The 144,179-nt window shown below is 41.3% G+C and overlaps 1 protein-coding gene and 1 long non-coding RNA gene across 4 annotated transcripts; both read left to right on the top strand.

Moving 5' to 3' along the window:
• On the top strand, nucleotides 64,686-111,949 carry KDR (kinase insert domain receptor). 2 transcript variants are annotated; one of them, XM_003128987.6, is made up of 30 exons: nucleotides 64,686-65,090; nucleotides 68,911-69,004; nucleotides 71,219-71,415; nucleotides 74,292-74,422; nucleotides 75,079-75,247; nucleotides 75,836-75,975; nucleotides 76,601-76,778; nucleotides 78,259-78,373; nucleotides 78,468-78,631; nucleotides 80,650-80,806; nucleotides 81,955-82,078; nucleotides 82,589-82,697; nucleotides 84,064-84,405; nucleotides 86,784-86,930; nucleotides 87,658-87,789; nucleotides 90,068-90,174; nucleotides 90,595-90,730; nucleotides 91,032-91,136; nucleotides 92,758-92,871; nucleotides 93,716-93,804; nucleotides 94,410-94,563; nucleotides 96,456-96,553; nucleotides 99,208-99,330; nucleotides 99,452-99,563; nucleotides 100,413-100,512; nucleotides 100,900-101,005; nucleotides 102,163-102,314; nucleotides 107,588-107,687; nucleotides 108,193-108,278; nucleotides 110,074-111,949. In XM_003128987.6, the coding sequence occupies exons 1-30, from the start codon at nucleotides 65,024-65,026 to the stop codon at nucleotides 110,294-110,296; spliced, it is 4,071 nt and encodes a 1,356-aa protein (XP_003129035.3). In that variant the 5' UTR covers nucleotides 64,686-65,023; the 3' UTR covers nucleotides 110,297-111,949. The 2 variants fall into 2 exon arrangements, with proteins under 2 accessions (XP_003129035.3, XP_013853397.1); XM_013997943.2 differs by having other exon boundaries at nucleotides 64,698-65,090; nucleotides 102,163-102,326.
• LOC106510374 lies at nucleotides 112,669-126,751 on the top strand. Of its 2 annotated transcripts, none has more exons than XR_001308824.2 (3): nucleotides 112,669-115,185; nucleotides 116,957-117,070; nucleotides 126,698-126,751. It is a non-coding gene; the product is annotated as an uncharacterized LOC106510374 (long non-coding RNA). The 2 variants fall into 2 exon arrangements; XR_002346635.1 differs by lacking the exon at nucleotides 126,698-126,751 and adding an exon at nucleotides 119,631-119,993.

The raw sequence follows: 144,179 nt of genomic DNA, 5'->3' as shown, positions 1-144,179 counted from the left end.
AATGTTATCTCTGTAGCTTTTTATCCCCAATGTCTGGCAGTTTACCAGGCATACTAGCAGACAAAACCAAACGCTCAAGTCAAGGGGGAAAAAAAAACCCAAATAGATATAGACTGACAAATTATCCTGATATTTGAGGTATCAGACAAAGACTTTAATATGTTCAAAATATTAGATGATGTGTGGTCAGGTCACTAAAGATGGCTGTTCTCATGCTCTTTGCACATTCCTGTTTAATTTAGTCCCTGGTAACTGATGAGCCCACCTGACATCAACTCCTCCTATAAATGGCAGCTTTCTTCTCCCCCAAGTAGTTAAGACTGCTACACTTGGTGGGGTGTCACTCCAGGATGCTTTGTATAAGACCCCCTGTCCCACAACCATTGTCACTGTCTTTGTCGCTGTCACTAGGCTCTTTGTTCAGTCTTGAGGATGGTCAGCTAGAAGGCTTGCAGGCCTGTGGGGTGCAGCCCAACAGATGGCAGGGTAGAAAATTTCAGCAGAGAACTGGAAACCATGAAAGAAAGTTAAACATTATTTTTACAATTGAAAATTTCAATAATTGAAATTAAGAATTCAGTAGATGGGTTTACAAAGCACATTAGAGCAAAAAAAAATTAGAAGAGTATATTTGGACTGAAGAATCAGGAGAAGATAGTATGGAAAATACAAAATTGAATGTAAGAGAGACATTAGGACATAATGAAAAGATCTAACACATGTATGATTGGAGTCTCAGGAGTGGAAAGAGACTAGAGCAAATGCAGTATTTAAATAATAATGAACATTCCTTGAAACTGATGGAAGATATCAAGCCACAAATGCAAAAATGCTATGGATCCCCAAGCAAGATAAATGTGAAAACTCACTCTGGGTCCTAGATTATCAGAATTAGTTACTTTGGCAAACTTCTTGCTTTCCCAACTAAAGTATTATAAATTCCACCTGAGTTGTAAGCAGAAGTTGTTGATTAGGATTGCTAGGAAAATTCCTTGAGAGAAATAGACACTGTTTCCTACCCTTTGTCTTTGCCCACTTCCTTCTGCTTGCAATGAGGCATGATGGCTGAGTTTCAGCTGCTGTAATTTGTTCATTATGCCATTGTAGTCGTTCACTTTATGTGACAACTTGGCCACAGTAACTAGCTTTTTGGTTAAACAGTAGTCTAGATGTTGCTGTGAAGGTATTTTTTAGCGGAGATAATATTTAAATCAGTAGACTGAGTAAAGTAGCTTGCCCTCTATAATGTGGGTGGGCCTCATCTGATTCAGAGAAAAAACCCTGGCATCTTTCAAAGAGTGGATTCTGCCTACTGTCTGCCTTTGGACTTAAACTGAAATATCATTTCTTCCCTGGGTCTCTCTCTACCTGTAGATTTTGGACTTCCTCTTTTTCTCTCTGGAGGTATAGATATACACATCTTATTGCTTTTGTTTCCCTGGAGGACTCTAACAGACACAGCCATGAAAGTCATGTGCAAAGGACAGTGGGGCAGAAATCTAAGTCTCTGATGTGTGTTATAGTCTCATACCAGATCTATACTGCCTCCCTTTGGACTAGATAACACTGTGTAAACAGCGTTTAAAAAATTACATGAATCATAATCAACTTTTCTTTTTACTCATACAATAGCAATACAAGGCAAAGGTCCAAGCTAATGCCATTTTCTTCTCTTGTTTGTCTCTGTCTCTATTTATTTTAACATATGCAAAGGGACAAGGAACATGGATTCTCTACTAGGACTTATTAATAATGAATGCCTGGAGTTCCCACTGTGGTGCAACAGGATCAGTGGCATCTCTAGAGTACTAAAACACAGGTTCCACCCTCTGCCCCGCACAGGGAGTTAAGGATCTGGCATTGCTGCAGCATCAGCATAGGTCACAACTGTGGCTCAGATCTGATCCCTGCCTGGGGAACTCCATATGCCATGAGGTGGCCAAATAAATAAATAAATAAATAAAAGAATAACCATGAATCTGTCCATCTGGCCAACTGATTCCTTCAGATTTGCCTGGTCCTACCACATTATGAGAAATTTCTCCTAATTGATATGGAATGCTTTTTACATGTAAAAAAAGAATTGAATACAATTCCCATCCATGACAAATGAAGTAAGGCATTAAAAACACATATAAAATATAGATAACATTTAAAACTATGGCTCAGGTATTTATTTTCAAATTCCTTTTAAATAGAAAAACCAAACTAGTGGAATATCACAAAATGAAACAAAGATATAATTCAGACAAACCTAAAACAAAGGAAGATTGATTAAAATCATTTAATTCACTCAGAGACAAAATCAAGGCTAGAAATTAAACTATATGGACTAGACTGTTTCATCTCTGTAGAATCAAAATAGTGTTACTGAACATATTTTTCTTCTTTCATTTCCCCTTGCTGTAGCTGAGTTCTTAATTGTATCATTAATGACAATGATCTTTTTTCTTGCTTTTAAGGAAAGATTTGGTCATTCCTGTAATGACATTTTTTTTCACAAAGTCTGTTGGAAGGACTATATAGATTCTCTTGTGACAGGTTTTTTCTGGATTCTGCAAGAAAATTCCACTACATGAACTCTGATGTTGATTAATGCTGGTCTAATAGAAATTGTGTTAAACTTTAGCAAAGTCACAAATAAAGGAGATGCTCTGTGACTAATTATTAACTATATGAGCTAAGCTTTATGAGATGCATCATACCTAGGACTGGTATGACTGGGAAAGGATTGTTGATTTTTTTTTTTCCAACAGACCCATAGTAATTTTTTTCCTAGGCTAACTATAAAAATTTTAAAGACTTTCTTTGAAAGCAGCACATTTTCTCTACTTGGGAGCTTATTTTACTGTTGTATGCATTATCTTAATCTTAAGAATTAACTGGGAAGTTCAAATTGCAAAACCACAGTGCTCAAAAAGTGTGAAGGCCTGGAGTAGAAAAGACTTTGAAAATCAAATACTGACCTGAAATTGGATTTCTTTTTTTTTGGTCTTTTTAGGGCCCCACCCCTGGCATATGGAGGTTCCCAGGCCAGGGGTCTAATCAGAGCTATAGCTGCCGGCCTACACCACAGCCACAGCAACTCGGGATCCAAGCCGTGTCTGCAACCTACACCACAGCTCTTGGCCACACCAGATCCTTAACCCACTGAGCGAGGCCAGGGATCGAACCTGCATCCTCACAGATGCTAGTCAGATTCGTTTCCACTGAGCCACGATGGAACCCCTGAAATTGGATTTATTTATTCTCTTTCCTTTAAATCTATTCATTAAAAATATTTGTTTTCTGGAGTGCTTGCTGTGGCATAGTGGGTTAAGAATCCAGTGTTGCTAAAACCATGGTGTAGGTCAAAACTGCAACTCAATTCAATCCCTGGCCCAGGAACTTCCATATGCTGTGGGTGTGCCGAAAAAAATGTTTTGTTTTCTGTTCTTTTATCTGTGATAAATACCCCCTGAAAGCCTTGTAGGTTGACAGGCCAAATGTACTGGTTGAATGAGATATCTTTACATTCACTGGCTCCATGGCATATTTTCTCACTTTTATGTATGTCTTATTCTACTATACCTTTCAACTCTTCCCATGTTACAGATAATCAGCTGATCTGCAACCCCCTTCAAAAATTTCCCTCTTACTGTGTCTTGTTGTTTTATCTTGAAAAACAGCATTTTAATAGCTTGAAAAAAAAAAAAAACAGGAAGCAGAAACCATTATTACAGTTAGGAGAGACTGTGTCTATTTTATTAACTTCCTTTGTGTTTTTCCTTCAATGCTTGAAGTACGTTTTACTTTTTGACTTATTAAAATTATTTAAACTAAATTTTTTGGAAATTCCCTTGTGGTACAGTGGTGAAGGACCCAGCATTGCCACAGCTGTGGTGCAGGCCACAACTGCAGCTTGGGGCCCTGGGAACTTCCACATGCTGTGGGTGTAAAAAAAACAAAACAAAACAAAAACAACTAAACTTTGTGAGATAATTGTACATTCACACACAGTTATAGGAAATAATCACAGCAATCTTATATATTTTTTTTACCAGTGTTCCCTAGTGATAAAATCTTACAAAACTGTAACATAATATCATAATCAGGATATTGACATTGATAGTCAAGATTCAGATTTCCATCACCATAAGGATCTCTGAAGATGCCTTTTATAACTAAACTACTTCCTTTCTGCCCCAATCTCTGCTTACCCCCTGACAATATTAATCATTCTATATTCCTGTAATTTTGTCACTTCAAGAATGTTATATAGATGGAACCATATAACGTAACATTTTGGGGTTTTTGTTTGTTCGTTTGGTTTTTTGCTCAGCATAATTCTCTGGACTTGAACATCTTTTCATGTAGTTACTTGTCATTTGTATATTTTCTTCAGTGAAATTTATCTTCATTTGCTTTACCCATTTTCTTATTTCCAACTTACTCATTTCTGCTGGTTTTGACTTTTGAGTTTTGAGAGTTATTTATACATTTTAGCTATTAGTTCTTTTTCAGACTTGTGGTTTGGGGACATTTTTTCCCTAGGCTACAGCTTGTCTTTGCATCCTCTTAATAGGGTCTTTCACAAAGCAAAAGTTTTAAATTTGATGGAGCCTGAATTATCAATTTTTCCATTTATGGCATGTGCTTTTGGTGTTTAGTCTATGAATTCTTTGCATAGTCCCAGATTCCATAGACTCCTCTCTTTTCCTGTAAGTTTAGGTTTTATACATTTTGAGTTAATTTTTATATAAGGTATGGGACTTAAATCAAGGTTTTGTTTTTTTCTTTTTTCTTTTCCTTCCTCACTCCCCACCCCTCCATCCCTCCTTCCTTCTCTCCCTCACTCTCTTTTTGCCTATGGATGTGCAATTTATCCAGCATCTTAAAAAGGCTAACTTTCCTCTACCAAATTGTTTTACTTCTTTGTCAAAACTAATTGGGCATATTTATGTGGTTCTATATCTGGGTTCTCTATTCTGTTTCATCTATTATATGCCTGTCCCTTTGACAGTATGTCACAGTCTTTATTACTCTAGCTGTATATTATCTCTTGAAATTGAGTAGACTAAACCTCCACTTTATTCTTCTTTTCAAAATTGTTCCAGCTATTCTAGTTCCTTTATAAACTTTAAAATTATCTGAATCTACAAAACAGTCTTGCTGGGATTTTGCTAGGAATTTCATTAAGCCAGTATATCATTTTGGGGACAATTGACATATTGACTGTAGTGAGTCTTCTAATCCGTGATCATGATATATCTTTCTCTTTATTTAGATCTTTAATTTCTTTCATCATTGTTGTGTGGTTTTCATTATACAAATTTTGTACACATTTTGTTAGATTTATACCTAAATATTTCATTTTATTTGAGTGATTGTAAATGAAACTATATTCTTAAAGTTTTAGTGTGTTTATTGCTGGTATATAGAAGTATAATTGAATTATTTTGCTTATCTTTTATCCTATGACCTCTCTGAACTTATGCATTAGGGATTTTTTTTTTTTTGGTAGATACATTGGGATTTTTCTTTTTTCTTTCTTTCTTTCTTTTTTTTTTTTTGTCTTTTTGTCTTTTCTAGGGCTGTACCCGAGGCATATGGAGGTTTCCAGGCCAGGGGTCCAATCAGAGATGTAGCCACCGGCCTACGCCAGAGCCACAGCAACGCAGGATCCAAGCCACATCTGCGACCTATACCATAGCTCATGGCAATGCCAGATCCTTAACCTATTGAGCAAGGCCAGGGATTGAACTTGCAACCTCATGGTTCCTAGTTGGGTTCGTTAACCACTGAGCCTCGACGGGCACTCCCACATTGGGATTTTTCTATATTGATGATTATATCATTTGAAAGTAAGGACAGTTTTATTTCTTCCTTTATGATATATGCATCTTTTATTTCCTTTTTATGTATTATAGCGCTGGCTAGAATTTCCAACATTAGGCTGAAAAGGAGTGCTAAGAGTGAACATCCTACCTTGTTACTGATCTTAGAGGGAAGGCATTGTCTTTCACCATAAAATGTAATGTTAAGGGTTCCCATCATGGCTCAGCAGAAAGGAATCTGGCCAGCATCCATGAGGATGCAAGTTCAATCCCTGGTCTAGCTCAGTGGGTTAAGGATCTGACATTGCCATGCACTGTGAAGTCATAGACACGACTTGGATCCCAAGTTGCTATGGCTGTGGTGTAGGCTAGTAGCTACAGCTCTCGACTCCTAGCCTAGGAACCTCCAAATGCCATGGGTGTGGCTATAAAGAAAGACTAAATAAATAGATAAATAAATAAATGTAATGTTAGTTGCAAGTTTTGAAAGATATTATTTATCAAGTTGAGGAAGTTCCTGTTTATTCTTATTTTTCTGACTGTATTGAATTTTGTCAAATGCTTTTTTTGTTTTGATTGATTGATCATGTGATTTTTCTTCCTGAGCCTGTTAATATGGTGGATTACATTGATAAATTTTCAAATATTGAACTGGCCCTCATGCCTGGAATGAATTCCACTTGGACATGATGAATAATTATTTTTATATATTGATGAATTCTATTTGCTAATATTTTGTTAATAATTTTTGCTTTTATTCATGAAGAATATTGGTATGTAGTTTCTTTCTATTGTACTCGTTTTCTCATTTTGATATCAGAGTATTGCTAGCTTTGTAAAATAAACTGGGAAGAATTACCTCCTTTTCTATTTCCTGGAAGAGGCTGTATATAGAATTTATATTAAATATTTTTGTAGAGTTCTCTACCAATGAAACCATCTGGATCTGGAGATTTCTTTGCTGGGAGTTTTTAAATTGTGAACTGAATTTCCTTAATATTTATATGCTATTCATATTATCTTTTTCATATTCTGTGAGTTTTGGTAGCTTATATTTTTCAAGGAATTAGTCTCTTTTGTCTAGGGAGTTAAACACGCACGGGTTTTTTTGAATATACTCTTCTCTTATTCTCCTTTTGATGTCTACAGAGTCTGCAGTGTTACCACTTTATCATTTCTGATACTTTTATTGTCAAATTTGTGTCCTCTCTTTTTTCTTTGTTAGTCTTAGTGGAGATTTGCCAATTTTGTTGATCTTTTCAAAGCATCAGCTCCTTATTTTATTGATTTTTCACTACTGTTTTTTCCATTCTCAATTTCATTGATTTCTGCTCTTTAATATTGCCTTCCTTCCTCCCAATCTACCTTCTTCTCTCCACTTTTCAGAGTCTCTTTATTTTTGTTTTATATGTAAATGTCTGGGGTTTCAGTTATAGTTAATAGAAGGAATAGGAAAAAGTATCTCTCCTCCATCTTCCCAGATTGTACTTTTTGTTTTCATGCAGATAATGTCCTTAGGTTTTTCTGACCTTAAGTCAAGTTCAAACTTAGTCTTTTCTGTGTTATGGGACAACCTTTGAAAATATGGATGTATTGGGAAATAGCTTTTTGTCATTTTTTTTTCATTCTTGTTGTGATGATGTTCAGTAATTATTGGAAATGAATAAGCCACAGAACTTAGGGCAGGGGGGTTCTAATTCAGTGCATATTTACAGGATTTAAAACTTTTCCTACACTTCTGCTTGAGGCTGCTGCTATCAGGACCCCTCCCAAATAGCTGTCTTCTTGGTGGGGAGAGGAAGGAGCAGTAGGCTCAAAAACATTGTTGTCAGCCTCTTTTCTCCTGGCCTCTTCCTTTCCTTCAGAATGATCTCAAATCTGGAAAGAGAAAAGAAACACCCTTTCATAATAGAGATAAAAAAATCATGCTTGGCTTTATAGAATTTATATATATAAATATATGCTGCAATAAGCATATATATATTATATATATATGCTGCAATAAACAGTTTTATTGCACTCATTTAAAGTTTTACATTAACTGGGGGTCGGTTTTGTACTACAGTGGTTCTTACTTTTTGGTTACCTTTTATCTTCTGACGTGCAAATCATGTCAAAGAGGAAGTTGTTTTTGCATATAATGAGTATAACTTGTATCCTAGGGGCCTTGAAATGCAGTTTACTAAACTAAATACAAAAGACAAGAGTCTAAACATAGATTTCTCCAGAGTCAAGCTCCTTCCTGTGAAGGTTTTAAAAAAAAAACAAACAAAAAAACTTAGGGAATTGTCACACTTCCCATTGTTATTCACACGCTTGTTTGGGATCTGATGGTGGCAGCTGCCAGAGGCCTGACATTTCAGCAGGGAGGAGAAGCAGGACAAGAGTTGAAGTCTCTGGGTCTGAGAAGCACTCTCAAATTCACAGTAGCCCTTAGACTCTCTTAAAAATGTGGTAATAGTTGTAGAATGTGGATAGATGATTCCTATAGTAGAACAAATTCAGTTACCTAACAACATGTCTGAATATTGCAGAATACAGAATTAAAATTCCACCAAATCCCATCAGTTACTTTGCACTCTGCTTCTCAAATGGCTTGTTGGCCATGGCTACAAGTACTATGTATCATGAAATGACACCATGTGCTGGGCACTATGCTTAGGAACTGTTGAGGATACAAAGATGAGCAAGACCCAGTCCTTGAATTTAAGGAGTAAATCATCTAGAGGGGAAATAAAAATGTGTACAAATGACTGCTGTAATGTGCTTGCAGTGAGGTTTCATGACACAGTTGTCACTTGAACTGAATCTTGAAGGATTGGTTAGTGGCTACAAGCACAAGTGTCTCTGGCTAATTGAAAAGGAAGGGGTGGGGGGGAGGAAAAGCAGGGAATCTATTAAAGACTGTGGGAGTAGCCCCTGAATTGAAATCAAAAACTGAATCTCCAAGGAAACATACCTTTTAGATTGATGTGTAGACATGGGTAGCTGGTTTTCTTTTTCAGAGCATGGTATGTAGGATGGGTCAACTCCGACATTATTGGGTTGGGTCTCTCCTCTCCAAGTACAAATTTCAAGGCAAGAGGGCCTGGTAGGTATGACTTGGATCATGTGTCCACCTCTTGGCCAGTGCAGTGATGAGGAGTCATTCCTTAGAGGATGATCAAAGACCAATGGCTCAGATGTTGGGCGGCATGAACCACAACCCAGTCAGGTGGAGGGAATAGCTGAGTTGCAGAGGTAGGGAAATAAGAAGCATGTTTGAGCAACAGAGAATCTAGTCTGTCTGGGGGGTGTAAGGCCAAGGAGGGGACTAAGGTAGGAGAGATGAGGAAGGAGAGGTGGATTGGAGGTGAGCAGTGGAAGGCCTGGGTCACTGTGTTTGGAAATGGAGACAGAATCAATGGCTGGGAGTGGGAGGAGCAGGTCTCTTAAGACCTAGTCTTTAAGAATAGTTTTCAGGGAAAGACTTGAGTTGTAAAGAAGGACTGGACTTAGGAAGGTCAAAAGGGGGTTGCTTAGGTGAAAAGGAGGAGAAATACAGTGTTGTTATACCTTACTTACCACTAAATGACATCAGCAGTGAGGACTTTCACACGTTTTCCCAGCAAAGAAGACAGGGCAGGCCTTATTTAACCCCTTTTAGTACCAGAAGGTAGGGAATCTAAGGGTCTGTTCTAGATCCCATGGTGGGAATGGGGGGCCAGGGCTCACCCTTGGGCCATCTGCTGGGGCCTCTGCAACACGTGAGATCTTGCAGCCACATCCAGCCGACTTTGCTTCCCTGCACCACAGGCAGGGACCCTTTTTTCCCACCACTAGGATGGTGCTCTTTGAGGTTGAAAAAACAACTCCAGTCCATCTGAATCATAGCTTGTGCCTGACGTGCTTATGTGGCCTGAATGGGGTTTTTCTTCCTCCCCCCTTGAGAGAGAGGATTTCCCAAGAGGAGTTTCAAAAATAACCCGTGGTCGTATTGAACCTGTGCTCAGCAGCTGAGCGTCCGGAGGATGATACCGTGGGAGGAAGCAGAGCAGCGGGGCGGGTAAGAACAGGAGGCTATGGAGAGTTGGGTTGCCTATATTTAAATCTCTGCCCTGCCTCTTACTAGCTCTTCCTTGACATTCGTCAAGATAGTTGCCTCTCTAAAGCGCAGTTTCTTCATCTGTGACATGAAATTAGTAAGGGATCGACCCCAAGGAGTTGCTGTGAGAATTAGATAATGCTTGTAGAGGCATAGTAAGTGCCTAATAATTCTGCCATCACGGGGATTGTGGTTATTATCTTAATTAAAATACGGTTGGAGAAGGAATCCAAATAGTTTTGTGACGTCTGAGCTCCAGTGCCATCTTGTGGCCAGGCTACCTCAGAATGTGCTATGGGCCTAGGTGTTACACCCTCAAATGACAAAGGGGCCTGCTGTTGTAGAGCTGGATGAATTGCTGCTATCCTGATTCAAAGGTGAGTCTTGGGCATGCAGGCCAGGACTGGGAATTTAGTGTGATCTTGTTACTGGCCTGAGTTGCATAAAGAGGACAACTTTGTTTCTGCAGACTGAAAAGGAAGTCAAACACTGGAACCTCTGGTGTCTTCTCTTTGCTGGCCTGGCCACACATGGGTACTCTGTGTTTCTAACAGGTGTAGCAGCCTCTCAGAGCAATGCCTGCTCCGGGGTGACTTGCTAGTGAGGAATGTGACTAGAGCAGTCATGTGGTTTGTAACTCATAAGTAAAATGACATCAGTGAGTTACTTAACCTCTTTAAGCCTCTCAGGGTGTGGAGAGAAGTAATACCTACCTCACAGGAGTTTCTTGCAGATGCACATCTGTGCTTAGCATATGGCCTGATGCATAGAAGTTGCCCAGTAAACATTAGCCATGCTTAGTTTTCCCTTTTTTTGATAGTTTTTTTATTGAGGTTTGGCTAATGTACAGTATTATATGTTGTAGGTGCACAAGGTATTGATTCACATTTTTTAAAAGGTTATATTCAGTTTATATATATTACCCATGTTATACAATATGTCATTGTAGCTTATTTATTTCATACGTTAATAGTTTGTACTTCTTAATCCCCACCCCTATCTTGCCCTTCCCCCCTTCCCTCTCCCCACTGGTCACCACTGGTTAGTTTTCTGCATCTGTGAGTCTGTTTCTTTTTTGCTATATTCACTAGGGTTTTTTTTTTTTTTCAGATTTCACATGCAAATAATATCATACAAACTTCTCTTTCTCCCTCTGACTTCTCACTTAGCATAATACCCTCCAAGACCATCCATGTTATTGCAAATGGCAAAATTTCATTCTTTTTTATGGCTGAGTATTATTCCACTATATATATATAATATATAATAAATATATATATACATTTACCACATCTCCTTTATCCATTCATCTATTTATGGACACTTAGGCCATTTCCATATCTTGGCTATTGTAAATACTACTGTTCTGAACATTGTGGTGCATGTATCTTTTCAAATTAGTGTTTTCATTTTTTTATATATACCCAGGAGTGAAATTGATAGTCCTAGGGTAGTTCTATTTTAAGTTCTTTGGAAAACCTCCATACTGTTTTCCATAGTGGCTGCATCAATGTACATTCCCCTTAGTTTTCACTTTCACAGTGGATTCTTACGTTAAAGGAAGACCTTTCACTCATTTATTCATTCAGTCAGTCAGTCGTTCAGTGTTTACATATTGAGAACCTACTCTGTACCAGGAACCCAGCCAGCTGAAGCTATGCATAAAACAGACTCAGCTCCTCATGGTTGGGGTGATGGGCATTACACAAGTGATGCCCAGGGGAGTTGGGTGTCACTGAGCTTAAGTTGTAGATTGAACAAAGGACCTTCCATGGAGCATCGTTCACATCACATTGTACATTTGTGCAAATTTACATGCCACTTAAAGTAGATGGCAGGTAAGTTTCTTGTTCTTAAAAAAATCAGCACATTACAATGATTTTTTCAGAAGATGAAAGTCAAGTGCTTTGAGGAATGAATGTGCTTTCCTAATTTGCCTAAAGACACTGTGTGGGCTGCTGGTGGACCTGGCAATTACATTAAAATATATTTGGATTCACCCATTATTAAAGCTTTGGTGGCTCAGGTGACCACTTTTATTTTGTTGAGGGGCTAAAGAGCATCCTGTTTACTTTTTTTTTTTTTTTGGTTTTTAGGGCCACACCCGTGGCATGTGGGAGTTCCCAGGCTAGGGGTTGAATTGGAGCTGAAGCCACCGGTGTATACACCATAGCCACAGCAATGCATGATCCGAGCCATGTCTGTGACCTACACCACAGCTCATGGCAACACTGGATCCTTAACCCACGGAGTGAGGCCAGGGATCGGACCCGCAACCTCATAGTTCCTAGTTGGGTTTGTTAACCACTGAGCCACAATGGGAACTCCAACCTGTTTACTTTTCACCTGTCTATATAATCGATGTAATTCTCCTCCTTTGCTCTTCCAGCTTTTCTCCACACTTGCTACATTTTCGGCCTTCAGTTCATAGGAACTTCACAAGCTGCTGAAGTCCTGCTTCCTTCAGAAAACCACTCTGCAGTGTGTATTAGAAACGGGATAATATTCCTAGGCTAAGTCCTAAAGCGGTGATTTTTTTGTGAAGGGCTTGGCGACGGGCATTGGGGAGAGGAGAAAAGAGCTATGCATGCTTGGGAAAAACATTCAGTATGATAATATATTAAGCAATATGTAAATCAGTATACTACTGTATACATGCAATATTCTGTATTTACTGAACAATAGAAAGTGTGCATTCTTTTCATTATACAATCAACAAAATGCAAAGCTCAACAAACTTTTCCTGCCTGGATGATAAATAGACTCTTAAGGGATTCTCAGAGAAATTCCCATACAAGGGAACATACTAAACTCAAAATATTTTTTCCATTTATCAAAATGGAAGGAACATGGATTAAAGTAAAATTGGGCAGGAAACCAAAGGCTGGAAAAGGTCTGTTTATCTGGCTTCAACTGTCTACTAAATGAACATCGCTTAGGAATTTCCAACTAAATAGCATAGCAGTGATGGTGATGACACTGATTTTTGTGCTAGGAGCATGCAACATGGTACCCTGTCTACTCCCCACCTCATCAACCAGGAAGGTAAGAAACACTTTGGTGGTAAGTCTGCAACTGTGGCTGCTTCTGCCAAGCTCGGTGACTTTCCTGGGTCAGTTACTCTTGTCTCTCTGGGCCCTGCATGCCTGCTTCGGTGCTGTTTGCTTCCTGAATTGCTGGCACCTTCCTTGATCCTACTTGGCAGCCTTTTTCATAAATTCATTTCCCTTCATTTTAAGCATGTTCTGCAGCCCCTGGAGAATAATTAAAAAGTTAATTTTGTAGTAGTTAATATTAGTGTAGCTCTTCAAGGTCAGAGTCTTCTACCAAAATCCTACTCCTTTTATATTTCCTTTTCAGCTTCCATTGTTGAGAGGTTCTGCAAAAGAGATTTCTGTTTACATACTGCTGGCAGGGCGAGAGCAGAATCTTTCCTACATAGTTGTGTTTTTTTTGAGGTGTTTTTTTTTTTTTTTTGACTTTAAAAAATTTGGCTGAAAATGTGTTTTGGTGAGATCTTCCTTTTCATTTTATTCTATGGGACTGGATTGTTGCTACTGGTCAGATTTTGCCTCAAAGTTATTAATTATTACTGACTACATTTTCAGTAAACCCTAGACAGAGATGCTATACTTTCAGAATTTCTTTTGAGGTAGTTAGGGAAGGAATAGTCACGTCTTTAAAATAAAACTGTTTAAGCGTTGGCCTTCAGCTTGTGTTCTTCACAGCATCACAGTTGTCTGAAACCTCACTTCCCTTCCAGCTCTCAATGGGCAACTTTGGTTGCATCAGATGCCACACTTAATCTCTCCTTCCTGAACTGTAACTCTGGTTTCTTGATACTCCGACACATCACCTCTTTATTCTCTGAAGGCTGGTGTTTTAAAGGACTGTACTTGAATCTATTTTTTGGTGGGGGTGGTGGAGGTGGGGGTGGGGGTGGTCGTTAATGTTCCTGTTTCCCCCGATGGCTCACACAGGAAGCTTAAGGCGTAATCAGACTATAAAATCCTGACCAGAGAGGCGATCGTAATTTCAGCTACAGACTAAGCAGATAACAGACGGGCGGCTATTCACTAATCAGAAAGATAAGGGAATGAGTTTGATTCCTCATTAAAAGCTTCATGGTTTAAGTCTTTAAAAAAAAAAAAAAAAAAGGCCCTGGGGCTTTGCTTATTAAGTTACATAAACAGAGTGAAGTGCCATGGGGGAGAATGGAAACTCTCGGGGTGACCTATAATTAGAAAATTTCCATACAGAGAATAAAAACAGAGACTGTATGCCACTTCCTGACCCCACTCACCAATAGAGGCTAAGCCATTGGTGGGAGACAGATAAGAAAACACCAAGGAAAGGAAACCCGAGACATCGGCAGCTGGTTTGCTCTGACTTGACTCGGCCGGAGATCCGTGCACGGAACGTGCCCTTGTACCTTAAATCACCTCCGAGGCCACAGTAGCAAGAAAGGCTTCCTAATGCCAAACTCTATGCTAGGGAAGAGCCGGTTGTTTGCCTTGTGATTCCTGGATGTATGGGAGGGAATCAGAATCCTGCTCCCCCACTTAGGCATTTCGTGCCTTTGGGAAAATATCTTCACTATTCTGAGCCCTCATTTCTTCTCGTGTATCTATTTTCCTGCTCTGTGTCCCCAAAGACCTTAAAATGGGATGAGACTATTGACCCTACTGGTCTGTGGTAGGTTGCATGTGGCAGTAGATTGGTGAACTCTTTGAGGACTGGGATTGCAACACAGTGGCTAACATATAGTAAATGTTCAATTAATATTAACTGATAAAAAATATGTTTAAAGAATCCTAGTATGTCCGGAGAAAAAGGAACCCTTATGCAGTGTTGGTGGGAATGTAGATTTGTGTAGCCACTATGGAAAGCCGTGTGGAGATTCCTCAAAAAGTTAAACATAAAACTACCATAGCAATTCCACTTCTGGGTAGTTATCTGAAGAAAATGAAAACTTCAGTTTGAAAAGATATATGGAGACCTATGTTCATGGCAGCATTATTTACATTACCCAAGATACGGAAGCAACCTAAGTACTCATTGACTGATGAATTTATAATGAAGAATTGATAATGTGATAATGGAATATTACTCAGCCATAAAAAGAATGAAATTTTGCCACTTGCAACAACATAGTTGGGCCTAGGGAGTATTGTGGTAAGTGAAGTAAGTCAGACAGAGAATGACAAATACTGTATGACTCCATTTATATGTGGAATCTAAGAGACAAAACAAATGAACAAACATAACAGAAATAGAAGTCATAGATACTGAGAACAAACAAGTGGTTGCTAGAGGGAAGAAAGATGCAAGAAATAGGCGAGGGAGATTGAAAGGTACAAAGATTCGGTTACAAAATAAATGAGTCACAAGTATGAAATATACAGTGTGGGGAATATAGTTAATAATTATGTAGCACCTTTGGTGACAAGTGACAATTGGATTTATCACAGTGATAATTTTGAAATGTATAGAACGATCGAATCATTATGTTGTATACCAGAAACTAACATAATGTTGTAGGTCAATTATACATCAAAACAAGCAAAAAAAAAAATTCATCAAGGGAGTTCTCCTGTGGCTCAGTGGTAATGAAACCAACTAGTATCCATTAGGACATGGGTTTGATTCCTGGCCTCACTCAGTGGGTAAAGGATCCGGCATTGCTCTGAGCTGTGCTGTAGGTCACAGAACATGGCTCAGATCTTGTCTTGCTGTGGCCGTGGTGTAGGCCAGCAGCTGCAGTTCTGATTCAACCCCTAGCCCAGAAACTTCCATATGCCTTGGGTACAGCCCTAAAAAGACCAAAAAAAAAAAAAAAATTCATAGAAAAAAGTGATGGGGTGGTGGGGTGGGGGAGAGGAATGGATGAAAGTGGTCAAAAGGTACAAACTTTCAGTTAAAAGATTATTACTAGAGAAGTAATGTGCAACATGATAAAGATAATTAACACTGCTATATTATATGTGAGAGTTGTTGAGAGAGTAAATCCTAGGAGTTCTCATCACAAGGAAAGAATTTTTTTCTCTTACTTTCTTTCTTTCTTTTTTTTTTCTTCTGCCATCACACTGTACAATGGTTTATTTGACAATTGCTCTGTCCCTCCCAGGAGGGAGGGGATCTCCCATGACCCACAGCCTCCCCAGCTGCTCCCTGGATCTCCCAGCCTGGAATGGGCACTGGGGGGCCACCACTACAGTGGCTGAGTGACTTGGGACAGGTCTCCTCGCCTTTCTGTGTCGCCATCTCCTCTCTGCTATGGTCCCTCTGGGTTCCTAGGAGGGGCAGCTGAGGCCTTTGTCTCAAAGGCCTCCTGAGTATCCTGACCCCAGCAGCCTCCTTGGCCAGAAAGATGCTTTCAGGTTCCCTTCCAGGTCAACAAGAGCCATGCCTGGTGGGGGAAGGAAGAGACAGTTGCTCCCAGCCTCCTTCTTTCCTGGGGTCCTGGGCAGCACAGTACAAAATCTGGGCTGCTAAGGTGAGAGCGGGAAGGAGGACCAAGGGTGTCACAGGAAGTTCAGGGCCTCAGCCTCCAGGATGGTCAGATCCTCGGAGGGACTGAGGCCATTATTGCTGGGAGGTGAAGGTCTCGAGAAGGGTCCCAGGTGAGGACACCGAGGTGGTAGATTGGTTGAAGCCAGGGCTTGGGCTTCAAAGCCAGTGGGGGTCAGTGCAGGGCAGGGATAGCCAGCCCCGTCAGCAAGGGGGCACAGGCGGCCAGCCCAGGGTGCCCGGTGGTGGTGGGCCCAGAGGGGGGCAGTAAGTCACAGTCGGTGGTGTAGGGCTCCAGGCAGGCAGTGAAGCTCATGACGTGCGCCACGAAGGTCTTCTCCTGCAAGCTGTGCAGCAGGTGCACCCGAGGGCTACTTGTGAACTCCGCCACGTCCTCACCTCCGTGGGTCTCGCCACCCAGGGGCACAGCCGACTGCTGCCGGTACACCAGGCCCCTGCTCTTGGTTTCATCAACATCAGGCCTTGAGCCTCTGTGAGTTGTTATCCTGGGCCATTGCCATAAAGGATGGAGGTGTAGGATTTGCCATCAGAGGCTTTGCCCTCTGCCAGCCCAAAAACAGAGCTTCCACGCAATGGGTAGCCACCATAGGTGAAGACATAAGGGTGGTCGGCAGGGACCAGGGTCAGTGTGTCCTCTTTGCTAGTGAGCAGGCCAGCCTCGTCGATGGCGGTGTTGAACACAACTGCCTGGCTCAGTGCATGTAAGCTACGCCTCCATGGTGTCTGTGTTCACTGCGGCCTCCCTCCATAAAGATGTAGAAACCACGGGGATTCCTGCTCAGCACATGCAGGGCCACCTCCATCATCTCCACCAGGGATGGGTCCCTAGTGAGATTTCAGTCATTTTCATACTTCATGCCTCCTGGCTCAAAGAGGCCAATGAGGTGTGTTAAGCGGGGGTCCTGGGATGCCTGAATGAGCACTGTGTGCTCATTGGTGCTTGGCCTGCCACTACTTTCTACTCCTTAAATATTGTATCTCTTTGAGATGATGGGTGTTCACTAAACTTACCATGCTAATCATTTCATGATATACATAAGTCAAGTCATTATGCTCTACACCTTAAAATTAGACAGCACTGTACCTTAATTACATCTCGATAAAACTGGTAAAAAAATTCTGGTATTGTGACTGGCACATAGTAGGTGCTGGTTGGCCTTTTAGTCCTATTTCCCCAATAGAAATTACATTTTTCTCCCTTAAAAATATGTTGTCAATGAACTGAATGACCTTCAATACATTTCTTAACCTCTCTGGGCCTAATTCTTAATATGTAAAAAGAATTTAGATTCAGAAATCAAATCTACCCCCAATGGGGGCCAGTTTGTCTCTGATGAAGAAATTATGGCTTTGGAGATTAGCTGAAAAGCAGTGGGTATGAAAAAGAGAAGGCTTGTCATTGTAACTGACTCAAACTTTTGCTTGAAAAATTCTCAATTCCACCTTGGATAGTCCTGGTTTCTCCATACCCCATCCAGTTGGTGTACTTTCCACTCTCAAAAGTGTTCAGGTGTAAAAGGAAAGGTCCCCAAACCATGAATGACAAGGGAAACTGGCTGCCTGGCACACAGGCAGGACTTCTAAGCTCTCTGGCAGGAAGTAAGGCACGGTCTCCTATGCTCTGCGCTCGCCCGAGCAGCTGTCCTGCGGACCCAGAGAATCTCCAGCGCATTTAGAGGTTTCTAGGCCCATGTTATATGAGGAACACCATTAAGCTCTCACGAGATAGCTTTCAGATGCTTTACAATCATCAAGACTCTTCCAAGGGGCACCAGAGGGCCAAACAAGGGCCAGTGAGAGACCCACGGATAACAAGCATGTTAAGTTAATCTTGGCTCATCCATGCATTGCTGTCAATCCTGTGTTAGGATATGGGACTGTATCCACAGTGCACTGCCCACCTTTTTTAATCTTTTTTTTTCCTCGTCTTTTTAGGGCCACATCCATGGCATATGGAGGTTCCAAAGCTAGGGGTCCAATTGAAGCTGTAGCCAACGGCCTATACCACAGCTACAGCAATGCTGGGTCCTTAACCCGCTGAGCGAGGCCAGGGATTGAACCCGCAATCTCATGGTTCCTAGATGGATTCTTTTCTGCTGTGCCACGACGGGAACTCCCAGCACAAATTTTTAAAAGCTAGTGGCAGAAGGATAGAGAAAATCTGATCCCTTTTATCTAAAAATGCATCCATGTATGTAACTTTGTGTATAAACAGAAAATGTCTGAGTACTCGAGACTCTCATACTAAGTGAAGTAAGTCAGAAGGAGAAAGACAAATGCCATATGATAACCTTTATATCTGGAATCTAATATATGACACAAATGAATCTTTCCACAGAAAAAAAGCAAACTCATGGATGTGGAGAACAGATTTGTGGTTGCCAAGGGGGAGGGAGAGGGAATGGGAGGGACTGGGAGTTTGGGGTTAGTAGATGCAAACTATTACATTTGAAGTGGATAAGCAATGAGATCCTGCTGCATAGCAAAGGGAACTATATCTAGTCACTTGTGATGGAACATGATGGAGAATAATGTGAGAAAAAGAATGTGTGTGTGTGTGTGTGTGTGTGTGTGTGTGTGTATGACTGGGTCACTTTTCTGTACAGCAGAAATTGACAGAGCGTTGTAAGTCAGCTATAATAGAAAAATTCAAAACAAAGAAAATGAGTAAGTAGAATGGAAAAGCCGCTGTTAAGAGGAGATACTTCTGCAGAGTAGAATGTGGTAGAGTGGAGGGGGAGAGCTTTAACTTTTCACTTTGCAAACTTTCACACACTTTACATCACAAGCTGCTGTGATGTTTGACTTATCATGGATTTTTTTAAGAGCATAAATGAGAGAAAAGTTGTAATGATGGACACGTGATGTAAGGAAGAGAATTCAAACCAGCAGAACTCAAAGGAAAAAATGTCAGTTGCCTTTGGAAGCAGCGAGCTCCTCTTCCCTGGAGGGGCTTACTTTAATGGTTGCACTTATAACAATTTTAAACCATAATCCTTGGCCAAAAAGCAAGAATTAGCCTATTACCAGTACTTTCTGTTATTAGATTTCCTCTGCTTGCTGTTGTTTTATTATTCTTTTTCAGTCGAGGATTATCATGGGATATTTCCTGAGTGGCTGCTGAGTGTTGTAGAAATCATATTTACATACACAATCTCATTTAATTTTTACAATAATGCATGATGATATTATTATTATCTTTATTTTATTTTATTTATTTTTTTTAATTTTTTTTTTTTTTAGGGCTGTACCTGTGGCATATGGAAGTTCCCAGGCTAGGGGTCAAATCAGAGCTGCAGTTGCTGGCCTATGCCACAGTCACAGCAACATGGGACCTGAGCTGCGTCTGCAACCTACAGTACAGCTCACAGTGGTCCCAGATCCTTAATCCACTGTGTGAGGCCAGGGATCGAACCCACATCCTCATGGATACTGATCCTATTCGTTTCCACTGTACCACAACAGGAACTCCAATAGTATTATTAATAGTTCCATTTTATGCATGAGGAAACTAAGGCCAGGAGAGGTAAAAGAACTTGCTCAGTGTTACAGAGCTAGCAGTGTGGTGAAGATTTGGGCTGTCAACTCTTTAACATCCATCCACCCCCCTTCCCTGTTAAAACCAAAAAAGTGACTTTTGTAATTGTCTCCTCTCTAAAGACAGTTTCTGATTAGTTTAAGCCAACAATCATAATAAAACATTTTAACATTTTCCTCCTCATTGTAACTGGTATGATGATTTAGAACTTGTCTGTGTGCTATTTGGGGGTTAATCTTGCTGAGAAAATGACCTTGACCCTGATGGGACAGGCAGGGTATTCTTTTGCCTGGGTGGGTGGAGTGGGAAAACACGAGGGGAGGGTGTAGAGATTGGAAATCTTACATATAGAATGCAAAGACAAAGGCGCCAGTAACAATCCTTCCTGATGTTGCAAATAAAATTGTATTCTGCCTGAAGACAGCTATTGTTCTGAGGAGGGCTTTTCTAAATTCCTTCGTTCCCCCCTAAAATACACAAAGGAAGAGGCCTTGCTTTCTTGACTAGGGATGAAAAAGCCTGGTTACTAGGTTTGTGGCTCTGCCATATACTTTACTGGGTAGTAAAGGAGTATTCCTGCCAAGACCCAAGGAGTGACAGGAAGAAGAGAAGTGGGCCAGAGAGAAAAGGGAGATGGGGAAAGGTAAGAAGCTGGCACCTGTCACCCTCTGGGGCTGAAATTTTTGAGGAACGATATGTGTTAAAAGCAACCAGAGAAGTTTCAGGAGTCTGAGGGCCGCGGACCTGTCCCTACTTCATGGGCACAGCCTAGGACAATTGTAGGCTCCCTAGGGAGGCCCTTGGTCCATGGAAAGACAGGGTGGCCTTTGGATGTAAGATCTGAAGGAGGCTTCTGATGGAACAAAGTTCCCAGTGCCCTGAGGTGCTGAGGCTGGCATAGCAGTGGTCCAGAGAACCCCATGGGCCGAGGCTGCAGAGTAGGTCACAGAGGTGGTCGACGGAGGCAGGCTGGCTGGCTTCCTCCTGACTCCTCATGCCTGTTCAGGGGCTGGAGGACACGTCAGTGGAAGGAAGAAAGACTCAGGCTCTATAAGACCCCTGAAGGCAGGAGTTGAGGGAGAGATGTTTGTACTCAAGATTGCAGAGGGAGGAGTTCCCATTGTGGCGCAGTGGTTAACGAATCCGACTAGGAACCATGAGGTTGCAGGTTTGATCCCTGGCCTCACTCAGTGGGTTAAGGATCCAGTGTTGCCACGAGCTGTGGGGTAGGTTGCAGACATGGCTCAGATCTGCATTGCTGTCACTGTGGTCTAGGCTGGCAGCTACAGCTCCGATTAGACCCCTAGCTGGGGAACCTCCATATGCCACAAGCATGGCCCTAGAAAAAATGAAAAAAAAAAAAAAAAAGATTGCAGAGGGACCCCAAAGTTGATGCAGTTTGAGCCTACTGAAGGCAGGTACCAGGCTACAGGGCTCCTACCCACCTAAGGAGAAGGAGAGAAACTCACCTCTTTCCCACTCATCTAGACCCCTCCAGCCAGGGAGGGACCCAATAGCTGAGAAACCTGAGGCTGAGCATTATCTGGAGTAGCACTGTCCGAGAGAACGTTCTGCAGTGATGTGGGCGTTCTAAACGTCCAGTATGGTGGCCATGAGCCATGTGTTGCTGTTAAACATCTGACATGTGGCTAGTGACCCTGAGGAAATGATTTTTTTTTTCAATTTTAACCATTTTTTTTTACTGTAAAAAACAATCTAACAACATGAAAAGAGAATTTAAAATAGAAAATATTTTATACTATAGCACAGGGAACTATATCTAGTCACCTGTGATGGAACACGATGGAGGATAATGTGAGAAAAAGAATGTATATATATGTATGACTGGGTCACTTTGCTGTACAGCAGAAATTGACAGAACATTGTAAATCAGCTATAATAAAAAACTTAAAAAATAGAAAAAAATACTGCTCATAATCCTTACACCCGTTTATAAAGTTATTTTTGTATTCTCTTTGAGTCTTTAGTCTCTTGTGTGTATATGTATATATATTTTACACTTTTTTCAATCATAGAACACATGCAAGATAAAAATCAACTTTTAATTATTTTATCTCTAGGGACATCTAGGAAGAGTGCTAAAATATTTCTGACTAAAGGGAAGTGAAAATAAATCCTATACCTGTGTAGGGATCTGATTTTAAATGTGAACTAATTAAAATTTAAAATTAAATAGCCTTGAGTGGCTAGTGACTACCTACCGGAGAGTGAATATATTAGAGGGGCAATTTAATGTACTGAAATGAACTATGTTTTAAAGCAGAAATGATGAAAAGGTAATGTTTCCCCTCTAGGAAGTGGTTATTGTAAAGAAGAATGGGTTAATTACAGATCAAATAAGGCACTTACCTCTTGTCTGTGTATCCAATGACTGTGAGATCCATTTGTGACCCCACTCAATATTATTGCTAATGAACATGCGCTCACTGTTGAAAAATCTGCCAAGTACAAATGAGCTAAAAGGAAAAATTAACATCTATAGTCCCACCACTTCCCTTTTTATTTGAAAAAATATCCATGCAGTTCAGTCACATATCTGTGCAGGTGTATACATATATGTGCATAATTATTTTAAAGCATGGCATCATAGTGACCTATTGTTTTGTAATTTGCTTCCCCCCCCCCCCGATTATAACACAAATCATCCCCAAATGAAAGTGCTGGGGCTATCTTCAGTGTTTCTAGGTCATGAACTGTGCTTTGAATCACGTCCTGGTGGCTGAGTCTTTGTGCATAGTCTTAACCGTGTCCCCCTGCCTTTTAAAAATATCTCCACGGCTCATTCACTGTCAATGCACCCTGCTCTTTCTCTCCCTTAGGAGCCCCACCTTGCCCCTCAGTGACGGACCCAAAGGAGGATTATTTACCTCACCGGAGCCTGGTTGAGTATCTGTCTACCAGGATTGATTAAGCCTGGTGCGAGAAGGCAGGTCTCCCTCCTGGTTGGAAGTGGGGTTCTCCGTTTGTGTCCACATAAGATGTGAGAGGTAAAGAGGCCATACGGTTGTTTCCTGTTTATGGAAACCTCATCTTTCTTCACCTGTCCTTCCTGTTCCCTGCTTCCTGTTTCTGCCTTCTCGCCCCCCCAACCCCTCCTCCCCCGCAATTTCCTGCCCTGTGACTTGCCATGAGGCTTTTCTGAGCTCGTAGTGGGAATGTTTGAGAGGATTCCCACAAGGTAGGCTCATGGCGAATCCCACTTACTCAGCTATAAATTACTTACAAACCCCCCTCTCTAATCTGACCGATTTCCGCAGTTTAGAAATATCTCCCTGGGCTGACTCCATCCTCTCAGTGGCAAATCATGGCTATACCGTCATCTCTCTGAGACGGATCCATTAAATTACTAAACCATGACAGGAGTAAAAGGAATAGGAAAGAGTCATTCATTGCTGATAATTGTCTTCGTGTCGTATGAATCATCCGTCCCTATTTGTATGCCAGGGTGATTAAGAAGTTACTGTAAAGAATCACCATAAACATTATTCATTTTACTTTGAGAAAAGCAAGACATGCACAAGGCATGACGTTAAGAAAAACACGAAAAGGTACATGAAACGTAATGGTCTCTTTTAGCCTTATCCCCAGAGGTTTTTCTTTCCAGAGGTGACTGTCTATTGTTGTTATTGGTTTCTTGTGGAGGTAATTGTACCCTCCTGCCAATGTGTACACCGCTGCACTGCGCACGCAAAAGGCAGCTAGTCCAAACTGAGATGTGCTCTAAGTAGAAACCACACACCGTGTTTTAAAGAATGATGAAGAAAGCATGTGAAATATCTCATAAATAATTTTTGTATTCATTGCCCATTGAAGTGATAATATTTTGGATATTGTTAAGGGTACTTGTTTCTTTTTACTTTTTTTGTAACAACTAGAACATTTTATTATTTATTTATTTATTTATTTATTTATCGGCTGCAGTGTTGCAGTGGCTCGATGTGGGACTCAGTCCCCAGACCAGGCTGCAACAGTGAAAGCACTGAGTCCTACCTAACCCCTAGACCGCCAGGGAACTCCATAGAAAATTTTAAATTAACACATGTGGCTCACACTTGCAGTTTGCATTATATTTCAACCCAACTGGTGGATGCTGAGGTTATTTCCAGTTTTTTTCCCCCTGGTTTTCACAGATGATGCTGTAATAAATAGCCATTTAAATATCACAATGATGCACTTGGATAACTGGATCAAAGAATATTTTTTGTATTTTTAATTTTGACAAATGTTGTCCAGTTTTTCTCTTTAGAGGATGTGAGTTAACATACCCACAAGCTGTGTATGAGCTTGCTTATTCATACCCCTTACCTCCCTAACACCTGTATCACTCAAACATTTGGATCTTTGCCAGTCTGGTAATTGTCAGATAATATAGTTAGTTTAGACTGGTCATGTATGTTTAAAATATAGCTGAGAATCATAATTACTAATTTTACATAGCAGATTAGCATTTTCAAAGCATTTTCATGTTTTCTCATACAATTCTCATAATAACCTGGTAAGATAAGCATTTTACCTAGAAGCAAACCAAAGCTGAGATGAGGAGGGGAAATGAACCTTCATGTGTATGCCAAATGCTTTCTATGCATAAATTCATTGAATGTTTTTTTTTTTTTTTCAGGGCCGTGTCCACAGCATATGGAGGTTCCCAGGCTAGGGATCCAATTGGAGCTGCAGCCGCTGGCCTACACCACAGCCACAGCAACACGGGAACCAAGCCATGTCTGTGACCTACATCACAGCTCATAGCAACTCCAGATCCTTAACTCTCTGAGCTAAGCCAGGGATCGAACCCTCATCCTTATGGATCCTAGTAGGGCTCGTTAACCACTGAGCCATGAAGGGAACTCCATAAATTCATTGAATTCTCAACACAAAATAGAAGCAGCTTTTATAGGCTTTGTTATTCTCATTTAAGAGGAGGACACTGAGTTTCAGCATGACTAGGTGACCCATGGAAATCACACAGCAAATAGAGAGGGGTTAATGGTACAACTTTGCTGTCAGACAGGCGTGAGTGAACTACTTTGCTGGCCACAGAACTTGGACAAGTGTATTAATATGTACAATTAGGAGAATACAAGTACCTACTCTACTGAGGGGGTGTATATGCATATCTCACAATTAATTGAGATAGTGTATATGAATAGTTAGCACAGTGCTTGGCACACCGCAAGCCCTGAAACAAGTGTGTGTATGTATGTGTGTTATGTGTGTATATGTGTTTCTGTGTATGTCTGTATATATGCATGTGTATGTGTGTATATGTGCATGTGCGTATGTGTGTGTATACTTGTGTGTGTGTATGCATGCCAATGTTCAAACCCGGGTTCTTGGTTTCCTGAGCCCGCACCTCTTCATTTTCCCCTTTCCAGTGACTCAGTCCGTCTGGGCGGTAAGATTCAGGTTTCTGACCCAGTTATTCTCTTTGTGCCAGTTGGGGGAAGGGCAGGGGCAGAGGGGAGGGGAGGCATTTCCAGGTTTTCATGTGCCTGCCTCTTCCTCGCCAGCCAGGGGAGGCGTTGACCTTTTCTATACCTGATTATCTTCTTCATCACATGGGTCATGGGGAGGGTGCAGTATTGATAAGATGGAGACTCTTATGAGCTTTCTTTGATGTCTTGGAGCAAAACAAGGTGCAAGCCACGTGGACTTGTGAAAGAAAAGGTGTCACTTACACTGGGGGCTCAGGTGGACGTTGCCGATGGCTGAGCGACACTGTTGTTTTAGGGTAGCCTGATCATATGTAATTTAGATGGCTCCCCAATCAAGTAAATAATAGTCATCCAATAAACCACAGTTGTGAAATTGAGCAGAACCCTCTGTGAATTTAGAAGGGGCTTTATTCTTTCCCTTTAAAAAAAAAAAAAAATGACAGGAAGTAGGTGATCAGGAAGTGCAGGAACAATAGCCTTTTCCTGGAAGAGTGGCTCTGAAGTGATGACTAAACGTTCAGACATGCTGGGCTTAAGCAGCAGAGGCTGAGGCCATGGCCACAGCGGAGAGGGGCCAGAGGGAACTTACGAGATGGGCAGTCTAGTTGAAGTGTGTTATTGACTACTCCCTACTTGGTGAAAATAAGTGAGAGATTATGGCAAGGTTACACTGGACCCAAAGAGCATCAAGTTGTTACTTGGTGAAAACTGCTACCTGGACAGAAGCCTCTAAACCGTTCTTAGTATCAGGCAGGAACAGCCAACAGCCTTTGTTTGCTTCAGTAAACATCCTAGAGGTTATTGAAACCTCTTAAAAATGATCGCTCCACCAGAAGACAGCGCAGGTCCATGGGTCTGTTGGTCTTCCGTCTTTTAATCCCCTGAATTCTGTGTTTTGAAAGACTTTGTGTGACTAGCAGCATTTATTAAGCCAAGAGTTGTTTTTCTCTTTATAATGAATCAGAATTTATAAAAGAAATAAACCTACCCCTCTGAATGTCTTATCAGCCTGACGTAACCAGTGTTATCACACTGTAGTTTGGGGCATGAGCAGATGCATAATGTTAAGCTATGCAAGGCCACCTTCTCATCAGCCAACCCATGATTTTTCCTGGGCCTTGTGAAATGCTGAAAAACCCTCTGAAGCCCCTCTTTCTAGCTCCTCAGACCCTGTAGTGAACCAGGAGCCTCTGTGTCTGTTTTGCAGGCATTCCTAGGAAAGGAGGAGATTCTTTTCTAATGGAGCATCAGATTCAAGGAACATTAATGTTTTTATTTCTTTGACAAATATTTAAAGATGAGAAAGAAGAAAATATTCATATGACCATTTAGACAAATTATATAAGAAGAGTGCCTTCTTTACCTCTCTCAATCCAAGTCCTTGAGGTACGGCTGTAAAAAAAGGTATATATTCTTCTCATTTATTTTTTGATTGTGCAATACACACACACACACACACACACACACACACATATATCCCTGTTTTCTTAAACAGAGTAAGATACAGTTTGCTGGTTTTTATTTGATTTTCTACATCAGCACTTAGAATTATTCTTTTATAAAAATGGTTACAAAATAGTTGACATTGAGCAAAGTTTATAATATGCTGTTTATTCTTCAAAGCATCTCCAAGCCTTAACTCACTTTAATCCTCAAAACGACCTCTGAGGTCACCACTTTTCTCATTCCCATTTTACAAAGGGAAAGGATGAGGCCTTCAGAGGCCGAGTGATTGGCCCAGGATCATACAACATTCATGCAGCCAGGACCCCAGCTCAGGTAGTTTGACTCTGCACATAGTATTGCCTTGCTCACATTCGCAGCCACTGTGCCATGGAGGGACAGCCTAGTCAGCCTTTCCAGTTGTTTTCTTCTTTGTTATTTCAGTGCTTAATGAATACCTCTGCATACATCTTTCTGTCCTTTTGCTTTTCTGCTGGAGGTGTCATCTCATAGAAATGGGATTTCTGGGTCAAAGAATAGATGTATATAAAACTTCATTTAGTTTTTTAAGCACCTGCTAGGTGACAAACATATTTTCTCATTCACCATCAAATGGAACCTTCACAGCAATCTCATACATGTGTATCGTGATTGTCCTCCTAAATAGTAAAGGCTAAGCGATTTGTCCTGAATCCCACAGCTAATCAGTACATGAAATCTTAACCCTGGTCTCCCAGTTCCACATCTTGTGTGAATTCTACGGTACACAAATTTTTAGTGCTATAATCACAATGATTTTTTTTTATGTGTTGATTTCTTCTTGGGAGCCAGAATTTAAGATTAAACTTACACCAAGCCAGTCACTGCCATAGGGTCCCTGTTGTCTCTGTTAGAGAGGGGTTTGTGCTTCTAGAAAAAACAAGTATTTCTTTCGAATTCAATATTACTAGAATGTGTTGATCTTGAAAAATGATTCCTATAGCTTTTTTTCTTCTAGTTTTATTTATGTTTTATTTTTATTTTTTGCTTTTTAGGGCCACACTCGCGGTATATGGAGGTTCCCAGGCTAGGGGTCAAATCGGAGATGTAGCCACTGGCTTACACCACAGCCACAGCAATGCAGGATCCGAGCCAGGTCTGCAACCTACAGCACAGCTCACGGCATGCCAGATCCTTAACTCACTGAAGGGGGCCAGGGATCCAACCCGCAACCTCATGGCTACCAGTCGGATTTGTTTCTGCTGTGCCACAACAGGAACTCCTCTGGTTTTATTGAGATATAATTGACATACAGCTCTGTGTAAGTTTAAGGTGTATAGCATAATGACTTGACTTACAAATGAATGATTTGAAGTGAAATGATTACTAGAAGTTTAGTGAACATACATCATCTCATATAAATATAAAATAAAAGGAAAAACATTTTTTCCTTTTTTTTTTTTTGTCTTTTTGCTATTTCTTGGGCCGCTCCCGCGGCATATGGAGGTTCCCAGGCTAGGGGTTGAATCGGAGCTGTAGCCACCGGCCTACGCCAGAGCCACAGCAACTCGGGATCCGAGCCAAGTCTGCAACCTACACCCCAGCTCACGGCAACGCCGGATCATTAACCCACTGAGCAAGGGCAGGGACCGAACCCGCAACCTCATGGTTCCTAGTCAGATTTGTTAACCACTGGGCCACGACGGGAACTCCCATTTTTTCCTTATGATGAGAACTCTTAGGATTTATTCTATTAATGGCTTTCATATATAATATATAATAGTATTGATTATATTAATCATTTTGTACATTATATCCCTAGTATTTATCTTTTAATGGGCAGTTGGTACCTTTTGACCACTTTCATCCAATCCTTTCTATAGTCATTCCTTTTTCTAATGTTTTAGCATGCCTTAAAGAGTATAGTCTATAGAATCTTTTCTTAAGTGTTTGCTAAGTGGACTTTCTAAAAAGAGAATCCTAGCTTTACTTAAAAATATAGTCTGGTCAAGGAACAACAGGTTAGGCAAAGTATGGATTTTCTAGGTTTCTTCTTTCTTCTCTTCATTTTTGTGTCATGTCACTGCTCTGCTATTTATCAATAACTTAACCTTGGGCAAGTTAAGCCAAATTTCCTCATCGGGTAAATGGGGATAACAGAAGTATCCCTTTCTGTGGAATTACTGTAAGGATTGAACCAAACCTTGCCCAGCATTTGACAGTGCGCCTGGCACATGAGAGGCCTGAATCAATGTTAGCAGGGAGCAGTAGCAACAGCCCAAGACGTCAAGAGTGGATAGTCTGTTAGCAATCAAACTGGGCTCAATATGCAAAAGTTTTCTGAAAGAGTTATGGAGAAGGCTTCTAATGATTAAAACAAGGTTATTTGGCAGCTGGAGCGAATAGGGTGAGAAGAGTCTAACATGAAATAAAACTGATCACCAAGCGGATGCCACAGGCAGCTCCATCTCAGTCGCCTTCCTTTGGAAAACTCCCTCCTTGTCCCCCTCCAGCATCTCTGACCAGCTACCATCCTGCATCCTCCTGTCGTCAAGGGTCTATCTTCAGCCTTGGCCATTTCTCATCAACAGCCTTTCCCTGGGGAATCTGTTTATGCTTGGGCGGTTGCAGAAACTTACAGAAAAATTAGGATGGAGAAGAAAGAAGTGATTTTATGTTATGAGGATGGGAGGGAAGTAGGTTGGGAATGCTGGCTAACTTGGAGGTGGGGGTAGAGCAGGAAGGCATTCAACTTAAAACGTCACCTTGTGGACTTGATTTTCACCATTGGCTTTTTGAATTCTTGGTTAATTGCGTCTTTTTGCCAACATGATAAAATGCTCCCCTTTTGCATTGGGGGGTAAGTTGATATGAATTAATCAGACTCTGTGAAGTGTGTTGAGGAGTATATGACCTATCTAGGTATGTGTGGGAGCAGTTCCACCAGATGTGAAAGTCAAATTCGTCAGTATAGTTGCTCCCTGCGGTGGTGGGGAAGGTTTATCTGAGAAAAAGGCCAGGTCTGTTGGCTGAAACAAGGCTTTGGGTTTTATCCATGGTCCCATATTCTGTGCATTTAATAATTAAGACTTGGCTCTATACCAGCAATGTGGAAGCCTCCGAATTACTATGTGGGAGTCTGGGTGAATAATGTTTTGATGCTTACTATTACCTGGAGATAACTATTGGGTCTGTAAGACTAGCCAAGAAATCTCATGAAGAGTGTTCCTTTGATGATATACTGGCTCCTGTTTTATTGTATTTGGTGCAATGATCTAATGAAAATAATTTTTACTTTTCTGGTTTATTTGTGAGTTCGACTGAGAAACTAAGGACCTTAATACTGATGAAAGGACCAGAGAAAAAATGAATGAATAAAAGCCTCCCCAGGCTCTGAGTGAAGAATGCTTTAGAGACCTCTGTGGTCTGGCCTGCCCAGTGCCCTTCTCTATAGAGTCCATATTTTTGTTTTGGAAAATCACATCTCCCTGACACTGATCCTATGGTTTGGATGGCAATGTCACTACCCTCTGGCTCTAGTGGGAACTCAGTTTCAACCAATGAGAACACCACATCCCTCCAGTCATAATAACTTATTCTGGGATTGGCCAATGCCGGAGCGAACAGAGACAACCCTGAGCCTCTTGCTCAAATCCTCGGGAGATCATTTCTTTCTGTTGGGGTAGCTAAGCTGGCAGCATATCCATCCAGAGCTGCTGGAAGACATCTTGCTACCACAGAAGGAGAGCCTGCCAGAGAAGAAAGCCATCATCAAGGAAAGCAGAGCCTGGGATGGCTACTGATTCCTGATGACACCACATGAGTGACTGGATCCAGCCACACCTGAAGCCAGAACTGCTTGGATGTTTGTTATATGTACAAATAAAAAGCTTTTTGTTATTGTTGTTCAAGTCAGTAATACCTGGAGTTCTTGGCATTCTATACCTGGAAAGAAAGAATCTATCTATATACAAATGTATAGCCTAGAGAAATAAAATGTCAGACTATTCTGTTACTTTTCAGGGTGTTGGAAAAAGAGAAATATCTGAGAGGTGAGATTGTTTCCCTATTGGCTAGTTTCCAAACTGTGTCAGGATGAGGAATCATAGTCTTTTTCTTGTTCCCAAATGTGTCGCTGACAGCCACATGGTGTTCAGATAGCCAGCGTTCATGTAGAAATCCCATCTGTCCGGCCTCATTGCGTTCAGTGGATCTCTGTTTTGCAGAGACTGCTTGTCCCTTCCCTCTTTTGTCTTTGCTCAACACATCCTATATCTTGTCTGGAGCTCTGTGGGAGCCAACTTTCTCTTTTCACATGAACATCTCCCCACGTTAACGCATGAATCATGCTGACAATACAGGCTACCCTTATCCGCCAGGTCCTGAGGGAAAGGGAAAGCCTGGGAGGCTGAAGTCGCTGTATGACAGCAGTCTGAGAGGAGGGAAATCAAGACTGCCGAGACCGCAAATGCACACGGAGGTTGCCGATGTTAGAGGAATCATTTCCCCAGACAGCAGGGTTAGTGCCACCCATCTGTTGCCAGGAACCATCTCTTAGACCCTTGATGTGGGATTATAAAATAGAGTTGGCCTAAGGACAAGGGGGCATAGAAATTGGAACTTCCTCACTCCTCACTCTTTCCACTGTAGAAAACCATGCTCAATGGGTAAGAATGTATTTCATATCCTGTGCCAGGCGGCAATAGTCAGAGTGGGACCCAGCACTGGCCTGAGCATCTCTAGATTAAAGATGGAGAACTCAAGTGCCCGCAGGTGCCAGGCAGCTGGTAGAACTGGGTGAAGTGGCCTGGGTGGGGCCTGAGCCCTCGCTTGCATGATTAAAGGGAGCCGTCACTGTTCAACTCCATCTGAGGACCAAGGGCACGTACAGCATGAGCCCTGTGTTGCTGAATCTTATACATTTCACCAGAGGGCCTGGAACCCAGAAGTCATCAGTTTGTAACCACTGATTTGATAATAACATCAGTGATTATTCCAGGTGGCTGGATGTTGGGTTGATGTTTAAACCTAATTTAGTTTACTTTGAATAGAACCCAAAGTGTCGTGGTTTAAAGCATAGACTCTGGTGTCAGGCCGACCTAAGTTTGTGGCCTGGCTTTGACACTTACTGATGTCATGCCCTTAGCTAAGGAATTTAATATCTTGGAGATGCAGTTTCTGTATTTATAAAACAGGGTTGCATCTGCCTTGTGGGTGGGCTTGGGGGAAGCAGAATTTGAGGTTAAAGGACATGATATTCTTAAAGCTCTTATGCAGTAGTTTTGTAAAAGTGTAAAGCTTTCATAAATGCTGGTAATTCTCTGACAAGGACTGACAGAAATCCATGTAAGATGTTGTTTTTGTACTCTCCAGAAGCGTAAAGTCAGAGAGTATTGTGTAGTGATTAAGAGTGGTATAAATCCTGGAATCAAATTTTGCTCTCTTTCTAGCAATAAGCCTTTAGCCTCAGGTTTCTCATCTGTAAAGTGGACATCTAAGCTTATCTATTCCCAAAGATTCTGAAGATTACATGACCTCACACTTATAACCGAGTTAACATTTAGAAAACCTTAACATTTCTAAAACGTTTATAACAGAGCCTGGCACACAGTAAGAGCTACGGGAGTGAAATGTTACAATACCATGATTACAATGAAGTTTTAACAGCTCTTATAGGATTGTCAACTGAATAAGACTGTAAACATACCCTGAAACTTGTGGTTTACATTGTACCAACTTTAAAAATACCCAATGAAATTATTTTTAACTTAAAGAGTTGGAAAAGTTTACTATTATGAGGCCCACTTCAAATCCACAGTGAAAGGTATAAGAATGTAGAGCATAAAAAAAGAATGTGATTATGGCAAATTCTTTAAAAGCAGGTTTTACAAAACTCACCTAGAAAAGAGGTAGATTAGAAAAAAAATAACACTTTGTTGAGAGCCTGTTTTGGGCAACAGACATGATTAGGCCTAGACACAAAGCTAGAACAGTAAATGGGGGAGTTCCCTTTGTGACTCAGTGGCTAAGGAACCTGACTTGGATCCACGAGGTTGAGGGTTCGATCCCTGGCCTCCCTCAGTGTGTTAAGAATCTGGCGCTGCCCTGAGTTGTGGTGTAGGCTGGTTCAGATCCCATGTTGCTGTGGCTGTGGTGAAGGCTGATGTTCTGATTTAACCCCTAGCCTGGAAACCTCCATTTGCCCCTAGTCGGGCCCTAAAAATAGCAAACAATAACAACAAAAAGCAGTAAATGGGGAAGGTAAACCCCTCTATTTTAAGCCAGAGTCCACATACACTTCCCTATGGTTGGTGTGGGGCCTTTGCCTGAGATCTTTTTCTACCCTTAGAGGTTACCTGGTTGTGCTGGTGTAAAGGGGATCAGTACTGAGTTCAAAAGGCATGTAGGCTGGAGTTGCCCCTCAAGGTAGGAGGCACAAGAACACACCAAGGCTGGTTTGGGGAGCAGGCCAAGCAGGGAAAGGTGCTGGGATGGGGGTAGGTGCACTTGCTCACTGGGTTCTTCTTCCCAAAGCCTAGAGTGAGAGTGTGTCTCCAAAAGATTTTTTTTTTTTTTTTTTTTTTTTTTTTTTTGCCTTTTAGGGCTGCACCTGCAGCCCATGGAGGTTCCCAGACTAGGAGTCTAATTGCAGTTACAGCTGTCAGCCTACACTGCAGCCACAGCAACACCAGATTCGAGCATTTTCTGCGCCCTGCACCACAGCTCACCCGCCATGAGGGATCCTTAACCCCACTAAGCGAGGCCAGGGATTCAACCTGCAATCTCATGGTTCCTAGTAGGATTAGTTTCCACTGAGCCATGATGGGAACGCCGTCCAAAAGATTTCCATCTGAACTTCTTGGGTGTCTGAAAGTAGGAGAGACTGAGACCTACTGCCCTGGCCAGAAGCGTACGTGGGCCACGCAGCTCCGGGAGTGGGTGCAAAGGACTAGTGGAGAAGCGGAGTGACCTCGGGGCCTCAGGGTAAGGGGTTTGGAGGAGGCTCCCGCCCAGGTGAAGGCTGCTGGGTCCAGCGCTGGGACGCTGAGGAGCCCTGGCTGCCTCCTTGCAGGGCAACACAGACGCCAGATGGGAGAGGTGCTTTTCCTGGCCCTCGGTGGCGCTTGCCACAGAGATCAGATCAGGCTCCGGGACGCCCAGTTGGGACGCTCAAACAGAAACCCCAATATCGAGGCCTTCACGAGGTCACAGCGACCTGCAACCCTGCTGACCCACCAGAGGGACCTCCACCTCACCGTGCATGGGCCAGGGTGCCCTCCTGGCCCCTTACTGTATGCCCCAATTCCAAGCCCAAGGTGAGCTAACTGAAATGAGACTTTTATTAACCAAAAAGGGATGGAAAGTTAGGGAATTGGCCTGAGGTGGGCTTAAGGGAGGCACTTTCCAGCTGGAAAAGGTGAAAGGGGATTGTCTACAGAGCAGCTGGTGACACTTGTATGAAGAAGTAAGAACCATTTCATGTGTACGCACCTCTGATGAATGGAGAGACTTCATTCATCAGTTCCCAGGCACAGGCAGGGCTGCTTTTGCAGCTCAGCCAGAGTGGGTGATGGGGTAGGAAAGCTGGTTTACTTGTGGGGTGACCCCCGGAAGCAGAGTCATTTAACTTCCCTGGAACTCAGTTTCTCATTAATGTGAGAATGATAATGACGCCCTAACTACTGGGGTTCTGTTTAGGGACAGTGGAGGCAATTTCTGAGTGAAAGTTCTTTATGAACAATCAAGTACTGTATAAACCTTAGCTATTATTACAAGAATTTCAAATTCACTCCCCCTCGTGGTGTCTGATTCATCTCATAATTTAGGGTATAACTACGTAAAATGGAGAGCTGAATAGTCTGCTCAATTTAATAAATATTTATTGAATGACTCCTGTTGTAAGGAGCTGTCTGTAGGATTTGATCAGTGTGGATAGCTGGTCTGAATAATGTGAGCCTCCTTAATAATTTTGTCAGTGGCTTTTGGGAGGTTTAGGTATGTATTATTGACATGTCATCTTCGGCTGTTCAATTTGTTTTCTCCATGACTGCCTATTGACCTTCCATTTTTTTACTATGGAAAATACCTGTTATGATGATGAATAAATTGGCTTTGTTTCCATGTTATTTCCTAGTTCACTCTTATTTAGAACTGTAATTAAGTATTATTGAATGGTTTAATGTGAGATTTCATAATTCAGGCTAAGACTGACTTTATTCAGGGGAGAAATATAGTTTAATTATTTATGTTATTTCAGGTAGGATTATTTTTAAGTAGTTGAATAAAGTTAAATATATTGAATGTGTACATAAACTTGAAAACTCTAAATAGAGAAAAATCCTTCCCCAAACAACCCTATAACAGTTTGGAGAAGGAAAAAAACCTGAAGTTGTATTTTAAGGTGAAGGAATATACTCTAACTAGAATAATTTGTAATTTAAAGAGCTGACCCTGTAGCTTCAGTTCTACATTATAACCTCATTACAATTAAATCTAAAGAACTGTTTTTGCATATTGGAAGTCTAATTGCATGTATGATTTCTGCATAGTTTTAGAAGTATAATCATATATTGCCTCAGTATTATTCTAACAGGACTGACAGTCCTTAGAGCAGAGATTGTGCCCCACCACTCAGTGTCTTTCATAGAACTAAGCCCCAAACAATTATGTAATATATATCCTTGACTGGGTTAACTATCCAGATGCTTTTGTTGTACTGTGATTTGTTTCTGTTGGACCAGATACTGTTATCCCTAATTTAGCCAGATATTCCATTTTCAACTTTTTATAAATTTAAACCTCTTATTAATGACCCATGGTGTTGTCAGGCTTCTATAACAATTTCTAGGGGGTTATCATTCCCCTTCTTTGATCTTTATAAGATTAAGAGGATAAAGTTAGAATAGTTCAAAATGGCACTCATTGTGAATGACTTTGAAGAAATAAAGCTGGAGAAATATCTTGTAATTATGCCCAGCCAACACAGCCACTGTTCTCTGCTTCGGGTTGGTTTGTTTGGTTGTTTTTTTTTTTGGTATTAAAGTATAGTTGATTTACAGTGTTGTGCCAATTTCTGTTGCACAGCAAAGTGTATATATGTACATTTCTTTTGTTATATTATCTTCCATCATGGTCTATCTCAAGATATTGGATATAGTTCCCTGTGCGATACAGTAAGACCTCGTTGCTTATCCATTCTAAATATAATAGTTTGCATCTACTAACTCCTAACTCACAGTCCTTCCCACTCCCTCTGCCCTTCCCCTTGGCAACCACAAGCCTATTCTCTGTCTGTGAGTCTGTTTCTTGCTTTGGGTTTTGATTTGAGGCTCATAGAACATCATCTCCTTAAAAGGAGTCATATTGGATGATATTTAGCCTCCAGGTTCAGTCTAGGGAAGGGGGCAAGGGGAAGTAAGAATAATGCTTCTTTCATCACTGATCACTTTGGTGACATCAAAGGATTAAGGGAAGTGTTTTTTCTTAGGCCTCTCACCTATTTCTCTGGTCCCTTCCTTTTCACTCTCCATAAAACTTATCTTAGAAGCCAGGCACCATTTGCCATGTGACAGCAAGGTGTGTGTAATACATGCTTTGATGGGTTTTGTGTTTATAACACAAATACATGGAGTTGTCATTGAGGCAAGGATTGCTTGCTATCAGGAGGTGCATCATGAACGGGGATTACCAAGGCTGGCCTGAGTCAGATTGTCTTGGCTCAGCTTTCTCTCCCCCTGGATATCTCTACCTTTACTTATGAGATTCCCACTTTTTTGTTGCTTTTTTTCTTCATTTTCTTTTCTAATCTCAACACTTCTCTGTGTAACTGTTTGTTTCATCCCAAGGGAAAAAAAATCTCTTCCAATTTCAGAGGGGTAGAGCTAAAAACAAAATGAAACGGAAAGCTGTTCAGATAACCCAGGAGGATTTTAAGACCCCTTTGTTATAACAATCCTTTTATGTTTGAAATATTTATTGGGCCTCTTCCTGGTCACGATCGGAAGGGAAACCTGAATTGGTGCCCTGTAAGTTGCTCAAGCAGACAGAAGAGTACATGTTTATAGTCAAGATGGTGCTTGATCTTAGAACGACAGGAAATGATTTTGCAAATCCAGATAAACTATTTTAACCTAGAAAGCATACATGCCAAACACAGTTTAAAGTAAACATAAAAATCCTTGTGTTGTGCCCCGTGGGTAGGTGGTTGGGAGAGGTAACACTTCTCTGGATGAAGGAAAATTTTGTGCTTTGACAGTTGCCTCTGAGTGACCTGTTTTGCCTGCATGTCCTCTTATAGGTGTGAGCTTTTAGATTTCCACAGTGGAGCAATGCAGAGCGAAAAGTGGAATTTGTTTGAATGAATGAATGAATGAGCAAATGAGTGGGATTGCTCCTCCCCCACCCAACAACTTCTGAAGCTTGCATCCTATGCCAGAAATTGCGAATGCCTTCAAGTAGATCATGATAGATCTCCACTTTTCGTAGCAGTGTTGTACTGGTTTGGTATTAGTTCCCTTCTGAACAGGGTGAAGCAGGTATCTTAGTTACATTCTGCCATTCAGAAATATACTTTTTTTAATTTAAAGTTTATAGAGATGAATATTATAGGACGATATTATTTTTTTTATAGATGAATACTATGGAAAATCACTTAGAAAATTTAGAAAAAGAAGATTAGGGAGGTCAGTCAAGAAGGCTGGAGGAGGTGGTGACGGGTGCGGCATTGGTGGTGACAGCTGCGGCTGCAGTTGCATCTGCGAGTTGGGTTGCAGGGGCAGAGCATGCTATTAAAAAAAGATAAGGGAGAGGGACTTGCTCACCATATTCTAAAATTTTCTGTAAGTTAGTAATAAAACAATACACAGTATTCGCATATTGATCACTGGAACACACGAGAATCTGGAACAGAGCCGTGTTTATGCTGACTTTATACTGATAAAAGGGCATTTAAAATTACAAAATAGTTTTTTTCTTACTGAAGTATAGTTGATTTACAATGTTATATTAATTTTAGGTGCACAACAAAATGATTCAGATACGGATATACATGTGTATATGGATATGTATTTTTTCAGATTCTTTTACCATGTATGTTAAAATAAGATATTAAATATAGGAGTTCTCACTGTGGCTCAGCAATAATGAACTCAACTAATATCCATGAGGATGCAGGTTCAATCCCTGGCCCCACTCAGTAGGTTAAGGATCCGGTGTTGCCGTGAGCTGGGGTGTAGGTGGAAGACGTGGCTCGGATATGGCGTTGCTGTGGCTGTGGTGTAGGGCCAGCAGCTGCAGCTCTGATTTGACCCCTAGCCTGGGAACTTCCATATACAGTGGGTGTGGCCCTAAAATGACAAAAAAAAAAAAAACAACAACAACAACAAAAAAAACCCTGTGCTATACAGGAAGTCCTATTTTTTTTAAAAAAAAAATCTGTTTTATATATGGTAGTGTGTATCTGTTAATCCCAAACTCCTCATTTATCTCTTACCCACTTTCTCCTTTGGTAACCGTAAGTTTGTTTTATGTCTGAGTTTATTTCTGTTTCGTAAGTAAGTTCATTTGTATCCTCTGTTCAGAGAGTCGGGACTTCTGGGTGGAGGGCTGTTGGTGTCTGGGGAGTGAGATGCTGGAAGTGCATGCTTGAAAGCTACCTGGTAGTGATTTCCTGCTGCTCTGTTTCCTGGTCCTCTGAGCAGAAGATATTTCTCCTTTCTACTTTGTGACCTGGGATCCTTTCCATCCCTTTCTCTGCTCCTATTTAGGATGGACCTTCTGCCTCCAATTTCCATCTTTAAGCTAGAGTCCTATCTAGCCTTTGGGAGTGGAAGTCTTCCTTTTCTGCACTTGGGCCTGAGGCTTTTTTGAGTCTTTGTTTTAGCTTAGAGTGGGACTGGGGTGGGCTGATAGAAAAATAGCCATCAGAGTTCAAAGGTACCAGCGAGAGAACACGGAAAATGTGTAGATTAACATCATGAGATATTATCTTGCCAGTGATCTATGTTTCTAACTTCTCTAGTACTCAGGAAATGCAAATAACAATGAAATGACTTTTTCTTTTTTTTTTTCTCATTAGATTGGCCAAAGTTTAAAATATTGATAACATCCAGGAGTTACCATCATGGCTCAGCAGAAATGCATCTGACTGGTGTCCATGAGGGCCAGGGTTTGGATCCGACATTGCCGTGAGCTGTGGGGTAGGTTGCAGAAGTGGCTCAGAGCTGGTGTTGCTGTGGCTATGGTGTAGGCAGCTGTAGGTCCAGTTCAATCCCTAGCCTGGGAACCTCCATATGCCACAGATGCGGCCCTAATAAAACAAAAAATAAAATAAAATAAAATATTGATAACATCCAATATAGGCCAGAGCTGGGGACAGAATATCCTTATATATTTTGGGAGATGAATTGCTGAAACTTACTAGAAACTGTTTAAACATGTCTGTACCCATTAAAATTTAACTTGATATAAGCTATAACCTAGCATACATTTATGAAGTGAACCCAAAGAAACAAAAGCACCAGACGTGAATTTACTTACAAGGTTATTTGTTGCAGAATTATTTAACAAGGGGCTTTAGACAACCCAAATGCCTATCAAGAAATAATTAAATAAATTATAGTGCATTCATACAATAGAGTATCATACAGCTACTAAAAAGAACATCTTAACTCTATTATACCTTTCATTTTGTAAAAAAAAGTTAAGAGCTTTAAATATGGCAAATATGTTTATATTATATATGGGTATGAAAGTATGACAGATACACACCAGAGTGTTAATTTAAGGCAAATGTCATAAACTTCAGTGACTCCAGGGTCCAGGCAGAATAAATATGAAGCAGAGTGGACGCTGAAACATCTGAAGGCATAGGAATGGATTATTGCTAGTGTTATGGTCCTAAGACAGTGGCAGAGGTTGGGTTCCTCAGAGGAAGGGATCATTTTGGGGTCAGAAGAAACAAAATAGAACAATAAGTGGACATGATAGATAATGGGAGATGAGGTATCCCAACTGATGGCTTTTCTTTTTTCCCAAAATATTGGAGGAAAGGATTCAAAGGAAATAAAGAAGGCTTGGAGAAAGTTTTCTGCGGAACAAGAAGGAAATAAGTAGGATTGCCAAGGTCCATGTACAGCTGAGCATTAATTTAGAGTGGAACCATTACTTTCTGGGGTTTTTTTGGATTGGTATGAGCACCAGAAACTGTATTAAAAATGCATAAAAATTCCTGGTAAAGTAGAAGTTAAGATTTTTTTTTTTTTTTTTACTTTTCTAGCAGAAAAATTTGAAAGTCCAACATTAGAAAAAAATCTCAAGAAGTAGGAGTTACTTGCTCTTTCATATTGGAACATTTATTTTTAGTCGTAGAATTTTTAAAACAGCTTTATTGAGGTATGATTAATATACCATATACAATTCAGCCACCTAAAGTGTACGGTTCAGTGGGTTTTAGTATCTTCACAGATATATAAGCAACCACAGCCTCAATTAATTTTAGAACATTTTTATCTCCTTTAGCCATCACCCTCCCCTCTCCACCCCAAGTTTTTTCCCCCCTCTGGTCTTTTAGGGCCGCACACGCAGCATATGGAGGTTCCCAGGCCAGGGGTCGAATCAGAGCTGTAGCCACCAGTCTACACCACAGCCACAGCAACGTGGGATCCGAGCCTTGTCTGCAACCTACACCACAGCTCACGGCAACGCCAGATCCTCAACCCACTGAGTGAGGCCAGAGATTGAATTTTCAGCCTCATGGATACCAGTTGGGTTCATTAATCCTGAGCCACAGTGGGAACTCCCCCAACTTTTTAATCTTCCCGTCCCCCATCCCACTCCCTGCCCTGCATCCTCCACCCCAGCCCCTGGCAACAATTAATCTACTTTCTATCTCTATAGATTTATCTTTTCTGGACACTTTCTATCAATGGAATCATACGATATGTGGTCCTTTGTGATTGACTTCTTTCATTAAGCATAATGTTTTCAAAGTTCATCCAGGGGGTAGCCTGTATTAGTACATCAAAGGGGGATACCCTTCCCTGCCCCATTCTCTTTAGCCGTGTTGATGTGGAGAGTTTTGAGGAAATTTGCTCTGATAGGAGCATTTCGGTTTTATTTGATTATTTCCCGTATAACTGAGCACACTATTAATAAGATTGTTATCATTAGAATAGCACCAATTTCAAATTTTGGATTTCCAAGTCAAATGATAGAAGGAGCAAAACACAAAAAAATCACTAGAATAAAGATGCGACTACTCTAACAGCAAACTTTTCTCCTCTTCTCCAAACCTCCCTGACACAAACCTGAGGAAGTGGGTGCCCAGAATAGTGATCACCTGACCAGCCGGATGGTGATAGTGCCTTTTCACACTTACTGACAACCTTTTCAGATACACGTTTGGGAGAAAAGTCAGAACACAGTAAAGGTTTGCACCAAACCTGCTCAATCTCAAAACTAACCTGGGAATTGTAAATTAAATAAAATACGGTATATTGTCAGAGATTGATGAGCAGATTTTAACATATGAACAGTAGTCAATGTGAGTAAAGGTGTAGAGAAACAGAAGTTCCTGTCCTGGTGCAGGAGAAATGAATCCGACTAGGAACCATGAGGATGCAGGTTCCATCCCTGGCCTCACTCAGTGGGTTAACGATCTGGCGTTGCCGTGAGCTGTGGTGTAGGTCACAGACAAGGCTCAGATCTGGCATTGCTGTGGCTGTGGTGTAGGCTGGCAGCTGTAAGTTCTGATTGGACCCCTAGCCTGGGAACCTCCATATGCTGCGGGTGTGGCCCAAAAAAGCAAAAAAAAAAAAAAAAAAAAAAAAAAAAAAAAAAAAAAAAAAGAAAGGTGTAGAGAAACAGCCAAACTTATAAACTGTGGAAGGGGATATAAATTGATTCAGGGAATGATATAAAAATGTGTATAAGACATTTCAGTGCACAAGCCTTATGACTCAGCAAGATAGGACTCTGTCTTACGGAAATAATCACCCATGAGAAAAAAGACATGTTAAAGGAGGTGCATTGAAAAAATGTGAGACAACTTAAATGCCCATCACTACCGACATGAATGAGCATATTTTGATGTGTTGATAATATCTATATCTGATATGAAAGGCTCTGCAAGGCGTATTGCTAAGTAAAAAAAAAAAAGTCAAGTCTCAATGTATTTTGTACAATCCACTTTTGGAAGTGATAACACAAAAGATGTACAAGTTTGTCTACGTATCTGTATGTATAATAGAAAAATACAAACCAAACTGCTAGCAGCACTTATCTCTGGGAATGTATGTGTGTGTGTTGGGGGGGAAGGAGGATTGGTGGTTGGAATGATGGTGAAGGAGTAACACACATTACTTCCTAAATAATAACAATAATAATTGTTAACATTTATGGAACATTTAACTACATGTCTGTCAATATAACAAAAACTTTATATGAATAATCTTAATCCTGACAACCACCTGATAAGGTAAGTATCATCATTATTGTCTGAATTTCACCATTAAGTTAACTGCATCACAAATAGGTGAAATAATTTGCTTGAGTGATGCAGCCAGGAAGTTGTGGTGCTGTAAACTGAACCATGGTACCCTGACTCTAGTGACCATATTTAGAACTTCAGTTTTATCTATTTACCCATATATCCATGTATCCATCTACCCATCTATCCATTACCTATCCACCTATCATCTATGTTTATCTATCTATCTATGAATCTATGAACCTCTCTCTCTCTCTCTCTCTCTATATATATATATATATATATATAAAATCTATCATCTATCTACCTATCTACTTTCCTATATGTCTACATGCCTATTTATCTGATACCTTCCTACCTCCTACCTATCCTCCTCCATCTGTCTTTTCTGCCACCCTAAGATTCTTGAGCTGTCATAGAGAAAATTAACCCAGTTTTCTACGTATATCATTGAGGGACAATGTAATTGATGAGAATGTGCTGAGTTTTTCAGAGAAGAGCACAACTGACAGGTGATGTAATTGATTCTGATTTTTACCACTGTGAGGGAGAATTGCCTCATTCAAGGACAGTTGTGTGATGGCCCAGTTGGCCATAGATCACTGGATGGAAGAGAAAATGCAGCCCAGTATAATCCATCCCCCTAGCTGGCCACTGATCCACAGAACCAAACATTTCATAACAAGGAGAAAACATTAGTGACCCTCTCCATTATTTCTGCCAGAATCTTTTAGTGGCAGATCGGTATTGCAGTCAGGTTTTCTGACTCTGGGTTCAGAATTCTTTCCACTATATTATGATTTTGGATTGATGACACACACACATATCTTACTTCCTATAGGATGTAACAGACAGATGGATACACAGTGCTGACCCATTTCTGTATTTGGAACCCACAAACTTATGTATCTTTATCTAAAAGGAAAGAAAGGACTGAACTGCTGGTGTTGAATGATGTTTTATCACCAGCTTTAAAGGTTTGGGCATATATCTCCTTAAAAAAAAATAGAGAGAGTATGTCTCCTGAAAAGTTAAAGAGGTCCAGCTAATTCCCTGGGGGTTACCTTTGACTATGTAAATTAGCTAGTTGGCTTTTGTAGAGACTGGCTCCAAAAATTTGTTCCTGTTAAACAAGAAAACCAGCTTGGTGGTATGTTAGGTGCTGGTGTGGTCAGACGATGGCTGGACATGGAGTAAATCATCTGCAGAAGGCATGGGCAGCTTGATGGAAGCACGGTGATGGGTCCAGGACATAGAGGTGGGCAGGATGTCATTGTCAGCTAAGCTCATGTGCAGGTGACTGCCCCTGGGCAGAAAAAAAGGTCAAGGGTCAGGAAACATGTGGACCCTGAGGAGAGCAGAGAAAGTACTGAGTCTAAAACACTTTTCCTGACTTTATTCAAGCCAAGAGGAAGGCAAAGGGCTGTGTCAACTAACTTTCCCTGAACTGGTGCATCAGCAGAATGGGCTAGCCTCTCTCACTCCACTCCTGATCCCACACGCAGAGTTCATGGCTGCCCTGTTCGGAACTCCAGCAGGCAAAGGAGCGGAAAGGCCACTTGGACACCTGGAACCCTTCAGTCTTGCTCAAGAATGGCAGCTATCACAGTATGTCATCAACTAATAGAACGTCACAGCAACCTTTGTCCTCTCGCAGTGTATGATCAGTTGTATGAGCATATTTCTTCAGCTTTGGAATTCTAAGACCTTGAATTATGTATTAGTACCAAGAAGTCAAAATATTCAGCGATGTGTTGTTTGAGGAACTTTTGATTTTCTGTGAGGGAATGACCAATAACCTTAATTTAAAAATCTCTATGTAGGGACCATTCTTCATGCCTAATGGTTCATTTTTATGACCCTTTTATTAACATTCCATCTCACTTTGAGTGAATGTCATTAGGTCATTTGTTGCCAAAACAGAGTATCTGAGGAGTTCCCATCATGACTCGAGGTTAACGAACCTGACTGGGATCCATAAGGACTCGGGTTTGATCCCTGGCCTCACTCAGTGGGTTGAGGATCCAGCATTGCCCTGAGCTGTGGTGTAGGTCACAGACATTGCTCAGATCCTGCATTGCTATGGCTGTGGTATAGGCCAGCAGCTACAGCTCCTATTTGACCCCTAGCCTGGGAACCTCCATATGTAGCAGGTGTGGCCCTAAAAAGACAAAAAAAAAAAAAAAAAAAAAAAAAAAAAAAAAGAGCATCTGAGAAACAAAAACAAGATGTTCACCTTATATGCGCACATGTAAATTCATTAAACTATTTTTAAAGCGTAAATGTGATATATTTTTAAAAAGCTCCACCAGCACAGAAAATAATAAAATGAAAAATAAAAGTCAGCTATGATTTCACACCTATCACATTGTTAAAAATTTCTCACATTGCCTCCTGGGATTGCTTCTTGTGTGGGTTGCATTCATGACATGCACATGTCCTTTTTTGTTTTAACTAAATGGGATCATACGAGACATTACTGCTTAGCAGTTTATTCTTTTCCATTAGCAACGTATTTCATTCTTCCTTATTGATAGATATTAATGTTGTTTCCATTTTCAAGACCTTTTTAATTACCTAACGTTGCAATGAACGTCCTTGTTATAGGCAACTTTGCAGACTGTGCATGTGTATCTTCAAATCATGACATTTTGGTGCTTGTTACCACAGTTTTCAAAAGCAAAGTTTTGAAAACTGGAAACAGAGCCTGAAGGCAAAAATAAAGAGTATGACATATCTCTGGATTTCTCCTCTTTAGTCTCTATCCTCAGTGGCTATAGATGATTGAAAGCTGACTTTAGGAAAAGAAGAAGAAAAGAAATATATTTAGGCAATATGGACAAGGACTTTCTTGGGTGTCATTTCTTCAGCTCTTAGGAGAGATGTGACTTGGTATTCTTTATCCTGGAAAAATATTTAGAAGAAAGTGATTTCATTTGTCACGAAATAGGCTATTTTTTTTTCTTCTTCACGTCTTAGCACCACTGAAGTTTTCCTTCCCTTCCAACCCTTGGTTTTTGTTCCTTCTAAGGAATGCCTACAATGCTTTTGGCTTGTTCTGGAAGTTTGACATGCTATGTATTTAGCCTTATAGATTTGTTTTCTGATGTACATATTTTGACTTGTGAATCTTATAAACTCCTTCAAGACAAGCTTGGTACCTTGCTATATTCCTGTAGCATCTCGGCAGCAATGTGCAGTGCTTTGGGAATGGTAGTGAATACTTAAGTCATTTTATAACATGGTTTCTCTAGACTCTAAAGTCCTACTTTATTTTTTATTCAGTACCCTCTGATGCATAAGGGAAATATTTTTTCCACAGCCCCTTCCTAAGGTGGACCGGTGCTTGGCATCCCATTTCCCAATCTGTGTTTTCAAGGTCTGGGTGGACCCAAACACGACATTGTGGTAGACAATGACCATGAACCTTTGTTTTGTTTCCTCTCCTAGGTCAGGTGGCCTTCGCTGGCACATAAGTAGAAACAGATGTCGAGAAGGGTAAGGAGGTCTGCGGTGCCAATGCCCCAGTTCTGGGAAAAGGAAACACTTCACAGAGAATAGGTGCCACCTGTAGGGGTTATAGTCTGCCAAGCGAAACCAGTTTGGCTAAAGATAACTAAAAACAATTCCCAAGAGTATAAGGTAATGTTTGTTTATGCATGACATTGAATGAGGGTGTGTGTGTGTGTACGTGTCTGTGTCTGTGTGTGTACCTGGGGCTCCACTCCAGTGAAGCCTGTTGACCTAGTTATGAATTCCAGTTGTGGAAAGAACACTTTTTATTTAATATTTCACCTGTTTGGAAGAACAGAGTTGTTAAATCTATTTCTAAAAGGCCTAGAAGACAGAATTTTAAATTTCCTTCTTTTCAGCCATCTCATTGAGATTTGTTAAACTATCCAAACAGGATTTGGGGTTTTGAACTATGCAACTTTACACAATGATTAAATATTGCTTAAAACTTCCTCCTAGAAGAATTTAGTTATATTTGGAGGATGAGTTTTACCCAAGGCCATTAGATGGAATTTAGTGTAAAAGCCATGTCTCTTTGAACAAGTTACTAGGCTTCTTTGGGCTTTGGTTTCCTTATCTGTAAAGTGGTCTTAATAATTCTGCATATCTCGTGGGGTTATTGAGAAAGGGGGATGCTCTAAGATAGTCACTGAACGTAGCACAAAAGAAGTCATCTATTGGAATGCTCATCGTGGCTCAGCAGAAATGAATCTGACTAGCATCCAGGAGGACACAGTTTGGATCCCTGACCTCGCTCAGTGGGTTAAGGATCCAGTGTTGCCACGAGCTGTGATGTAGGTCACAGATGTGGCCCAGATCCCGTGTTGCTGTGGCTGCGGTATAGGCCGGTGGCTACAGCTCCAGTTCAACCCCTAGCCTGGGAACCTCCATATGCTGCAGCCGTGGCCCTAAAATGACAATAAATAAATAAATAAGTAAATAGGAAGTCATCTATTATTGCTACACCTTACCACTAAGACCATTGCGACAGCAACCACCACCACCACTCCAATTGTTCATCTTTTTCTCTCCACTTTTTCTGCTTTCGTTCACAAAGACCTTCAATAATTTAATGTAATCACAAAATTCCATTGAAATTTGTGAAATAGTCCTAGATACAGGCATCCATAATTTTCCTTGTTGCTAGAATGTGAATCCTGAGGCCAGATGCCATGGGACAATCACCATATTCAGAGTCCAAGGACTTGGATTTAGTTCCTGCTGTGTCACCTAACCAGTGTCACTTAGCGACTCTGGGAAAGTTGCCACATTTTTCTGGGCTTTTGTTTCCTCAACTGTAAGATGCAGGTGAGGGAATGAGTGAGATGATTTCTAAGGTGACTTCTGGGAGCCGCTTGGGAGGACTTGGACTATAAGATCAAGCTGTAGAAAAAAAAGCACTATAATATTTTATATCACCAGCTGAACTCAATTGTTACTTTATTTACCAAAGAAATTTATCTATTACAGAGATATAGTTTAGATAAAAATTAAACAAAATATGCTGCTTCACTCTTTGCTGAAACTCTAGGGCATTCTTTTCTCTAGTATATGCATTGGCAAGTAGGATAGAGCTGTGGGAACTACACATTTATATCTAAGAGATAATATGTTATAATTGAAAATTCCAAACATATACAGAGGGCAAAGTTTCATAAATCCTTATTTACCTATTGCTAACCTTCAGTCATTATGAACTCCTGGCCTATCTTTTTTAATCTATATTCACATTCATACCTCACTTCATTCCAAATTAATTTTAAGCAAATCCAAGATAATGGTATCATTTCGCCTATAAGTATATATATGGTACAGAAAAATAAAAGAGAACAGAACAATTCCCAACTAATTTTATGAAGCTGCCATGGCCATAATTAAAAAAAAATAAAATAAAATGATATTGCAAGGAAAGTAAGCAATGGACCAATATCCCTTCTAAACATAGATTTTTAAAAATCCTTATTAAATCAAATAAAATCTAACTATATATAGAAAAGATAGCACATCATGTCCAAGTGGAGTTTATCCCAGAAACGCTTTTGGTGCAGCATTCAAAAATCAATAAATACAGCTTGCCAGTACAACCATACAATTGTCCCAACTGATTCCGAAAAAGTGTTTGACAAAATTCTACAAGCATTGATGCCTTAACCCACTGAGCGAGGTAAGGGATCTAAACTGTGTCCTCATGGATGCTAGTCAGATTCATTTCTGCTGAGCCACGATGAGCATTCCAATAGATGACTTCTTTTGTGCTACGTTCAGTGACTATCTTAGAGCATCCCCCTTTCTCAATAACCCCACGAGATATGCAGAATTATTAAGACCACTTTACAGATAAGGAAACCAAAGCCCAAAGAAGCCTAGTAACTTGTTCAAAGAGACATGGCTTTTACACTAAATTCCATCTAATGGCCTTGGGTAAAACTCATCCTCCAAATATAACTAAATTCTTCAGCCTGGTTAAAGGAATCTATGAAGTCTTACAATTTCATACTTAATGATGAGGGTCTGCATGCTTTCTTCTCAAGCGTGGATATGAGGCAGGGGTTTCTACTCTCATCACTTCTATTTGACATTACATTGGAGATCCTAGCCTACATAAGAAGACAGCAAACGAAAAGCATACAGATTAGAAAGGAAGAAATAAAATTGTCTTTGTTCACAGAAACGTGATTAACTACAAAGAAAATCCTAAAGAATCTACCAAGATGCTACTGGAACTTCTGTGTTAGTCTAGCAAGAGCACAGGTTACTAGGACAATACAAAAAAATTTAATTGTATTTTTATACAGTAGACAAGAGCAATTGGAAACTAGAACTTAGAGTGGCATCAAAAAACATGGAATCCTTTGAGGTTAATCTCTCAAAACATGGCCAAGATTCAGATGCTTGGAGTTCCTGTCATGGTTCAGTGGTTAATGAATCTGACTAGGAACCATGAGGTTGCAGGTTCAATCCCTGGCATCGCTCAGTGGGTTAAGAATCTGGTATTGCTGTGAGCCATGGTGTAGGTCTCAGATGTGGCTGGCATCCCACTGCGTTGCCATGGCTCTGGCGTAGGCCAGCGGCTACAGCTCCGATTGGACCCCTAGCCTGGTTATGCTGCGGGTGCGGCCCTAGAAAAGACAAAAAAAAAAAAAAAAAAAAAAAAAAAAAGATTTGAATGCTGAAAACTATACAGCACCAAGAAGAGAAATTACAGTCAAATCTTTGATGATTCCCAGCGACCCCTGTCTTTTGTATATAAGCTCTGAGTGTTAATGTCCTCTGAATGTGAATGAGGCTGAAATGTGTAATAGGATATTGTGGACATGATAGTGTATGACTTCCAGTTCCAGGTTGTAAAAGACACTGTGGCTTCCACCTTACTATCTTGGGTCACAGCTCCCATGTCTGAGGACACAGGCAGCCCTGAGGAGACTGCCAGCATTCAGTGAGGATCTGAATCCTTCTGCCAATAGTCATGTGAATGAGTTACCCTAGAGATGGAGTTTTCAGCTGCAATCAAGCCTTCATATGACTGCATCCCAGCTTGACCTCTTGCCTGTAACCTTCTGAGTTGGAATTAGAACAACACAGCTAAACTGCTCCCACACCCCTGAACCACAAAAACTCTGCCGTAATAAATGCTTATTGTTTGAAGCCACTAGGTTTTAGAGTAATTTGTTATGTGGTCATAGAAAATGAGCACAGGTTTTGGAACCTGGAAATTGAGGTGTTGCCACAACAAACATTTTTAGAGGTGGGAATGGCTTTCAAATGGGGCAGTTGGTACAGGCTGTCAGAGCTTTGAGAAGTGTATTAGTGACAACCTGCGAAATATTGAAGAGATGATTGGGTGCTTTTTATGTTTCATTCTGTTAATATGGTGTATCAGATTAATTGATTTTCCTATGTTGAGCCATCCAAGCATCCCAGGGATAAATTCACTTGGTCATGATGTGTGCTCCTTTTAATGTGCTGCTGAGTTTAGTTTTCTAGTATTCTGTTGAGGATTTTTGCATCAGTGTTCATCAGGGATATTGGCTTGCCATTTTCTTGTGTTGTTTTTGCCTGGCTCTGGTGTCAGAATAGTGCTGACTTCATAAAATAACTTTGGAAATGTTCCCTCCTTTGCAAATTTTTGGGAAAAGTTTAAGAAGGATTGGTGTTAATTTCTTCTTTAAATACTTGGTAGCATTAAATTTAAGTTATGCCACTGAGTAAGTTCTAGAGATCTGTTGTATAATATCATGCCTGTAGACAGTATTACTATATTCTACACTTAAAAATATTTGAAGAGGGTAATCTCATGTTATGCGTTCTTACCACAATACATTTTTTTTAAGTAGAATAAAGTTAAAAAAAGAGAAAATTGGAGCTGAGCACAGTTAAAATTGCCCGTGCAGCAGAACTGAGATTCTAATCTTGGTTCATCTGGCGCCAAAGCTCCCACTCCTCGACTACATCACTGAACTTCCCCTTCAAACAAATATGGGAAACTGGAAGAGGAAAATATCCTTAGAACAAGCCATTTGAAACTAAATACAGTACGTTACTCCATCGGAAATCAGTTTAAAGAAAACAATGGCAGCCTTTACTTGTAAGGTATTATTTTACATATGTATGTAAAATATAGTCCCCCTTCACAGTTTTTGGGAATATATTTTGAGGGACTTTCCCCCTTTTCAGTCATGGGGTTAGTTATTTAGGAGCTTATTATGAAGAAAGGATCTATGCTGAAGAAAAGAACAGGCATCAGTGAAAAAAATGGCAATCAATATAAAATAAAAAAAATGTAATATGGACCGGGAGTTCCCATCGTGGCTCAGCAGGTTAAGAGCCTGACTAGTATCCATAAGGATGTGGGGTCAGTCTCTGGCCTTACTCAGTGGGTTAAGGATCTGGCATTTCCCCAAGCTGCAGTGTAGTCCTCAGATGCGGCTCGGATCCTATGTTGCTGTGGCTGTGGTGTAGGTCGGCAGCTGCAGCTCCAATTTGACCCCTAGCCTTGGAACTTCCATATGACACAGGTGTGGCCTTAAAAAGAAAAACGTAATATGGACCAAACCCCATATATTAAATTCCACAAATTTTTTTTATTAAATTATTACCGCGTGTGTGTGTGAAGAACTATATAGAACTATATATTAAAAAGGAATACTGGAGTTGCCACTGTGGTGCAGTGGGTTAAAGGATCCTGCTTTAAGCATGTCAGGATGGCCAGGTGGTCTAAGGTGCCAGATTCAAGCTCCTGCTTCCCAGGATCTGGCTTTGTTGCAGCTGCGACATAGGTCACAGCTGCAGCTTGGATTCAGTCCCTCACCTGGGTATTTCCATATGCCAAGGGGTGCAGCCATAAGTTTTTTAAAAAAGAATATTGATGAACTTACTAGCAAAAACATAATGACATTTGAAAAACCTGCCAGGTAGGGCTTAAATTAAGGAAAATATAATTGAACAGGAAGGGCAGAAAGTTTAGCAGAAAGATCAAAGTTGTTGCCTCAGAAGACTATTCACTCAAACAGTAGAGTTTCTAAGAAACCTGGAGGTCACTGTTCCCTAGCAGTCTCAGCAGAAGCCCAGGGGAGAGAGACACTGACCCCAGAGAAATTTGCGGATGTGGATTTTGACTAATAGAGTGAATCTCAAGAAGAGCTGTAGGAGAACTGGGAAGTTTCAGAGGATTCGATCCACAGAAATGTTACCAGTTTAGATGGATACCCACTTACTGGTCCCATTTCCTCATCGTTCCACAGTTTTTCTTCCTTTCCCTTTTAAGACTGTGATTTGCAAAGCCAGAAAGATAGAGATTTAAATCCTGGCTCTTCCATTGACTGCGTGGGCTGTCAAGGAGACTTAAATTTTCTGAGTCTCCTAGGATTGTTTTGAAGAGAAAAGGAGATAATGTATAAGAAAACATTTTGTACAGCGGGTTCTTAATACACTTTAGCTTTTAAAAATGAATTATTCTTGATAATTTATGGCTTCTCCTAGGTCAAGATCCTGCTTTGGCACAAATCCATGAGGAAGAAGGGATTCCAGAAAAACTACTTCATGCTGTCTGCACAGTACAGAGAAGGGCAAGCACTTCTATTTGTATTCTCTTGCCCACCTGGCAGATGAGATGTTCTTAAAGACATCTCAAAATTAGAGAAGATGTGCATGGCCCTAATAACTTTCTAAAAATCTGAAATTTAACCTATTTATTACATCATAAATTTTCAATGAAAATCCTAAAAAATATAAAATAATATAAAGTTATAAATGAAACCTCTTCTATTTCCCATTTCAACCTGGTCCTCAGGAGTAATTTTTTTTTCTTTTTCTTTTTTCTTTTTTCTTTTTGCTTCTTAGGGCCACACCCTACAGTATATGGAAGGTCCCAGGCTAGGGGTCGAATCAGGGCTGCAGCTGCCAGCCTACACCACAGCTACAGCACTGTGGGATTGGAGCCCGGTCTGAGATCTACACCGCATCTCACGGCAATGCTGGATCCCTGACCCACTGAACGAGGCGGGGGATTGAAGCCACATCCTCATGGATCCTAGTCAGGTGTGTTATTGCTGAGCCACAATGGGAACTCTAGAAGTAATTATTTTTAAGTTTCATGGGTACCCTTCAACAATTTTCTTTTCTGCATATATGTATAAAAAATATTCTGTGATTCTTGGGAATTCCTGGGTAGCTCAGTGTGTTGGGGATCGGGCATTGTCACTGCTGTGGCATGGATTCGATCCCTGGCCCAGGAACTTCCACAAGCAGGTGTGGCCAAAAAAAAAAAAAAGTATACTGTGATTACTGAAGAACATTTAAGTCATTCATATTTTTCTCACTAAGGAATAATCACCGTTAATTCTGTTGTGTATGTATGAATCTACTTTCTGTAAACAAGACATTTCAAACTTTTGGAAACTCAAGCTCATAGAGAATTTTAGAGATGCTGGTACTCTGGAGTCTTCATCTTAGACCCTGAAGAATTCTTAGAACTGAATACAAAAGCTAGGACTGCATATTTTTCCAAGTCAATGGAATTTGGCCTTTGATTTTAGGAGCTAAGGAAGGCTGAAAGATGACGTCACCTACCACATTGTGTTCAGCGGTGTTTCTAGATCAGAGAAACTTTCATCTTTCTTGAAACTCAGTTTCAGTGTCTTCCCAACCTCCCCCAAGCAGTTCTTTCATTCAAAAATAGCATTTAACAAAAAGCATAACTCAGAAAGAATGGAAGAATTGCTTCAATAAACATAAAAAGCTTATCTTCTGTTTGAAGCTATAATTCTTTCTATCAAAACAAATTGTTGTTCCCAGAGTATTGACTTCAGACTCGTTCACTTCCTTGACATTTTCTTCAGCAGCAGATAGGGAACATTTCGAGTTGTAAATATTGGATTGTACTTTGACATTCTCTATTGAGGAGGCTTTAAAATATTTTTATGTTATAGAGTTTCTTACTTTTGGAAAGCTCACTGTGAATCATGGCAAACACCTTAAAATATACCGCCACCTCATATTAAATAGATGTTTTTGGTTGAAAAGTATTTAAAAGTATTTTTAATAATTTTGAGTTTGCTAAGAATTATTTTGTTCTTATGAGCTACACTTGTTAAACTTCTCACATATTTTTTGTACTCTTTAGAAAGCTTACTGTGACTATAGTACCCGATGCATGAAATAGTCCTGAAGATGTAATATTTTCATTTCAAGGTTTTGGAGGAATCTTTTCTGTTCTCATGAATAAGAGTTTAACACAATGTATGTCTACTCCGGATGCACATTAGAATTACATTTGAACACACAAAAAAGTATCTGTTGGGCAGGTTTTCCTCTCAGAGATTTTGATTTGATTGAAGTAGGATGGTACTTGACTAGTATTTGTTTCAAAGCTCCCTGGACCCACAATACTGAGCCAGGATTGAGAGCCACTCTTCTTGATGCTCATAAACAAATTCTCTAGTAAATACAAAAGTAAATAAACTAATTTGATAAATTCAAAAATAAAAATTAAATTATAAATGCACAATATAGCCTCTAATAAAAACCAAACAGTATATCTAGATCATCTACTTTTAAAAAGTCTAAAATTTTGTTTGCATAAATATGTCATAATACCCTGGCTATTAAAAAGTGAATTAATAATATGCTGAATGAATAGGGATCGCTCAGAAATCTTCCACTTGTACTCAAGGAGAAGGTCTCTGGTACTACAGAGGGTTTCCTGGTACAGAGTGTGGGGTTAGATCTCATGGTGTTGACATCTTGGGAAGACTCTGTTGGTCATGTGCTAGGAGAGATTCTGGCCTGCTGAATTTGGTTGTGGAGAATCTTTTCAATACTTATTCAAGATGCAAATAAGCAAGCTCTGTCTTTACTGGCTAATGACTTGTAGACTGCAGACACAGAACTGGGGTGAATAATGTCATAAGGGCCCGTAGAGTTTTATGAATTCCGTCTTGTGGAAAGGACAGCATCAAGGAGTCAGTTGACATGCTGTGTCAAGAATTATTGTTGGGAGCATCTCCAAATGTGACTCAGCATCAGTTCCTCGTGGTATATGATTATGAGGTGGAAAACATTAAATATTTGATCAGGTCAGAAAGATGAGTACTGAGACCAGGAGGATAGTTTTGGGTGAACACATGACATTGATGGATTTTTGAATATATTATTCAAGAAATTGAGCCAAGAGATGATCCAAACTTAATGGACAGTTTAATATAAGAATAAATTAGAAAAAACAAGTATGGGAGTTCCTACTGTGGCTCAGTAGGTGAAGAACCGGACTTAGTGTCCATGAAGATGCAGGTTTGATTCCTGGCCTTGCTCTGTGGGTTAAGGATCCAGCATTGCAAGCTGCAGTGTAGGTCACAGATGTGGCTCAGATCTAGTGTTGCTGTGGCTGTGGTGTAGCCCTCAGGTGCATATCTGATTAGACCTCCAACCCTGGGAACTTTCATATGCTATGGGTGGGGTCATAAAATAAACAAAGAGAGAGAGAAGAAGAGGGAAGAAAGGAAGGAAGGATGTTAGGAAAGAAGAGTTGACAATATTGAGTCATGCCTGGCATGGGAGGACTGAAAGACAAGAAGTAGCTTTTTAGTGACTATTTTACCAAGAGGTGTATATTATTGAGAGATGAACTAGCATGAATCTACTTTAGAGTGTTGCTTTAGATTCACTCTACCTTGGCTCAAATCCTGGCTCTGCACATGGTAACAGGCAAGTTACTTAAACTCTCTGAGCCTTAGTTTCTACCTCTATGAAGTGACGATAGTAATAATACCTAGTTTGTAGGACAGTGGTGAGGATTAAGGGAGTCAACACATGTAAAGTGCTTACAACAGGGCCTGACTTAACACATATTAGTTGTTTTTATGATGTGTTATGATGATAACATTGGATGAAGAGGGAATGCTTCAGAGGAAGAGTAAAAAAAGCTTGTCTTCGGTTTATTGGAAGGTAAGTGAAAGCAACTATGAAAACTACTCTCAACTTATCAATGTCACAATATACTGAGAAGACAGATATGCATACTCAGATAATTCTGATATCAAGCAGGATGCCACATACACTACAACTGATGTAGAATAATGTGTTCTGGAGTATGAGGGGGCAAAGGTGTCATGAGTTGGTTGTTGCCTTGATATTCATATCCTTTTCCTTTCTACAAAAACCTTCAGATTTTTCTTTGAGAAACACTCCCTCCCATTTCGATGGTGTGGTTTTGATGTTATAGACTTCACTCTTCATTGCAAGGGTGGACTCTAGTTAACTTAAGCCTTTTGGCATCCCTCCTGTCTACTATGGTCTGAATGTCTGTGTACCTGCTGTGCTCCCCCCGCCCCGCCCCAATTCATATGTTGAAATCCTAACCCCCAAAGGTGATGGCATTAGGAAGGGGGGCATTTGGTCAGGAGGGTAGAGCTCTCACGAATGGGGTTAGTGCTCTTATAAAAGAGACCCTCACAGAACCCCTGGCCCTTTCTGTTCTGTGAAGATACACTGAGAAGTTAGCAGCCCCCACAAAGGCCCTTACCTAACGAGTCTGGCACCCTGATCTTAACTTCAAGCGTCCAGAATTGTGAGACATTTCTCTTGTTTGAATGCCTCCCAGCCTGTGGTGCCTCGTTAAGCAGCCCAAATGGACTAAGACACTGCCCCTTGTAATTGGTGTAGAGATGAGTAAATGAGATGCAAAGAGATGTTTGCTGAGGACAAAGACTCTCCCTCATTATTTCTCAAGAACTTCTGGCAAAGAATTTTCTCTTTCCATGGGCAGGGTTCACACAGAAAAATAGGACGACACACTGTGATTTTAGATAAAACCATCTGCTATCAGCCCCTAACCAACAGCAACATGACATACATTTAAGCCAGATTGAGGGTTTTTTTTTTCTTTTCTTTCAATCTAAGACATCCTTAGAATTGCAGGTAAGGAAAGAATTATTCATGTGAGCAGGGAAGGAGTGATAGGGGTTGGGGAGACTTCTTCAAGCCTGGTTTTCAAGGGACCCCTGTCTTCTATAGGCTGATATTGGAATAAACTACATTCTCAGCAAAGAGAATATTTTATGCACAAGCCTGGAGACAAAAGAGTATAAAGCAATTTTTTTGGCAGTGGCCAGTGGACTCTATGACTGGAATATATGGTATTTCTATGGTATATGAGATGATAAGCTGGAAAAACAGGAAGCAGGCAAAGAATGCAGCCCTGAACACCAGGCTTAGGATTTGGGGCTTAATGCCGTGTGCAAATGCCAACTGTCAAAGATAAAGGACAGATGAACCTTGTGGTTTAGGAAGATAACTTTGGCAGCAGAGAGATGGATGGATTGGAAAATTCCAGGAAAAAGGAAAAATGGTCATGAATCAGGGAAGCTTGATGAATGAAACTAGGGAGTGGAAATGAGAGATGTAAAGAATGTAGACGAGATTGGGTTTGGGTGGAAGAAAGAGGACAGGGGAGTAACACGGCTGCAAGGTACAGAGCATAAGCATTTAGAAGGACTCTGCAACTGAGTAGGCTACAGGAGGCAGCATAGAAGTGAGTAGACAAAGGATTCAGTTTTATACACTTTGGATTTAAGAGATTGGTGGAACATACACATGGAGATGTCCAGGAAGGGCTGGAGACTAGAGTCTGGAGCCAGCGTAGGGATTAGAGCTGGAAGGCATAACTTTGCATGTTATCCCCATAAAGAAAGAGTTGAGGCACAAGAAAGGTGGGGAATGAGATCCCTGAGAAAGTCATGGAAGAGGAAAAGGGATGACAACCAAGAAGGATTTAAAGATTCTCTGTGTTTAGGGTTGAGCAAAAGAGCTTAAGCTGGTGAAAAGCGTTGGCTGGAGAGGTAGGCAGGTACAATGTCATGAGCATCAAGCAAAGAGAGCTTCAGGTTGGGGTGGACAGTGGAATGGATGTGCTGTAGTTGCTGGGCAAAGTCGGGACAGAGAAGAAGCTATTGTATTTGAGAAGAGAAGAGGAGGGATGATCTCTCCCACTGCACCACTAGGGAACTCCAACATCTCTTTCCAAAAACCTTTATGATGAAGAAAATGTAAAAGTAACCAACAACTAAGTAGCTTTAGGAAGAAGCAGGGTCAAGGTCCTTATTCTTTAGGATAAGGAAATATAAGTGCTTTTATAAATCATCTAAAGACCATTTTGGTGTCTGATATTTTTGATGTGTTGCTTTGTTACTAGACTCATTTTCTCCACATCTGGAACTTCTATTTATATTATATGGTCAGATGCATGAAATGACTCCCTTATGGCCTTTCATCTGCCTGTAACCAGCCTGACCAATTTTTGGATGATTATCAGTTAGATCTGAAGTTGTATTTTTGTACTTTATTTAAAACTTTCTCTCTGTGTGAGGTGTTCCTTGGTGAGTTGATCTGCTTAGTTTTATTACATACAGCAAAGCAGTGATGTATTAGAAATGAATGTTCAGAAACACACAGAAAGAGCGTTTTTATTTGTGCCTCAAGGGACTACTCACCAATGTTTTGGAAACTCTGGAAACCAAATCTATATATCAAGAATATAGAACTTTCCTGCTGTCATTGATTAGCTCCCAGTGCTGGTAAAGCAACATTACTGAGAAACGCTATTCTGTAGAAGTGTGAACAGCACTGAAAACTAATTCATCTAAACTGGAAGACGATAGAGTCTTCTTTTGAGGGATGAGTGACTTACATCAATTCTCCAGGGAAAGAAAGCATTTGTTTTTGCACTATTCAGTTCTTTGAAAATTTGATAAGTTTTTAAGAGAGGAGATGGTATTAATTCACTGGAAAATGGTTACAGTCTGCAAAGGGCACAGACATGGAATGAAGGTCACACATTTTTTTTTTTTTTGGTTTTTTTGGTATAGCACATGCAAACTTTATAAATGCTCTTTTTATTTTTCTTTGTTACTCAACCGCCCCCCCCTGCAAACTCCAGTCTTCACTGATTAATAAATTAAGAACTTCCACCCTGTGTCTATGTTGACATTGCATGTAGTTCTATTTATTCCAGCAAGTTGCTTTCTGTAAATATGATTGTGATGGATCCCTAAGAAGCTTGTGATCCTGACGGGTTAAAAAGTGAAGAAGAAACAAAGAACGGCAGAAAGGGAAATAATAAAAAATCATTTGAACTTGAGCGTATTGAGAGGAGAGGATGCACAGAGACTGTGCTAGGCGTTGAGAACCCAAAAAAAGATTTAACCCAATTCCTGCTTTTGAGGAAGAAATATTTACATAAACATAGTCATATTATCATATAAGTGCTGTGTTTAAGAAAAGGAAAGTATTTACCTAACTCTGTGAATAACAAAGTAGTCTAAATTAATTTGTCTAGGATAAAGTATACATTCAGCATAGCTCTGGATATATATATATATATTTTTTTTTTTGTCTTTTTTTGTTGTTGTTGTTGTTGCTATTTCTTGGGCCGCTCCCACGGCATATGGAGGTTCCCAGGCTAGGGGTTGAATCAGAGCTGTAGCCACCGGCCTATGCCAGAGCCACAGCAATGTGGGATCTGAGCCGTGTCTGCAAACTACACCACAGCTCACGGCAACGCCGGATCCTTAACCCACTGAGCAAGGGCAGGGACCGAACCCGCAACCTCATGGTTCCTAGTCGGATTCGTTAACCACTGCGCCACGATGGGAACTCCAGCTCTGGATATATTTATTAAGTGTATGGCTATTATTTAAATGTGACTATAAGAATGATTTGTAAGAAACATTTTACATAGCTAGCCCACTAATTTGAACTCCCATAGTATCTTTGATAACAGCTCTATTTAATTATATATATCATAAGTATAGAAGGTACAGGGTACATGTTATTAAATAAGTATCAACATCATGCATTAAACCTTAACCATCCTTCTACACTCAACTACCTGCTCAGTAAGATTTAACCTCTGCCTATGTCTTTGGGGGAGGAGCTCAATTCAAGAAGACAATTGAATGAAAAACTAATAAAATATATACTTGGGAAGGACATTTAAGCTGGGTATTGAAGAACAAATAAAAGTTTTCTAAAAGACTAAAGGACAAAAAAAAAAAAAATACCCCAAGTGCACAAGTGATTATGTGTGTAGCAGAAACTGATTTTCTTTGAAAGGGTAAGAATCCGGCTGGGTTGGTGGGAAGGGGGGAATAGTTTCCTGGGGTGGAGGAGATCTAGTTACCTGCCTTTAATTCTGCCTTGATTGTCCATTGCAGAGTGAGTTTCCTGAATCACCCCTGGCCTTCCATCCCCCTTGGGAAAAGGAAGCTATCATCTTGGAAAAGCTGAGGAAGCCAGTGATATCAATTGACTCAGCTTCATCCCTTGAAGAAGACAAATCCTCAATAAGAAACTGTATGTGCTTGGAAGAGTCCTCGGATGTTCACTACTATCTGTTTTTAAGTCTGGGAATTGTAGGATTTTGGGAAAATTACTTAAACCTTCAAATCTCAATCCCCCTACCCCCAAGGAAAATAATATCTTCTCCTCTGAGACCGTAAAGATGACAATAAGATAATCCACGGAAAACACCTGGCACATAATAAGTGCTCCAAAAATGGACTTCTTATTAGTTTAAAAAAGCAAAGAGTATCTTGACTTTTAACAAATCATTAACTAACAGTGAGAAAACTATGGAATGATTGTTTGCAAACAGGTAAAACAACTTTTTCTTTTTTGCAAGACTTGGGAAAGCAAAGGAACATTTCCTTAAGGATAAGCAATTTCTTGTCTTCACACTTATTTTTCAGGAAGAATGGCTACTATTGCTTGCTGGCCTCATATGACATTGCAAGGATGAAGCAAGGGGTGCAGTGAAGCATTCAGAACAGCTCCTGCTCATAGGATGTGCCCCAGTGAGTGCTGGCTTTTATATTTCCTCACATCCTCTCTGGTGCTGTGTGGATTTTCAGTGAATTATTTAAATTCACTGCATGCTTTCCATTTTAAAAATTGTTATATTTATCCTTGTGAGGTATAACAAGAAACCGTATGGGTGAGTTTGGGGAGGGCACATAGGCAGGTATATGTATAGTAATTGAGACCCTTCCTGCACAGGTGGCAAGTAATGATGTTCTGAGTCATCTGTTTCACCAAAAGGATGGGGAGTTTATCTTATATTTATTAGAAGATAAGACTTTTATGAATGAAACCAAACACTGATGGAAACAACCAAGGCAAGCCTGGCTTTGCAGTGACATTATCTTTTTTTCCTTGAATGTACAAATATGTTTTAAGTTAAAAATAAGTCACGTGGGGAGTAAAGCATATATGGGTGTGTAATGAAGGTGGGTAATGAAAGATAAAGGGTGCTTACCATCTCCCAGTGCGTGACAGTCATAAGTACAATGGGCTATGAAATCCTGCCAACATCTGGCAATGTAGTCAGGGCTCTAGTAGTTAGAGCACAAACAAATATTGGAAACAAATTAAGTGAAACAAGCAGGAGAAAGTGTCATGCAAGTGTGTAATCAAGAAATGGCAGTAGTTCTAGCTTTGGCGCAGCGGGTTAAATATCCAGCCTTGACTCTGAAGCCGATCCCTGGCCCAGCACAGTAGAATAAAGATCGTATGCCACAGCTGTGGCATAGGTGCACCTGAAAAAAACAAAAATCAAGACAAATGGCAGTGTTTGAAACTCTAACAGCCACTAGAAGAGAGCGCTGATCTTTTTTTCTTTCTTTCTTTTTTTTTTTTTTCGTCTTTTTGTCTTTTCTTAGAGCCCTACCCATGGCACATGGAGATTCCCAGGCTAGGGGGCAAATCGGAGCTACAGCTGCTGGCCTATGCCACAGCCACGCCAGATCCGAGCCACGTCCATGACCTACACCACAGCTCAAGACAACACCAGATCCTTAACCCGCTGAGCGAGGCCAGGGATCGAACCCGAAACCTCATGGTTCTTAGTCAGATTCGTTTCTACTGCGCCACGATGGGAACTCCAAGAGAGAGCTGATCTGGATTTATATATATTTTTTTTATTTGCAAAAGTTAATGTTTTCTGATTTTGCAGAACTGTTATAGAGATATGTGAAGTAAAAAGTGCAAGTTCACATCCGCCTGACTCTGCCTCAGCCATGTCCCAGAGGTAATGCAAAGACACTGACTGTGGAAAAGTCCATGGTATTATACAAGACGAGGCAGCACTTTGATTATAGTTACTTAAAACAGTTTTTTTTTAATCATGGAAAATTTTAAATGTGTAAATGTACAAAGAAGTGTAAAATGAGCCTCTATATACTCATCATCTAAGTTCCACAGTTATTAACCTCGTGGGTGCTAGTCTTCCTATTTACTTTTTAAGATATGAAGTCCAAAATACAGGTGGTGATGGAACTGGAGTTGGCACCGTAGAGTGTAATGTATGCAACGTGCTTTAGTGATTTGAACGATTTACATGCTGGGTGCACAAAGCCTGAAGAAACAGCTGGAGATACAGAACACTCTGTGATTAAGTTAAATTTGCCCTGGGTGGAGCTATCGTGAGGACTGCTCATTTCTGCTCACGTTGCCTATATTTTCACCATCATAATTCTAGTCTCTCTCAGGTAGCGCATAGTAGGTGATCAGAAACTGCTGTTGAAGAAATGAGCTTTATTTGCCATACCTGTCGCAGCAACAGGAAGGAGACCATGCAGCATGCTCTAGTTAACCTTTGCAGAATGCTTCCTGATGTGTCTTGGGTGCTTACTATGTGCCAGGCATCTGTGCTCACCAGGTGTTAGGTCATGCTGTATGTGCAATAACTCGTTCCATTCCTGCAAAAACCCTAGGAAGAAGCTACTGTTATCATCTATTGTTTCCTAGATATGCAGCCAGGAAGTTGGTCAAGATCACGTGGATAGTAAGGGGTAGGCCCGGGAGGTAAGCCCAGCCAAAGTGGCCTCTGTATACTTAGCACCGCTCTTGGCTGCCTCACCCCCAAAGGTGTCTGAACACAATTTATGGGGCACTGAACATACTACTTTGATAGGTAGCAATCTCCCGTGTACAGCCTGATTAACTCACAAATCACTCCTTTTGCAGCAGTGCCAGATAACGGGAGGGTGTTACACATGGAACACACTTAAAAAAAAAAACAACAAAAAACAGGATTTGTCATTTTTCATGAACTCAAGGCACTTCTAAGTGCTGTGTGGGAGGGAATGTGGTAGACTGATTTCATTGAGCCCCTGCCAAATTCTGGTCTTGTGGCCATCAAAGACGCATCATTTCCTCTAAGACTTCTAAAGGGGGCTATTACCATGGGCCTGCAGGTTCTGGTTTGCATTCAGAGGAGACACTATCTTCTTGAGTGAGCCGTGGAAGAGGAAGTGTCGTGAATTGTAAATAAAGCTGAGAGAGAATTGTTTGGAGATGGAGATGGAGAAAAATTGCCTTCTCTGAACCAGGTTCCATCTCCCTCCCCCTTATCCAGCTTTGCCAGAGCCCATCCTGTTTTCCTTGCTAAGTTTACTTGCAGGAAGAGAGGCGTTTCTTTAAGTACACCCCTGGCCCTGACAAAGAAATACCTCCTAGGTAAAATATTAGACCATCTGTACAGTAAAACACTATGCTACTGTGAAAAGAATATGATGGCACTGTGAGGGTTGATATAGAATGATTTCAAATTATATTTTATAGTGAAAAAGCCAACACTCAAACAATATTTATACCAAGGCTACTCTTTGTGGAATGAGGAGTATGATATACCTATATGTGCATAGAATTTGCTTGGAAAAAAAGGAAAGATAAAAATGCTTGCCTCTGCTAAAGAAAGGACTTTTCATTCCAAACCTTTTCATATTAAAAAATTTTAAACCATATACATTCATTATATTTCAGAGTTATAGTATTTCAGTCATCAGCCTGACAAAATAGAAGAGTAAATACAGTAAATATTTTTAAAATAGTGGAAGAAAAGCCACAGTACATTAATTGTGTACTTCAGGAGGAGGAGAAGTTTGGAGTAGATGTAGAAATAAAATATTTCTACCTCTTCATCTCCCTGAAGGATGGTCCTTTAAGCTGCCTTTAAAAAGTACCTGAGGGAGTTCCCTGGTGATCTGCTGGTTAGGATTTGGGCTTTAACCGCCATGACCTGGGTTCAGTTTCTGGCAGGGGAACTGAGATCCTGCAAGCCTCCTGGAGGAGTCAAAAATTAAGAAAGAAAGAAAGAAAGAAAGAAAGAAAGAAAGAAAGAAAGAAAGAAAGAAGGAAGGAAGGAAAGAAAAAGAAAGGAAGGAAGGAGAGAGAGAGAGAAAGAAAGAAAGAAGGAAATGGCAAAGCACCCAGGAAGTAAGAGATGAAGGGATCTGGAAGATTCCATATAATAAGGTTAGGAGACATCTGCTGTCACCTCCCAGGTGTGGGGAGAAATGGAAAGAAAAGAAGAACCAATGTGGTTAGGAAGAAATCCATGTTCTCCTCTGAACAGAGCCACAAAGAGTAGTGAGTTTTGGCGACACAATGTTCTCAGGTGCCCAGGGTCTGGAAGCTTTACTTCACTGCCTCTCCAGTGAAGACTGCTGGCAGCCTCCTTGCCCTTGGCCTAAGTGGGTCTTGGCTGGAGGCTCTGCTCTGAAAAGGCTGAGGAAGCATCATGCTAGGGACTTCTGGTCGGTAACACGGTGGACAGATGGCCTTTCTTGCAGAGACCCTCACACACGCCGCGGGTATGCCAGAGCCTTGAGTACCTCCAGCTCCCCGCAGGCCTGAGGTAGGTTTTTGGGTAAAGCCAGGTAGAGGGGGAGGGTCTCAAATTTAAATGCTTTGGGGAGCAAGGGGGGTAACAACATTTGAAGCCACCAGGCATAAGGAAATAGGGGGAACTTTGGAGAATTGGGCAAGTTAATATTCGAACCAAAGGAATTCAGATTCAGATTTTTAAACTACAACTGCACTGGCCAAGCAAATCACTTCTACTGGCCGGAGTCACTGCCGGTTTGCGATCCTGCATTCATCTCTGCTGCGTATTCGCTTCTCCCTTGCTGCCTCAACTTGCTACAGATCCCCAGCCTGCTCCGCAGCCACTCCAGGCGCGCGCGGCGCCCAAGACCATCTCAAACTTTGGCGCGCCTCTTGAGGGCGCAGTGTCCCTTGCTGCCTTCCCAGTGTTTCTCCAGCATCTCGGGATGGGGGACCGCAAGCGACTGAATCTTGGCGAAGCTCAGAACCCCTGATGGACTACATATTCTTTCCTACAGAAATGGAGTTGTTGCGCCAGGGTGGGGAGACTAGGGGACAGGCGCAGTCCGGAGCGAGAGGGGAGCTCGGAAGATTCTATGGGCGTGGGAAGCGCCGGATCCGCGCCCGCTGCCCGGCTGAGGGGCGGGGGCCGCTGCAAAGGGAAGCCCCGCCCCGCGTATCCCCGCCCCCTCGCTCTAGAGTTTCGGCCTTGGCTCCCACCCTGCACTGAGTCCCGGGACCCCGGGAGAGCGAGAGGTGTATGTTTGTTTTCTCTGCCCGCGCGGGGCAGCGCTTGCTCTCTTCAGAAAGCCCGGAGCGGTCGGACACTTGGGATAACTTCTCCTACCGGCCCCCGCAGACGCCCTTGCAGCCGCTACCGGAGCTGGGGCATCCTCGCCCTGCGCGCCCCGGAGCCTTGCGCTGCTGTGCGCGTTCCACCTCCGCGCCTTTTTCGCGGAGCAGGACCAGGGAGAGAGAACCTGCGCCCAAGTTCTGGGCACTGCGCCCAGCGCGAGGTGCGGGATGAAGAGCAAGGCGCTGCTGGCCCTTGCTCTGTGGCTCTGCGTGGAGACCCGGGCTGCCTCCGTGGGTAAGGAGCCCACTCTCTAGTAGGAAAGCGGAGAGGTCGGGTGCGGGCGGAGAGATGGGGATACGGAGAGGACCTGGAGGCCGGACCTAACTCGGAATCATAGCGCTGCAGAGATGAAAGTGACTTGACACTTTGTGTTCGTTCATTTACCAAAGAGGAAACAGGCTCAATGCCTGGCCCAAGATTACCCGGCGAGTTGGTGGTCTCCTGAGCCCAGTTCCATTTCCACGACGCTGGCCCGAGACAGGGGCCTGGGCTGGAGCGTGTCCCGCGGAGCTGATACGCTCTTGGGAGGCGGGAGTGGGAAGGCGCCCGGGGCTGGCAGGCAGGAGGTGCCCCCGCAGGCGGGAACAGGCGGCGAAACGTTGTCCGTCCGGCCGCGCACACCATCCTATCCTGGACGCGGGGAAGCAAGCCTTTTAGGGACCACGAGCCGGCTTGTCCGGATGGCACCGGGCACTTAGCTCTGCCTCTGTAGAAGTCGAAAAGGGACTCAGTCTGCTGGTCCCTTTGGTTCGAACTCACATACACACCCAGTGTATGAGGTTGAGGGGCCAGGGGAGATAGACATTTTTTATTCTTCCTGGGGCGGGATGCCTCTTTCCTCGAAGAGAGAAACGGAAAATCGGGGCTTGGACCTCTGTCTGTGACAGCTTCCCAGTGTCCCAAGTCATAGTCACCTTTCTATGGAAAACAACTTATCTTTCAAAACGCTTTTGGTCCTCTGGGTAAGCACATGGTCAGAAGTTCACGTTCTGAAAACTTACTCTAGGAATTTGGTACCTAGATTTGGCGCCACTCACCACTCTCCTTGCTGTCTAAAATTTCAGTCTCCTTCAGGATTAGGAACACACATGCTCCTGATGCAATAAATATTCTCTCTCTCTCTCTCTCTCTCTCTCCCTCGCATCTTTTCTGTGGCCTCAGTTTGCTGACTTCTAAATTTCCTTGGAGGGTGAGAAAGGGGAGAGGGTGAAAAGGAGAAAAAAAGTTAAATGATTCAGGGGAAATTCCTTATAAACTAAAGAATCACGTGTCTTTTTAAAAAAGACACAAGCGTATGCAGTAATAAAATCATCTGTCTATAGTTGCTGAATTTTCTTAATCATGACTTGGTTCATCCAGGCCAGCTCTACTAGGGACACTTATTTGTCCCTGACAAGACCTCCTCTCCCCCTTCACCAGGAGAGAATGAAGGTCTGGAACATATGGTTTGTTCTGTATCCCACAAAGAAGTGAGTTGCTTTTAAGCCTGGGGTGTTTCATAGCACAGCAGTAGTAACTGAAATGCCCTGACTATAATGATGAGGTTGCCCTTTTGGAGTGTGTGACTTGCTTAATTGGATTGGGCTATAATTGATGCCATCAAATTCTAGAGACAGAGGCACTGTTGTTTTTCCTTCCTGTCTTTGAGCTGGAAGGGTAATAGTGCACAAATGAATTAATTTTGGTTATGGGATTTGAACATAGAAGAGCTTTTTATTGAGTAGCAGCATATTACTTAGAGTTATTTCTTTAGAACTTTCTGAAGAGCAGGACTCAAACTTGCCAGTGAAAATGAATGAAGCTTATTGGAGCAAAAAGAAATTGAGCATTGGTCTACAGATATGAATTTGAAGTTATCATTATTGATAGCCTTGTTGAATAGTTTTTTGTTGAAGACATGTCTCTAGAATAGTGTGGTGTTGTTTTGGCTCTCTATGAATGGAGAACCTTTTTTTTTTTTTTAACATAGGAAAGTGTGTCTAGAGTGTGAGATAATCTGTGGCAATGATTTATGAGAGATCTTCAAGAATCTCTTAGTCTGATGGTGGGGTGGGGTAAACAAAGCTTATTTAGAGCTTAGTCTTTGCTACCATTTTTTCTTCACGTGAATGTGCCCAAATAATGAGTTCTTTCTCATTTGGGACATCTTGCGAATTGTACTGTTACTGTTTTTGATGTGTTTCTCAACCTAGTGTTTCCCAGTTAAGATTGGTCTCTGTGCTCATCCCAATGAATTATTTTCATCTTCCTTTTGTTCGACAGAGAGGGACTCCGTTATTGGAAGAGTGTTCTTTTGCTTTTTAAACACTTTGCTTCATCATTTGCCTACTTTGGGGACAGCTATTTCCTTCATACTGAAAAGTGCTATGCTGATTAACTAAGCATGACCTCCCAGACCACTCGCTATCCAAGAGGGGCCTGCAGACCATGTCTGACCGAGTCATCTGAAATGCTTGTTAAAATGCAGATTTGTAGGCCTAGGAATATTCTGACCCAGCTAATGTTTAAGAACCACTGCCCCAGAGTTCCCACTGTAACTCAGTGGTTGAAGAACCCGACTAGTATCCATGAGGATGCAAGTTCGATCCCTGGCCCTGCTCAGTGGGTTAAGGATCCAGCATTGCTATGAGCTGCAGTGTAGGTCGCAGACCTGGTTTGGATCTGGCGTTGCTGTGGCTGTGGCTGCAGTGGTGATTCGACCCCTAGCCTGGGAACTTCCATATGTGGCCCTGAAAAAAAAAAAAAGAACCACTGCCCCAAACATACATTAGTTCCTATGACAATTAGTTTCTAAGATTTATTGATATGACAATGTCCAGTTTTTTAAAAAAATTTGATATTGATCAACAAATCTACAGTTATGTCAGCAACCTGTTTTGCACCACTGGGTGAGTGTTTGAGGACATGTGCAATCAGTTGTTCATTTTGCCTGCAGCTGTTCACTTTGAGGGCCACAGATTGAGCGCTCTGGATATTTGCACTGGACATTTGCTCATACTCTGTTTACTCATATGTGCTAATACTCTCTTATTTGCCTAACAATGTCAGTGCCAGTTTAGGCCTAGAGAGCCATTTGTTTTTAGTAGATGCGAGTTACAGATCATACGAAGCTTGGGTGCTTACCTAGGATCAGTCACTTTTTAGGGTGGTGTTTTGACGATCTGGATGTCAGATAAGACCATAGCATGGTAGACAGTTTTTCTTTCTCTGATACTTTTTCAACACCTGGTAGCTCTTTGCTGGCAGAGAACTCAGTGTTCTCGCTGTGGAGTAACTCATGGCAAGGAATCTGCCCCATGATATATTTAGGTAAAGATGTTTCTTGTGCTCTAAGCTGGGTATTGGGACAAGCTCCATGCTGTGATTAATAAGTTGGGGTTCCCCAATTGCAATTTTTATCATTACCCCTTTTAAGTCCTGTTCTCTGGGAAAGAGTATATGAATAGGCATATTATATGACATTGGAAAATGTTTCTTTCCTCAATTCCTCTTGCCTAGTTTTAATGTGCAGTCTTTCAACCTTGGCAGTTCAGTTACCAGAGGAAGTGCACTAGAGAATTGATAAAGGAGAATGAGACAAGGTCATGGACTTTCCCATCCCCCCCGAAGTACCTAGATGAACTGTAAAGAGCCATCTCTAAGTAGTTTCATTAATCAGCAGTTTAGTCAAATGTGTGCATCCTATGTTTTATAAGAAATGTCAGTGGGTCCTTTCCCGGGGGAGTGAGATCATCAGATGAAGGTTCATTTGGTTTCAATGTCCCATATCCTTTTGTAAGACCTTGAAGTTGGCAATGCAGGAAAACAGGAACTCCACCCTCGCTCCATGAATTGCAGAACTGTTGTGTTGGTTTATGACCATCTGCCCATTCTTCCTGTTATGACACAGCTCATGAACTTTTACTGGGAATGGTGAAAAGTAAATTCACAGGTTTTATACAACGAATTGCTGAAGAGGCCTTTTAAAGTATAGAGTGTGCATTGTTTATGGAAGGTGTTTCCTATTGGGTCTGACTCAGTGGCAATCACATTCGTTTATTTAATTTGTTTCTAGGTTTGTCTAGTGTTTCTCTTGATCCACCCAGGCTCAGCATACAAAAAGACATACTTACCATTATGGCTAACACAACGCTTCAAATTACTTGCAGGTAAGGATTCATTTTGGATTCACATTTCCTGTGTTAAATATCTCATTGTTCATTGAAGGAAAAATACTTTCCACATAGCAGAATTGTAAAAGAGTTGTGGTAATTGTTTATAAGTATTGAGGTTTCTAAGAACTGATGTGCTATGAAAAAGTAAGAAAGTGAGTATGAAAAAGTGAAAACTTTTTCTCCCCCAAATTCTGTACTGCCATTTCTGCTGGCATTTTTTCCCATTATCCTCTGCCAGCACACACACACACACACACACACACACACACACACACACACACACACACACACACCTTAATAGCCAGTATAGCACCTGGCATATAGTATGTACACACTCAATAAATATTGAATAAGTAAATGAAATTGAGGATGTACTTTTAGAATTAAAGAAGTTGGGGGACATATTTATTATATGCAGAATGGCTCTTGGATATCTGTTTTGTGGATATCTGTTTCGCACTTTTCACGGACTTTATGGTAAAATTCTGACTGTAGTAGCAATTTAATAATCAGCCACTAATGTTACTGAGTGCATATCATGCTCTGGCTTCAAGTTATGGCATATTTATCTGTCAGCAGCTAACAAGAAGTGGTGCTCTTGACTTTTGCTAACTAGGGAAATAGGCCTCTTTGTCAAGAAGAGGGGGTTTTAACATTTTGCCTCCCAGCCCCTACCTCAACATGAAAAGTAGAAGACCTCAGGGTTCAATCTCGTGATTATGCATATGACAAGCCCAGGGGCTTCTCAGGATCAGTGTGGGTTTTGGCAGAGATGATGGGTGGAGGTGACCTTGCCCTCTGAGAAGAGTGCTGATGGTCCACAAAGAACCTTGGGGAGCTTATTGCCATTGTTTCTGCTTGATGAATGCCAAGTGTTCAGCACAGTGACCCAGGTCTATTTTCACTTGCCAAGTGTAAAGGATATACTAATCCCTTATCAAGGGTAGGTCACCAATACCCAGCCCTGGGGAAAAAACCCAGTAACAGGTGCTGTTTCTCTAGAATTGCTATTTCAAGATGCACTTGTCAGTAGATTTTCCTCTTACCCACTCTTGACAACAAAGGTTATTTAAAATCCCTCAAGATCCCATGCTCCCTTGATGTCCTAAAAAAGTGATGCAGTGTGTTAACTCTGTTAATGTAGCTGCATCTGTGTGGAAATTTCAAGCCCTTTAAAGAAAGGTCAGTGATGTTATGTTCTTGGTGTTGACTGTCTTCTTTGGGGCTTTGTAGAGAAATGCTGCAGTAAAAGTAAACTGTTTTTTTGTTTGTTTGTTTGTTTTTGTCTTTTTGCCATTTCTTGGGCCGCTCTCGTGGCATATGGAGGTTCCCAGGCTAGGGGTATAATTGGAGCTGTAGCCTCCAGCCTATGCCAGAGCCACAGCAATGTGGAATCTAAGCCGTGTCTGCAACCTACACCACAGCTCACAGCAGTGCTGGATCCCTAACCCACTGGGCAAGGCCAGGGATTGAATCCGCAACCTCATGGTTCCTAGTCGGATTCATTAACCACTGCACCATGATGGGAACGCCAGTAAACTGTGTTTTAATACCATCTTTCCAAGGTCCTAGGAGGCCCTTGGACAGTTGAGTCCCCTTCCTGCCTAACATCACCTCTTACTCTCCTGACAGCCCATTCTAACCTAGCTACTCTGGCTTCCATGCTATTCCCCTAATACTCTAGGTAGGCACCCACCCTACCGCCTTGACCTTTGCTGTTTCTTCTGCCTGAAATTGTGTTCCTCTCGATATTCACAAGGCCCACTTCATTGAGCCCCTCCCTCCAGAGCTCTTCCTTTTATACAATACATTTCATTTTGTTTGTTTCAGTTTTATTGAAGGGTACTTACTTTTTTATTGCCTGTCTTCTCCAACTAGAATGAGGTTCCAGAAAGGCATTGCTTTTGTCTGATTTGTTCACTGCTGTATTCTCTGTCTTTAACAACACTTGGCACATAGCACACACTTAATAAATACTTGTTGAATGAATGAGTGAGTTACTAGAAAACTCAGGAATCCCCTAGAGGTGATTTCTGATGCTGAGACTCTGGCTTTTTGTCATTTGCCCATACAACCTGTCATTGTTGGTAGAGGCTGTGAATCTGTCTGTTGAAGAGTTTAAATTTCACAACTAAATCTCTTGTTCTCTTAGAAACAACCTCATAGTAAGGCATTTCACATGCATATTTGCTTGGATGACTTTTTCAGGGGTCAGAGGGACTTGGACTGGCTCTGGCCCAACAATCAGAGTGGCTCTGAGGAACGAGTGGAGGTGACAGATTGCAGTGACGGCTTCTTCTGTAAGATGCTCACAATTCCAAAAGTGATCGGAAATGACACTGGAGCCTACAAGTGCTTCTACCCGGACACTGACATGGCCTCTGTCGTCTATGTGTACGTTCAAGGTAAGTGGTTCAATGGAATTTACTTCCCAAGTTGATTCCAAGTTACAAGACACAATAGGTGCAAAGAAGAATTGAGGACAGCGAAGGCTGGTTCTAGAGGCTGTCTGCTAACAGGAATATGCAAACTCCTTCTCTCCAAGGCCTCCCCTGAGAATAAGACTTGTCCTGGAGCTTGGACTCCGTGCCATCTCTTTTGCCCAGTTAGTCGGGTTCTGATCTTTATTTCCAAGGGACATCTGTGTTCACACTTGGCTATGGAGATTTCTAAGAAGCCTTTCTGATGTTTGAGGGAAAAAGTCCTGAAATCCTTGAAAAGCAGATTCAGGGGTGAATTACGGCGAGGTTTCTGTGAGAGAGATAGGTTATCTATAGCAGAGTCGGAGATTTCCCCAAGAATGCAGAGGGGGTCGGCCCAGGGTGCTGGAGCATTTTTGTACCTAGGAGCTTCTCTTTTCCCCACATAGGCTTTATAAAAAACCATTTGCACACATTTGTGCAAATGAAGACACTGCCTCAAAGGGCCTTTTGAGAACAGTATTTCTTCGTTTGCTTGGGTGGTCTGAGATCCTGGATTACATGCCGTATCATTTAGAGTTTGTAATGTGAGATTTATACTGTGGAGACCAACTGGACATCCAGGAAGGGTAAAATCCATGTCACATGTATTTATAATCTGAATTTTTTCCTTCTTTTGTGTTTCACAAGTCTTATAGTAACTTAATTTTCCTGGGAAAACCTGACCCAATCAATGAGATACCAATCTTATAATTTTTGTGAATATAGGTGTTGGATAGCGTTTTGCTTAGATAGTCTAAATATGTTTCTTTTCAGTAAAGGTGAGCTTTTTAGACATTTTATTTATGCATTTATATACCTCTTTATACCCCAGAGGATTGGAAGCAGGTGAAGATGGCTTAGATGTTTTTTTTTCCAGAAGCATCTTTTACAGAACAGGCGTTTCGTCAGGTTTGGGAAACACACTTGCCTGTCTCCATTTCCATTTCAATAGTGCAATATGGTCAATGCAATGGAACAATGGAGGCCACATCAAAATAACGTATGTCACTCCTGGATTGCACAATGTTTGAGAATTACTTTTGCCCAGGGTAAGCACAATCTAAGACAGAGCTTGGCGCCCGCCTCCTCCCCTCTGCAGAATTTGAAAGAAACAAGGCTCAGATCTTGGAGAATTTCTGGCTCCTTTTGATCTGGCAGTCTTGGGAGATCAGGCTTTCTCAGAAGATTGCAAGGATTTCCTGCTTTCAGACTGTCTGGAAATACTACAAGATGAACCTCTCCCATAATATCTCGTTATTTCCTTCTCCCCAAGCCAGGAAACCTGGAGACATGTGAAAATTCATTTCATGCAGTTACAGTAAATATTTTATTTTGAGAGGATGGGTGGTTGTTTGGGTTTCTTTTGTTTATTTCCTTTTTTTGGGATACTGAAATAGAACTAATTTACTGAATAGCTTTAGTCTTACGTCAAGGGGTTAATTGAGCTTCCAAAGGCTTGCTCTGTAAGCAAGCTAGGTAATATTTCATAGCATGTGAATGAAAAGTAGGAGTATTAAGTACTGTTTATTTGTGCACTGCCTGTCTTTGGGTATACCATCAAATTCTGCTTCCTGTCTAAGCCTAATGTTTTAGGAGGTGAGCTGTCCAAGATTTTGGTTATGAAATTTAACAATGGAAAAGAAAACATTGAAGTATTCCCTATGGACAGTCCTTTAGTATCCCCTCTGGTCCCCACCTTACTTCCTTAGTCTTCTGACCCCATTCCCTTCAGCAATGGATGGAGCCAGGAAGTGGGTCTTGGCCTCATAAGATAATGGCTATGGCATGTGGTGGGCTGGATTGGCTGCCTTTCTGTGCTTTCCAGCTGGGAAGGAAATCAAACTTCTGCTGTTGCAGGGAATTAGCTGCTTTTCTCCCCTTTGGTTTAATTAACTCTTTCTTCACTTGAAACAGCCATCCTGAAGAGCTCTGAAGGTCCTTGGTCAGGTGTGTTGGGGATAGCGGTAGGAACCGTTCTCTTTCTGAGATTTCAAGCATGGCTCCACATCACATCAACTCTGTCTCTGGGGAAAGAAGCCAGTTCCCAGAAGCATATTAGCATCATATAACAATGTTCGAATGACATTAGAATCTCTTTTGTTTTTTCTCAGTCTTTGCCATGGTGGCTTTTCAAGTTTTTGTCATCGAAGATACTAAGTACTCTTGACTTTTACACTAAATACAATAGCTATTAAACATTATTTTTATGAAGACTCTTTTATCTAGTCTTCACGATCTTAAAATACATAAAGCTTTCTCTTGAATAACTCAATTTCAAATAGTTATTTCTTTTTTTTAAAGATCCTTTGGGAGTCATTAATCCATTTTCATGACATTTATATTACTTGCCTCAAGAGAGAGAACATGAATTTTTTTAGCATCAATAAAACTCAGTAGGTAATCTATATAGATTTCACTTTAAATTTACTTTAAAATTTATGTATATGAAAGATGTGTATGTGAAAACATATATTAAAAAAGACGTATGCTCCTTCATTAAAAAAAAAAAAACAATGATCAATCTGCTTCCCTGTGAAGCCTGTAAAGTAGACTCTACTTATTGATAATCCTTGAGAAAGCCACACACACACACACACACACACACGCGCGTGCGCGTGCGCGCGCGCACACACACCCTCTCTCCTGTAGCATGCCCTTGGAGCTAGATGTGTACCAGAAGACCTAACTCTGGATTTCCTTGCCCAGTGTGAAATGTCATTTCTAACCATTCACTTCTCTGGTTAGAGTTTATGAACCTGAAAGATGACCACCTTTTCTAATAAATGCCATTAACTAATGGAATTACATTTTTCCTCTAGATTACAGATCTCCATTTATTGCTTCTGTTAGTGACCAGCATGGAGTTGTGTACATCACTGAGAATAAAAACAAAACTGTCGTGATTCCATGTCTGGGGACCATTTCAAACCTCAATGTGTCCCTTTGTGCGGTAAGTTACATTTCCTCCCATCATCTCCTACGCTTTCATAATTCTAAGATACTATTAAGATGGGTAGACTGCTTATAACATTATATATGTATATATATATATAATGTTATATATATAGTATGTATTATATATAACATTATATATAGTATATATTATATATGTTATACATATATATTGTATATATTATATGTAACATTATATATATGTATTGTATATATTACATATAACATTAAATCAATAGTGAGTTTGAAAGATCCTTTGGGAAGGGTCAAAATGGCAATAAATACAACCAATTTGCATTCTTTTTTTTTTTTTGTCTTTTCTAGGGCCACACCCACGGCATATGGAGGTTCCCAGGCTAGGGGTCGAATTGGAGCTGTGGCCACTGGCCTATGCCAGAGCCACAGCAATGCAGGATCCGAGCTGAGTCTGCAACCTACACCACAGCTCACAGCAACGTCAGATCCTTAACCCACTGAGCGAGGCCAGGGATCGAACCCTCAACCTCATGGTTCCTAGTCGGATTCTTTAACCACTGAGCCACGACAGGAACTCCCAATTTGTATTCTTAGAAATAAGATAAATTCCTCTGTGTTCATGGTTTTCATTTTTGGATAGCACGTGATGAAATGTTTACTATGTCTGTTTCTACCCAGAGGTATCCAGAAAAGAGGTTTGTTCCTGATGGTAACAGAATTTCCTGGGACAGCAAGAAAGGCTTCACTATTCCCAGCTACATGATCAGCTATGCAGGCATGGTCTTCTGTGAAGCTAAAATTAATGATGAAAGTTACCAGTCCATTATGTACATAGTTGTGGTTGTAGGTAAGAGGACAATTCCTTTCCATATCATTAATATCAGACAATAAAGACTGGATTCATATATTAAGATCCCGGTGGACAAGGGAGATTGAAAAAGATATTAATTCAAAATGTGGTGTTAGGCAATTCATTAACTCTTCTCTACCCAATAAACCCATGTGCAATTGAGTTTTTCTCCTTTCTTACAAAGACCAAGGATGAAAAAGAGTTCTGTTATGGGAACATATTTTACCAAAAATTCAATGTTCAGAGCATTGCTTGCCATCAGTTCTTGGGCATTAATTCTTGTAATTCTACCTATTTTACAGAAAGTTTAGTAGCTTACTAAAGCTGTCCCCATCACCTCTCAACTTCTCAAATTTCACTGCTTTTCTATCCACTGGCCTATGGCATCTTTTAGACTCTTCAGGGCTACTTTGTAAATCTCTGTAGGCCATTTTCCTGGGAGTTACCAGGTATTGGGAAGGCCACAGGGAAAAATGAGGTGACACATTTTGACATTGCATCATTTCTGAAAAAAAAAAAAAAGTGTGCCAAGCTATAGATTTGTTTTCCCTCTCATCTTCTGTTTTTCTAATTGACTTGCTCTAGGGTACAAGATTTATGATGTGGTTCTGAGCCCCCCTCACGGAGTCGAGCTGTCTGTTGGAGAGAAGCTTGTCTTAAACTGTACAGCAAGAACTGAACTAAACGTGGGCATTGACTTCAACTGGGAATACCCTTCTTCGAAGGTAACACTAACAATTCAAAGCTAGACCTCTAAATGCTTTGATTATAAGCTCCCACGAAGTTTGATTGAGAGAGATAGCGATCTCTTTGGCCAGATAAAATGTAAGGGCTTTAACTCACGCTGACACACACACGTGCACACACAGGCACACACACACGTTTTAAAAGAACTACAGAATATGTAGCACCCATGGGAAAAAAAGAGGCAAAGCCAAGAGCTCTGTCCAGGCTGTGAAGATTGGTTTTCTCTAGGTGATTATGTCTTTCCCGGTTGCATTACCTCTATGTTCTTCAAAGTCCTTGATCTCTTTTCCCTATAAAGGAATTTCTTTTCTAGAGGAGGCATGAGACACACTTCTCCTTAAACAGTGGTCATCTTTCCTTGTGTTTCTGTAGTTCATATTCACCTCATTTCCATTATGTGAGGTTTTAAAATTCCTAATTTGGTTGGCTCTATTTATTTCTCCTGAAACCAAATATATGTGTTGTCTGCAAGATCTGACAAATTTTGCAATTCCTATTGTTAGCATCAAAGAGTGTTCACCAAGGGCCAAGACCTTTGTGGGCATCTAGACACTACCTGGTATGTTATGCCAGACTTTGGAAGTTCAGTAAACTCTTTTTCAGCATCAGCATAAGAAACTTGTCAACCGGGACCTAAAAACCCAGTCTGGGAGTGAGATGAAGAAGTTTATGAGCACTTTGACTATAGACAGTGTCACCCGGAACGACCAAGGGAGGTACACCTGTGCAGCTTCCAGTGGGCTCATGACCAAGAAGAACATCACGTTTGTCAGGGTCCATGGTAAGCTGAGATTTCCTTTGGAATCATGCTATGCCTTGAAAAGTGAGATAATTTAAATAAATTTCAGTCCCCTTAGTGATTCCTACTTTGTTCCTTTGGAAGATTTTTTTGAGCTCCTCCTAGGAAGGCCACAGGACGTAGAGCATAGCTTGAGTTCAAATCTCAACATTAAAGATAAGCTGAGCTGAGCTGAGATAGTAAGTGCTCACTAAGTTTTACTTGTTGTTGCTATTGTTATTATTGCTATAATAAGCAGAGGGCTATTATCTAAGATTGTGTTTATGTTTTACTTTAGTTGTAAGGCTGAGAGGGCTTCCTTGAATAAACATGACCTTTGCAATTGGGGAAACCTGTATTTAGTTTACTTTCTGTAGGGCTTTGAGAAAATAACTTAATTTCTCATTTATTCCCTTTCACTCACATAAATGTCTCAGTTTAGGTGATAATTTGTATGGCACCTAACTTGTAGGCCTTGGTAAGGGTTTGGATTTTATAATATGGGAGTGCATAGAAAGGTTTTGAGCAGAGAGAGACATGCTCTGGGTTACATTTTTATAGGATTTCTGTGTTTTTTGTTTTTTTAATGTGAAATACTTTAGGGAAGTAAGGGCAGAAGTAGACTAATTAGAATGCTAACAGCAGTCATCCATTGGAGGGATGATGGGTGGCTTGGGCAAGGGTGGTGGAAGTGGAGGTGGTGAGAAGTGACCTGGTTCAGGGTATATTTTTGAAGATACAACCAGTAGGATCTGCCTATTGATTCCCTGAATATAAGAGAAAAAGAATGGAAGACGACCTTTGAGTTTTTGTTGTGAGAAACAGGGTGAATGGTAGTTTTATTAACCAAAATAGGGGAAATAAGGTGAGGAGTCAGATTTGGGGACAAGAGGGTGGGTGGCTTCATTTGGAGATGCCCATTAAACATCCAAGTGGAGATTTTAATATATTAACCTGCCAGAGAAGTTGGGGCAGGAGCTATAAATCTAGGAGGAATGTAATTGGCCCTTTATGCTTGAGACAAGAGGAAGGTGTGGATAAAGAGAAGAGGTTGAGGCCTGAATCCTGGGGCATCTGGGGGTATGTGTAGAGTGTCAGGGAAGCAGAGGATAAAGTGCACCCAAGGGCCCTTGGGGGGTGTAGAGGAAGCCTCATGGAGAAGAAAATGCTTAAACCGAGTGAGATTTGAGTGATTGGTGGACTTGTGGAGTTCACTGAGGGAGAGGGAACAGCTAAGGCAAGGAGGTGAGGGAGAAGCTGGAGGGTGACCTGTAGACGGGTGGGGAGAAGACTCCACAGGGACCCAGACCCCCACCATCTGACTCTTCACTGGAAGTGAAACACTAAACCAAAATCTGACTCTTCACTGGAAGTGAAACACTAAACCAAAATCTGACTCTTCACTGGAAGTGAAACACTAAACCAAAAGGCCATTTATAAGAAGTTAACATTTATGAGAAAACTTATTTTTATTTTCTTCCAGAAAAGCCTTTTGTTGCTTTTGGCAGTGGCATGGACTCTTTGGTGGAAGCCACCGTGGGAGACCGCGTCAGAATCCCTGTGAAGTACCTGGGTTACCCTCCCCCAGAAATAAAGTGGTAACTACTGAAAATAAATGCAAAGCATTGTTCCACATGGAAGCAAATCCCCAGAGGGTACTGATTCCTGTTTTGTTCCCCCCTCCCCAAACAGGTATAAAAATGGAAGACCCATTGAGTCCAATCACACAATCAAAGTGGGGCATATACTGACTATCATGGAAGTGAGTGAGAAGGATACCGGAAATTACACTGTCGTCCTTACCAATCCCATTTCAAAGGAGAAACAGAGCCACGTGGTATCTCTGGTTGTGAATGGTAAGTCCATTCATTTTTCCGGAGCACTGCTGTTGAAATCAGGTGTGGGGCCATGTGCTCTGGATGCATTTGCTTAAGAGGCCACGAGAATGAACCGTTTGGTGGTCAGATGCAAAACTCAAGTAGATGGTACAGCCAGTGGCTAAATGCTGTGGAACAAGAGTGTCTGCAAGTTGCACTACCTTTTATTTGTGAACCTGGCACTCAAATGTGTACAACTCTTCTTGAATTTTGTGAGACGCTTATAGTTTGATGTCAGGGTTGATGTAGCAGTGATGCACAGGCAGATTCCAATGCATAGGCATTTGCAGGAGGACGTCGTTGGCTGGTTGGAAGCTTTGTAATTTTTTTAAGTAATAGGCTAGGTAGGATCTGACTCTGAGGCTATAAAAAGGAGATACTAAGTTTTTGATTTAAAGTGATTTGAACTTTATTTTTCCAAATGGGGAGATGTAAATAAGTGTTTTGCATGAGGGGAAAAGGGCCTTATGGTCAAGTAGGTGTGGGAGATGCTAGGGGGGTGGATGTCGTATGCCGCCATACGCCGGCGGGGAGAAACATAGAGTAGCCAAGACTTAATAAACTTACTTGACCAGAGTTCCCCTACCCCACACAGCCTTTAATATCTTGCTCCAAACAGAGTTTGGGAAATTCTTCTCTATTGGAATTCTTTGTGCTTTCTACTGGCCCAGCAGATTAAGACTTCAGGATCTTGCGAGTTCTCATCATGGCTCAGCAGTAATGAACCCAACTAGTATCCATGAGGATGTGGGTTCGATCCCTGTCCCTGCTCAGTGGGTTAAGGATCCGGCATTGCGGTGTAGGTTGCTGACGCAGCTTGGATCCTGTGTTGCTGTGGCTGTGGCGTAGGCTGGCAGCTGGAGCTCCGACTGGACCCCTAGCCTGGGAACCTCTGTATGCCTCGGGTGCAGCCCTAAAAAACAACAACAAAAAGACTTGAGGATCTTCTCATATGACCTTAAAGTGCTTCCCCAAATATCCTGCCAAGCTCTGTATGTGTGCTGAGCTTGGCTTCATTTCTTTGGGGCATCAGCTTCAGGGAGTATTTTTAACATAATAGTTTCCAGAAATGTCATTTAGAAGCCACTCGAGCGTAGGGGCTTGGGGAGTGGAGAGAAGCAGGGAGGCTAAGTAGGGTGGGCAGAAGGAAATGAATAGGAAATAAAGATGTAAAACTGGACAGGGAATAATTCCATCTCACCCAGGAAGTCACTAAATATTTGATTCACTCTAGCATTTACCTTGCTCTATTATGCAAATGTAAAAGAGGAGTCATGTTTTGAAGGTATAATCTGAGGCTTTAGGTTGATAGTGATGAGAAATAATTTCACATGAATGGCTTCGAGTCAAAGAAAAAAAAGAAAGAAAAGGGGAGGGAGAAAGAGGGAAGACAAGAAAGGAAAGGAGGGAGAGAAGGAAGAGAATAAGAAAGGAAGGGAGAGAAGAAGGAAGGGAAGGAGGGAGGAGGAAGGAAGAAGGGAAGAAGGAGGGAGAGAGGTGTGCGGGGTGACCTTGGGCAAGTCATTTCACTCTCATTATCTTTCACTTTTCTCATGTGTAAAGTGGAGGACAGTAATAGTGGTTGTGAGGATTAAATGAATTAATTGATGTAAAGCACTTAGAACACTGCTCACACATAATACATGTATGTACTGGATTAATCACCACTAATTTTTTTTCACTGAAGCTTGGTCTGATTTGTGAGATTGAAAGGACTATCCTTATAACATGGTTTTGAAAAAGTGAGGCACAGGGTGGCGAGACTTGCACAAAGTCACTCAGTTTATTAATTTATTGATATTATTAAAATCATGAACATCACTCTGAATATCATTAGAAGTCAGGTGTCCTGTCTCCCAGTCGACATGTTCTTTGAAAAAGCAAATGGGGGCAAAAATCCCATGTTTGGAAAGACAAAGGCTTTAATTTCTGACAACATCTACTTTCCATGCCTCGTAGCTGATTTACAATTCAAAAGCTGTCTCTCTCATCTCCAGTCCCACCCCAGATTGGTGAGAAATCTCTGATCTCCCCCGTGGACTCTTACCAGTACGGCACCTCCCAAACGCTCACCTGCACAGTCTATGCTGTTCCTCCCCCGAGCTACATCCACTGGTATTGGCAGCTGGAGACCGAGTGCTCCTATAAGCCCACGTGAGTAGAGCCACACCCTCTTTTTTCCTGTCCTTTTGTGTTTTTAAAAATTTTTATTCTTTTGTTGTATGTTTTAGATCCCACATGTAAGTGATACCATACGGTATTTGTCTTTCTCTGTCTGACCTATTGACTTAGTAGAATAGCCTCCAGTCCATCCATGTTGCTGCACATAGCAAAATTTCTTTCTTTTTTATGGCAGCATAGTATTCCATTGTGTATATTGTGTGTGTGTGTGTGTGTGTGTGTGTGTGTGTGTGTATCATATCTTCTTTATCCATCCATCTGTTGATGGACACAGCCAAGCTACAATATGACCCCATTCTAAGTAGAGAGGGCTCTCTCTAAGAAAGTCACTCCTCAAGTAGTACCTTTAATGTCCCTCCATCTTTCTCTGTGGTTGTTTTTGGGACATGTTTTTCTTCTAGATATCCCACTTCGAGATTAGCTAACTCTCTCGTCATATTAGCCTTCATGTCCACCTCTGCAAATGCCGTTTCTTTGTTCACTTTGTTTATGGCCAGTCTTTGGCTTTTCTGTTTACCAATCAACCAGTGACTGTCACAATCTCCTTATCTGTGAGAAGGTCCATCTCAGAGGAAGTGCCAGTGGATGCAAGAGAACGATAGACCTTGGAGTCTCAGGCCTGGCTTATCAGGTCCTAACACAAGTCCAGACATCCTTAGGAAAAAAACAACAACAAGTCACCCACCACCACCCTAAGCAGTTCACTTCCTGTTGTTGTTTTTGAGATGGTCTCTCCTAGTTTCTTCCTCAGATGCTGACCATTTCCTACACAAAGGCCACAGTCCCAGGGAGATTACTTTAAGAAGCCCAGTGGCTTCTTAGTTTCCTTGCCTTCCTTTGAACTAAATTAACTTGAATTGTCTTGTCGATCCAGTTTATGAATGGAGGTTTGTTCCCAGAATAGCTGCTTCCCTCCTGTATCCTGAATGAATCTACCTAGAACCTTTTCCTTCGTTGCCGAGACCTATTTTTAATTGGCGCCAAGTCTCGTAACGTGGTAGGGTGGGTTGGAAGTTATTTCTAAGAACATCATAACCTAAGTCTGACGCCTTTCCTTGCTATGGATTTGAATTAAAGAAAAATTCAGTTATGATATCATCTGTTGCCTCTTCTTTATATAGCCAAGCTGCCCTAGCGACAAACCCATATACTTGTAAAGAATGGAGAAACGTGGAGGACTTCCAAGGGGGAAACAGAATTGAAGTCAACAAAAATCAGTTTGCCCTAATTGAAGGAAAAAACAAGGTGAGTCTGAAGTTCTTTAATTGCAAAATCTACCTCTCATTTATGAAAGGATGGAGCGAAAGCAGCGTAAAGTAATATGTGAGGAATATTCGAGATTGATCCTCAGGTAAGTTGGATGATAAAATACTAGCATATTAAGTCAGCCTGAAAACCATTGACTTTTAGAAGCTATCTTCCTGCTACCTTATCAGAGAAGAATAAAAACATATACCATTGACTCAGTACATCGGTTGTATGCTAATTCTGATTTTGCAAACATGAAAATGTGTGTAATGTTGTATTAAAACACATTCGTTCTTTCCTGGTTTCCAAAGCTCATTTTGTATGATGTGTGAGCTGTACCAGCATAATTATAATTGCACAGATTTGAGCACGGTCAGTGCTGGCATATGAATGGGGTAGGCAGGTCACGGCAGTTGTGGGGACGCTGAATTTTAGTCTGAATGCACATGCATAAACACAGCCTCTATTGTTTATGGCCTGAGATTTGTTTTTTTTTTTTTTTCACAGACTGTAAGTACCCTTGTTATCCAAGCAGCCAATGTGTCCGCTTTGTACAAATGTGAGGCGGTGAACAAAGCCGGGAGAAGAGAGAGGGTTATCTCCTTCCATGTGACCAGTAAGTGCTTCTGGGGGGCTGGGCTGTCCATAATCTGTCGCCCTGGGCCCTCCTGTGAGTGGTATGGCTTTAGGAAGGGGACTTGGATGGATAATTGAGGCTTTTGCTCATCAATCAGAACGCCTCAGGCAGCTCCTGGACTCCCGTGACATCATTGCACCTGACGCAGGAGAGAGAACATGAGTTCACACCTGTCTTTGAACCTCAAGTCCTGTGTCACACATTTGTCTCTGAGGTCAGAGCCTAGCACAGTGCTTGGCTTTTCGAATTTCAGTCAGTTACGTATGGGCTTGCTGCTGAACAGTTGATGAGCTTGGGTTTGGGAGGCAATTGTAGTAGCTTTGGAGCAGTGTCCTCCCAACGATGCTGATTTTGTTGTTCATCTAAATTTTATGGCTGAGCTTTACCTGACTGACCTGGATAAAATATTTCAGTCTGGGCTAATTCATTGTCATATACATAGCTTTCTTGTCAGTGCGTGTTCTATATTAAGGAGGAATTATTATTATTATTATTAGCTTTGCTTTTTGGGCCTCACTTGTGATATATGGAAACTCTGAGGCTAGGGGTCGAATGTGAGCTTCAGCTGCTGACCTACGCCATAGCCACAGCAATGCCAGATCTGAGCTGCATCTGTGACCTACACCACAGCTCACGGCAATGCCGGATCCTTAACCCTTTAAGTGAGGCCAGGGATCGGACCTGCATCCTCATGGATACTGGTCAGGTTCGTTTCTGCTGTGTCACAATGGGAATTCTGAGGATTTATTTATTTATTTATTTATTTATTTATTTTGTCTTTTTGTCTTTCTAGGACCACACCTGTGGCAAATGGAGGTTCCTAGGCTAGGGGTTGAATCGGAGCTATAGCTGCTGGCCTACATCACAGCCACAACAATACCAGATTTGAGCCACGTCTGCGAACTACACCACAGCTCATAGCAATGCTGGATTCTTAACCCACTGAGTGAGGCCAGGGATCAAACCTGCAACCTCATGATTCCTAGTCTCATTCGTTTTCGCTGTGCCACGATGGGAACTCCAGAATTAATTTTTTAAATCCCATGTTATGATTATATGCTTTGAATTTGTTTTTTAAATCTTAAAAATCATGGTTAGAACTCAAAGTGAAGAGTTCATAAATATTTGAGGCATTCATTTACACTTCCACATAATGTATTTTGGTAAAACAATGCATCTTGAAACCCAAATTGTCCAGTTTGGTTGTTTCCTTGCATCCCATCATCTGGGAATGCTACAGGTTCATTTCTTGTGGTGCTTTACTGCAGACTAAAGGCAACAAGAAAGCAATAGCACTCTGCCCAAGTTAAATCACTGCCTTCTAACCATGAGTTTTACATTTCAGGGGGTCCGGAAATCACTTTGCAACCCAGCATCCAGCCAACCGAGCAGGAGACCGTGTCTCTGCTGTGCTCCGCGGACAGAACTATGTTTGAGAACCTCACGTGGTACAGACTTGACCCACAGGCTCTGCCGATCCACACGGGAGAGCTGCCCACACCTGTTTGCAAGAACTTGGATGCTCTTTGGAAAATGAATGCTACCATGGTCTCTAATAGCACGAATGACATTTTGATCATGGAACTGCAGAATGCATCCTTGCAGGACCAAGGAGACTACGTCTGCTTTGCTCAGGACAGGAAGACCAAGAAAAGACATTGCGTGGCCAGGCAGCTCACAGTCCTAGGTAGGGAGCCAATTCTGGGGTATGCCTTAAACTTTCAGGTGCGGTGCGAAGATTGTTCTCTAGCGCTTATGAAGTAGACTTGTCAGCCCTTATCTTACCACAAGTCCTCAAAGCAGAAGGAAGCCAGTCATGGTGAAGTGATGTATTAAAAAGAGAAACTTAAGTGGTTCTCTCCAATCCTGATGGTGGGGTCACTCACTGTTGCCTGCAAGGGATTATCCTGAACCAGGGAAATTTCTGCCTCATTCTTGGGCATTCATTTATGCAAATAGGCACATATTTGTGGAATGCCTACCACGATCAGGAGGGTGCCAGAGTGGTGAATAAGTGGACAGGGCCGTTGTAGTACAGTGAGGTCTCTGTGTCCATGAGGACAGGGAGTATTTTCTGCTTTACTCCTTGCTGAGTTCCAGATGTAGAACAGAGTGGCACCTACGAGGAACTTGTTAAGACATCCGCTGCCTGAGGAGTGTGATGATGGGGCTAAGACCTGTGCGAGCCCGTGGGTGGGGGCTGCTACACTTAATACCTGGATCTCTGGGGTGCAGCTCATGGTCAGCGAGAGGATCATTTGAGTGAGCAGAGAGCTTTGTAAATTCTGCATGAAGCCACTCTCTACCCTTCTCTAACCTTGTGCCTTGCACAGAATCCGTGCAGCTGAGGCTGTGTCTCTGGGGAAATCAGGCAAATTCAGGGAGCTTATCTCTGTGCCAATCCCTTTCTTTTTCTCCTCTCCTTGGTGTTCCCTCCCAGTTTCTAGGGCACATGTGAAGAGAAATTGCCTAGAGAAACTAATTTATACCAAAGTTTTAGAGGAATAGTATCTTCAATGTTATCAAATATAGGTATTTGCTTTTTTAGAGCTACACCGTGTGATATGGAAGTTCCTAGGGTAGGGGTTACATCAGAGCTGCAGCTGTTGGCCTACACCAGCTCGTGGCGACGCCAGAGCCTTGACCTACTGATTGAGGCCAGGGATCGAACCCTCATCCTCATGGATACTAGTCGGGTTCTTAACCCACTGAGCCACAGCAGGAACTGTGAGGCCTTGACGTATTTTAAGAGGTATCTTCAGACAGGCACTGGGAGCAATTTTGCTAGTGTTAAGACTCAGATGGCAGAAGAAGAGATATTTTAGGGTTATGATAGCCCAGGGCTCCTCACATCACACCACATATATGACCATGGTTTTTCTGTTCCCCTTGGTGACTGGTCTGGTTTCAAGGTAAAAAATTCAGAAAGAAATGTGAAAGAGGTTCCTGGCTCGCCAGGCCCAGGCAATATGTGCTCACAATGAATGGGTTTGCCTCCCTCAGGACTTCTAAGTTGTTTTCCAGAAATTATTCTTGGAAATAGACTAGTGTTCATTTGCTTAAACCCCAGTATAGTTCACTGTTGAGGTAATCTCATCTTGCTAAATGTTGAAGTGGATTCTTTCAGCAGAATTCCTTCCCAGGTTCGATTGGTTTGGACAAGATATTTCCACAGCACTTTGATGATTTGTAGGAAAAGATTAACTCCAAAGTCATCCTATACGTTTAAACAAGCACCCATGGGCTTCGTTTTCTTTTCATCTTTGGATTTCCTTAAGGTGTCATTGTTGTATCTTGTTTTTTAGTGGAAATAGTACTGGACTAGTCTTTTAGGCTCCCTGGATTCTGTTATGAGTTCAACTGTTTATTTAGTTACTGGGTCTTGGACAAGGTGTTTAACCCCCTTCGACTGCAAAATAAGGCTAATACTGCCCACCATAGGGTTGATAGGGAGCAACAGAAAGAGTAAAAATGGGTTTTGTAAGAAGAACCAAATAGGTGGCTGTGGCTGTGGTGTAGGCTGGCAGCTGTGGCTCTGATTCGACCTGTAGCCTGGGAACCTCCATATACCGTAAGTGCAGCCCTAAAAAGCAAAAAAAAAACCAAAAGGGACCAAATAAATATAAGGCATTCTTTGTTTTTTGAATTACACTGAAGTTATGCACTTTCTAAGAGAAACATGGCAGAATTCTCGGGTGTCCCTGGCTGGAATTTATTTATTTATTTACTTATTATTTATTTATTTATTCGGGAGGAAAGTCCATAAGGGTGGCAGCTTTTATTTGTGATGTGATTACCAGCTCGCATCACTAATATGAATGTCTAAGAGATGCAATATAATCTGTCTGAACTTGTTGACTGGATTCATTTAATATTGCTTGGTGACCAGCGGTAGTGTTATCGATCTCTCTGTATTTTCAGCTTAGTAAATCAACAGTTTACTAAATGGTTTAGTAGTTTACTGATACTAAAACCACTTCAAAAGCTGTAACTAAATGTCCTATGATTTTTGTGTGTGTGTGTGTGTGTGTGTGTGTGTGTGTGTGTGTGTGTGTGTGTGCGTAGAGCGCATGGCACCCGCGATCACAGGAAACCTCGAGAATCAGACGACAAGTATTGGTGAAACCATTGAAGTTTCCTGCACAGCATCTGGGAATCCTTCTCCACAGATTACATGGTTTAAAGATAATGAGACACTCGTGGAAGACTCAGGTGATTAGAGCATGCTGTCTCTCTTTTGGTTGCAGAATTTTCCCGGAGACATTGTCTAACATTCATGTTATTAATGAATTAATAGTTTATATTGCTCAATTAATTAGTTCAGTTAATTAGTTTATATTGAGGTATAGTTGATGCACAATACTATTTAAGGTTTAGGTGTACAATGTAGTGATTTTCAATATTTAAATATTGTATTCCATTTATAGTTTTTATAATATATTGGTTATAGTCCCTGTCCTGTATGACATATCCCTGTAGCTTATTTTATACATAGTAGTTTGTACCTTGTAATCCCTGTCCCCTATCTTGCCCCTCCCCCTCCCTGTCCCTACTGATCACCACTGGTTTGTTCTCTATATCTGTGAGTCTTATTTCATTTTTGTTGCAGTCAGCCTAGGTTCTTTTTGTTCTTTAGATTTTCAAGAATAAGTAGTATCATACAGCATAAAATCTATACTGTTGATTGATGTGTTTTAGGCAGAACAAAAAGCAGTGCTAGTGCCCATGGCCTGGCTCATTTCATAGACTCAAAACCCTGGTGTTCAGAGTCTTGCTGAGTCTCATGGCAGCCAGGGTGCTGAGTCAGCAATTGAGCCTATATGACTCTTTGGCATTAGAGAATAGCCCAAGATAAAGGGAAACCTATTTTTAGTTTTTTTTCCTTAAAAACTCCACCAGAGCACATCATCAATAAAAAACCATTTTCCTCCTTTTGTAGGCATCGTGCTAAAAGATGGGAACCGGAACCTTACTATCCGCAGGGTGAGGAAGGAGGATGAAGGCCTGTACACCTGCCAGGCTTGCAGTGTGCTCGGGTGTGCAAAAGTGGAGGCGTTTTTCATAGTGGAAGGTCAGTGGGAAGTCATAGACACTTCTGGTGGTTTTAAAAAATGAGCTTGTGTCTGCCATGTGTACTCATGTCCTTTGCACAGGAGAATTATGGGTAGTTTTTAATATTCTCTGTATTTTGTAAGTTTTCTACTGTAAGTGTATATTATTTTAACCAGAAAACATAATGAATGCTATTTTAATTCTGCTCACATCACATCTCTATCCCTGCAGTTCTCATTGTGGACGAATTCTTAGCCAGGCAGGCGGAATGTCCTCCTTTCCCAGATTCTTTCTTCAATTGAATGGTTCAATTAACTTGTTTCAGAAATTACGCTTCTATATTTATTAGGTAGAATTACTGCCTAGTCATGAAAATCAGTGCTATCTAGATAGGCACAAGGGTTCATAGTTTTTATTGGACTAAAAGTAATTAAGATTCATTTGTGAACAATAGACCATTGCTTCTCTGAGATGGAAAGTTTTGGGTTCTTATCTAAATGTGCATGCAGAAATGATGTGAAATCTGCCATTTTTTTCAGATGGGAAAGGTAGCTTGTGAAAGAATACTTTATCTTCAAAAGTGTATTCCTATGTCTTTTTAAAAATAACCCATCTGAGGAACAATGAAACTGTATTATCTGGGTGAAGGAATGGTATTCAAGCGGAAGGAGAGGAGTGGTGATAGACGGAGGAAATGATGGATTTCTATGAACTCGTTGTAATTTGTCTCTCAAAGTCTATATTTTAGTCCCTTTAATCTGTCAAATCTATGTTACCAAGTATCGCATCTCAATACATTGACTTCTTTTCAAATCTGCAGGCTTATTACCATTTCATAAACTGCATTCGCAAATACAAATCTCAAGTGACATGGTGGTTTTATCACTTTCAAAGTGCTTCATGTTTTAGGGCAAGTCCTCAGAGAGACTTTCAGTTCTCTCCCCTGCTCTGCCTCAGCTCTACTAGCTGTCTGCAGCTGGTTACCGAGGCCTAACTAGGTAACCTTGGCTCAGAGATTAATTACCTTTACTTCTCACCAGAAGAGAACACTGAGAAAGGAAGAAGTCAGTATTTAAGGCTCCTGGGATTCCCAGTTGTTAAGATAGGAATATTAATGCACCAACTTATAGAGACAGTTGAATCTTTGAACTTTTTACTAGGTATAGACTTTTCAGTCTCTATGTGTAGGAATTCCTTCGGCGAGACCACCAGAGAAAGAAAATCTACTTCCGGGCATATTTGGTGGTTGTCTCTCAACTGTAACTCTTATTTTGCCAACTAATTAATCACTTGTCTTTCTGCCTACTCAAGGCTGCCTGGGCGGCTCTCACAATCTGTGGCCTCTTTGATTCACGCACTCTTCCAGTGGGAGACCCTAAGTGATAATTGCTTCCTTATCACCACTTTGCTAATCACTCTTAGTTGAAAGCCTCCTCTGGGCTTAATTTCCCCTGTTCAGAGCTGTCTTCCATCCATGCAGTCCTGAGCATCTACAGCTTCCCTTGCTGACCTCTAGCCTTTTCTCTTCTCTTTCCCTTCAGAAGTGGTTTTCAGCTCTCATTGCCAGGCCGTATGGGAGACGCTCACCTCAGCCCTCTCTCTTTCCTCACGGAGGCTCCTGCCACACAAGGATGGGGTTAGTGTCATGTTAGCTGGTGTTGGACAGACCTTGTTTAACTCTTGACCGTTCCACCAACTTGCTGTGTGTCTTCAATGGAGTAACTTAACCTCTCTGAACTTGCTTCTCCATCTGAAAACTGAAGGTTGTTGAAAAGACTAAGTGACATGGCATATTTAAAGTGATGAGCACCTAGTAGGTGTGTGGTCCCCAGTAGTCTTCTGGCCCAAGACTGCACTTATTTCTCTACTTGTTTTTTTTAAACAATCCTTCCTCAAACTTCATGCAGATCAAAGCATAGACTATCAGCATAAAACCAGACATTGATCTTCCCCAAACCAAATACTTCTCTAATCTTCTCATAATCTGTTTTCTTTTCATCAAAGTCTACTCTTCTTCCACACACTTTCTGTTTGTCTTTTAAGATATTAGTATTTCTGTCCTTAATTACTTTAGCATTTTATCTTTGGAAGTGTTCATGAGCAGTGTTTTGCAAACTTTAAATTGTTCATCGAGAATATTATAAACTTCATCCAAGTTAGAGTTTTGTGACGACTATTAGCTGGAATTTTTCCTAGTTGGTAAGATTGAGATTTTGCTTTAGTATTGAGCTTTGTCATTTTCTATCAACAGGTGAGAGTTTCCAGTTGTTGATGCTCATTCATTTGTGTCTTTCCAGGTGCTCAGGAAAAGACAAACTTGGAAGTCATTATCCTAGTAGGCACTGCAGTGATTGCCATGTTCTTCTGGCTGCTTCTTGTCATCGTTCTCCGGACCGTTAAGCGGGTAACAAAATAATTTCCCTTCTGTCCCATGCATGTTGGTTTTCGTGATTAATGAAAGCTGACTGGGGTTCTTTGAGTTGATTCTTCCCATTGTTATTGGCTCAATAGACACAATTTTTATTTCTATACAATTGCATTCTTGCCTTTGGCTGGACCACTGGGCTTTAATTGATAGAAGCAACCAGAGAAGAAATGGGCTTGGTCTGTCTAGTGTAATTAACATTTAAGAATTTAGTTCTGAGCTCGTTTGGGGGTTGAGGGGCCCTGGAAGCAGGATTATAATAGGACTTCTTTCACACTCCATGAGCCGTTTAGAAAATGAGACACTGAGAATGGGGCTTCTATAAACAACAATAACAAGCACACAAAACAACAGCCAACAAACAGGGTGTGTGTGACTGGAAGGAGTAATGCTTTCCAGGCCAATGGAGGGGAACTGAAGACGGGCTACTTATCCATCGTCATGGATCCAGATGAACTGCCCTTGGATGAGCACTGTGAGCGCCTGCCTTATGATGCCAGCAAGTGGGAATTTCCCAGGGACCGGCTGAAACTAGGTGCGTTTTTCAAGTGATGTTGATTGGATGCTAGGTGTACCAGGCCAGCTCTTCCTTTTTTAGGACGATGACAAATCTAGTCTATTCACATGTTAGTCACTTAGAAGTATGGTTGGTATTATCACCCAAAGCAGCACATTTGGAGAGTGAAAGGGGAGATATTAAATCTTTAAGCCAGAACAAGGGGGCCAAATGGACTGTCCATGATAAAGTGGGATGTATGGTTACCCTGTAAAGTCAGAACCTCTGCCTCTCACTTTGCTGGTGAAATAGTCCAAGTCTGTTTTGTTGTTGACTCTAGGGAAGCCTCTTGGCCGTGGCGCCTTTGGCCAAGTGATTGAAGCAGATGCCTTTGGAATTGACAAGACAGCAACTTGCAAGACAGTGGCCGTAAAAATGTTGAAAGGTAGGAGTTCCCATTGTGGCGCAGTGGTTAACGAGTCCGACTAGGAACTATGAGGTTGAGGGTTCAGTCCCTGCCCTTGCTCAGTGGGTTAACGATCCAGCATTGCCATGAGCTGTGGTGTAGGTTGCAGACGCGGCTCGGATTCCGAGTTGCTGTGGCTCTGGCGTAGGCCGGTGGCTGCAGCTCCGATTAGACCCCTAGCCTGAGAACCTCCATATGCTGCGGGAGCGGCCCAAGAAATAGCAAAAAGACAAAAAAAAAAAAAATGTTGAAAGTAAAAGCAAAATTAAATGGTGATCTATCCCTCTATTTGTTTCAGCCCATCTTTAAATATGATGAAAGGCTTGTGTTAGTGGCTCTGTGGTTAGGTGGGCCCACTAGCCAAGCATATAGCTGGACTATATGATGCCTTTGTGCAAACTGGATACAAAGTTCCTCTTTTATAGGCTCATGCCAGGGTCCACAGCCTGGCTGGCAAAATTGGGATGGATTTCAGCTCTCCTGCTGCTCCACTTGCCTGGGAAGCCCTTGTGCAGGACACAGCTTTGTACAACTGTATTTAGTGGCCTAAGGATAGGAAAAAAATACCTTGGTTACAACAAAATTGTTTCTTTGTGTACTATGGTGCATTAGGGAGATAATTATAGACCATCAAAACACAGAAAAAGAAATTTGATACCATAAGTAAAAATAGTAGCATGACCAAAAACAGTGTGTTCCCTAGAATTGGAATATGTAAAAGATTTTCACATATAAAAGATGATATGCAAAATAAGAGTGGTTGTGCTGAGGGGAAAAGGATTATGGGTGATGTTTTGGAAATTCAAAGTTTCATGAACAATTGTTAAACCTACTGGTCTTACCATTTTCATTTGGGGAGGCGATGCATATATGATTCTTTGCTAGAACTGCATTGAGCTTTCACTGATGGGGACAATGCTACTGACCCTTGGCCAGTAGGTCTTGTGCATTGTGAAGCCACCTCTCTCCTTTTTCCTCTTTTCCCCTGTGCCTGAGGGGGTGTGTGATTTGGAGGTGGCTCCCCAGGACCTGAGGTGTGGACCGTGTCTGTGAATTGGAGGGAAGTACACCAGTCTGTACAGGATCAAACGCACAGTCTTAGCCTCATCAGCCTCATCAGCCTCATGTGCCAACTGGCTTTGCCAGCTGGCTCTTGTTAGTTTCCTGCTCGGCACAGGTTGGTGGGAACTTCAGCACAGCCCCTAATACATGAGGATATTTAATACGTGGTGTTGCTTCCTTACGAGGAAACACTGAAATAATCACGCCCTGAGAAGCATAGTAAACCTGATATGTGGAAATCCAGTTTTTTAAAAGAAGAAAATCTAGACATGATTTCATTTGCAGATGTATTCTCCACTTTGCAAAAGACCTCACAATGGCTTCCTTCAAATATTCAAACACTCTGGGTTCATGTAAAGAATTTGATTTAGAATTCTAAAATATAATTTATATTTGACGTGCATCGTACCTCATCTGTAAATTGGGTTACAGTTGCATTGCCCCGGAGGATTCACTGCAAAGATGCCTTCAATGGGGTATTTATCTGCTTAAGGAAATGCCCGCATGTTTGATCGCCCTCTTGGTTCTGTATTTGTAGAAGGAGCAACACACAGCGAACACCGAGCCCTCATGTCCGAACTCAAGATCCTCATTCACATTGGCCACCATCTCAACGTGGTCAATCTTCTGGGTGCCTGTACCAAGCCAGGGGGTGAGTGTCTGTGGATGGTTCTGGTTGCCTGATTTTGGCATCTGCTTTTCTGCTGGTGTCTGAGAGAAACCACCCAACTCCCGTAGTCTTGATTTCCTTAACTTAGGATTCTTTGGCAGATTCCTAGATAGAAATATACTTAATGGGCACTATCAATTATTCTAGAACTTCCTGTGAATTAAAAAAGATGCCACATTCCTATAGTACGGTTTGCTGCTTATGTCATAGGTGTCCAGATGAGGAAAGCAAACATCCCCCCAAATGTGAAAGCAAAGGACTTTAAGAGTAGTTCCCCAGAGTACCCATCATGGCTCAGTGGTTAGTGAACCCAACCAGCATCCATAAGGATGTGGGTTCGATCCCTGGCCTCTCTCGGTGGGTTAAGGATCTGGCGTTGCCGTGGGCAGTGGTGTAGGTTGCAGATGTGGCTCAGATCCAGCGTTGCATTGCTGTGGCTGTGGTGTAGGCCGGTGGCTACAGTTCCGATTCGACCCCTAGCCTGGGAACCTCCATATGCCACCAGTGCCACCCAAAAAGACCAAAAAAAAAAAAAAAAAGTAGTTTCCCCTAAAATGAAGTCATCATAGGTAGTTGTGTTGAAAAGCAAGTGGGTGGATTTTCTTCTGAAATTTGGTTAATATTTTGTGGAATTGCCTTTTGGAAAAAGAAAAGCTACAAGAGAAGGGAAATTGCAACTGGTTGATTTCTGTGATCCATTTTCCAGTGTAGTTAGTTTCATAGCCTCTGCTATGATTTTTTTTTTTTTTTGGCTCTTTGATATGGTAAACAATTGGTGAGAAACATGAGTAAAAGCACATTTTCCCTTCTGCTGTGCCGTCTGCAGGGCCACTCATGGTGATTGTGGAATTCTGCAAGTTTGGAAATCTGTCCACTTACTTAAGGAGCAAGAGAAACGAATTTGTCCCCTACAAGGTATGTCATTTCCCAGCTCAGCTGTGGCCATGCTGTAACATGGAGGAGAACTCAAAGTGGTCCAGGTTAATTTTTTTGTTAAAATTCTGTGAAGAAACGTGTGAGGAGTCTTTTCATGTGACCTCTTGATGGTCATAACCTCCTCTTTTACTTTCTGAAGGACACATACTTCTTGTGTTTTATTTTTGTGAGTCTAATCCTACTGACCCACTATAGATTGGGATGATATGGATTGGGATGATTCTGAGGATGAGGAAGGTCGGTGTGGTTAAGGGACAGGAATGACAGGTGGAAGGACAGCTCTGGATGATTCTGTCTCTACCTTGGCCATATTTGACCCTATGGAGTGTCCATCCCCCTATTAAAAGTGTCCTGATGTTGCAAGTGCATCTGAGTGAAACTTGAAACAAGGCTCTTCTCTCTTGAAGTGAAAAAGAAACCAGGCTTTGTGGATGAAAATCTATTACGTACAACACTTGTCCCACGTCTCAGCCTGGAGATTCCATGGTTCTGAAATTGATGTACCTCTTGTCTTCCTTCCATAGTTGGCTGCATTTTAGAGATTTTCTGCTACTCAAGGAGCGCATGCCTTTGTTTCTTTCTAGACTAAAGGGGCACGGTTCCGGCAAGGAAAAGAATATGTTGGTGAGATCACTGTGGATCCCAAACGCCGCTTGGACAGCATCACCAGTAGCCAAAGCTCAGCCAGCTCTGGATTCGTGGAGGAGAAATCCCTCAGCGATGTGGAGGAAGAGGAAGGTACCTGTTGTTGCTTCCTCTGCACCTAATGATGCTCTTATAGGAACAGACCAGGTGATAGGGTCTTATGAGGAATTTTGTCATGGAACAGTCTGGTACTACCTGAAAGAGACCTAAATTTCTAGAAGGCTTCCATTCAGGCTCCCTCAAAGCGAAGGGTGGAAGGCCTAAAGAAGCAGCGGGCTAGGTTGGGAGGCAGAGCATGGCTAGTCTGAGAAATCTCGGTTCCCCAGGAGAGCTAAGCAGTTGGCAGCAGTCCAACTAATGCCCTTCAAGAATTAGTTCAGCAATTATCAGTGGGACAGGTTCAGCGCCACCTTCAGATGGGCAAAGGAGGTGCTCTGGTGGTTCATCAGCCTCCCTGTTACCTGCTGAGGTTCAGCCCCATCTCAACGGAAGTCCTTTTGTTGATCATACCCAACCTTCTGCAAGGCAGCATGGGCATCTGCTGTTTCTGCCCCAACCCTAGTGGCTTATCAGGTCTTCCACCTTGTTCAGAGGCATCTTGGCACATACACTTTTCTTTATCCACTTATGCTTCCAATGATATTTCAGTGCTCTTTATGAGTGGTGCTGTGTCCCCAGCCTAACTTTCAGGGCCTCCTCCAGCTTCAGGATACATTCTCTGTCTGCCTCCCTCAGAAGGAGCAGAGAGAGCTCCGTGGAGGTAGGGATGGGGCTTCCTGGTATCTGACTCTTCTTGAAGCATGAGCTTAGAAGAATTCAATCATGAAATAGTGGGAGAAACCTGCCTGTGTGTCCTTTGTCAAAAGGCCACAGATAGAACTGAAAACTGACTTCTTTCCCATGGAAGCTGAGCAAGCAGTGTGAGGCTAGAACTTGGCCTAGAAAAGCAGGAGGAGGTTGTCTTGGCCTCACATAACCGGGCACACACTGAGCACGCATCTCTGCCCCATCTTCTCTCATTGGTTGACCAGTGAGCTGGAAACCCAAAGGCTTGAGGGAGTCTGTTGGAATAAAAGGACGGTTGGCCTGGAATTTTTGCCTCCATTCTTCCTTTGGAAAATGAAGGACTTTCACTAATTATTCATGGAGAGCTCTCCAGCCCTAAGCATAGAAAGTCATTGAGCAAAAGGTTCACAGCCTTTGTCATACTTACAAGCTTCTTATTATAATGGAGTTTTCATTTGCTCTGGTATTTGTCTCCAGGAGAGAAGCCATATCTTATCTTATCTGGCCAAAATTAAGAGATCATGCTGAAACACCCATTAATGTCTTGGTGTTTATTTGTACCAGTTGCACGGAAGTAAATACCCCAAATTTATGTAAATGCATCTTTCTCTTGATGTTCCCCGTTATTTTCCATTCATATCTTTGACGGAGAAAAACATCCTCGCAAGTCAGATTGAATGTATTTACAGTGCTTTCACAGCTTGAAAGTGAGAGAAGTAAATGTATTTCTGGTATTTTTAGTTATCTGTTGTAGGTTATAATTTGACCTTTGGCCTTTACCCCAGGACAAAGCCTGGAGAGCAAAGATTCAATGACCCTGGATATTGTTGTTTTATTTTTAGAGTTCTTGATATGAAGCTATTGTTTATCCCTCTGGGTACGTGAAAAAAACAAGAGTTTAAAAAAGCAAATTTGTAAAAGCCATCTTTTGCCTCCCTGTTATCTACCAATTTTGCCTCTTGGATTTGTTTATCCACTTTGGCTGACATGGAAAAGCCAGTATTTTTGCAGAGGGGTATGATGAAGGCTGAGAATATACCAGGATTCAGTCCTACTTGCAGAAGAGAGAAGCATTTTCTGTCTGCTTCTATTTCCTGAAATTTGACTTCCAATTTTTAAAATGAAGCTTACACAATCCAATTTAGAAACAAATAGTTTTGGTTGAAATACCCATTTCTGTCCTCCTGCGTCTCTGACAGTCTCAGAAGATCTGTACAAGAACTTTCTGACCTTGGAGCATCTCATCTGTTACAGCTTCCAAGTGGCTAAAGGCATGGAGTTTTTGGCATCGCGAAAGGTGAGACAAAGTATCTCTTCACATCATCACAGTTTTGGACATGAGATGTTCAGGGTCAGCCATGGGTGCTCGGTGGGGACCGTAATTCATTCGCCACCACTCTGGGGACTGTTAGAAGAGCTTGATTCAGGAGGCCCCATTTCTGCTCATTATGGGGATATTAGCAGTTCATGAAATGAGCTCATGTGATAAATATTCGTTGAGCCTCTGCTCAGGGCAGGACACTGTGTGAGCAAATAGGCTAAACTCTCCACCTTCATGGAGGTTATATTCCAGTGGGTGAGACACACAGTATAAACCAGTCAGATGGGAGTAAGTGCTATGGAGAAAAAGAAGCAGTTAGAGAGTCTACAGGAGTGGTATGTTTGTAAGTACATCTGCCTCTGTGTTTGTGTATATCGATTTTAAACAAAGTGGACGCAGAAGACTTGAGGGGAATGTGACATTTGAGTAATGGCCTGGAGGAGGTGAGGGGCTGAGCCTTGCAGATATCTTGGCCCAAGAGAGTCTATTTTTAATTTATTTTACATTCATCCCTCTCCATCAAAAGGTATTTGTTCATAGTATAATTAGAAACCAGGAAGGACAGGCTTGAGATGACAGCGATTGAAAGAGCTAAAATTAGAAAAGTAGGCCAAACAAAGGCCGAGGTGGGTACGTGACAAGTTACAAACATTCCAAAGGTTGTAAACACAGGGGAGGGAGCAGCGTTGAAGTCGCTCTCCTGGAAAGGGTAAAATGGACGGTTTTACCTTCAACAAGAAAAATCCGAATGAAGTTTCAGGAAAAAGGATAAGTTGACAGCATGCCTTTGCTGCAGCCGACTGGGGGAAGAAAGACTTGAAGTTTTGGGGGTTTTCATTGTTTTTTTTTTTTTCCTAAATTAGAGTGAAAGCCCTCACCCTTTTCTTTTCCTGAAGTTTAATGCTTGTCACAGCTTCTAGAGCCCCAGGCTGTCGGAGGTTTCTGCCTGAGAGCTTGTGTCTTCCCTTTCCCAAGAGGAAGGGAGAGACGTGGAATCTTAGAAGAGGATTTTCCTGAAGAGAAAGGACGTTTACCCTTCTTGAAGATTCTGAATTTTTGATTATTTTTTAAAGGGCAGAGTGCGCCAGTTCACTGTCGGGGTTCCTTTGACAGGAAGGGGCTGGAGGGGGTGGATGCAATTAAGAATGTGTTTCTGGTCACATCCACACATCCCTTTTGCCTGGCACCACATATGGTTTCAACTTTCCTTGCGTATAGTTTTTAAAGGCTTATGGGAGTTCCCATGTGGCGCAGCAGAAACGAATCCTAGGAACCATGAGGTTGCAGGTTCAATCCCTGGCCTCCCTCAGTGGGTTAAGGATCCACATGGCTGTGAGCTGTGGTGTAGGTCACAGAGGTGGCTCGGATCTGGCGTGGCTGTGGTTGTGGTGAAGGCCAGCAGCTGTAGCTCCAATTGGACCCCTCGCCTGGGAACTTCCATATGCTGCAGGTGCTGCCCTAAAAAACAAACAAACAAAAAAGGTTTACAGTTACAGTTTAACACAATATTGGCTATATCCCCATGTTGTGTACTATGTCCCTGTGCCTCATTCAGAGGAAAGCGCTACCCAGATGTGAGCTGTGTGTGGGGGTCTGTAATGCCTGGCTCACACAGCACTCCACCACTGACCTCGGAATTCTCATCTAAGCCTTTCATTCATGTTTTTTGTTGTTGTTGTTGTTGTTTGGGTTTTTTTTTTTTTTTTTTTTGCTTTTTAGGGCTGCACCCTTGGCATATGGAAGTTCCCAGGCTGGGGGTCGAATCGGAGCTACAGCTGCCAGCCTACACCAGAGGCTTAACCCACTGAGCGAGGCCAGGAATCCAACCCACATCCTCGTGGATACTGGTCAGATTCATTTCCTCTGTGCCCCAAGGGGAACACCTCTTTCATTCATTTCTGCATGTTCCCTGAGACTCTTGTACTCTCATAAACCTGTCAGGTGGAGATAAAGCTTCTTGGTGTAGCAAGTTAGGGGATGTGGGGAAACTGAGGAGCAGAAAAGAGTGGAAGGAAAGCCAAAGAGAATTTAGTTTTCCTCTTTAGTGCACTGGAGAATCCACAAGTGAGAGGCTGCTGTGCTTTCATAGACCGCTCTGATAAGTCAGCATTTTGAAAACAGGGTGAGCCCCACTGGGAACTGTTTCTCAGAGCTAGTCCAGCTTCAGTAACATATGGAATGGAGAAACCAACAAAGGCACCAAATCAAGGAGGGGCCCCTTGTTTCTGATTTCCGTGCATTCATTCAAAATAAGCCCCATTCTGGGGCCTCCTTAGAATAACACGTTTTAACCGTATATGGTGCCAGGCAAAAGGGATGTGTGGATGTGACCAGAAACACATTCTTGATTGTGTCCGAGAGAAGTCTATTTATGACTCCCTCATCATGCTATAACTTAATGATTTAATCCCAGAGTCTGGGGCTGTTTATGGACTAAGCAGATGTGTGTCTCCGTGAAACGCACAGGCTTTTTTCTTGAGGTGTTGATACAAGATGTAAACCCAGTGCTTGTTAATCAGTTGATTTTCTGATCTGGTTCTTTTTTCTTTTTCTAAAGCATGAGGTCACAACAGATGCAGAAGAGATCAGGGCTGCCAAGCTAGTCCTAATGCACACGATTCTTTTTGCAGTGTATCCACAGGGACCTGGCGGCTCGAAACATCCTCTTGTCAGAGAAGAACGTGGTTAAAATCTGTGACTTTGGCTTGGCCCGGGATATTTATAAGGACCCGGATTACGTCAGAAAAGGAGATGTAAGTTTCAGATTCCTCTCAGCAAGCTTCAGGCCCTGTGTCTGGGGAGAAAAAAAGTTTCTTCTTCAGCTGTTTACTAAATGGGGTTCTCATTCCTTGTCTTTTGCCCGCCCCCCCCCAGGCTCGCCTCCCTTTGAAATGGATGGCCCCAGAAACAATTTTTGACAGAGTATACACCATTCAGAGTGACGTGTGGTCTTTTGGTGTCCTGCTCTGGGAAATATTTTCCTTAGGTAAGTCCCTTCTCTTTGTCCCTCCATACTCCATAAATAAAAATACAAAAGGACAAAAATCAGTGACTCTGTGGAGAGTTCCCATCGTGGCTCAGTGGTTAACGAATCCGACTAGGAACCATGAGGTTGCAGGTTCGATCCCTGGCCTTTCTCAGTGAATTAAGGATCCGGCATTGCTGTGACCTGTGGTGTAGGTCGCAGACACGGCTTGATCCTGAGTTGCTGTGGCTGTGGTGTTGGTTGGCAGCTGTAGCTCCGATTGGACCCCTAGCCCAGGAACCTCCATAGGCCATGGGTGTGGCCCTAAAAACCAAAAGCCAAAACAAAAATAAAACAAAACAAAATCAGTGACTCTCATGTGCCTTTCCCTTTCCTGAATTCCACCTTTATCAGGGGAAATTTAACTTGAAAGCTTTGGGGTTGTAAAATTTTTAAGCTTCTACAAAGAGTACTTAAAAAAAAAAAAAAAAGTGGAGCACCCATTGTGGCTCAGTGGGTTACAAACCAGACTAGTATCCATAAGGATGTGGGTTTGATCCCTGGCCTCTCTTAGTGGGTTAAGGATCTGGCGTTGCCACAAGCTGCAATGTAGGTCACAGATGAGGCTTGGATTTGGTGTGGCTGTGGCTGTGGCATAGGCCGGAAGCTGCAGCTCTGGATTCGACCCCTAGCTTGGGAACATCCATATGCCCTGGGCGCAGCCCTAAAAAGAAGAAAAATAGGAAGGAAAGAAGGAAGGGAGGGAGGAAGAAATGGATATAAATATGAAGAAGATGTTCAAGCATCAGGCTCAGGGCTTTCTGCAAGAGAAAATCAAATCAATAATATCCCACCCCTGCTTTCTTCTAGGTGCTTCTCCATATCCTGGAGTAAAGATTGATGAGGAATTTTGTAGGCGCTTGAAAGAAGGAACTAGAATGAGAGCCCCTGATTACACCACCCCAGAGATGTAAGACTTTATAAGCATTTTTCCATCCCTCTTCTTTGCTCACAAACGTTCTCCCTGCCCAGGAGACTTTGCATTCTATGTACACCTCCCTCGAGGCTCAGTCGTGTCTCAACGTCTCAAGTACAGAGTCATCCCTCTTGAAGTGACAGCACTTTATCTCTACCAACCAGTCAGTTTTCACCAGGTGTTGACTTGGAGTGTTTCCTTTTCTCTACACACACCTGATGCTCCACGTGTCGGGCTCTGTGTCTCACAGTTTCAAGTCCTTATTTACTCTCTTAGCTCATGGTAGACTCTTGATAAATGTTTACTTATTCAAGTGCTTATGTTCACCATCAGATCGGGAGGAAGGAGGCCGTTAATGACATCCGTGTTTTGCTTCTCTAGGTACCAGACGATGCTTGACTGCTGGCACGGGGAGCCCAGTCAGAGACCCACATTCTCCGAGCTGGTGGAGCACTTGGGAAATCTCTTACAAGCTAATGCTCAGCAGGTTTGTGACCTCCATCCAAGAGGCTTCTGCAAAGCGTACTTAGGTGTCGAAAGCTCCTCTGCTGCCTGGACTGTCTCACAGCCACCACGCTCTCCTCTCAACTATTGAATAAGGAGCTATATTCTTCCAGATCTAAGCAGTCATGTTTTTCTAAAAGCTATCATTACCCTTTTGGACAGATGAGACCCTGACTCATAACCTGGGAGCGGATCCCTTTTATTTTTACTGATGAGTATTTTGATGTCTTCAGATGTTCTTCTAAAGTTTAAAAACAATAGCGAAAAAAAAAAAAGTCAAAAACCAAAAAAACAAAACCTAGTTGATCCACCAAATATATCAACAATAGACAGAATTTCAAGGACTTTTAAATACATTCTTCAGGCAGAAGCACATCTGGATCCTGCAAATTAAATGGCTTTTTCCTCGGTAAAATCCCAGGCCTCCATAACTTCCACTGGTGGACTTTAGAGTTGTAACCTTTGCCGTTAGAAAGTTATTTAATCCCCAGTCAACACCTCTGACTACAGTGAATGGAAGCCAATTTCCTCCTGCTTTTCTTTTGAAGCGCTGGGGGTGCGGGGGGCAGTGGGTCAAATCTGTTTTTTACCAATAAACCTTCCAAACATTTAGAGGTATCAAATCGCCCTTTATTTCTGTCTCTTGATGAAATAATGTGAAGTTGTACAACTTTTTCTCAGAAGACCCATTTTCCTGCACATTTATTGCTTTTCTTTAGACTGTCATCACTTTTTCCATTGCCTTGAAGTACGGAGGCTGAAATTGGATGACATGCCCTTTAAAGGCCCTGGCTCGTGTGGATAGGGCTTCGTGAAGAAATGATTTCTCAGCTCTGCGGAGCTCTGCTGCATTTATAACCACAGCCTGCTTTGTCTTCATTGTAGCCATAGGGCTCTGGGGTCCCCTTAGCATCTTGTTTGGGGTTCGTTCCTTTAATAAACTTCCACGCACACATCCCTTTCCAGGGCCCTTTTATTTTGGACCAGCCGTTTTTTGAACGTTGTCCTGAAGTTTTACATTCAGATAGGAAAGCTAACATTCCCTGCAAGCAAGGAGCCCCCGTGGCCTTTGTTTTTTTCATGAAAAGGCTCTCGAAGGCCTGAAGCCATAACAATAGCATGCTGTGTTTATTGTTTCAGGATGGCAAAGACTACATTGTTCTTCCCATATCAGAGACTCTGAGCATGGAAGAGGATTCCGGACTCTCTCTGCCTACCTCACCTGTTTCCTGCATGGAAGAAGAGGAAGTGTGTGACCCCAAATTCCATTATGACAACACAGCAGGAATCAGGTACTCTCTAAGGTCAGCATCCCCTGGGGGAGGGCCTTCGGGGTCCTCTTGGGGAAGGGGATGGAGGAAGGACGTTGTGTCAAGCTGCCACATTTCCACCTGCACACTCACCCTTGGCCCTGAGAGGTCCTCCTTGCAGAGAGCCTGGGGAGGTACGTCTGCCCATCTGCGGTCCACATTGCTGCCGCAGCTCTTCCTTTCAGGATTCTAAGCCCTGCAGCTGCGAATAGCTGGAATGCCACAGTTTGTTAAGCTCCAGAAAAAGAGACCAATTTTACAAAGACATCTGTATTTAAATTATCCCCATGTACTCTGTTATTAATGTGAATTAAATGGCTTAAGCAAGATGCAGGAAGGGCGAGTTCTGTTCATATATGAAGACACACTTTTGCCTCTCCGGCTAGGATGCAGCGTGCCGTGGGGCTGCGTTCTGAATTTGACTGGACAGCACATCTTCAGAAGCCCCTCCCAAGTCTGATTTTCAGCATTTTATTTGCAAAATGGGACTTTGGGGCTTATTTAAAACACATGCACTGCAGAATTTTCCTGATCTGTAGAAGGGTTCTAAAGACAGCTTTCTTTTTATTCTCTCCCAGCACCTGTGCATAAGGAAAGAGTTGGTATGGTTTCTACAATGAGATATTAAAATTGCCTTTTACTAAGCCCGGGACTGCTTCACCATTGCTTTGTTCCTGTTCCCACCCCTTTGGGTGTTTTCCTCCTGTAACTGGACCCCTGACAGCTTGGGCCCAGCCTGCCTGTGCTGTGGCTGCAGGGAGGCACACGGAGCTCTAAGCCTTGGCCAGGTTGCCAGATGGTGGGGGGGGGGCACCCTGGACAGTTCACCCCATGGACTCAGCCAGGGAGGGTGGCAGGAACCCTACCGTGGGAGAGAAGGAAGCTCCAAGGGTGGAAGCCACCTGGCGAGCTGCTCATTCTGCTGGTGTCAAGAGCTTTTGGCCTTTTTCAGGGAACTCTTTCTTATCAAATTTTGCCAAAGTTAGGCAAGGTAGAAACTATTACCTTTTATGATGTCCATGTCGAACATGAGACTCAGAGCACTTACCTGAGGGGAACATATTATTGTGATGAAAGACAGAGATTTTATGTTTTTTTATTTTTTTAAAGTTATAGTTGATTGACAGTGTTGTGCCAATTTCTACTGTACAGCAAAGTGACCCAGTCATACACACACACATATATATCTTTGCTTATATTAAAAGACCCAGTTTTTTTGTTTTGTTTTGTTTTGTTTTTTGTTTTTTGCTTTTTAGGGCCTCACTTGCAGCATATAGAAGTTCCCAAGCCAGGGGTCGAATTGGAGCTGCAGCTGCCTGTCTACGTCACAGCCACAGCAACATAGGATCCAAGCTGCGCCTAAGAACCTACACCTCAGCTCACGGCAATACCAGATCCTTAATCCACTGATCGAGGCCAGGGATTGAACCTACATCCTCATGGATACTAGCCGGGTTCGTAACCCTCTGAACCACAACAGGAATTCCCAAAGACCCAGATTTTAGAGTCAGACGGAACTGGGTTGGATGCCCAGTCTGCTCTTTGCAGCTGTGACCTAGGGTCAGTGTTCTGCGTGACCCAGGCGACTACACAAGTGTTATACAGAAGTGATAGCTTTGAGAATTATATGGCATCGTGGGTTTCTAAGTGCTCGGCACCTAGAAAACACTCAGAAAAAGATGCTATTAAGGGAGCTAGTTGAAGTCACATCCCTAGGATGAATCCAGTTCCTCTGATATCGAACTCATGGCTCTCTTCTCCCGGGCCAGGGGGGAGCCTCAAAAAGAAAGAGTCATGAAATGAAAGCCTGGAGTTAGTTCCACTCCCACGTTTGAAAAGTCTGACTTCAAGTCCAGCTGGCCTTCTGGTATAGTAATGACGCCCAAGACATGGTTGCCTTGTGCTCTATCAGAAAGACATTTGATTGTGAGCTGTGTTCCTTGGGTTTTCTCTGGCCAGGTGGGGTGAGGACCCGTGCTGGCAGCCTCTTGGCTCGCTCAGGCCCTTTGCATATGGTGCTCAGAGTCAGCGAGTCATGTGTGTGTGATGGCAATGCCAAATGCGATGCTGGCTCTGAAACAGGGCTGCTAACATTTATCCCCAGAAGCATGGACAAATGTGACACCACCCTCCCGGCACAGGCCTGGCTCCTATTTTCTGTATGTGATTTTTGAATTGATCTTTCCAGTCCAGTTTCTCTTTTATCCAGTCATAATTCGACAAATAAAGTGGAAATGGGAGTCTTTGGTCGGCATCCCTGCTCAACCCCTGCCATCTCTTTTCCCTTTTATAAAAATGAGACACTCCAGTCACATTTGAATCATCATGGTGAAAAGAAAGGCAGATTGGAGTCATCTGCCCACAGCACAGTTCATTTTGATGCTCTCTTTGCGGTTCTGCTCCCCTGGGAAGGAAGGAGTAAGGCTGGGATGCCTCTCGGGGCACTTGTTCTGTTACCTTCCACCTTCCCAGGCAAGAAGAAGAGCCAGGGAGTCTTTCTGCTTGCTTGCTCCTTATAATTTTCAATTTCATTGGGTTATAAGTAGACCTGGATAGAGACATCCCTGTGGGAGCCCACCTCATGTTGTTTTTGCTCCTTTAAACCATTTTCAAAAATATTTGTTTGAAAATATTGTTATCGAGAGAAGAGGCTGAGGGGCATGTGGGGGAAGGGTGAGGAGGAAGGACCACTCGAGTCTAGATTTAGCTTTGCCTCTAATCTCCCCTGTGGATCAGCTCTGGCCCCAAGTCTGTATGCTTCCTGCGAGAAAACACATCTTAATTGGACTCATCTTTCTTGGAGGGCAGTTTAGGGACCATCTGTGGTTGCTTCCCCATTTCCCCTGTGAGTTTCACCTCCCACTCCAAGCAGCTTAGCAAAGATTTCTTTTCAGTTCTCTCCCAGAGAAAGGTTTCTGGCACATACCTTTTTTTTTTTTTTTTTTTCATTTTGGTTAATTGCTAGTGATGATTTAAATGCTCCTTGTAGATTGATGCATGGGACAGCCTGCTGGCTAGATGTTCCTGGATTTGGCTCTGGTATTAGACGGCTTTTGTCTGTCTCTCAGCCCATAGCTCCCCTCCTTCCCATCCCCCTCTCATTGGATCAGTGCCCACGGGGGAAAGAGCAGGGCTGGGCACATGCTAGGTGCTTAATGAAGACTTGAACAGTCATATCCACTGCTCTCTTCTTCCTTCTCCTTCCTGATGCTTTTCCAAGGGGGTCAATGTGGATTAAGATTAAAGTCCAACAAAAACAACCTCGCACAGGCTTTAGAGTTTGAGTCCTATTTCTAGCCATTCCCTCCCTAAGCCTTAGCTTCCTTATTTCCAAATAGCAAATAATAAAAACCTATTTTGTAGGTTTGTGAGGAGCAGTGGCAACGATGTCCATGAAAATGCCTCATCGACTGTGAAGGGCTGAGCAATGTTTAGAATGACTGGGCTCAGAAATCAAGGAGCTGGCCTTTCTAAGGCAACGGCGTTATTGCTCAGGCTCACTCTAGTTGGTGCTATAGCCCAAATACCTCTGAATCTGTCCACTTTTCCAGACCCTGTGGGCATCACCTTTCTTTAATCAGGCTGCCCTTCTTCCTCCTAGATAAGTGGAGCAGCCCCTTAATTGGTCTCATGGTGTCTGGTCATACCTTCCTTAAGCCAGAATCATTCTGCTAAAAGGTCTATCTGACTTGGTCAGTATCATGCTTAAAATCTTTCAGTGGCTGCTTGTTTCCCTCAAGATAGTAATCCAGATATTCCAGTTAGTGATTTTGGACAAGTTTCTTAACCTTTCTCTCCTTAGTTCCTCATCTGAAGGTGGGTTGATGATATCCACCAAGAGAAGTGCTGTTTGCAAAGATGTCATGAGACAATGGTTGAGGAGCATTTAGCACAATGCCTGGCACACGGTAGGGTCTCATTAAGGGCTTCCCGAATAAGTGACTATGGGACCCATAGTTTTTAACAATCCCCTCTCTTAGGGACTGGACTTGGGAGAAGTAGGCTTTTTTTCTCTCCTTGTACATTATGTCCTCTTTCCAGGGGAGTTTTCTGTGTGAGGATGTCACTGGTCAGCCTCATTCTCTCTTCTCTGTAAGCGGAAGGACCCACCTTCTGGGGCAGTATAGGGAAACTTGGTTTTCATGATCCTTCTTTGCCTAAATGAATCCTCTCTTCACTTGGTCACAGGAAACACCCGGGATATGTAACATATCCAGAGGGGTGCCTGAGGGTGAATTTTCTGCCCCTTCCTGTGAAAGGGACTTCTCTTCCCTCCACTTGGTCTGATTTTAACAGAATCACTCAGACTCCCCTAAAGCCACATAGCAGGGAAAGATAGGTGATGTGTTGACTGACAAGTCCTATTCTTGGGACTCCTGCAGGAACCTTTACCCTTTGGAATTCAAAGGAGGAAAACAATCTTTGGTTGATGGAGCATCGTTCTTTCTTAGACCCCCTTACCACCCACCACTGATCACCTCACCACCCTCCACCTATCTTTGTGAGTGAGGGAAGGAAAGCTATTGCCAGTACATTTTAAAGGTGGGGCAACAGGGGCATAGAAATGTATTCATGACTTTCCCAGGTCTGTGTAGACTGTGGTAGACTTTGAAATAGACAAAGTGACTCTCAGCCCCAACCTCATGGGCTAAAAATAGGAGATTGTGAGAATCAGCCCACCTGCTCCTCTACCCGTTAAGCCTCTCTTACCTGTAGAATGAGAAGGTTGTCTCCAGATCCTGCTGGGTTCCGCATCCTTTACTAAACCCCGGTGAGATTCAGTGAGAACTGCAGGTGTTTCCTCTGCCCGTCTTCCATGGACTGGTTTCTCTGTGGGTGTTGCCTAGAAAAACCTGCCTAGGAGATGGCCAGAAAGATGTGAAACACTCGGTAATATGCCAAGAGCTCAGTGGAGGAATCGCAGGCCATCGGGAAGCCAAGCAGAAGGCAGCTGACCACCGAGTCTGCTGTTGTTGTCCACAGTCCAGCCCTGGACCTCAGAAGTACGATTCAAAGCAGAAGGGGCTCATCCAGGCCCCTCAGTTATATTATACTTTTAAATGGACTTTCACAGGAAATTAAGCCTGCAGTGTGTGCTAGCAGAGAAAGATTTTTGTTTTGTTTTTCTTTTTCCAGAGGATGTTTTGAAGGTCGCTATTAAACTTGTGGTTGAAAGATAATGAACTTAGGTATCACTTGTGGAATCTGCAGCCAAATATCCCACCACTAAAATATAAATATTTGTTCTTTTGCAGTCAGTATCTGCAGAACAGTAAGCGAAAGAGCCGGCCTGTGAGTGTAAAAACATTTGAAGATATCCCATTGGAAGAACCAGAAGTAAAAGTAATCCCAGATGTAAGTACATCTTTTAAAAATAGACTTAGGAATAATACGAAAGATGAAACGTTAGCTAGATAAATATTAGCCTAAGCCCTAGAGTCTTGGAGCCTCATTCTAAGGCCATCTTTGAGGGTGTGTGTCACGGGGTCATTACAGACATGGAACTTATTGGGCCCCTTGGTTTTTCTGTAAGTGGAGCCCCTGGTCTAAGGTTCAAGACAGTCTCGCTTCATACTGCATTCTACTCAAATGTAAATAGTATCGTTGTGGAAAGAGGGATGGAAGTGGGTCTCCTCAGCTGCCTCTTCCTCAATTCCTCTCTTCTTCTAGGCCTGGATCTATTTCTTGGAGGCAGTTGCCTCCTCCTCTAGTCTGCACAGTTTCTGGCTATGATACCTTGACCTCCCTCTGCAGAAAATGGCAATGTTGTCTGATAGATGGGTTAGGAAATCAGTTTAATTAAGTGGTTGGTCGGTGTCCACGCTCAGTCAACTGTGCCATCTCCTTGTCTCTTAAAAAGGACAGCCAGACAGACAGCGGGATGGTTCTTGCATCCGAAGAGCTGAAAACTTTGGAAGACAGAACCAAATTAGCGCCATCTTTTAGGTAAGGCTCAGCCAAATAGAAAAGACACATTTCAACAGGAACTTTTGGAAAGAGCTTAGGACTTTGAGTGTAGGTCCGGAGTCTTCCCATTTTGTGTCTTTGTTGGTTGGGCAGATTTGCATCAACCTAATGAATAAAGAACAGGAACAAATCAAACAAATTAACTGGCAAGTCTAAAAAAGAGTCTAAAATAAGAGGATTTGGTCTGTTTTATGAGAATTTATGAATACTGGGGAATTTCTGAGCGTAGCTACTATGGTCAGTGGTTTGCGTGGTACTGGCTAATAACAGAGGGCATTGGATGTGATCCTTAAAACTAATAAGATGATTAAAGTCTTTGTGGATTCTGCTCTGAAGAATTTTCAAACTTATATGGCAATGAGTCCATCTATTCTTAAGTATGCTATGTAAATAAGCCAATATTTATTTATTTAAGATACTTTAATGTTATTGGCTGAATTATTAAGTACTTAATTGTGGGAAAAATACTGACTTTTGTTTTGAATATAATTTCCCCCATGTGGTTTTGTAGGAATTTGTAGCTGTTTTGACTAGATGTACCTGCTTTTAACTTAGCAAATAAATGAGGCTCTGTGTTTATAAGAATAATAGGAGGCAGAGGAGTTATTGATTTGTTAGCAAGTTCATTCTGGGTGAGAATAAAGATTCTGATCTACTTATAATCTAACGCTTAGGCAAAACGAGACTTCCCATGGGTTATTGAGTGATGCTCATATAAAAAAAGAAACCAAAAGACATTAAATTGTGCTATTGTGCGATTTTATTGTTTGTCTAGGCCCACGGTGAGAAATTGTGAGAGCCAGTCATATGTTTCATTGATTGATTCAAAATACATTTGTTCAGCAATGACTATGTACTGTGCCATTGTTTGAGATACTAAGTTCAATTTATTGAAGTTGGATTGAAAGAAAAATGCATTTCTAATTCTTTGAAATAACTTTAAAACCATACATGAACACAGAGTTAATATAGTTCTTTTTGCAGTTTTTAACAAGAATAACTTGGTAAAACACCTAAAAGGGGGGGGGAACCCACACCTCAGAATGGCTTAAGAGCTGCACAGCCTACACTAAGCTACAGAAAGCATTTTTAAACTTTGACCGTCTGTCACGACTCTGTACCATTGAAAACGTTCTCTGGTTGCTGCTGAGTGATCCTGGTCCTCTGTCCTTTCAAAGAATGTGGTTTTGATGAGCAAAGAGCAGTTTTTGACATATCTGGCATGACTGAACACACACACACACACACACACACACACACACACGCACACACACACGCATGCTTCAACTTACTAAAATTTAAAGTTGCTCAAGCACTTTATTAACACCATACACAGGCCTTGTAACTGATTAGTGTGTGGGAGGGCACCCGTGGACGTTCAGGACATCCCAGGTTCCTTCCACATCGTGAAAGAGTCCCTTTGGCTCCTATCATTGTATACAAACTTGTCAATCTGCGAGGCCATAAAAAGGTTCCATTGGTTGGAGCTTTTGCATAACTCAGAAGAACCGCCTTTCATCTTGTCTCAGGCTTGAAAAGACTTGGATCTGGATAAGAGGACTTATCTGAGACTCTGAATTCAGGCTAGTACCTGAAAGAGGACCTAGTCTGATTAACCCTGATATGTTGATGAACGAGCGGGGGAGAGAGAGAGGCTGGTGTCTCCAGGGAATCACAGCCCACGCAGGGTTGGGAACATGGTGGAGATAAAAATTAAGATGCAAAAGAACTGCCTTCTCTCTTCCAATTCATCTGCTTGCTCTCTCTTCTGCAGCGGCCTGATGCCCAGCAAAAGCAAGGAGTCTGTGGCATCTGAAGGCTCCAACCAGACGAGTGGCTACCAGTCTGGGTATCACTCGGACGACACGGACACCACCGTGTACTCCAGCGAGGAGGCGGAACTTTTAAGGCTGATGGAGATGGGGCCGCAGGCTGGCAGTGCAGCTCAGATCCTGCAGCCTGACTCTGGGACCACACTGAGCTCTCCTCCTGTTTAAAGGAGCCACCCACGTCCCCCCTGTCCTGGAAATCACATGAGAGGTGCTGCTCAGATTTTCAAGTGTTGTTCTTTCCACCGCCAGGAAGTAGCCACATTTGATTGTCATTTCAAAAAAAGGACCTCGGACTGCAGGGAGCCAGTCCCCTAGGCATTTCCTGAGAAGATGCTTGTGACCCAAGAATGTGTTTGTGTCTTCTCCCAGTGTTGACCTTATTCTTTTTTTTTTCATTCATTTAACAAGCATGTATGATGCCCCCTGCTGAGGGTCACCCCGTGGGTTACGGCAAAAGCAATTCAAGAAATGGCTTCATCCTCCAAGAAGTAGCAGTGCCTGGGGAGCTGACACCTCTGTAAAACTAGAAGAGAAGCCAGGCGATGGAAGTGCTTTAGGTGTTGAAGACGGGAAAGACCTTTAGGGCTGAGTCTGCCTAAGAAGCTTTGTTTAGGATGTGGGTCCTGAGCCAAGTCTTCCTTGTGGAGCTTGGACTGATGGAAAGGAAGACACTGGCCTGCTCTGAGGGCGCCCCGGAGACTGCACATGCTTTGTGTTGGCTCTGGGGGAGGTGGGCACGGGGTCTCTTAGGAAACGTAAAAGCTTGAGATGACTGGTTTTAGAAGGTTGCGTGTTCTTCCCATTTGGGCTAAATGAGAGTTCCTTGTGCTGTTTCCGACTCCTAATGAGAGTTCCTTCCGGACTCTTACGTGTCTCCTGGACAAGCCCCAGGAAGGAAATGATGCAGCTTTGGCTCCTTGTCTCCCAGGCTGATCCTTTATTCAGGACACTGCAGGGAAAGGACATTCAGATGGAGGCTCCCTGTCGCATCAAAGATTTCTGACTGGATAAACCAATTTCTGGTTTCTTCTGGCTGAGTACCCACATATCTGTCCTGATGTGATGTGTCTGGGCCCAAAGACAGTAAGGCTGAGTATCACGCTGTGGTGTCAAAGCCTCAGGAAGGATTTTCCTCTCCTGCTCCTTCTCCCCTCCGCGTCTCCCCCTCCCTTCAGTATATACTGACTCCCCCAGCCAGTCAGTATTCTAGTAATTTGGCCTCTACATCCTAGTAAAAGCGGATTTGGTTTGTTCATGTGCTGAGTAATTTTTAGCCAGTTTTCAAAATTATCTTGTAGCCAAAGTTATAACAACATCTATGATATCATTTACACTTTTAACATATAAACCTCTTTCTAATGGTTTCTGCCCTTCTTCTTTCCTTTTTAAAAAAGAAAATGTATTTTTTCATTGGTACCATAGTGTGAGATGCTGGGACCCATGACTATAAAACATGCTATGGCACATATATTTATAGTCTGTTTATGTAGAAACAAATGTAATATATTAAAACCTTATATTATATATAATGAACTTTGTACTATTCACATTTTTGTATCAGTATTATGTAGCATAACAAACGTCATAATGCTTTTAGCAATTGATGCCACTTTATTAAAAAAAAAAAGCAAAAAACTTGAAGGATCCCTTTGCAAGATTGCGTTACTGGACCTATCATTTCTCTCACTTCTAAAATCAAGGAGGGGGACTCTGACATCACTTCCATGGGGCTGTTTTTTACTTTCACCAAGGATATTTTCATAAAATGTTTATATGCTTTATAAACCAATAAATGTGGGGTTTTTTTGTTTTTTTTTTTTTTGTTGTTGTTGTTGTTGTTGTTTTTTTGCTATTTCTTGGGCCGCTCCCACGGCATATGGAGGTTCCCAGGCTAGGGGTCTAATCGGAGCTGTAGCCACCGGCCTACACCACAGCTCACGGCAATGCCGTATCGTTAACCCACTGAGCAAGGGAAGGGACCGAACCCGCAACCTCATGGTTCCTAGTTGGATTCGTTAACCACTGCGCCACGACGGGAACTCCAGTAAATGTGTTCTTAGTAAAAAAAAAAATACAGTGATATAATGCTATCACAACTGTTTTGAGGGGGAATATTTCTGGCTGGAGGTGCATTGTTCTCCCCGTGTCTTCTTCATCACATGGATAATTCACGCACACGTGCCCTCATTATATTCCAAGCACTTTTGAGATTCTTAAAACGTGGACTGAAAGAAATAAGTATCTTCACAGTATTTGTGGCCCTCTAGTAAGCCTGTTAGAATAGCCAGCCATGAAAATCAGGGGGTTAGAGAGCCTGTGACAGGTGGCCAGACCTGGCAGGGCAGAGACAAATGAAGCATATTTACAGTTTTCTCTCTCTCTCTCTGTCTTTTTTTTGGGGGGGCCATACCCATGGTATATGGAAGTTCCCAGTCTAGGGGTTGAATCAGAACTACACCTGCTGGCCTACACCACAGCCATGTCAATGCAGGATCTGAGCCTCATCTTCGACCCACATCACAGCTTACGCTGGATCCTTAATGCACTGAGCGAGGCCAGGGATGAACTCATGATACTAGTCAGGTTCGTTACCCACTGAGCAATGACAGGAACTCCCTATAGTTTTCAATAATGCTTTATTCTGTTCTTTCAGTATCAGAATCTCAGATCCAACATTGCCATTTTGAGTGATTACTTTTGACTGAATTCAGTGAATGGAGCAATCTAAAGATCATTGTCACCAAAGTGTGGTCCTACTCTTTGTGGATCTTTTTAATACAAGATTTTAAAATGTTTATATCAGCAAAAGATAAACCTATCTTTTTTTAATGTCTTCTAGATTTTTAAAATCATATTGAGGGAGGTGTTCCCAATTCCAAAATAACCCCAAATTCTAAATTGTTCTTCTTTCATCATATTTAAAACCATTTGGGATTTTTTTTTCCATATATGGAGTGAGGTAGGGATCTAGCTTTGTTTTCTTCAAGCAGTTGTCAATCATGGAAGCAGCATTTATTCAATATATCTCTTTCCCCCCATCTGCCCCCATGGTTGGGGACACATACATTATACCACTTTTCAAACCCTATCTTCTGAGATGTTCTGTTTATGATGGGAAGAGGGTAGCTCTGGGTGTGTGTGGTTCCTGGGGACCACACTGACGGATTGGGCCACTGGCTCGAGGTAGTGGAGCAGGGTCTTCTGACAGATGTGACACTGTAGGTCAGGTTGGTCCTGCCTTTCCCATTGTTACAGTGTGGTCAGTAAACGAATAGACAAAGAGTCTAGGTGATTCAAGAAGGAAAAGAACTCATAGAGAAACAGATTTTCCTTCATTTTAGGAAAAAGAGATTTTGTTTCTCATAAGCAGCCCCTGGCACAGTCTCCAATGCCAGGAATTTGGATTCAGTTGAGACTTCACACTTTATAAAGAAATGCTTTCAGCACCTCAGGCAGCATGATTAGGAGGTGAGGTTTGGCCGTCTCCTTCTCTCTTCTGTCTTCCACGCCCCTTGTTCTTAGCTCCTTTTCTCTCCTCATTTGCTGCTGTATTGATGAGAATTTTGTAGCTTTTTAAAGTGCTTCCTGTGTGATCTTGTTCTCAAGGCTTTCATGGGAGGCATTCGGTGTGTTTTAGCAGAGGCCACACCATCTCCCCTTGGCTCCTGGCATCTCTCCTTTTCTCCCTTGACTGGCTTTGGTCTTCTCCCTCTTCTCAAACCCCTTTGTCCCCTGGCCTTCTGTTTGTCTCTTGCCACTAAACTTCCTCTTCTGTGAACTCTCTCACCTTCCTCCCAGCAGCCTTTCTCCTAAAACACATCACAGGAGAGATGCAAGCAGTTGGAAGCTTAAGTTCGTTACCCCTGGACTAACTTTTTCTATCAATGAACATTCCTTTGTCTGTTTCAGTGAAAGAAGAAAAGTAAAAATCTCAAACCCCCAACTTTGTAGTTAACCCAGTTTTCCTGCCTCCCCCAGGACATCTTTCTTGCTACCTCTTCCTCAGATATTTCTCACCCAGGTGATAAAATGTAGGCAAACCCAGAAGGCAAAACCTTTCAGAGAGTAGCTCTTCATACTCATCTTTCCACATTTGTGTGCCCTTGTCCCTTTGGGACACTTGGCATGTCAAGTCCAGGCTTTTAGGTAAGTAGTAAGCACAGATCAAAGGGGGTTCCAATGTGTTTTTATAAAATTGCATTTTCTACATGTGTCTCTCCCACGAGAGGGTTTAGACAAAAGTGAAAATCTGGGCAATATTTGTGGAAGCAATTTCAAGTCCAATTTTTGGGGAGAAAGTTGCAGAATACCTTAAGTAGTGGAGGTTCCAAAGTAAAGTCATTTGCTCTGATTTTGATCAGAATGGAGAAAAGTAGAGGGATCTGGGAGGAGCAATGCAGAGAGAAGTATAACAGCCAAGTTGGCCTGAAGTTCCGGAGCTAAAGTAGTAGAACATACCAGGCTCAGCTGAGGTCTGACTCAGAGATAAGCCCTCTGAGTTAGGAGGAAAATACTTGAAGGAAGACTATTGATAATACAAGGATTACAGTAAACTGTGACAGACAGCAAGTGACTGTTAGTGAGAAGACATCAAATTGTACCTTAGATTTTATTTTCTTTACAACCTATGACCTCTGAGTAGCTTCTTGACACCTGTAAAATAATATTACATTCAACAGTTTCACTCATAGTTTTTGGTTTGAAAATAAAAGAATGAAAACATACAATTTAATTTTTTATGTTAGGCTCACCTTTTGTTTATTCTCAGTACTTGAGAACTTATAATCAGTGTACTGACCACTGGTGACAGTATACCCCCATACTTTAATTGTTTGAAGATCTCAACTTTTTGATACACTGCAATGGGAAAAGGGCAGGGAATAAGAAAGCTGAACTATGCTGCAGTTTTGTTCCACTTTTAGCTCTTTGTCCTCTTCCTTCTCCAGGAAGTAACTTTTGGGGGAATGAATCCAGGAAAGTGTGTTGAGTTCTTCAGTGTTAAGGATACTCTCACTGGCTGATTCTGATCCCATGTGTACTTCCCAGGATATGGGGTAAGAAAGGACTCATCCAGAGCCTTTGAACCACTGTCATGGGGAGAGTTTAATGGGAGTCTGGTGCTTTGCATGGGGCATCTGTCTAAGCTGAAATGACTTATCCTAATCAAGGGGATTGAAAACATTGTTCACTGCCACGGAGAGAGCAGAAATGGACATGAAAACCCAGATCCAAAGTAGAGAATTCAGGCTAGATACATAATGAGCAATGACATTCTACATTCATCCCCAAGCTAGCAAGGGCACTGGCAGCACATATTGGGGAAAAGCAAGGCCTTCCATAGAAAGCAAGTACCAAAGATTCAGCCCTTAACATTAAATTTTAGCAGGTAATATTTATTTGTTTGTCTGTTTGTTTATATTTAACTGTACTTTAAAAATGCTGCAATGGGAGTTCCCATTGTGGCTCATTGGTAACAAACCCAACTAGTATCCATGAGGATGCGGATTTGATCCCTGGCCTCACTCAGTGGGTTAAGGATCCGGCATTGCCCTGAGCTGTGGTGTGGGTCACAGACTTGGCTCAGACCTTGGATTGCACTGGCTGTGTCATAGGCTAGCAGCTACAGCTCTGATTTGACTTCTAGCCTGGGAACTTCCATATGCTGCAAATGTGGTCCTAAAAAAATAGAAATAAAAAATGCTACAATGTGCCAGATACTCTTGTGAAAAGAGTTTTAATATTAACTCATTTAATGAATAGGTACCCTAAAGCAAGATTTAGGCATCACAGTGCAGACTAGATGGCAAGCCAGAGTAGGAGACATAAAGGGATACTCATTGATGGATTCTGCAAATGTTTGTTAGGCATTTACTGTGTGCCAGGCATTTATTTTGTGCCTTAGCAGGCACAAAGGTCAAAACAGTTTTCTTAGTTGCATGGGTTAAAAGTTATCAACAGGACCGTAGAAAGAAGAACTCCAATCTTATTCCAGAACGCTCTACATATCCTTATTTAACTGAGCACAGTTCTTATTACTGACTCATTCTTTATTCAGCCATTCTTGAAAAAAGACCCGAGTTCAGGAACACATCTAGGAAGAGTAATACATGGAGTATTCCATGGGGAGACTTAACCTGACTTTAGAGTCAGGATGCTCATGGGAAAAACCAGATAAAAAGCTATCTTACAGAAGATGGAGGCTTAGTTTTGTCTGATTCACCTGATGTCGAAAAATTTGCATTTCACTGGTAAAGCAAGATGAGATTCTGACAATGTTTCCAGGAAAATTCCATGTTGTCAGGCATAGTACAACAAACTAGAGGGAATCTTTTGTTTTGTCATAAGTTATATTGCGTTGACCTTTATTCTGCTGTTCTACATTTTAAACTTTAGATGAAAATCCAAAGTATAGAAAGAATAAATTCTGTCATTGTCATTAGTTTTACTAGGCATTCTTCAGTGGGGATTATTTTATATAATGACTTACCCTTGGGCATTAAAAAATATTATCAAGTAAGCGCAACTTTTCAAAATGCATCTGTTTTACAAGTCAAAGTGCAAACCGTCCTTCTGCGTAAACTGTCTTGAGAATCTTTTAAGCAGCATGCACTTGAAGTCAGTAGAAATGAATTTTCAATCACGGATAATAGATCATGATATAACTCTGTGCCTCCCCCTCCACCCATCTAATATAGTTGGCACATTGCCTTGAAGACCTGTCATGAAGAGAGGAAAAAAAGATCCTCATTCTTCCCTTATCACCCCATTCATCAGTAAATTTCAGTGTCTTCCCAGCTTTCATTCTTGCCGTCTTCTGTACTTCAGGAGGCTTATTGCTTCTGACTGATGAACAAGACAAGACAATGACATGCCAGAAACCATTCCTGCGCCAGCTCTTACAAAGCTAGTTGATAATGTTCACTTTCAAAAGAAGTACCAGTAAGTATTAATTTTGGATGAAATGCATGTTAGAGAAAATTTCATCATGATAATGTAATTTTTAGATTATTGCATATTATGGGTTCAACTTTCATTCTGTTTCTCTCTTTCATGGTGATAGATGTCTCAAGTAGCTCTGCAGTCACTCAGATCTGAATAGCTTGAAGGGCAGAGAACTGACATTGATTGTGATCCCCTACCATATGCCAGGCATTGAGCTCTGCACTCCTCATCTCTTATCTCATTAAATCCTTGCCGTGGACTCTAGTGTGAGGTGCTAGTGTCGCCATGTTACAGGTGAAGACTGGCAGTTAAGATTCGAAACTCTGGTAGGCAAGGTCATGCCAGGATTGAATCCAGTCTCCTTAAACCGTGGGGACATGTTCATTTTTGAGATGAGAAGCAGGATGGGATCCTCTCTCCTGATGGAAGGCAGTGAGCTGGCTCATCCTTTGATAAATCAACCAATGACATAAAAGGTCCATGTGAAGGTGAACTGGTACCTTTAAGTGTCTTAGTTAATATGTGTTGGCCTCCATATTCCCATCTTTCAGGCAGCTTTATCTGTATAATAAATCCACTTGGAGGAAATCTGACTGCCAGAGGGAAGAAAATGTGCTACTTAGTAGCTGTATAGTCTTGTGCAAGTTACTTAACTTCTTGGGGTCTTACTTTCCTCAGTGCGTGAGGATTAAATGAGGTATGTACCTAAAACACCCACCCTATTACCTGATAAGTGGAAAATAGTCAGTAATGGTAGACATTTTCTTATGATGATGCTGGCAATAGGGAAGTTAGATTTTATAGCTTGTTGAATGAAAGTTTGCAAAGATTGTTAATGAACAAACTGACAAACTAGATGGAAGTCCCTAATGGAACTTTCTGCTGCCCTTGGTCCTCTAGGTTTGAAGACTGGCACAAGCACTCATAGCATGAGGAAAAAATTACTGGAGGGCATGTTCCTCTGTAACATGTCAGAGTTGGATTCAGGAAAAGCTCGCTGGTCATTGACTCAAACAAAAGGCAGATCCAAATAAATTAACTTGATTTTTCTGCACAAATTTTGGGATGGGGCACCATGGCTTAGTGATAGCTTTAAATTGGTTTACAAATATCAGTTTGCCAAAAATCAACTGGCAATGACCACTTTGCTAAAAATCAGTTGGTCAGATGATCAGTTTGTTCAATGATTCACTTATCAAGTTAAATTAATTAATCCAAACTTTAAGAATTGTCTATAAAGTTTATGTAAATTTGTATTGAAGATGTCTGTGAGGTTGTAATGGACTGGTTAGCACTCATTTTCATGACTGAATTTTATGGAAAGTTCAAATTTTCAAAAGTTAATGGATACAGGCTTATATTAACTATGAATACTTTTAATCATTTTCAATGATTCATTTAGATTCATCAATTTCAGCATAAGATTGTATTATACATTTGCCATTTACATGCAAATTCTGTAAAGGGATCTAAACTAATCGCATTCATATGAAATGCCGAACTTTTCTTACTAGTGCTAGAAATGTAAAATTAAGGCTTGTATGCCAATTGAGGCATTGTTGAAATGACATTCAAAGCAATCAAAAGAACTCAAGAGTGTCTAGAGCAATTGCATTATACTAAGAATGTTAGTTTCATCAAGACAAGAATTTTTGTTCTGTTCACTGCTTTATCTCCAGTGTCTAGAACCTTGTCTGGACAATAATAAGCACTCAATATCTGTGGAATGCAATGATAAATTGACCATTTGGTAAATGGAATTTTAGCCAATTGATTCTCAGCAAATTGATTTTAGTACTTTAATTTGCTTTCTTAGGCACCAGCAAGAGCAAAATAACTGAGTGTTTTCAGTTGACTGTGTTTTCAGAATATATGGGGGTTTCCAAAGAGGTGAGGGAATTTTTAAGTTGAGTGACTAGGTAAATATGCACAGATCAAGGGAGGGAGTTGTCCCACTGTCTCCAAAGTGGTCAGACCAACTTGATTGTGACACTCCATTCTTTTTTTTTTTTTTTTGTCTTTTTGCCATTTCTAGGGCTGCTCTCATGGCATATGGAGGTTCCCAGGCTAGGGGTCTAATCAGAGCTACAGGTGCTGGCCTATGCCAGAGCCACAGCAACTCAGGATCCAAGCCGCATCTGCAACCTACACCACAGCTCACTACAACGCTGGATCCTTAACCCACTGAGCAAGGCCAGGAATCGATTCCACAACCTCATGGTTCCTAGTCAGATTCATTAACCACTGAGCCACGATGGGAACTCCTGACACTCCATTCTTGTAACCACACTTAAGAGACAACCTGACACAGGTGCAGCATACCCAGGGGAGGTGATGAGAATGGTCTTACATGAAGAATGGTTAGGAAACTGGAACTGGAGAAGATTTAAGGGGGTATGCAAGAGCTCTCTTTTAATATAGGAAGAGGCTTCCAGGGAAAGTACTGACTTTCTTTTGTGTTCCTAAAGGGCATTTAGACTTGTGGATAAACCATGGGAAGAGCAGACTCTGGGTCATCTGATGCCCAGTCACATGTCCTCTCCTTTGTACCTCACAGATTCTCCCTTCCCTGGAATAAGTAGAGATTGTGCTGCAGGTTGTTGGAGAGGAGTTAAGGAGTTAGAAGGAGTTGAGCATCAGAGTACCAGTTGGATCAGCCAGCTCCCAAGTTCCCTGTCTGCCCAGAATATTAGAGATCAAGAAGCTGGGCTCTACACAACATTGTAAATCAATTATAGTGTAATAAGGAAAAATACAATTGAAAGGCGAAGAAGAAGAAGGAGAAGAAGTTGGGCTCTTGAGTAAGACAGATTCCCCCCTGTTTGGATTTTGGCTCCACCATATACTAGCTGTGTGATCATGTGCAGGTGAGTGACCTCTCTGAGCCTTTGTTTCCTCGTTCATAAGAGAGGTAACAGCAGTACAGACCTCAAAAGATGTTGTGAGGATTAAAGTGATGGATGTAATATCTGGCGCATAACCACTCAACAAGTGCCTTACCTATTATTATGAATCAATGGGAAAGAATGCACTATAACTTCTTTTCTTTTTTCAAGAGGTGATAACCAAGGTGTTAGTCTCCCATTGTACAAATAGACACTTCTAAGAGCTCACCAAGTTCCTCGGAGGGCAGGGAAGTGATTTTCTTGTTTTCAAAATAGCTACTTCCACAGCCAACGCCCAGATATATACACAACCCTTCAGTCTTTGCCGTGGACTCCAGACTTCTGCTTTGTTCAGGGGCCTGGGCGGAATGGAGACAGGAAGAGGTGCTGAGACACGGAGGCCGAGGAGCTGGGGTCCAGGCTGGGTTAAGCGGGGAAGTGGCCCATGAGTCACAGGCTGGAAAACTCCAGCAAGGCCCGGCTGGCTCCTGGGCTTCACACACTGGGAGACATTTCCTGCTCTTTGCACTCTGCCGCCCCCCTCACTCAAGAGCTCCTCAAGACAAGGTCTTTAAGCGAATTGTTATAACCCAGGGAAGGAGTGTTTCTAGTGTCCGCCAAGGCTAGGAATCTCCCAAGCCTTATGAAAATTGGTGTGAGGTAAGTTGGTGCTCTGGCCAAGGCCTATTTTGCCATTTTGGCAAAAGCAACAGGTGGTGTTGACTGGTTTCCTCAGGGGCTGGAGGGCTGGCTTGCGAGTGAAAAAGTCAACTGTTACTGTCAGAAAATCCTTCCCCTGCACCCCTCTGGAAAGGGCAGAGGCTTCACTTTGATTTTACATAGGTGCTCATGAATCCCCTGACCGCACATGCTCAAGCTGCCCTGGTCCCCTGGGGAGAGGAGCTGAAGGGGGCGGGGGCGGGGGGTGGAGGGGTGTTTATCATCTCAGCTGGGCTTGGCCTTTGACAGGTTTATGGAGGACAGAAGGCAGGGAGGCCACTCCCCCCTTGGCTTTGGCCTCCCGACTGGTTTAGCAGGGTCCCTGTTCAGGCCCCTGTTCAGGCCTGCAGACTGATTAGGCCCCAGACTCTCCTAGGGTCATTTGGAAATAGCACAGGCCCTCCAACATATGGCCCTGATAAAGATCTCCCTCTCAGAGATAAGGTGCTGTTTAAGGGAATCTGAGGAAGCCCGGGTTTGTGGCCATAAAGCTGCACAATGTAAAGTGTAATCCCTACACAGCTGTAATTAGCTGTGAAGCAGATGAAGCCGTGAGGTAGGGGTACTCTGCTGGCTCATAAATTACCAAGAGTCCACCCCAGGGGAACCGAGGGCAGGGATCTTTTGCTGCTCGATCATCAGAATGGTGACTGATGATGGATGTAGAGGCAGAGCTTTCTGCAGCTTCAGCAACCACTGGGGTCCAGGGGAAGAAGGACCTGGGAGCGGGGGACAGCCACAATGACCATTTGTTTCCCTGATACAGGGAGGGTGAGTCATCACTGAGGAAGGCTTTTAAGCCCTATCAGGGCTCCGTGTGGCCTCCAGCTCACTCAGTGTTTCCTGCTAACACAGGGTTTGGCACTGAAGTGTTAGGTTGCCAGGTGATCTTGGCAAAGGCAGAATGTGCCTCCAGTGGGGCCAGGTGGATGCCTGGCAAGGCCTTTAAAGTTGCATCTGTTGGAAGGAAGGACATTCTAATTCCCATTTCCATGTACCAATGGCACCTCTTTACCACTTTCATTGGCTTAATAGAAATAATAACAACAGCAAAAATAATAATTAGTAAATTATGAAGATGTTACTCTGTGTTAGGCAGGGTACTAAGCAGTTATAAATGCAGTTCTCATAACAACCCTGTGAGCTAGGTACCAATATTATCATCAGTTTACACATAAGGAAGCTGAGGTTTAGGCAGGTTAACTTATTTGTGCAAAAGTGTCATTAGCAAGAAGTAGTGGATCCAGGCTTGTTTTTCTCCTTCTTTCTTTCTTTTTATTATAGTTGATTTACAATGTTCTGTCAATTTCTGCTGTACAGTAAAGTGATCCACTTACACATATATAAATACATTCTTTTTCTCACATTATCCTCCATCATTTTGCATCACAGGTGGTTAGATATAGTTCCCTGTGCTATACCATATGACCCAGCAATCTCACTCCTCGGCATATATCTGGACAAAATTTTCATTGAAAAGATGCATGTACCCCTATGTTCATTGCAGCACTATTCACACAATAGCTAAGACATGGAAACAACCTAAATGTCCATCAACAGATGAATGGATTAAGAAGATGTGGAATATATACACAGAGGATCCAGGTTGTAATCCCAGAAGCTGATTCAAGCGCTGAAACTCATCATACATACTTTAGAACCCATTAGAAACCTCTCTCTACTAGGCTTGTGGAGAAATCTGCCATTCCCCAGACTCCAGTTGGTATCAAGACCTATCAAAATGAAGATATTATTAGAAAAGTACATTGGTAGAACCCATTACACTACAATCTTCTGTCTCCCCTCTCTTTGGCAGCCTAATTCAGTCTGACCTTCAGAAACTCATTTGGGGATTTTTCTTCATCATTAACTTTATGTTCTTTGGGAACGTTCTGAGATGGTATAAGAAAAAAGCCATCAGAAAAAATATTTATAATTATGTCTTTGAGTTATTTTATAGATATAGGGTTTTTCAGGCAAATAACCAATGACTGGGGTAGGATGCAAGGAAAAATCATTGTAAGTTAAGATTTGGAGTTTTTAAGCAAAATCTGGGCAAGTCTGTTTCTTTTGAATTGGCCAGCTAGCCCTGCAATAATCAGGGAGTTTGTGTGCCTACACAGGATAAATGCCTAAGGGTGGGTGGTTGGCAGGCTATATCACTCCACCTTTGCAGGTGACATTCTCTCTCTTCTGGTCTCCTCTGTGCAGCTTTCCAATCAGAAATATTTGAACAATTGACAATATCTGATCTGAGCATCCAACGTGCGTTCTCTGTTGAGGCAGACTGTGATGTAACTGCTCTGTGCTGTCTTTAAGATGATGGCTGGATCTTCCATCACTGACTCATGATGGAAGATTCCTAGAGACTGATTCACTCTAAGCAGAAGCTTTATTGATCTCTGAAATGACAAGTCTCCCCACGAGGCACTTAATTAAAAGTTAGTCTCTGCCTACTACCGACCTCCATAGCCTGCTAGGTTCTTAGTCTACAGGCTTCCTCAAACCCTGCACTGTATGTAAAGTGCAGAGTCTGTACAGGGAGACTGCACTAAACCTTGAGCATTTAGCGCATCAGATGATGGAGTTTGCGTGCTAGACCTAGGATGGTGAGAAATTTATGGCTTGTGGCCAGCAAGAACCAGGTGAGACTGGAGTAAAGTGTGACCAGGTCAGCCAGGCTATGCTGAAATGAAAACACAGCTTACTCCATATCTTATCAATTGCCATTTTGTGTGATTTAATACAGACCAGTATTAAATTTTTTAAAAAAGTATATGGGGTGGGGGTGGAGTGGAGCCGGATGGAAATCTAAACTCCATGGTACTCATTTCCAGCACCTTCAGATAACATCCCACCAGGAGCCATGCGGAGGCACTTAGGGTAGCTGTGCCCTAAGGCAAAATAATAATCACAAAGGGATCTTTACATTTTCTGATAAAGCTCCCCCTGTAGCTACTAGCAGAAGCCGATGAACGCCACCTTTGAGTTAAGCACTAAAAGCAGCAGGGAGTGTTGAGATAAACCACCACAATTATTAACTTACTTGCTGTTTAAGGGCAGGAAAACCATCAGTGCTGTGGTGGGCCCGACGGGGTTCCCAGAGCGATCCCGTCGTCTTGTGGGCTCAGCTTATTGCGTCCTATGGGCAGCCTGCAGCTCGTGTTAATTGTACAGCCATCCCTATGAAGGGTCAGTCCCTGAAAGGTGCAGGTTTGTCCCTCCTCAGAGAGTTTGCTTTCTAGGGCCTCATTAGGTAGAGTGGTGGTTCAGTTTGAAAATTGTTACTCTTTTTTTTTAATCGAAGTATAGTTGATTTACAACGTTGCGTTACTTTATAGTGTGTAGAAAAGCTATTGTCATACATACATATATATATTCTTTTCTACATTTTTTCATTATGGTTTATTACAAGATTTTGCATATTCTCTGTGCTATACAGTAGGATCTGTTGTTTATCTATTTTATATGCAGTAGTTTGTATCTACTAATCCCAAACTTCAACTTTATCCCTCGCCACCTCCTTTTCCCTTTGATGAACATAAATTTGTTTACTATGTGAGTCTGTTTCCATTTCATAAATAAGTTCGTTTGTGTCATATTTTTAGATTCCATATATAAGTGATATCATATGGTGGTTCTCTTTCTCTGTCTGACTTACTTCACGTAGAATGGTAATCTCTAGGTTTATCCATGTTGCTGCAAATGGCATCATTTCTTTCTTTTTTTGTGCTGAGTAATATTTCACCATGTCTATATACATTTTCTTTATCTGTTCATCTGTCACTGGGAGTTTAGGTTGCTTCCAGGTCTTCATAGTGCTGCTATGAATAATAGTGTTTGCATTTGTATTTGAATTATGCTTTTCTCTGGATAGATGCTCAGGAGTGGGATTGATAGGATGTTGTATGTTTAGTTTTTTAGCTTTTTTTTTTTTTTTGTCTTTTTGCCATTCTAGGGCCGCTCCTGTGGCATATGGAGGTTCCCAGGCTAGGGATCGAAACGGAGCTGTAGCTGCCAGCCTACACCACAGCTCACAGCAACGCTGGATCCTTAACCCGCTGAGCAAGGCCAGGGATTGAACCCTCAACCACATGGTTCCTAGTCGGATTCGTTAACCACTGAGCCACAACGGGAACTCCTAGATTTTTAGCTTTGTGAGGAACCTCCAAACTGTTCTCCATAGTGGTTGTGAGAATTTACATTGCTACCAACAATGTAGGACAGTTCTCTTTACACCATTTCTGGAATTTATTAGGTATAGATTTTTTTTTTTTTATTTTTTTGCTTTTTAGGACCAAACCTACAGCATATAGAGATTCCCAGGCTGGGGTCAAATCAGAGCTACAGCTGCCAGCCCCAGCCACAGCCACAGCAACCCAGGATCCCAGCTGAGTCTTCGACCTACACCACAGCTCACGGCAACATGGAATCCTTAACCCACTGAGAGGCCAGGGATAGAACCCGCAACCTCATGGTTCCTAGTCAGATTCGTTCCTCTGTGCCATGACGGGAACTCCTATAGATTTTTTCATGATGGTCATTCTCACCAGTGTGAGGTGATACCTCTTTGTAGTTTTGATCTGTATTTCCTAATAATTATCCATGTCAAGCATCCTGAAAATTGTTATTCCTATTTGTGGCTCTATGATTTTTTTCCACCACGTATCTCATGAGATACCTGTGTCCCCCCTTCTCTTCCCCTCCATTGTACCCACCAATTGTCAGAAACAGTGCTTTTGATGGTTTATATTGAGAACTGATGCACCGGAAGATTTAATTCCCAAGAACTTACTGAACTCTTTTAAGCAGGTCCTATCTATTTATTAGAGCTTCCTTGCTATGAGTGATTTTATGAGTATACTTGCAATGAAAAAAGCTTTTTGAAGCTTGTTGGAAATTTATAAAAATGGAATGTATGAAGATCCTAGTGCACTAGTGACCTCCCATCATGCACCAGCCAAACAACAAGATATTCTAATGTTGTATTAACTTGAGGGTCATACCTAAACTCAACATTTACTAAAATATAGTAACTGCTACATTAAAACTGCTCTTCACAAAATACTTTTTAAAAACATAAACACTTTAATGGAATGATTGAGTAGATTCATTCACATCCTTAACCCTTGTTGTGTTACAAATACACAAAGTCACAGGGAACAGGCTTGGGGTGGGATTCGTTGGACACCCAAGAAACAGATGTGAGTAATGAAGCATTTTAGAGGCAAAGACTAGAGCCCAGGAGGAACTTGTTTGGAAAAAACCCAAAGCAAAAATCCCTGCATGAAGATTTATGGAGAACAGTGATGGAGAGATATGTGAATGTGTCTTTATATGTCAAAATGCTTTAAGTGTAATGAACAGAAAACCCTGACTCAAATGGGCTTGCTCCTGAAAGACCCTGCCTTGACTTTGGAATAACCTGAAATTCTGATACACTGTGAAAGTTAAATACTGATTTAAACAATGAGAAAATGTGTTAGTTCACATAACAACAAGGCTAGAGGTGGAGCCGGCTTCCCTTGCTCTTCGATGCCACCAGAGACCCAGGTTATTTCCCTCATTCTGGTTTTCTATCTTCAGCAAAAGTTTCAGTGTCACACAGTAAGCAGGGTGGCTGCAGTAGGTCCAGAGGTGACAGTGTGAGTAAGAAAAGGAGACACCATCTCATCCCTGGCTCTCTCTCAGAGGCAAGCAAATGATCTCCACCCACACCCTGGACTTCAGCTAATGGCTCATTGGTCAGAGTTGGCCTTTTCTGAATCAGTCACTGGCCAGAAGGCTGAAATTATCCTTAGATCAGTCAGGATGCCCTTGTAATGAAGGCGGGATGGCCAAAGCTTGCTTTGCCATGAAGCACAGGACTGTGGGCCTGAATAAATTGGGTTTGTTAGAAGGAAAACGAAGTCTGGATGAGGGAGGCTGTTCACTGAGTGATGAGATGAACTGGAATGACTTGTTTGGTTTTATTTTTCTTTTTACTGTTTTTTTTTTTTTTTTTTTTTTTGCTTTTTAGGGCTGCATCCACGAGGTCGAATCAGAGCTAAAACTGCCAGCCTACACCACAGCCACAGCAACTCAGGACCAGAGCCGCATCTGAGCCCTACACCACCGCTCATGGCAACACCGGATCCTTAACCCACTGAGCAAGGCCAGGGATGGAACCTGAGTCCTCATGAATACTAGTCGGATTCATTTCCTCTGCAGCACGACAGAAACTCCTGCTTTTTTTTTTTTTCCAAGTCACAAAACTAACATAAGTTCTTTATACAAAATTTTTTAAATTCAAGAAATTAAAATCACATATTTCTTTCTACATAGTAACATTATATTATGTATGTTTTAACCATACATATTTTAAATATATGTTATATATATTTAGCATATATATGTATGTTTAGAATACATATAGGTAGAAACCAAATATTAATAACACAAAAACATATATTTTGTGTATATGGCTGTATGTATATTTTAGATATCCATGTATATATATATATATATATACACATAGAGATGCAAGGATATAATGGGATAATAACATTCATGGTGTTTTGTTAAGTTTGATTTTTCACTAAAAATATACTGTGAATATTTCCCCATGTTAATAAATACTCTTCTAAATTTTGATTTTTTTTTTTTTTTGGCATGTAGAAATTCCTGGGCTAGGGATCAAATCTATGCCATAGCAGTGACAACACTTGATCCTTAACTGCTAGGCCACCAGGAAACTCCTTTAAATCTATATATATATATATATATATATATATATTTTTTTTTTTTTTTTGCCACACTGCAGCTATGGAGTGCCTGGTCCAGAGAGCAGATCCAAGCTGAAGCTGCCACTTACACCATAGCTGCAGCAACGCCTGATCCTTTAACCCACCATGCCTGACTGGGGATTGAACCTGCATCCTGGCACTCCAGAGATGTCACCAATCCCATTGCACCACAGTGGGAACTCTCTAAATGTTGTTTTTTGTGGTCACGTAGTATTCCATTGTTAAATGTGTAATAACCAGTACCCTGTTATTTGACATTTTTCCCGTGTTTTTACAATTATAAACATTAATTTGATTAACATAACTCTGTCACTTTTTTCTTTCATTTAGAGATCTATTCCTAGAGGTGGAGTGGCAGATTTAAGGTTAAGGGCATTAAAGGCTTTAATGACTACTGCCAACGTATCCACTCATATGAGTGGTAGAATTCTTAGGAAAGCAACTTAGAGAATGTTTCTGGTCATGTGTATCAAAAACCTTAAAAATACTTACAACTACTATCCTGTTCCGGTAATTTATGCTGAGGAATTAATCTGAACTAAACAAAAGTAAGAAAAGGTTATCTGCACAAAGATGTTACTGGCAGCATCCTTTATAACAGTAAATTAAAAAAAAAAAACAATCTGAACCCTTTAGTAACACATTACTGGAAGGGTGCTTGGAGATCACCTAACTCTTACTTTTCAGCTGTGGAAAACTAACACCCAGAGAATTAAAGTAACTTCCTTAAGGCTGCACAGAAAGCTTTTCTAATCTAGAAAAGCTCCTATTCTAGATTACAGCAGGAATCTTGTAAAAATTCAACTTATACCTCTCAAAATGTAAAACTTTTTCATAATGAACACTCAGCATTTAATGATTTGATCTTTTTGGTGGGGAAATCAAGGTTTCATAATACAATTTAAGTGTTTTTGCCCAAGCAGGAAATATTCAAATTATGAAAATTTTGCAAATGTAAAATTTCATCAGATTTTAAAGCATTGAAAAACTACATATCCTATCTGAATTTATTGTACAATACCTACATGAAAGTAATATTTTTAAAATTAGAAAATATGAAAATATTTTTAATGTAAAAGATATACTAAAAAGAATACTCTTTAGGAGTTTCCACTGTGGCTCAGTGCTAACAACCCTAACTAGTATCCCTGGCCTTGCTCAGTGGGTTAAGAGTCTGGCGTTGCCTTGAGCTGTGGTGTAAGTTGCCGACATGGCCTGGATCCTGCATTGCCGTGGCTGTGGTGTAGGCTGGTAGCTGCAGCTCTGATTTGACCCCCTAGCCTGGAAACTTCCACAGGCTGCATGTATGGCCCTAAAAAGCAAAAACAAACAAACAAATAAAAATAATGCTCTCCAAGAAAATCTACCTATTCTGAGTAAAATAAGACATGAATCACTGTTTCTAGTTTCTCATCAAATAACACAGGAATTCAGGAGGCACTAATTTTAAACTGCCCCAGTCTTCATCTTCTATGTTAACTCTAATTTAAATTCTTTAAAATTAGTATTCTTTAACAATTTTTTAAATCTTATCTAGATTTAAAAACATTATCATTTTTGTTACCATTACTTTATGTATTCATTTCTTCCATTTTCAATATTTATTCTTGCATATATTCTTTTCCATGAGGATTTATGTATTAAAAACTTCCTCAATCTTTGTTAGTCTAAAGATGTCTTTATCTCACTTTCAATCTTGAACCATCATTTAGCCAGTTAAACATTTCTTTCTTAACATTTTTTTCGTAACTATGAATTATTATTCCATTATCTTCTGGTGCCTATTGTTGCTGATGAGATGTTTGCTGTCTGTCTAATTGCCATCTTTGGAGATAATTAGTTTTTTTCTTTGCAGATTTGAGATGTTTCTTTTTGAATTTAATGTTTGTAATTTTGCTACAGTGAGCCTAGCTGTAGATTTATTTTTATTTATATTGCTTAGGACCTGGTGTGCTCCTTCAACCTGAGGTGTCATATTTCTTCATCTCCATAAAATGCTCAGCTCTAATCTCTCTGAATATTTCCTCCCTTCTTCTCTCTGTTCTCTCCAGAATTCTTATTAGACGGATTGGAGATTGGAGATTTTGTTCTATCTTCCAGGTTTCTTTGATTTTTCTTTCACATCTTTCATCCTTGGCTCTCTGTATTGCCTTAAGGTAGTTGATATTTCTGTGCTTTCATTTCCTACTCTGTGGCTTGTGGACCAAATAATTCTCAAGAATCATAGAAGGGTCAAATTAGTTGAGATGGGCAACCTCAAAGGTGGTGTCCAATAATCTGGAGGAAAGAAAGAAGAGGGAGATGAAGCAGAAAAAGGAGAAAGAAAAGGAGAAGAAAAAGTGAATGAAGTTAGCATACCCAATATTTTCTTTATTTTTTTGAATGAAATTTTATTGGAGTAGTTGACCTACAATCTTTCAGGTGTACAGCAAAGTGAATCAGTTGTACATATGCATATGTTTTCTTTTTTAAAGACATTTCTGCAAATCAGATGCTTGTGCAACAAAAGTGTTCCAGACAATGAAGAATATCCGTGCTTTCTATTTGGAGATTTATCCAGAAAAAAAGATGAAGTCTGCAGTCCATCTATTTCAATATGTAAAACAAATTTTTTTCATAAAGGTGAATATGTACAAAATAGCTCAAATTAATGTCTTAAGACATTAATTGAGCAACGCTATTTGTGAAATCTATTGATAAAATGTTATGAGACAAGATGTGATACTTACAGTTAGTTCTTATTGTTGAAGTCCATTTATGTGAAGTCTTGAGAAAGGTAAACCAAAAATATGTTGTTTTGGAATATGTACATACCTATTAAAACTGTAAAGAACAACTAGAAATTTTTTTTATCACTAAAATTTGGATAGTGACCAACTCTGATGATGGAGCGGGGAATGTGATTTGGGAAGTGATGAGGGGGCTTCTGGAACAATGGCTATATTCAGTCTCTTGAATTATGGAGTTCCCACTGTGGTGCAGCAGGTTAAGGATCTGGTATTGTCTCTGTGGCAGAACAGGTTTGATCCCTGGCCCAGTGCAGTGGGACAATTGGGCATTGTCCCAGCTGTGGCTCAGATTGGATCCCATATGCCAAAAAGAAAAAAAAAAAATCTAGAATTAGATCATTGTTTTCAGAAATGGATCTCTTTTGGGATCTGGGTATCAAGATGGATAACTTTGTAAATATTATTTTATCTGTCCACATAATTCTTACACACTATTCGGAATTATGATATACATCATATTAAAAAGAAAATATATACGAATTTAATTTTTATCAGTTTTCCTATCTAATGATATATGTCTTCAGGAACAGAACTTTGATTTCTTATACTGAACATGATAACATGAGGGTCTAGTTGTAACAGCTTGATATTTTGACTGGCATAGAAATCCCTCATCCTAACTCAAACCCATGTATTAGTAGATATTCATTCCAAAACAAGGTTGCAGCTTGGAGGAAGGTTTTCCACATGGGAAAGAGAGACACTGAGTAGGAGTGGTAGATTGTACTGAAGACATATTTTAGGTACATCCTGATTCTTTGCAGGATGAGCTTCTTCCCAGGGGTCTATGGTTCCCCTGTTCCCATTTGGATGCTATTCTTAGACTGTTATTTAGGCATCCTTGTGATCAGAGTGGGCCCATTTATATATGTCCAGTGTTCAAACAGCCCTTCGTTGGAGAGAGGATCAGGCCCTGGAGTGTTTGTTGAGGGCACAGAGAAACAACAAATCCAAGCAATGTCCTTTCATGAGACCAAATATTTTTTTGTGGTGGAGAATAACTATTTCTACTAGAGTGAGGAAGAGCTTTCTGATTTGGACAGACTTGAATTCACTAGAGGGTGAGGAAGGGAGAGGCCAAAGGCCAGGAGGATGTGCTTCCTTCCTTCTTTTAATTGTTTAGGTAGTTACTACACACACACACACACACACACACACACACACACACACACACGGTCTAGAGTAGGTGTTTGTCAAGAGTAGATTCTCCATATATGCACATGGGGAAAAGCAACCTACCTAGGTAGTAATCTTCTACATTTATTTATGTGTTATTCTGCACAGAGCACATGTACCTTATTCTGTGATAAGTGTTGTAAATTGTAAATAAGCTTTGGAGTCCGGCAGTATACATTTGAATGCTTTGGGTCTTACTGGCAGTATATCATTTGGTAAATTTTTTATCTCAGCTAAGCACTGGTTTTCTCATCCCATTTTTGCCTTTCAAGATTATTGCAAAGATTGGCAACAGGGTAAGGTGTTTAACATAGTCCCTAGGGGAGTTCCCTGTTGTGGTGCAGCAGAAGCGAATCCGACTAGTATCCATGAGGACACAGGTTCAATCCCTGGCCTTGCTCAGTGGGTTAAGGATCCGGTGTTGCCTTGAGCTGTGGTATAGCTCATAGATATGGCTCATATCCAGCATTACTGTGGCTGTGATGTAAGCTAGCAGCTGTAGCTCTGATTAGACACCTAGCCTGGGAACTTCCATATGCCACAGGTGAGGACCTAAAAAGCAAAGCAAAACAAAGCAAAACATAAACATAGTTCCTAGCTCCATAGTATTTGCTTAATAAATAGTAGTGGCAGTGGTCATTAGCATTTTCGTTGTTCTCTTACTGGAAAAAACGTATTAACCATTTTGACAAAGACATAAAATTCTATAAACAAGATTTTGCTGGAAGTTGTTTCCGCTGATGCTGAATAGAGAGAGCAGTTGAAATGTGTGTGTCATTTATTTTGAAATTTTACTCCAAGATTTGCAGTAGGAGGGAACATCATTCAATTCATTAATTTGTTCAACAAATATTTAATGGGGCTTTACTTTGTGCTAGACACTGCCCTAAAATGCTGGAGATAAAATAGTGAGCAAGATAAATAGGTTTTCTGGAGTTAATAGTACAGGGAATTTTTCCCCCTTATATCCTTTTTAGGGCCACATAAGAAACATCCTTTGGACTGTATTAGAATAATGAGATCCTTTGAAATGTCCATTTGGAGACCTTATCCCCTTAATAGATCTTTCAGTCTGAGTGCCTTGGAAGCAATGCTTGCTGCATTTGGGGATCCTTAGCTCAATTCCAAACAGGCCACTAGCCACAAACAGGCCATGGTAAATTCAGGCAAGGAAATCTACAACTTCAGGAACCTGAGCATTTCCGACCTATTCTGGAAGGATTTGAAAACCACTTAATATAGACATCCTGTAAAATTCCATTCTACTGGGATCTTTGTTTAATTGGTTTTCACAGAAGCATTTTCTTCTGTCTATAAAGCAAGAATCACAGAAAAAAGACCAACTCCATAACAACTCACTCACTGCCTGCCCTCCCCTTCCCCTTTTCTTTTTCTTTTTTTTTTTTTCTTTTTAGGCTGCACCTGGGGCATATGGAAGTTCCCAGGCTAGGGGTGGAATCAGAGTTAGAGCTGCTGGCCTACACCACAGCTACAGCAACGCAGGATCTGAGCTGCCTCTGTGACCTACACCACAGCTCACGGCAATGCCGGATCCTTAACCCACTGAGCAAGGTCAGGGATGGAACCCCTGAATCCTTGTGGATCCTAGTCAGGTTTGTTAACCACTGAACCGCAAAGGGAACCCCCCTTTCCCTTTTCTAAACAAAATTTTTTTGCTCCCCCTTTTAAAAATTTTTTTCCAGCCTTTTACCATGAAAAATTTCAAGCCACGTATAGCTGAGAGAATTTAGTGCACCCTCCACCTAGAGTCTACCATTAATATTTAACTGTATTTGTTTTATCATGTATCTCTTTATCTATTTATCCCTCTATCCATCCATTAATGCATCTTTCTTTATTGCATTGCAAAGTAAATTTCAGGAGTCGCTGTTTCCCTATAAATACTCAGTTTGCACACCATTAAGCAGAGTTCAATATTTGCAGTTTTTTCTTCCAATGTCAAATATACAAACAAAAACATCACAATTAATCTTAAGCATATATATACTGATTTTGATAATTCATAAACTTGCATGACTGAAACCTCTTTCAGGCTATAGGACAGTTACCATCAGGCCCAGGAAGTTGTTTCCTGCCCTTGCAGATCAATTTCTGCCACTTCCCACTCCCACGAAGTCAACCATGGTTCTGATATTTTTTTCCACCATAGTTTTCCCTGTTCTGTAATTTTGTATAAATGGAGCTGTATGGTATGTACTGTGAGGCTTTTTCCACTCAGCATAATATTTTTAAGTTTCAACCATATTGTTTTGAGTATTAGAGGCTCTTTATATTGCTAAGTAACATTTCATTTTATGACTATGACACAGTGTATCTGTTTTCCTATTGATAAACAACTGGACTACTTCCACTTCCCAGCTTTTTAAAGTAAAGACACTATGAACATTCTTGTACAAGTCCTTTTATTTCTTTGGGGCAAATACCTAAGAGGAGAATTGCTGGGTCAATAAGATACATGTTTAACTTTATAAGATACTGGCACACTGTTTTCCAAAGCAGGAAAGTTTACAGTCTGTCAACACATGCATGAGAGTTGCAGTTGTTTTATACTGGGGGTTGGTATATTTTTGCTGTTAAGGGCCAGAGAGTGAATATTATTGGCTTTGTGAGCCATATGGTCCCTGTTGCAGTTACCTAACCCTGTAATGTAAAAGCAGCAATAGACAATGTATAAACATGAATGTGGTTGTGTTATAAGAAAACTTTAATTACAAAAATAGCAGTTTGCCAATCCACCTCTATATCCTCAACAGACTTTGATGTCAGTCTTTTAAATTTTAGCCTTTCACATTGATGTGAAATAGGATGTCACAATAGGAATTCCAGTCGTGGCTCAGTAGAAGAGAATCTGACTAGCATCCATGGGGACACAGGTTCAATCTCTGGCCTTGCTCAGTGGGTTAAGGATCTGGCTTTGCCATGAGCTGTTGTGTAGATTGCAGACATGGCTCTGGTCTGACATTGCTGTAGCTGTGGCTGTGGCTGGCAGTTACAGCTCTGATTTGACCCCTAGGCCAGGAATCTCCATATGCCAAGGGTTTGGCCCTAAAAAGAAAAAAAAGGTATGTCACTGTGTTTTTTTGTTTGTTTTTGTCTTTTCTTTTCTTTTTTTTTTTTTTTTTTGGTATTTTGCCATTTCTTGGGCTGCTCCCGCAGCATATGGAGGTTCCCAGGCTAGGGGTCCAATCGGAACTGTAGCTGCTGGCCTACTGTAGCTGCTGGCCTACGCCAGAGCCACAGCAATGCAGGATCCGAGCCGCGTCTGCAATCTACACCACAGCTCATGGCAGCGCCGGATCCTTAACCCCTGAGCAAGGCCAGGGATCGAACCTGCAACCACATGGTTCCCAGTCAGATTCGTTAACCACTGAGCCACGACGGGAACTCCGTCTTTTTGTCTTTTCTAGGGCCGCATCCACAGCATATGGAGGTTTCCAGGCTAGGGGTCTAATGGGAGCTGTAGCTGCCGGCCTACACGACAGCCACAGCAATGTGGGATCCAAGCCGAGCCTGCGATCTACACCACAGTTCACGGCAATGCAGAATACTTAACCCACTGAGCGAGGCCAAGGATTGAACCCGCAACCTCATGGTTCCTAGTCGGATTCATTAACCACTGCGCCACAATGGGAAATCCCTATAAGTATGTCACTGTGTTTTAATTTGCACTTTCCTGATTACTAATATCTTACAAAGAGTCTAAGTCTTAAGCCTGTTTTAAAGCATACTATTTATCACTGAGCTGTTGTTTTTTATGTTCTGGGCATAATCTTTTGTTAGATCAGTGAATTTCAAATATTTGTCTTAAAGTCTGAGGATTGCCTACTCATTTGTTTGGCAAGATCTTCCAATGAGGATAGATTTTTAATCCGTAAAGTCCAATTAATCACTCTTTTCCTATGGTTATGCTTTTTGAGTACTACCTAGTAAAGTATTACTTACCCCAAAGTCATGTATTTTTTGCTTTCTTCTGGAAGAGTTATACCTTTTGTTTTTACATTAAAGTGTATCATTCACAGCAAATCATTTTTGTGTATTTGTGAGATAATGAGTGAGAGTCTTTTCTCCCCAGAGAATTACACAGTCTGTCCAACAACCAACTTGTTGTCTTTTTAAAAAGACACCTTTGCTGAAAATCAATTGACTGTGTATATGTAGGTCTATTTCTCAATCCTTTCATTCCACTAATCTATTTGTCTATCTTGACACCAATACCAGTACCCTATTGTCCAGGTGAGGAACTCCATTATGATATTTAATGGAAGAGAAGAGTGTAGACAACCTTGTTTTGTTTCCAAACTTCAGGGGAGGAGTTGATATTTCAATATTAAGTAAAATGTTAGCTTTAGGTTATTCACAGGTGTTCACTGTGACAAAGCCGTTCCTCTCTGTGAATAGTTTGTAAATAAGTCTTATTTTTTTCCCCATGAATTGATATTAAATTTTGTCAAATAATTTCTCTGTGTCTAGTTACACGATCAAATGATTTATAGCCTTTATTTTGTAAATGCGATGATTTATACCAATTGATTTTCTTATGCTAAAAAATCTTGCACTTTGAGATATACTTCATTTGGTCTTGATGTATGATAATTTTATTCATATTATTGGATTTTTTGCTGGTAAAGAATATGTGTCTAAGTGTGAAAGATAGTGACCTATATTTTTTCCTTCAAATTTTGGTATTGAAACTTGTGGGAGGCATTTCCTTCGTGGCTCAGCAGTTAGCAAAACCAACTAGCATCCATAAGGATGCAGGTTCCATCCCTGGCCTCACTCAGTGGGTTAAGGACCCAGTGTTGCTGTGAGCTGTGGCTCGGATCCTCTGTTGCTGTGGCTCTGGAGTAGGTTAGCGGCTACAGCTCCGATTGGACCCCAAGACTGGGAACCTCCATATGGCGCGGGTGAGGCCCTAAAAAGACCGAAAAAAAGACAGACACACAAAAAAATTTGTGGGAAAGATTTTAATTACAAATTCAATTTCTCTAAAATACATAGGGTTATTTAGATATTCTATTTCTTCTTGTGTTGGTTTTGGTAAGTTGTGTTTTTCAAGGAATTTGTCTATTTCATCTAAATTTTCAAATTTATTAGTTTAAATCAATTCATGTTATCTCCCTATTTTCTTAATATCTCTGTGATTTGAGTAACATGTCCTCTTTCAAGTCAGGTATAGGTAATCTGTGTTTTCTTTTTTATTGTTGTTGTTGTCAAGTTTTGCTAAGGGTTTTTTGAATTTTTTAATCCTCTTAAGGACCAACTTTTGTCTTTGTTGACATTCTCTATTATTTATCTATTTTCTGTTTTATGGATTTTACACTTGTCTTTATTATTCCTTTTTTTCTTATTTTTCTTTTCTTTAGCTTCTTAAGGTGAAACATTAACTCATTATTTTATTCTTTCCTTATTCTCTAATGTATTTTAAGCTATGAAAATTTTCCTAAGCACTACTTTAGTCATAATCCATATATTTTGAAATATTATATTTTCATTACCATTTAGTTAAAATTATTCATAATTTTTCTTCTGATTCATTCTTTGACCCAAGACTATTTGGAAACATGTTGAAGTTTTTTAAAGACTATTTTTTAAGAGCAGTTTTAGGGTCATGTCACTGTTGAGAGGAAGGTACAGAGATTTCTCATATGCCCTCTGCCCAACATGCATAGCCTCCCCCATTACCAACATCACTGAAATGACACATTGGTGGTCAAGGATGCATCTACACTGGCACATCATAATCACCCAAAGTCTAGAGTTTACTTTATGGTTCATTCTTGGTGTTGTACATTCTGTGGGTTTGGACAAATGTATAATGACATAGATCCATCATTATAGTGTCATACAGAGTATTTAAACTCCCTAAAAATCATGTCGGCTTTGCCTGTTTATCCCTGGAAACTACTGATCTTTTCGCTGTCTCCATGGTTTTGCCATTTCCAGAATGTCATATCGTTGGAATCATACAGTATGTAGCCTTCTCAGATTGACTTCTTTCACTTAGTAATGCATATTTAAGGTTCTTCCACGTAATTTCATGGCTTGGTAGCTGATTTCTTTTTAGTATTAAATAATATTCAATTGCCTGGATGTAGCATAGTTGATCTGTCCATTCACTCACTGAAGGACATCTTGGTTTCTTGCAAGTTTTGGAAATGATGAGTAAAGTTATCATAAACATCTGTGTGCAGGTTTTATAGGACATAAGTTCTCACCTCCTTTGAGTAAATACCAAAGGTTGTGATTGCTGGATTGAACGGTAAGAGTATCTTTAGTTTAGTTTTGTAAGAAACTGGCAAACTGTCTTCCAAGATGACTGTAGTATTTTGAATTCCTATCAGAAATGTATATGATTTCCTATTACTCTACACTCTTGCCAGTATTTCATGTTATCAGTGTTCCAGATTTTGGTCATTCTAAGAGATGTGATAGCATCTCACTGATGTTTTCATTTGTATCTCCCTGTTGACATATGGTATGGAGCATCTTTTCATATGCATATTGCCATCTGTATATCTTTGGTGAGGTATCTGTTAGGGTCTCTGGCCCATTTTTTAATCGTGTTTATTTTCTTGTTATTGAATTTTAAGTGTTCTTTGTACATTTTGATGAGAGTCTTTTATCAGATATGTCTTTTGCAAATATTTTCTCCAAGTCTGTGGATTGTCTTCTCATGCTCATTATCTTTTACAGAGAAGCTTTTAATTTTAATTAGGTCCAGCTTATTATTTTTCATGAATTTTGCCTTTGATGGTACATGTAAAAAGGCATTGCCATACCAGGATCATCTAGATTTTCTCCTACCTGTGTTATCATCTAGGAATTTTATAATTTTGCATTCTACACTTAGGTCTGTGATCAGCTAGGGTTGATTTGTGTGAAGGTTGTAATGTCTGTTGTCTAGCTGTTTTTTTTTAACACATGAATGTCCAGTTGTTCCCACACCAGTTGTTGAAGAGACTATCTTTGCACCATTATGTTGCTTTTGCTCCTTTGTCAAAAATCAGTTGACTATATCTATGGAAAGCTATTTTTAGCTCTCTATTCTGTTCTATTTGTCTCTTCTTTTGTCAATACCATGCTATCTTGATTACTGTTGCTTTATAGTAAGTCTTAAAGTTGAGTAGCATAAGTCCTCCAAATTTGTTCTTCTCCTTCAATATCGTGTTGGCTATTCTAGGTCTCCTGCTTCTCCACATAAACATTAGAATCAGTTTGTCTATCAATATCTATTAAATAACCTTCTGAGGTTTTTATTGGAATTGCACTGAATCTTTAGATCAAGCTGGAAAGAACTGACATCTTGACAATATAGTCTTTTCCTATCCATGGACAAGAACTCTCTCTCCATGTATTTGGTTCTTAGATTTTGTTGATCACAGAGTTTTGTAATTTTTCTCATATAAGTCTCCAACTATTTTGTGAGATTTGTAAGTATTTGATTTTGGAGGGTGATAATGTAAATGACAAAAATTTTCAGGATAATTGGCACAACTTTCAAAAGAATCTTCTGAGATGGTCTTGATCATCCGATGGAAGCAAGATAGCAGCTGGTTCAGCCAATAGATTTGTGTTTGTGTAGGGTATCAGAAGTAGTGAGATTTTGTATAAACTTCCCAGCTATGTTGGCTCCATTAATGAAGTATCTTTCACCCTGATAAGCTCATCATTCTCTCATTATCTGTTATAAGAGACTGTATATGGGGGAGATTCAGTGAAGTTATGGAATGGAAGACTTGAGGCTACTTGGCCTTGAGATCTCATATTGCATAAGCAGCATCAAATGGCGCACAGGCCAGCATCCCCCCTTCAGATGAAGGTCATTATTTGCAGGAAAAAAGGAGATACCCATATCCCAAGGACCACAGGTATCCCATTTTACCAGAATGATTAAGTCAAACTTCTGGGGCCCTCTAAAAACCACCTGCCATATTTCAGGGATAGTTTTCTTCTACCTCCTTTTTTTTCTTTAAATAAAAGTTTTTCTAAAGGGCAGATGTTAGTTGGTTTGTACTTCCTTGTTTTCTAATCCAGGCTAAAGACAGGGATTGTGACTAAAATTCATTGGAGATTTTTTTTCAATAACTGACTTATGTGATAATTTTCTTTCTGTGTTTCTCTGAGTTATTTTGTATCAAAAACCAAATAGATGCCTTTTTTTACAGGGCAAAAAATGTGTTAATGTGCTTTTAATTTCAAATTTTGCTTGTTCATTGAGGACACTCAGCCTCCAGCAATTTGTCAATTATAATTCATGTTTTTCTACTGGAGCAGTGGTTCCCACAGAAGCTATTACTTGTGAATTTCTGCTCCAATAAGTTGTGACTCTCTGTATTCACCTGTTTCTTCATTTTGAGGGGCAATGATTTGCCTTTTGATCTCCTTCTCTGACAGAGAAGTCTAAGAAGAATTGTTGATTTTCCAGTTTGTCCAGTGTTTTACTTCTTTCTAGGACACATGGGTGACTTCTTAAAATTCCTTACATGCTGGACTGGAAACTGGGAGCCAATTACCTATTTTACTCATTATTTTTCCTTCTAAATATCCATGTTCCCATCTGGTGTCACTTCTCTTTAGTCTGAATTTTTTTTCTTTAGAATGTATTGTGGTATAAATTTGCTTTCAGCAAGTTATCTCAGCATTCTTTAATCTGAAAATGTTCTATTTTACCTTCATTTTTGAAGATTTTTTAAAGTTGGATATAGGCGTCTATGGTGACAGTTTTATTTTCTTTAAAGATTGTGTTCCTTTGTCTTCTGAGATGTTTTCTGTCTTGTATCATTTCTGATGAGAAATCAGCCATTGTTCATATCATTTTTCCTGGTATTTATGTCTTTATTGTTCTAGTTGCTTTAAAGATGTTCTCTTTATGTTTCATCAATTTTACCATCATGTATCTAGGAGGATTTTCCTCTGTATTTATCTTGCAAGGGGCTTGTTGAACATCTTGGATCATTGGGTTGATATTTTCATCAAATTTGGAGAGTTTCAGTTGTTATTACTTTAAGTATTTTTTTTTTCTGCCTGCTGATCTCTTCCGGCCTTCATACTCCAATTACATATAGATTAGAAACTTGATATTATTCCATGGTTATTAATAATCTATTAATTTTTCTGTCTTTCTTTTTTTTCTTTTTTTTAATTTTCCCACTGTACAGCAAGGGGGTCAGGTTATCCTTACATGTATACATTACAATTACATTTTTCCCCCACCCTTTCTTCTGTTGCAACATGATTATCTAGACAAAGTCCTCAATGCTATTCAGCAGGATCTCCTTGTAAATCTATTCTAAGTTGTGTCTGATAAGCCCAAGCTCCCGATCCCTCCCACTCCCTCCCCCTCCCATCAGGCAGCCACAAGTCTCTTCTCCAAGTCCATGATTTTCTTTTCTGAGGAGATGTTCATTTGTGCTGGATATTAGATTCCAGTTATAAGTGATATCATATGGTATTTGTCTTTGTCTTTCTGGCTCATTTCACTCAGTATGAGATTCTCTAGTTCCATCCATGTTGCTGCAAATGGCATTATGTCGTTCTTCTTTATAGCTGAGTAGTATTCCATTGTGTATATATACCACCTCTTCCGAATCCAATCATCTGTCGATGGACATTTTGGTTGTTTCCATGTCTTGGCTATTGTGAATAGTGCTGCAATGAACATGCGGGTGCACGTGTCTCTTTTAAGTAGAGTTTTGTCCGGATAGATGCCCAAGAGTGGGATTGCTGGGTCATATGGAAGTTCTATGTATAGATTTCTAAGGTATCTCCAAACTGTTCTCCATAGTGGCTGTACCAGTTTACATTCCCACCAACAGTGCAGGAGGGTTCCCTTTTCTCCACAGCCCCTCCAGCACTTGTTATTTGTGGATTTATTAATGATGGCCATTCTGACTGGTGTAAGGTGGTATCTCATGGTAGTTTTGATTTGCATTTCTCTTATAATCAGCAATGTTGAGCATTTTTTCATGTGTTTGCTGGCCATCTGTATATCTTCCTGGGAGAAATGTCTATTCAGGTCTTTTGCCCATTTTTCCATTGCGTTGTTGGCTTTTTTGCTGTTGGGTTGTATAAGTTGCTTATATATTCTAGAGATTAAGCCCTTGTCGGTTGCATCATTTTAAACTATTTTCTCCCATTCTGTAAGTTGTCTTTTTGTTTTCTTTTGGGTTTCCTTTGCTGTGCAAAAGCTTTTCAGTTTGATGAGGTCCCATGGGTTTATTTTTGCTCTAATTTCAATTGCTTTAGGAGACTGACCTGAGAAAATATTCATGATGTTGATGCCAGAGAGTGTTTTGCCTATGTTTTCTTCTAGGAGTTTGATGGTGTCCTGTCGTATCTTTAAGTCTTTCAGCCATTTGGAGTTTATTTTTGTGCATGGTGTGAGGGTGTGTTCTAGTTTCATTGCTTTGCATGCAGCTGTCCAGGTTTCCCAGCAATGCTTGCTGAATAGACTTTCTTTTTCCCATTTTATGTTCTTGCCTCCCTTGTCAAAGATTAATTGACCATAGGTGTCAGGGTTTATTTCTGGGTTCTCTATTCTGTTCCATTGGTCTGTCTGTCTGTTTTGATACCAGTACCACACTGTTTTGATGACTGTGGCTTTGTAGTATTTCTTGAAGTCTGGGAGAGTTATGCCTCCTGATTGGTTTTTGTTTCTCAGGATTGCTTTGGTGATTCTGGGTCTTTTGTGGTTCCATATAAATGTTTGGATTGTTTGTTCTAGTTCTGTGAAAAATGTCATGGGTAATTTGATAGGGATTGCATTGAATCTGTAGATTGCTTTGGGTAGTATGGCCATTTTTACAATATTGATTTTCCCAATCCAGGAACATGGAATATCTTTCCATTTCTTTACATCTTCTTTGATTTCTTTGATTAAAGTTTTTAGTTCTCGGCATATAGGTCCTTTACCTCCTTGGTCAGGTGTATTCTGAGGTATTTGATTTTGTGAGGTGCAATTTTAAAAGGTATCGTAGTTTTGTATTCCTTTTCTAATGTTTCATTGCTGGCATGCAGAAATGCAACTGACTTCTGAATGTTAGTCTTATATCCTGCTACTTTGCTGAATTTATGAATCAGTTCAAGTAGTTTTGGGGTTGAGTCCTTGGGGTTTTCTAGGTATAGTATCATGTCATCTGCATACAGTGACAGTTTATCTCTTCTCTTCCTATATGGATGCCTTTTATTTCTTTTGTTTGTCTAATTGCTGTGGCTAGGACTTCCAAAACTATGTTGAAGAGCAGTGGTGAGAGTGGGCATCCCTGTCTTGTTCCAGATTTGCGTGAGAAGGCTTTCAGCTTTTCCCCATTGAGATTATATTTGCTGTGGGTTTATCATAAATGGCTTTGATTATATTCAGGAATGTTCCCTCTATACCCACTTTGGCGAGGGTCTTGATCATGAATGGATGTTGGACTTTGTCAAATGCTTTTTCTGCATCTATTGAGATGATCATATGATTTTTGACTTTTTTTTGTTAATGTGGTATATGATGCTGATTGATTTGCGTATGTTGAACCATCCTTGTGAACCTGGGATGAACCCAACCTGGTCATGGTGTATAATGTTTTTGGTATGTTGTTGGATTCGGTTGGCTAAGATTTTGTTGAGAATTTTTGCATCTATATTCATCAATGATATTGGCCGATAGTTTTCTTTTTTGGTGGTATCTCTGTCTGGTTTTGAAATTAGGGTGATGGTGGTATCATAGAATGTCTTTGGGAGTATTCCTTCTTCTTCAACCTTTTGAAAGAGTTTAAGGAGGATGGGCACCAATTCCTCTTTATATGTTTGATATAATTCACCTGTGAAGCCATCTGGTCCTGGACTTTTATTTGTAGGGAGTGATTTTATGACCTCTTCAATTTCATTTCTAGTGATTGGTCTGTTCAGTTGGTCTGTTTCTGCTTGATTCAGTTTTGACGGGCTGTAAGATTCTAGAAAATTGTCCATTTCTTCCAGATTGTCAAACTTGTTGCCATATAGTTGTTCATAGTATTCTTTTATGGTTTTTTGTATTTCTGCTGTATCCGTTGTGATTTCTCCTTTTTCATTTCAATTTTGGTGATTTGGGTTCTTTCTCTCCTCTTTTTAGTGAGTCTGGCCAGGGGTTTGTCCATTTTGTTCACCTTTTCAAAGAACCAGCTCTTGGTTTTATTAATTTTCTCTATTGTTTTTTGAATCTCTATTTTATTGATTTCTTCTTTGATCTTTATAATTTCCTTCCTTCTGCTGACTTTAGGTCTTTTTTGTTCTTCTTTTTCTAATTCATTTAGGTGGAGGGTTAAGTTGTCCACTTGGGATCTTTCTTCTTTTTTGAGAAAGGCCTGTATCACTATAAATTTCCCTCTGAGCACTGCTTTTGCAGCATCCCATAGATTTTGAGAGGTTGTGTCTTCACTATCATTTGTTTCAAGTAGTTTTTAATTTCCTTCTTGATTTCCTCATTGGCCCATTAGTTTTTTTAGTAGCATGTTGTTTAGTCTCCATGTAGTAGGTTTTTCCTCATTTCTTTTCCCATGGTTGATTTCTAATTTCATGGCATTGTGGTCATAGAAGATACTTGAGATAATTTCTATGCTCCTAAATTTGTTGAGGTTAGCTTTGTGTCCCAATATGTGGTCGATTCTTGAGAATGTTCCTTGTGCATTTGAGAAGAATGTGTATTCTGATTTTTTTTTGGATGTAGTGTCCTGAAGATATCAACTAAGTCTAACTTTTCTATTGTTTC

Source organism: Sus scrofa, chromosome 8 (assembly GCF_000003025.6).
Source record: "Sus scrofa isolate TJ Tabasco breed Duroc chromosome 8, Sscrofa11.1, whole genome shotgun sequence".
Classification (NCBI taxonomy): domain Eukaryota; kingdom Metazoa; phylum Chordata; class Mammalia; order Artiodactyla; family Suidae; genus Sus; species Sus scrofa.
This window is presented reverse-complemented; position numbering and strand designations above follow the sequence as displayed.

What these genes read in the sequence shown, in the direction of transcription:
- KDR (XM_013997943.2), top strand. Translation starts at nt 65,024, where the DNA reads ATGAAGAGCAAGGCGCTGCTGGCCCTTGCTCTGTGGCTCTGCGTGGAG. An exon ending in CACGTTTGTCAGGGTCCATG is followed by an intron (nt 76,779 to 78,258) that starts GTAAGCTGAGAT and finishes ATTTTCTTCCAG; the next exon opens with AAAAGCCTTTTGTTGCTTTT. An exon ending in CAGGGACCGGCTGAAACTAG is followed by an intron (nt 90,731 to 91,031) that starts GTGCGTTTTTCA and finishes TGTTGACTCTAG; the next exon opens with GGAAGCCTCTTGGCCGTGGC.